The sequence below is a fragment of the Maylandia zebra genome, linkage group LG1, assembly GCF_041146795.1.
Source record: "Maylandia zebra isolate NMK-2024a linkage group LG1, Mzebra_GT3a, whole genome shotgun sequence".
NCBI lineage: Eukaryota > Metazoa > Chordata > Actinopteri > Cichliformes > Cichlidae > Maylandia > Maylandia zebra.
In genome coordinates this window covers 22,849,756-22,993,934 of record NC_135167.1, presented here as the reverse complement: position 1 = coordinate 22,993,934, position 144,179 = coordinate 22,849,756, and the positions used below count along the sequence as shown (strand labels likewise).

The following is a 144,179-nucleotide window of genomic DNA, read 5'->3' as shown; positions in this document are numbered from 1 at the left end:
AGTTGTTGAATTCTTGTGGATGGATTTATGCCCGCCCCCCCAACCCGCGTTACGAATACGCGACCGTGACGTTACCGTACAAACAAATCACCGGTATTAACACTTCGGGAACCTCCGGTGTGGACAGCACTACCTAACAGAGTCAGTGTGTTTGTGTCAGCGCTGGCAAACACTGATGCTCCAGTATTACTTTATTAAAAAGAGAAAACAAAAAAAAAACTGGTCAGTACTACACCTTGTAGTCATGAATGGGAACTATGGGTTTGTTGAGGGACACTGTTTGTTTTCGGCAGGTGGAAGGCGAGAGCACTGCGGGATGAATTAACAGGAAATTGAATGACAGAATGATTTGACATCCTGCCGTGCAAAGCACTGCTATCGAGGCTCTGGAGAACAACTCAAAGCACACGCAAAACCAAACTGAAACACTGTACATATATATTGTAAAATTACCTGAGCATGTGTGCGTCCCTTACCTCTGAGAAGCTCTAAGATTCACAGCAAATCAATGAATCCAAAGGACATAGATCTTAAAACACCCATAATTTAAAAAAAAAAATCTAGATCTTGCTTACCACAGGGGCTAATTTAAAAATAGCCCGGCCGAGGCTTTGACTGCACTCTGCATGTCCAAGCCTGACACAGGAAAACACGGCGAGAGCGAGCCCCTGCTCCAGCCTCCACTCACAGAATGGACACAAGGACCTTTACAGTATAAGGAGGAGCAAAACCCCACCTTAAAAGCATTCGTTTCATTCTTAATTGGTATCTGGGGCTGTGGCTGCAATTAACCGACACCACGGTGACTGCCATAGAGATATCTCGTCTAAAAATAGACGTGCTGGGAGTCTCACAGTCTCTATTCAGAATATCACATCCTTCTTCTTAATGAGCCACTCATTCCCTGAGCTCAGTGACGTGCTCCTCCGGAGTGTGTGAGTGTGCGTGTTAGAGGGAGGGCATGGGGAGGGGCTGGCTTGTATGTGTTTTGCAGTGAGGTGGTGCTGGTGGTGGGGTGGGTATTTTTCCTCTTACCAACTACAATGGGGACAAAGCCAAGAATAAAGAGCTAATTGTCAACTCGGATATTGTTAACAAAATTCCATTTATGGCTCATTAACCCTTCAGTTTTGTGAAGGTTGTGGTTAATGATATCTGAAATGATATCTGAAATGATATCTGCGAGGCTTCCCAGCACTGAGAATCGTGTAGGTTTTTACGGGATCGAGGCCAGTCACGAGCTTTATGTGTAGGATGCATTTAGGCTGATATTATTATCAGCATCGCGCTCAAATGGTTCCACTTCCACAAGAGGGAAATGAAGGCAGAGGGCTGATTACTGTTAGGCGTCAAACTTCATGCTGGAAATGGTGCAGACGAAGAGTGCTGCATCTTCCGTAACAGACCACAGGGGTAATATTGCAGTAGCAGGGGGTGGAGAGAGTGCCAGCGTCATTTCGCAGCATAACAACCACAGATGACGTCTCTTCCAGGTCTCCATAGGGGAGAGAATGGAGAGAAGGGGTGGGGTGGAGGAGAGGGGGGGAGAGGTTGCTGGGGGTAATGCCACTCAACAGTGTGCAATTGCAGAGCCATTCCCCCGTGTATCGTCACACCGGGAACAACAGATGATTTTATTTCTATCTCGCTGATTTCCTGTTTCCATCAGTACAATCAATATGGCTTATGCTCTCAATCAACATCCTGTTAAAATGCGATAAAGCCAATGAATCATTTAATTGCTGTGGGACCGACGGAGGATCTCTGGCTTATATCTGTGAGAGGCTAAATGTGACAACATCCAGTGTCTGAAGATTTTATGTGGATTTCACAGTTAATAAAAAAGCAGCCCGAGCATTAACAGGATGAGCAATGAATAATAAAGCAAGGGATGGATTACATATGGAAGAATAAGACCCCCCCCCCCCCCCCCCCCCCCCCCCCCCCCCCACACACACACACACACACACACACTCCTTTGGAGCTTCTAGTTCTCAGCTTTGTGGCAACTTGTGCTTGAGAAAGGTGCAGTTTCCTCTGAGCTGACTGTTTAAAGAATGCACAGCCATCTAAACATGACATGCTGAGAACTGAGCTAATAACATGAACGAGGGAAAATAAAGCCCACAATAACTGCTGCTCAAACATGCCTTTATTCATGACAGCACGCCTAGAGCGTGAAACACCCCGAACAATAGCAGCAGGTGAGTGTATGGACTCTGTCTTCTGTTTAGCTCCAGATGACCACCTGTTCATCTGCTTTGAGAGCACGGCTGTATGGCAGGGATATGTAACTTACCCTTGCAGTTATTCTTTGTGCCAGGTGGGGATTAAAGTGATAAATGCCTCCTCTGACAGACGCTGAAAAGTTTCCCTAAAGCATGAAAGGACTAGCGTGGCTAGTGTTATTACACACTACAGTAACGTTCCCAGCCTCCACGCACATGTCTGCACACTTTATGGGTTCATCTTTACTAACGGCAGGCGTGATATCTTATAAACCACTGCATGGGGAAAAAAAAACACATCAAGAGAGGAGATCTGAAGTGTGGTTACCACATTTGAATGGAAATGTGCGACCCCATGGCAACATTTGTTCTCTGCCTCTGTCTCTGCTCCCTCGTAGGTACCCATCTTTGTTAAATTCCTCAAGAATACGGTTTACCTGGCAACATGTTTTATCACGCTCAATAAGTATAACACACAAAGCCAAATGTTCCGTTTGAGAGCAGGAAAAGTACAGCAAATATTATCAAAATGGCTACCATAGGACCCCTTGTGCACTACAATGCAGCACTTAAAGAAAAAAAACAAACAGGCATTTAGACTTAATTGTGTTGTCTGCAGTAATGGCTGACACATGTGGAAGCTTGCTAACTGAGATCTGTTTTCAATCTGATGCAGCATCAGAGCACGTTTTACTAATACATGAGCATCACTGAGGATTATACCTGGCCGCCAGGCCAACCCCAGCCACTGCCACAGAAAGCCCAGCATTCAAATACCTGCTGAGTGATTTATGCTACCCAAAAGAGCTGTTAACTCCCTCCCACACTGCGTGCAGCAGTGGGCACTTTAGAGGATACAACAGCAACATACAGCATGGTGAAATCCTTACTGATGTGCTTAGGTTCTTGTAAGCTTAGCGAAGAAATCCTCATTTTAACCCATGAATGACCAACAGACCTGCGGCTGCACACTGACAGCGCTGCTGTGCCCAGCTTTGTACACTAGATGGCATATGAGACCGTCAAATAGTCTGAGCTCGTTTTCTTCCACCCTTTCTCCACCTTTCTCTCCTGTTTTTCCTTCCTCCCCATGATAGATAGATAGATAGATAGATAGATAGATAGATAGATAGATAGATAGATAGATAGATAGATAGATAGATAGATAGATAGGACAGACATTGTCTTTTCCAGGGCATAGTCATACAAGACATCTATAAAGTTAAGTTGGATGTTGTTTAGTTACAAGAATGGTTCATCAAAAAAAAATTCGTCATTAAACCATCTATTAATCTGAGATTACTTCTTGAACCACATATTTTCACATCGCAAATGAGCCAGTTTCCTCCCACTTTGTTTGAATCCATAATTATTGTGAGGTTTTGGGTTTTTTCAACACGAGCACACACCGCCAAAAAACAAAACAAAAAACCCAACAGTGTGTGTTGGCCGACCGAGCTAGGCGTTTAGGTCTCGGGTTTCCTATAAAGTCTTAATGAGTTCATCAAAGTTTTTTCCCTCCAACAAAACAACAATACAACAAAAACTGTCTGGAGTGTTTCTGTCTCTTTTCTCACAGAGGAGGAGGTGGAGAAGGAGGAGGGTCCAAGCTTGGACGAACAAATGCAGACAAACAGCCGGAGGAGAGAGTTTATTGAGCAATTTATGTGCGTAAAGTTTCCTTAAAAACAGCCACACAGATGCACACTGGACGGCTTCCACTTTGCTAGCTATGGAGAAATGCCTACCTATATGTACCACTGGCTGCTCCAATAATGTAACCACAGACCTTTTCCCCCCCTTCTTCTTCTTCTTCTTCTTCTTCTTCTTCTTCTTCTTCTCGAGATTACATCTGCTGAGCTCGTGCTCCCCACTGGAAACCCAATCAACATAATAACTCCGTTTTTTATTAATGAACACGAGGATAAGGTTACACATATCCCCTCTCGGGCTGCTGCGCTGTCTGTTCGCAGGATAACCGGGCTTGATCGAGCTACTTTTAGACCCCCCCCCCCCTCCCCCGCCCAACCCAGTCCACCCCCCCCCCCCCCCCCCCCCCCTAAACACCACACACACACACACACACACACACACACACACACACACACACACACACCAGCTGTCTTTTCCACTAGCAGCATCAAACACGGCGAAAGTGCTTAAAACAAGTTATCAGAAAGAAGCAGACACATACCTTTTAGTGCCCAGTCGTAAAACAGACCATTCAACAGGACGGTAGTGTCATCTGGGATGTTTTGGACAACTCCCCGAGTAATTTACTTAAGCGGTATTTCTGACCCCCCTTCCCCCCCCAAAAAAACACTCCTCTCTCCCGACAAGCTTCAGGATATCTCTTCAGCTTTGGAGCAAATAGATTAAATTATTGATAGTGGAAATTGCATGGCTGAGGTAATGCACTCCCATGGCTGCACGGCTCCTTTGGAGATCGCCTGAAACTGAAGTTGTCGCATGCCGAGACGCCGCCGCCGCAGCACCACCACGGAGATGAGAGACCTCTGGAGCTGAAATGAGGAGCCTCTTTGCAACTACAGTAACTTTACTACAGAATGACGCTGCAACATGTGACCTGCCGCTGGCTGACTGCCTGGTCGCATCCAAACTCCTGTTTAAAAAGCCCCGAGGCGGAACTATTAATGCGCGTTCAGTGTGCATTATGTATTATTATTGTTTATCTGCATAAGCCGTAGCCTGCAAAGGAAGCCTCCTTCTTCCGTATTTTTTTTGTACTCAGCCTAAAAGAGGTGGCATTTTTTTTAGAAGGTTTTGCGTAACAGCGCGTCTCCACCAAGTCGTGATACACTGCGTGCCATTTACAGATGGCCTATTTGTGTAAAATTAGACATCGGAAAAATTAAAAATAAGCATTTTCTGTTACGGGTCTCGAAATAGTGTCGAGACTGGGTAAGTTATATCAAAGAAAGCTTAAGTATTTGTGTGAAGGAGCCATTTGCGTGCCCCTTTCACATCATTTAATCCATCTTGTGTTAGTATCCCTGATATAACATATGAAGAACCCTCTCATTTTCTTATATAAACTAGATTTTGATTGTAATTCTGATGCTATATACACAGAATAAACCCAAATCCAGTATAGGATTATCATCTTATAATTTAGCTGCTGTAAAATGGCAGTGTTGGATGCTAACAGGCACAGGAGGGAGGTAAAGATGAGAACTTATTGAAAGCAGTTCTCCTCCTTGCTTTTAAAGTGAGCCATCTCTACAACAGATGGATGGCTCCCCTGCAAGGTGCTCTGCAGTGTAGTAACCAGCTTTCATGGGTTATTATTCCCAAAATGTTAACCTAAGCAAACCACATCATATTTACAGGGAAATCTTGGACTGCGAGGCTGATTTTGATATTGTTTCTCCCCTTGGTTCACTTTCTTTAATGAGGCAGAATTCAAGTGAAGATGTCAGCCGAGGCACAACCTTTCAATGGGTGATGAACGTTTGGAAATTCCACCTCTGATGAATACGAGAGCGAGCATAATGGAGAAACAGAAGCTCATTATCCTTGTGACTTGGCCTCGGTCCAGTGCAAAGATTTATTGTGATGTGTTGGCTATATTGCCATAATGATTCTTCCCTGCACAAGCTTATGAACTGGAGAGCTCATGTTTGGCATGTAGCTGTATGGGAGTGGATGCTCACACCTGCTTAATGAGTCACTCCCACCTCCAACACCCAGGGAAATGCCAAGATAGATATAGCCCTCCCCGAAGGCTCACAGGAGGTGAGGGCAAACTCTAGATGACAAAGAGTTGCATCAGCAATCACTGAGCGACATGACTCCAAAGAGGATAAAAAAAATGCACACTGCACAAGGGGGCTGTTCCAAACAAGTAATTCATAAATACATCACCTGGCATCTCATTAGAGGAGCAAAAAACAACAACATGGTCTCTCTCATTTCTGCAAATACAGCACAACTGAAGGTGGTTTATCAAGAGAAGTTGTATGGCTTGCACGTGTTTGAGGCTGGATTTCTGAATGAAATCCACACAATGCCTAATATCTGCAAGGAAATAAGGGGTAGTGGGGAGTATTAGAAGCCCTTTGACTCCTCCAGTTGAGGACCAGACTGAAGCATGACATTGTTGACCTAATACAAGTCACCCATGAGGTCGATTTGAAAACCACTAAACCATCATTGGATCTTGTTGAGGTTTGAGATCTCTGAAGATGAAATCTTCTTTTGATGTCGTATGGCAACTTTTCATATGCTTTAGTGATCAGAATGACAGGCGAACACATGTAATTTGAAGTAGCAGTTGGGTAGTTCTCTCCTTATATCTTCCCAGCTCACGACCCTTTTTGCTGTTTGGGCTGCAGGAAGAAGAAGAAGAAGAAGAAGAAGAAGAAACAACCACAAGACCTGACAACACGACCCACTTGTATAACCTTTCAAAGCTTCTCTCGCCAAATGCAACACGAATGCTGACAGGTCCACACTGCCGAAAGCTTCACTTAACAAGTAGAATTATGCCTCCTTGCATGAGAGAAGGGGACCATGTAACACAGGCGAAATGACTTTTGCGAAATGTCATTTTCACCGGGGATAAAGCAAGGCGATGAGGGTATTTTGATCAAAGGGAAATTGCATTGCTCCTCAAGGAGGCAACTGAGAAAACATTTCTTTGGATGGAGGTTGTGTGACGTCAAAGGAGACGAGGAGTGAGCTGAGTGAAAACTCTAAATTGATAAAGTCAGTGCAGGGCCTTTTTTGAAAAAGAAATAATCAGATGCTGGTGTGAGGAGTTAATGTCATCCCTCCTGTGATGACAATAACCTTTAATGTGATCATGAAGCAGACAGCAGACTGGGTTTCTAAGGATCATATATGGCCTATAGACTCCTCCTTCCCACACCCTCATTCAGCTGATACATTATTTCTATAGTGGCAGACTGCAAGTCACTCCATAGCCTGTGAAGCCTCTGTCTGTTTTCTTGCCTTCTGCCCCCCCAACACCACACTCCCCCATCACTAATGTTTGCTTCACTGCTTATAATAAAATATTTTCTATTTTAAAAAAGAAAGCAGAATTTAAAAAAAATGCTAAGCAAGAGAGGATGCACAAAATTAAAACCCTGCCTTGATTTGCTATAGAGCGATTTCCTGCCACCATATGGAAGCAAAAACGCAATTTTCAGAATAAAGGCCTGAAATTAGATACTTTAAATCAACCTTACGGGCCAAAGCCGGCTCACTTTCCGTCTAACTGGCACTCAGGAAACAGCATTAAAAAAAGCTGTTTTGATGGCTTCTGGAAGCTGTCTGAAATCACTGATGTGCTGCATGTTCACATACTGCTGGGAGACACACGTGAATGGTTTGCCGGAATCGTCGAGCATTTCCTGTCACGCCGCGTCATGCATCCTTGTTGTCCCGCAGTGGTCCGTCATATAAGATGTCTTTACAGTAAGAATATTCCAACTATGTATTAATAACTCATCGTGGGCTTCATCGCTGCGAAACCACAGTCACGCTGCTGAATGACGAATAACTGGTAATTAAATGTTCGGAATAAAGGTTCAAGGCTTCGCCTCCTGCCAGAACTTGTTTAAACAAGCCTCTTAATTGGATGAAGGTGCCAGTGATGAAGATGACGATGATGTGGTGACTAAAGCAGGAGCAGCAGCGGGGACAGCGACGGTGGCGGCGGGCGATGTAGCCTACATTTTCATAATGATTAAGATGATTAATTTTCAATCTAAATATATCGTGACGTCCGCCTCTCTGCGGAACCCAGATTTTCGAGATCTATACACCCCCTGCCCCCAATAAAAGAAAAATAATAATCAATAGCCTATTTATAATTTATATCAGACATCAAGCGATTGCATTTCATGAATGAAAGCGGGGGGTGGAAAAAAATCCGAAATCCGAGTTTTACTGGGGGACAAACGTCGCCCATGTCTATATAGGGAAAATGGCATTTAAATCCGGATTTTTCCACAAAGTGCAGAATTAATGGCGTCGGGGTAAAACAAGAAAGAAAAAGAAAAAAAAAGGATATAAAAACCGACACACAAAGACCAACAATTACATGATGGAGAAAAAAATAGTAGCTGCACGAGACAATCTAACACGTTAATAATGCTATCTTTATTTCCACCCAGGGCGTTTCTTTTTCTTTTTTCCCCGTTTAATTTAAAAAAGGCCCATCCGAAAGAATTTCATCGGATTTTTTTTTGCAAAGAAACCTACCATCAGGTTTGTTTTTGACGCCCACCCCAACTCTGCAGAGCTGAGAGTGCAGAGAGAGAGGGGAGATTCTCGGTAAAGATAACACACGCGGAGACGCACGCACACAGGCGCGAGCGCACGCAGGCGCACGCCCGCACACAAACACGCGCAGCCCCATTTATGGACTGATCCGCTGACGTACATTGCAGAAAAGTGCTATAAAAAAACCTTCATACATACAAAGTGTGTCGTGCCACCCCACAGACCCCTCCTAACCCGCCTCCGCTCATCCCTCCTCCTCCACCCAACACGCCCACGCCCACACCATCTAATCCCACGTCTCGATGGAAAAAAAAAAACAAAACATAAATAAATTAGAAAATAAAAATAAAGCCACGGCCAGAAAATAGAAATAGAAAAAAATGCTTACGTTTATAAACAGTGCAGTCGGAGGGGAAAAAAGATGGTGCAGTAGAAAAGAAAAGAAAAGAAAAAAGGTGAGACAATGATAGCATCTGTGAATTAAAAAAAACATAAGGCCAAAAATTTCTTTAAACTGTCACAATTCCCCCGATCTGTCATCCAATGAACCCTTCCTTTCGTTTCGTTCGGCAAATTAATGATTGGTCGTAATTTGTGCAATCAGCGGGTTTTGTGGCACTGATGCCTGGAATGTGGCTATTAAAGTCGCGTCGCTGCCTTTATTAAAGGAGCATTTTTATGAATGTCGGGTTAGCCTAATAAGTAATGTGATCTATTTGGGTTTCAGCGTCTCATAAAATGAGGAGTAATAGGTCATAATATGCGGAAACCGATCTGGGCGCATTACATTGCTGGGTTAAAATTACGGAAAACGCCAGCAGAAGAAGAAGAAGAAAAAAAAGGAGGGGGGTGTCCCATAATTCAAATGTAATTAGGGATTTACTGGATACTTTCATATTGGAAGTATTTATTTGAAATCGCAGCCCCCTGCACGAGAAGTCTTGATTAAAACAGGACTGCCAGTGGGCGTTGGGGCTTTTCTCTTCCCATGCTGTTGTTTTGCCATGCAATTGCTTCGACTTGGATCAGAAATCTTAAATCTTTGACCAAAGGGGGTGTGAGTGAGAGAGCCGGGGGGGGGGGGGGTAGACAATATCCACTGCTTCTGCATTGGTGCGAGACGAATTTTTTAAGGCTACAAGTCCTTCAGGAGGGCACAGAAATAAAATCTCGGGGCAGTTTTGGGTGATGATCATGTAAATCAAATAGGCGAGATGAGTGATGCTGATTGCTTTAATTTTAAATTACACAAAAAGAAGAAGAAGAAGAAGAAAAGAAAGCAAGCGAGAAAGAAAGAAAGAACGAAAGAAAGAAGCGATGCTTCCCGAGCAATTTCCTGTCAAGCCATCTTATCTCTCACCATAACGTTCAGCCATAACATCTGTCAGAGGATGGACTTTGACCACGCCCATCTTTATTGTAATTTCACACAAGAATAAAGCGAACAATTTGTACACAGTAAATGAGCCTCGCTTTGGCAGCAAATCACACGAGTCTAAAAGGGGCGAGGAATTATTTATTCTACCCCCACCGCCCTTCGCTTTTTTTCTTACATTTAAGGCTTTATTTATCTTTTATTATCACTAATATTTTTATTCATTCGTAGCCTGCAGTCTGACAGGTCGACACAGAGCCGTGTACGGACAAAGAGGAGGAGGAGGGGAGGAGGAGGGGGGTAGGGTAGCAGGTGAAGTGAAAAGCACCTTATGAATGAAACCGTGGAGCGGTCGTAGTAAAAACACAAGTGATTTGATGGCGATGACGGGAGGGGGGGCTATGGAGGGAAAAGGGGGGGTGCTGGCGCGGGAGGGGGGGGGGGGGGGGGGGGGAGTAGGGCTATTTTTGGTCGATAACAAAATCCGGAGGGTTTGACATCAAGACAAAACATGAATGCAGCAGACCAAACAAGAAAAATAAGCACAGATAGACAGATAGGTAGATATTTTATGATGTGCACGAGCATCAGTATTCCAGTTCGTGCTGAAAGTATCACTGCAGCGTCTTAAGTCCCATATTGGGAGCATGATTAGGCACAACGCAACGATTACGCAAATTGTGTTGCAGCAGTGTTCGGAAACTCCAAAAAACGCTTCGCAAAGCTCCCCGCATGAACGTGCACGCACCTATATTTTATTTAAAAAAAGAAAAAAAGCTTAAAAATAACAATAAGTTCAGGATTGTTTTTTAAGAAAGAAAGAAAGAAAGAAGGATATGCTCCGCCGGGTCTTGGTCACCTGGATCGTGCTTCATTTCGGACTTATTTCGGTTATTCATGTCCACAATGAACACACTGCAAAAGACGAAGGGCTGCATGCTGTAGTTTTAAGTTCATTTCGGAAAAAAGCCAGCCGAAGCCTCGTGAAAAAAGCCGACAGGAAGAAAGGATTCACACAAAAAACAATGGATTGTGCTCTTACCTTTATAAGGGCTGACAACCACTATGTGCGTGGTTAGATCTCCGCGACCAAGACTTGCATGTCCCAAAGTTTAACGCAGTGTGGGGGGGCTTATAGGTACCGAGAATGTGATGTGCAAAAGACCAGACGCCCTAACATTTCAACTTTCACAGTGCTCTACAAAAAAAGGGGAAAAAAAGAAAAAAAAACACATCTGAAGCACGAGCTCTTTTAATGGCAAGCGCTTTTCTTTTACCCCCTTTTTTAAAATGTTTTCTCTCTCTCTCTTGCTCTCTCCCTCTCTTTCTTTTTAGAATCCGGTTTATTTTCCGTTTACAGACCACAGGCTCCTTCAGAATAAGCTTACCAAAAGTTGAAAAAACAATCCCAGGTTTGGCAAAGGGGGGCTGGGAAAAGAGAGAAAGAGAGTTGGCGTCCACTCGGCGTTTTAGTCCATGCACGACTCCGGTGCCTCTGTCCAACGTGCTGAAAGCATAACACAGCCAGGGTAACTATGAGGGGCCAAGAAAATAGCTATATACTTTTTTTTTTGAGTGCCCACTTTAAACAGCTCTTTTTCACCCCCCTACTCAGCTTGCTTCCTCGCGTCTTGTCACGTGTATTTTCCCACCCCTTGCCAAACCAGTCCTCTTAATATTTGATCACATTTTGGTCGGACATTTCCTCCCAGATAAACAGCACCTATACACCACAAACGCCGGCTCAGTTCGCTTGCCACAGAAAGGCTACACTCTTACGCCAAATTGTAACCGGCAGCGCTGATACTGTGCCCCATTGTTCTTAATGTCATGCTTATGACAAGTGTGACAGCCAAGTGGCACATGTTGCTTATGTTATTTAAACAAGCATGGCCACCGCTCGCAAAAGGCAACATAAATGCATGCATAAAATATAAACCCTTCTCTGCCAGCACTCAGCCCTCCAAGGCAGCCTGTACAGCCCACATCACATCCACACACAGCGCGCAGACACAATGTAATATTTCCTTACCCCTCTCACTGTACCGGCATATCCTGAGCAGAGAAATGCCACACAATCCTTTCTCACACAGGCTTTGTCAACATCAGCCTCATCAGACATGGGTCTCGATACTGAGTTTCTCAAGTAGAGTCCAACCCTTCCAGCAATGCGTTGCCAGACTAAACAGCAAGCACGACTATTTGCTGGTAATCATCCCTTATATGCTGTGTGTTTCCATTGCTACTTACCATTTTCCCCTACGCTGTCCTGGAGATAGAAGTGTCTTAATATCCACTCACTCCAACAGATGCTGGTAGGTAATGTGTCTTGTTTGAAGTCATCATATGAGAACTTCTGCTGTGCTCAGTAGATCGCCCACCACTTCGCTGACTTATGAATCTAATAACCCTTTGCAATATCGGCGTGCTTAAACTCTGTTAGGCAACACCTTGGTGGCTCTACAGTAAAGACAAATATCAACAAGGCTGGCTTGTCAGAAAAGCTTGTACAGATATACGTAACACCCTCGCCAGGACAACGCCATTAGGGGGTCTTACGTGATTGAAATAAGCGACGGCAATACAAGTTTATGGGGGGCACTCGCTCCTGACTGATCGCCTCGTTCACCGCCTCAAATCTTTAAATCCGCATCGAGGAACAACGAAAGAGACATAAAAACTTCTGAGACATTTCTCGATTCACGTGTTTGTGTAATAGACTGTTAACTCCCTCTTTGGCGAAGGGCCATGGGCCTATTACGCATACGCACAACTGGTCATTTAGATTGTTCTTACGGGCGATGCGCAGCGGGCTTTTTGTCTTTCTCCCCCCCCCCCTCACAAAACAAATAGACATTTACAGCGCCCCGGTGTCTGCTTGTCAAGTTCTAGAGGAACTTGTTGCTGCTCAAAACGAAACCCCCCTCCGCCCTTTTCTTCCTCCCTTTCCTTCTTTCTTCCCCCTTTTCTGCTGGACCACACTCCGTCTCTCTCATATATATATTTACATATATATACACATATATACTTACACTGTCAAACTCTGCTGAAGTGCTGCGTTTCCCCCCTTCAGGACAGAAATAAATGTGAAAAAAGTTAATCCACGTCCTCCGGAAGCGTTATTACACCGAGAGAAGCGACCACAGTGCGTGAAGTCACGGATGATACTTTTCGATCAGGAATATCTGGAAGTTCAAAGGCGAAATCTGTTTTCAGTAAAATTCCATCAGTTACACTGCCAACACTCAGCCATCTGATTGTTATGCAGTGACGAAGCGCCGTACTTGCAAGTGAAGCCCCAAATGTACTAAGTAACATGAGTAATAGGTGATGCCTGACTCTTTGCCAACATCCCAAACTTTTTGAGTGCGTGTGTAAGAAAAGTGTCATTCTGTGCTATGATCTTTTTTTTCGTCTTTTTTTTTTTTTGGTCATAGCTTATGGAAATAACGCTGCATGGGTGGCGCGCTATTGGAACCTGTAGGCGTGCTTCTTCAAAAGAAAAAAAAGAAAAAAAGAGACAATAGCACCAATCTAACAAATCTTTGGACTTTTCTCTGGAAACAAACAACAAAAGCATTAAATCCCCCCCCCCCCAAAAAAAAAACAAAAAACAAAAACAAAAGCTGCTCATCAAAGTGTTTCAGGTACCTGGATGCCATCCCACCCACACCTGCTGCTCTGATACTGCTGTTCGCCTTCACGTAGGGGAGTACATGTGCCAAAATACGCACTGATTTTAATATTGAACCTGAAGTCACATTTCTCTGTTGTCAGTGGCACTTGTCAATATTGTACCAAAACTTCTGACACATTCAAAAAGTCTTTTCTTGGCGAGCGCAGCTGATTCTAATCTGGTCTGACTACGCATGTAGCTACTGTGTCAGCCTGCTTGTAGAGGCAGTGGCCAAAAACAAACAAACAAAACAAAACAAAAAAGAGAAGTTTTTTTGTGGTTTGTGTCAATACATTTCTGCCTCAAAGACACAAGATGGCATAATTAGATAAAAATAAAAAACATATATGTGTGTTTAATCATAATTATTACTGGGCAAGAAAGATGTGGTTCTCCGTGTACCAAACAGGCAAGCAGTGCTGGACTTAAGAGCCACACATAGCTTATTATCCTTGAACTCGGTCCTCGCAGGCTTTTCACACAGGGGGCTACTCATTACAGGCGACTAATAAAAGGCAGTGACATGAAGAGAGAGGTAACACATATCAGCCCGGGTGAAGACAGCACGAACAATTCCCCCTCTTTTCTTTTTCACCTTACATGATTAAATGATTAGGATGTATGTGTCCCCATCACCTCGCAGGCTCCTACCATCATCCTACTCTCAGGCCTTTTTGCTTCCTGACGTGGTAACTTGACTTGCTCCTACTTGTGATGTTGTTAACACTTCCTCTGCTCCCACAGCTTTTCGCAGACTCTGTTACTGACTCATGCTCGTCCCTTTTCCACTATCCGTGTCCTCCCCCGCACTCTTCAGCACAATATCTTATCCGAGTCCGAGGTCATAGATCAATCACTTCATCCCCTGGGCTGCATATGACTGCATGGCATTTTGCTCTATGGTCTGCCAAGATACTTCACCTCTTTTGAGCTTACTCTTGGAACTTATAAGAGTTTGAGTGAAATATATTTTGGCACAGGGAGTGTTATTAAAATGTGTGGCCAACGGGCTGCACCTCGGGATAAACACGGGGGAAGAATGTGCACTGTTCCGGCCTTTTCGAGGTCTGTTAGGAGGTACAGGTGTTGGTGTTAATCGGATACAGGCAATGCAGCAAAGAAGATGTAGGATGTCACAATTATAGCAGAAGCAGTCGTGGTATCTCTTTTGTGATTGGCTCATTACCACTTGTTGTTGTCGTTGTTGCTCTGTATTTTTGTAAACCTGTCTTTTAACCTCCTGAGCTGCACGCAGCTTTTAAGATGTAACTGTGTGTAAGATTTTGTCCAACCTTTTTCCCAAGGAGCTTCCAACAATCTGCCCGTGAATGCCTGAAAATGACTCTCAGCTCCACCTCCTCAAATGACAACTGTAGAAAAATTAATCACCAAAAAAAAAGAAAGGGGGGGGGGGGGGAGTATTGTTAAAGCCATTTTAACACTGCAGTCATCATACACCCCTGTTGACATCTGCTAATCACATTTGGGGCCCATTGTGGTCTCTGGAATCATTACTAAAATGCAGAGTGCCAGCCTAAAAATTTTGAGTCTATAAGCACTTTCCTCCTCCCCCTCGCCGTAATGACAACTATTAAGCGAGGATGGATCCAGTCAGGGCTGTGTGTATCATTACTCTGTCTTAATCTTTGTCCCATAAATATTGATAACAAGAGCCCCACGTCATGCGTTACTAGTACCTGCTGTTAAAAATAGACGGCTCGCTGATGGCAGGTTATCTCTTACTGTCAGATCCCAGTGTATCTCTACCTCTTGTATCTACAGGAAGTTGAGCTCTGGGACAAACAAAGAGCAGACAGAAAACAACAAATAGTCTGATTACACATGAGTACATCAAACCGCCGGATCTCCTGTCTCCTCTGTTTACCGAAAACAAAATACAACTTGTGGAAAATAAAGTGCCAAGTATTAAAAATGAAAACTACGGATTTGTTTTACAGGAACGCACAATCTCATAACGAAGCAGTCAAAATAGCTTAATACAGTCACCCTGTTGACAATGTGCTTCATGCTGTACATCTGTCATTCTGTAGTGCAGCTTCATAATATTTCTGTAGCGCGTGGAATTAATTATCAGGCTCGGTCGATGACTCAGAGCTCAGGTCTTCAGAAAGTAATGCAGCCCGTAAATAATCGCCCCTACTGCCACCATACTTCACACTGATAGCGAGCATTGCGTTTGTGCTAATTTCGCTGGTCTATGTATAGTGTGATGGACAGTGTTAGAATGAATGATATCTGGGTTGCCCCAGTGGCTAAGCAGGGGCCGAAATTGAACCGAATGAGCTGCTGTGACATTGAGGGGGTTTCTATCTAGCTTTGCTGCCTACACTGTCATCCATCTTCTTGTGACCAGTTAAACACCAGGTGACTGTGTAAACTCTGCCTTTAGGGCTTCGGGGAGGCGGAGGCGGAGGGGGAATCTGGAGCACCGAGTGTGACATAGAAGTACACTGATGTCTTAACTCTGACTAACTTCCGTCTGCTCAACAGCCTGGAGTGGAGGGTGCTGCCTGTCTGCTGTTATCTTTATTCCTGCCCTGGGTGAGACGTGTAATCCGGGCCTGCCACTGGACTAAGAGGCTGCTGAACTACAGCGAGCACAATGAAAATGACTAAAATAATCTAGAAGGTGTAAGCTCAGTCTCCTTTCTTGGTCAACAAGAAAAGTGAACACAGAAATATGGATCTGAAGTCGTCTCAGATCAAATATTGCCCCAGGACTGTGACTTATTCATGGATCAAACGAGGGCTCGTTGCACTGAGATGAGATTGTGTGTGTGTGCGTCTGTGTTTGTGTAAGCCCTGAATGTGTATGGAGTGGTGCGAATTTGAATAGATATATTTGCATCTTGTTGCTTAGCCAAAGGCATTATTGGCTCCCAGTGGTCGTGACCTGAAATTTTGCATGCAAGGCAACCCTGCAAATGGTAGCCCCTTTATGATCAGCCAGATATTGCACAGTGGAAGTATGAGCCACTGACCTTCAATGCAGCGCATACATGTAACACTTGTCGACACAGATGTTCACATTTCATGACTGCCTTGGCTTCTTCGGTTCCTCTTCTGAACTCTATGAGAAAAAGGAGACACAGTAAAATAAGTGCAGCTGCATTAAAAGTATTGTGAATGTTCAGGCGGATTTGGCAGGTTCGGTCATTAATATTTAACCCTGATGGCCGATATGTAGTCAGACATGCTGGAATGTAACAAAAAAGGAAGGAAACGATGGTAGTGACAAAAAAAAAAGAATAAAATAAAAATATCAAGTGTGTGGTTATTTTTATAGGTTACAGATGTACAGAAGTCATTCCACAGTAATATTGCACACATACTCAGGAAGTAGGAGGTAGATTGTCTTCTCAGATATTCACTTTGTGTGATTCAACCGGACACCGGTGAGGTGGACTGAAGCAGCACAGGCTGTTGACCTTGTAATGGATTTCTGAGTCCGACTTTGAGTTCACAGGCATCCTCTTCTATTTGCAAGAAAAGAAAACCTTTTTTTTTTCATTGTTTAGGTTTCCAGTATAGCCACCAGTTCCTTACAGTACAGTTGAGCGTAAGCCAACATAAGCAGTACCACCAGTCTAAACTCACATCGGCATTATTCGTTCTGTAAAACAATCTGTTTTTATGTAAAAGCCCTTTTCTGACCCCCGTACTAAAATGTCTATGCGATGAATATAATCTTTATCTGCTTAAGCACTTGTGGGCGCCCCCAGGAATGGAAGGGTCAAGAGTTTTTAGCTCTTTTACTGGTCGTCTGCTATAAAAGACAGCAGCAGCCTGCAGAGGAGGTGGATGCTCGTGACTTGGACGGCTGGCAGTTCAAATCCCTGGACTGACTGACAAAAGCTGTGTAGGAAAGCAACGCTGCACTCTGCTTCAAAAGTGACTCGTCAAAGGGCGGCTGCGTGGAGTTACTTAAGTCCCAGCTGTTTGGTAACAACAGTGTAAAAGCTGCGGCTGCAGATGTGAGCGCGTGAGCTTTCTCTTCACCTTGTCTGGACTCATTTTCAGATTTGAATCAAGCTCAAATTAAGGCCAATGGCTCGCTGATTAAGCATCAAGCAACATGTGCAGCAGCTACTTAAACAGGTTGTTATTCTAAAGGTAGAGCCTCAGAACATTTGAGATTTATAGCTCACCCTTGAGCACAACACCTTTTGCTCCACAAAGCCCATACACTACCTGATCTGGAGCTTTCCGTGATATCTCTTCATCAGTGGATCTGTCTACTTGTCATGCAATTAAAGATCTTGCCTGTTGTTTGCTTTCTTAGTACTTGGATGACTTGCCAGAATAGGCTTATACTGAGTAAATGGCTGTCTATGTTTATGAAGAATACTGAATATCTAGAGATTTTATTTGTTTTTAACGTGCGGTGTCTGCAATAAGCACAACATCATATTATATTTGTAAAGTTTAAAATGGTGACAAAGCGGACAAAATAGCACCAACCTGCTCCAGTTTGTTTTACTAAGCTAAACTGACGCCCTGACCTGACAGCACAGCAACTAAGCATATATGCCCAAAGTCCCACTCCCCACCATCCATCCCCCAAAGCCAGACAAGATACCCCATTACAGTTGACAGACAGACAGTAGGCACAAAGTTTAAAATAATGGTCTTAAAGGGAATAAAAGCCTTGCAGTGACTGGTGAGGGAATTGTTAAGGATAATACAAAGGAGTGGGATTTCTTGTGCATTTGTCTGAGAGGGATATCCCAGCCAAAGTTTCTCTATACATCAAAGGGCCGACACAAATAAAAGCACACTTGTCAGGGGCGAACAAACTGCCTCCTTTGTGTCTTCTACCAACCAAATTCAGGCGCACAAAGCCTTTGGATGTACAACACCGCAAAGAAGACATACTATTCAGATGACATGCTTTGCTCTCTGGTGGTTTGCTGTGTGCTTTTGTGTGCCCTTGACCAGGACAGATATATAATATCACTGGATCAAAATCCTTTCAGTCCCTTTTACTCTCGTTACACTCCCTCCCCCATACACTCCACTATTCTTTCTTTCCTTAAACAAAGTAAACTTGATGCAGCCAGATAACACTTGCAGCCCTCAGGCCTCATGTCCAAAAATGAGTCTCAGGTTCATTCTGGCTTTTTTTTTTTTCTTTTTTTTTTTTTACAAACTATGGTCAGACTGCATGGCCACGTCAAATCTTTGTTTGATTTCTTCTAACATCTGCCAGATATTAAAGTCCTGCAGAATAAATTCTTATCGCCCACAAAATATTTCCATGCTATTAACAAATAAGAAGAATGAAGTGAGATGAGTGCGTGTGTATCATTTATAACTTGCTTTCTTGCTTTCATCAGTCTTTCATGAACTAAATGTTATTTTTTCCTTACAGTGCTTCAATTAAAACCCACGTCTTACACCACCCTGTATCATCCAGGTAATCCAGATAATTAACTGGACAGAAGAAGCTGCACTGTTAACCTAAAGCTATGTTTATAAAACCTTTGTATGTAACCTTTGTATTTCAAAATACTGATCAAATGAGTGTTGCCTCTTCCTGCCTTGAAGATAGTTTAAAAAGAACACAAACAAACAAACAAACAAACAAACAAACAAACAAACAAACAAACAAACAAACAAACAAACAAACAAACAAACAAACAAACAAACAAACAAACAAACAAACAAAAAGAGTAAAGGGAAAAATCACTTTTTGGTAGAAATGTTACTGATATATCTTGATTGAACCTAAAAAACGTTGCTTTATTTTAAGATCTAACAACAAAGATTTACAGTACTGTGCAAAAGTTTTGAGTCACCCCTTATTTCTTTATACTAATTCATTTTTCCAATGTTTTTGCACTAGTTCTTCAGGCTTTCTCAAGGTCTTCTTTGGACTGGTTGTTTTTTCACTCATTTTCAGTCCAGTTCTTGTACCTGGCCATTTTCAGAAGAATTTATTTTGTGTGTTTTTTGTTTGTTGCTTTGTTAACACTGACCTATAAATCATTCAACCATAAAAAGACACCTAACTCAAGGGATGAACCAGCATTGTGTATACACATAAGAGACATAGCAAAGAACCAATTTTAAATGATATCTTTAGGCACTTTGTTACATTCAGTCTATCACAAAACACATATTTTATTCCATTTTCTTCAGCTGAATCCATAAAAAATGCAAAAGATAGCACAGTTTGACAGTCACAATATAGTATTTTTGCCCAACAAGATGATTCCCAAAGAGCCATTTGTCATTAGAAAACTGGACAAATGGAGGTTTAAAGAAGAGGTGGCAAGCCTAAAAACTACTATCTACAGCTGATGAACAGTATCTGAAAAAAATCTATCTATGGCATGAGAGATTCATCAGGCCCTTCAGTTGATCCTGATGCTGTTTACTGAAGCCTCATCAGAAATGGTCTCAGTGGAAGGGTGGCTGTCAAGAAGCCATTCTTGAGGAAGGGAAACCGGGAGAAAAGGCCACACAAGATCTGGAATTTTTCAGCATGACAGTGATCCCAAACAGACTGCCAATGCAGTAGAAGCTAGATAGATAGATTTGAAGAGCACACAATGGAGCACTACCAGTCGTGGATTGGCCTCCTCAGTGCAGAGATTACAACATTATTGAAACTGTGTGGGATCATCTTGATATACAGAACAAAATGCAGCCAACATCCAAAGAAAAGATTTGAATGTTTGAGAGAGAGAATTCAGGTTGGGTTGAAGAATAAAGGTGGTCATACCAAATATTGACTTTAAAGCTTGTTAGAATTACACGTATTATACAGTATTGTCATGTGCATTTGTACATTTTCACTCCAACTATTTCCAATTTTCCTAGGAAAACATAAAGAAATGAGGAGTGACTTGAGATCTTTGCACAAAACTGTATTTACTAAAAAAAAATAGATTTTTAAATCTTTAATTGAATCTAATAGTACATTTGCTTTAATTATCGAGAGTTCCTAGCAAAGCCTTTGCAGTTTTCTTTTTATTGTACATGCATGAAACGAACTAATTCCTGATTCCTTTCAGTACAAAGACAGGAAAATCATTTTAGAGGAACACTGATTAATGATTTTACAAAGATAAGATGTGTGTGTGTGTGTGTGTGTGTGTGTGTGTGTGTGTGTGTGTGTGTGTGTGTGTGTGTGTGTGTGTGTGTGTGTGTGTATGGGTGGAAAAAGTGGACTGAAATTTAAAGATTTTATGTACTATTTCTAGTTGACCTTTACTCATGTAAATATATTTGAGAAAAACACAAAAGTACAGCTGAGTTCACTCGGAAAAATAATGGCAAGGACCAGTGTTTAACTCTGCCTTAAGAGGTTTCACTTCAGTGTGTTGAATTAAAAAAAAATCTGAGTGAATGCAATGACTCATCATCAGGGTCATTTGCCTTTCACTGCAAATGAGTGTGGGTGTCTGCCTAACTTGCAGTTATAAGCTGGATATTGTTTTCTAATCAGCAAAGAGAGAGAAAGAAAGGGTAAGAAAGAGAGACCTAGTGTTTTTGTGCACAGTATGCATGAAAGAGTGCAGAAGCACGAGTGTGTGTGTGGCTTTGTGCAATATGTGTGTCAGAGAGACAAAGACTGAGGGCCACATTTAGAGTCTTTGAGATACATTGTGCGCCCGGAGACACGCGTGTTATTTATCAAACAGGCACTTTGGCCTGGAAGTGCAGCTTCCTGTCAACTGACAGAGAAGCCCTGTGTGTGTCAGTAGTGAAGTACGCCTCTCAGACCTCACATGCACACGTGCAGAAAGTGGGAGGAGATATGGCGGGGTGGTTTTAAGTAAGAATTTTTCATCTCTACAAAGCAGATGCAATTTTTTTTTTTTTTAAATTAAAGGCGAAGGTAGACAGGAGAAAATTTAATTAACCTCTGTCTGCAGAAATCCAGCCCACATACAGCTAGAATTATATCCATGGTAACACTTCATTTGAAAGGGTGTGGATAAGGCTGGCATTACACTTTCATGGAAACCTGATCATGAATTTAACTTTATGATTGCTGCTAGTGCCATTTAATTCAGAAATGCAGCCTTAATTGGCTAAATGCTAAGTCCAACGACAACATTTTTCTAAAACTTTGGGTCAGTTGGAGAACAGTTTTTGACAGTGAAGAAGCCTATAAAACATGAGTGACACTTCACCCATTGTGCTATTAAATCTAGGGTCTGATATACTAAATAGTGCTGATCAATTCAGTACAATTAACTATTACTCTGGGAAGCTTCAGGTCTTGGCATTCATGTGGCCATGTCCACATGTAACAATTACAAAAACAATCCAGACAGAGCTTGAGAAACACCACAACCACCCCAAAGCAACACAGCCTTCAAATATCTGGAAAATAGCTAACTAAAGCAAGCGGACAACAACATTTCCATATACATAAATACCACATCACACCACCATTAAGGTGAACAGGGTAAAGCTGATCCACTTGGAGCAACCATAGCAGTAATAAGGTATGCAAAGGCGGTAAGTTATGGTACACAATAACTCCTGTCATAAATTTCTGAAATTTTTGCTGAAGTCCCATTTTATGCACAACCGGTGCATTTATATATTATTTTCATTTAGAAGAGGAGGGTAGTTTCTGATGAGCAGTTCATTTTTTTCATCCACTGCCATAACGGCCGTTAGAAAAGTTTAATGCAGGAGGTGAGGACTAAGGTTTATGTGATCTGCAGGCAACTGTAAAGAAAAATCTGATTGTTAAATTTTTACTTTTCTTCACAATAAACTCATGCTTCCAAATAAATAAAAGTATAAACAGCATGGTCTTATAAGCTTTCACTGATTTCCAGAATGCTGGTCTGTCATTGTTGTCATTTATGCTTGCTTGGTTAAGTTTATGCAATAAAACATTTTGGTTAGGTTTACGAAGAGGTCATGATATTGGTTAAATTGAACATTTTTTTTATTGTTAACCACAACAGTCTTCCATTTACCCAAATGGGGTTAAAATGTGATGGTTCTTGCCAAAGCATGATCAAGGTTTAGTAGTGAGAACAGGTTAGTAAAAGCCACTCGGTAAGTGCACATTTGCTTGGATTAATATAGTTTGCTTAACAGGTTCAATAGGTTTTGGGTTACATGTGTATTGTGTGGCAATATTCTGGATCAGTTCCCAGACTTTGTGTTAAAGTAATGCTATGTAAACAAACAAAGGGAGAAACAATTTGAAAATTTTGGAGCCTCTGACAACACAAAATCTCCACAATGCAACACCAACACCACATCACACTGTAGTATTAAAAATATTAGCTAGCATTGGTATAAATGACTACATATCATTCTACTCTCTGAACCTTAAGATATGAGAGTGAGTGCAGCCTGGACAGGTGTACACAGACAAACAGGTCTCTGAATTAATTTAACATTTAACTCTGTAACATAACAGTCTATGGGGACTGACAAAGATTGATCAAGAAGTTACCTTCAGACCTCAAAAATGAAACCAAAAGTCCCCAAAACCGCTGTTCCTCTACCTCCCACTAGGCTGGTTCTAAGAGGACTAACGTGTCCTCTTAGAACCAACCTAACGGGATTAAAAAGCACATTTTACAGAAATTTTACATTTTGCACAAAAAAACAAAACAAACAATCAATAAAAATGGCAGCCCCTATCTCATAAAAACTCAGAGTGGATTAAATTATTTTATACCTCATGTATGTGAATGTGCTTTTGGTTCACTTTAAAGATTTGCCTAACTTATATTATCGCTTTCTATGTGGTACAGACATCCAAGAAATCTGTGCTTCATTTGTGGTGAGTCAAAGTTCCTCTATTTTACAAACCTGTTACCCGAGCACCAATTAGCAGGTGGATCACATCTATGCAGTGTATGCAAGCAGCTGCCAACCAAGCCAGCTAGTTAGCTGATCACTTAGCAATCCACCTTCTCATCCAAACATGGTAACTTATGGCTTTAGAAAATACACAAAACATGAAAAAGCTTGCACTGAAGCTTCAAAACCAATATTGATCTTGTTTCTCGCATGAAGACCTAAGGAAGATAGGAATCATCAGCAGGAGGTACTGTTTTAAAACATATATTTATAGATTTGTTATTAGCTGTTTACATAACAACTTTAAATTTCAATAAGGAAGCGCCTATGATTTTGTTGCAGCCCTCCAGCCAAAGATAAACCTGACAAAACCTTCATCAGTTTACTCCAAATAACAATCAGATTGTCGTTTGGGATTGGACTGGTGAGATATTATGTTCCCAACAATAATGTGTCCCGTATTTCTAGGAACTGCAGATGAAATATAATTAAAACATTGCAACAATCATGTGCACCCTAATACTGAAGGAGAAACAAGTGTGAGAGTAATAAGGATGTTAAAGGCTTTAAGTTGTACTAACATAACAAGTGCAAAGAAACCAACAGTAGAGTGATACGAATGTGAATCGAGCAGTTTGTACACACCCACACAGTCCTGAGAGGAGTTCTAATCAGGCAAAGAAAGTGAAAACACCTGTGTGGGTGTAACATGGATGTGGCTCTAACTTTATTTGAAACAAAACCAATTAAACCCAAATAAAAAGTTGCTCCGTTGTTCGATAAAAAGGATGTCAGGAAGTGTAAATGGCCCGTGGTGTTGTGTTGAGACTATAGGCTACTGGCTTTCCCCCTGCAAGAACTACCTGCAGGGGGAAGGCCAGTGTAATCTTAACACAAGCTTGTTTTAACCAGCCTGTGTGAGCACATACATTTTTTACTAAATGGGCAGTGTGGCTGTTGAGTGTTTACTGGTGATACTCAGACGGGGGATTCTCGGTTAAGATTAAAGTTGTCTGGTCTATACAGGCTTTCCCAGCTCCAGGTTGGGAGTGCATTAAAAATGGCTAGCAGGACTTTTTCTTCAAATATTTACTTTACATTGTAATTTACAGGATAATTTATGAGAATATAAAAGTGTCAGGCCCACATTGTGTGTACTAGATGCAGTAAATATTAGCTCAGTCACACTAGAGTGAAAATAAGATGGCAGCCTGCTTAGAAAAATTGGTGGCTGTCCTGTGATTGCTTTCAATTTTTTCACATTTGGTGAGCACTTTTGATCCCATTTTGATTGCGTGGGTCATTCCTAGTCACACAATCATGACAGATGGGTGAATTTTTGGAAATAATTGCAGTCAGATTTAAAAAATACAAACAGATTGTCAACACGTTACAGTCAGTCTCCGCGAATGAGCACAAATTGTCTGCAATGCGTCTCTTTGCAGCAGGGAAGTCAATTCGGTTGCAAACCGGTTTTGTCCTGGTTATATTCCTATATAAACCAGGTTTCTGAGCTCCTATGACAATTTGCGGTTAAATTGCTGTCCTGCAGCAACTACATCAGTATTTCTGGAGGAATATAAAGTCCTGGCTAGACTCTATATACGTATGTAGATGACAACAGATGGCAACACCTTTTCACTGATTTCTTACAGCTAATATTATCACAAACAGACAATTTGATCCCAGTCAACTGGAAACTGATAGCAGACTAACTCCATCTTATTGTTCTGTTTTATTGCCATCAGACATGGCAAACCTGGTCTTGGCTTTAGAATCAACATTTCAAACATGCTCATAAACATGATAGGTCCAAAACATTAAAAGTGAATGCTGTCTAGCTGTTGGGTGGCACATTCTTACTCTTTGACGGCGCAGCCTAATATTAATTGTACCTAATCTGGATGAAGCCTAAAGCAGTCAACGATGTTTTAATGCCCTTTGCCCAGGTTATAACCCCTTTACGTACTTGTTACGACTGTGATCGCAATCATATGTAAATTTGAGTGCGCAGGTGCTCCTCCGTGGTTGGTGCATCCAGGGTGGATGGCTCGCACCGATTGGCTGAGGACCGGGAGGCAGCGAATAAGAAGAGACCGCCAGGGACTGCCATGTCATTCATCCTCGACCCAACCCAAACGGCAGACCGTTCACCGTGTCACTATGGTACTATGTTGGTTAATGTAAGACCATGTAGGGGTGGACCGCCTTTTTGTTTGATCAGTTTTCTCCTGTTTTTGTTAGGCAGGGAGGAAAGTGATTGTCGTTTGGTTTAGTTCTTTTGAGTAGGTAAGTTGTGTTTTTTCCTGAGATAGGCTACATTTTGTTTGTTGTTTTGGCCTTGGGTTCACCCTGAAGTTATGGTATGCTCCCTTCCTTTTTTTAACTGCACTCGTTGTAAATAAATCACTGTCACGAAATATTAAGTGTGTGACGTGCTGCTTGGGGTTGGACGGGGATGGATCACCCTTTATGTTGTGGTCTGGCCGCGCCATAACAGTACTCATTTGGTGACAAACATCTTAAAGTGGATATAGTGTCAATTTAGTTGAACAAGAATGTTAGAAAACACAGTTCTTCTCATTTTACCCCCAAGAAGAGGCCACGTGCCATCCATTTTCTTGACTGGGAGCTATCCCAGCTAACACTGGGGGAAAAGCAGCATACTCTTTGGATAGCGTGCCAGCTTATCACAGGAAAAAATACACACACACAAGCAAAACTACAGCCAGTTTAGCATCACCAATTAATCTAACCTGAATGGTTGACCTGTAGCAGGGAGGTGGAAAAACCCACAGAAGCACACAGAAAGACTCCAGGTGAACCCAGAACTTTCCCCCTAACCACTTCAATCCAATTTCACCATAGGTGAAGTATAAAGTACAATTAAATCACAGCAAAGTGGCTCCCGTTGCTTGGTCATCAGTGATAAACTTTATGGTACGAACCGTATCCGCTAATATGCCAGAAAAACAGGATGCTGCAAAGTAAACGATAAACAAGGGAGAATTTTACATGTTTTAGGGGAACAGTGCGTGTGTGAAAGGCTGCCGGGAATCGAAGATGATTTGAATGGACGCATGTTTCACAACCATCCACAAGAGGCGGAGTCACCCATCCACCCAGCGTGCAGTCTTCCTGGAAGTTGCGGTAAACGGTAACGAGCATACACTCATGCAGTGTATAAAACCACTAGGTTTGGGATTTAAACCCTGTCTCCATGGCAATTGCTGCAATGATGACAAATTTTCTGTTTCAATAAACAAAATGGCAAAAAAAGAAAAAAAAATCCACAACTCTGTGCGTGTGTGTGTCAGGATTTCACTGATGCACACGTCACATGTGTTACACTGAAGGGGCACATCAACACCACAGGACATTTTACACGGTGTGCCTCACAGACAGAATGAAGCAGAATTGGTTTGTCAGAGTTTGTATTTGCAGTCTGCAGGATCAGACTTTAAGTCAGCAAAGTACTTCAGAAGACGCTGCAAATCGTGAAATGTTTATTTGCAAGGCTACCTGCACCTTGCAGCTCATTCTCCCGAGGATGAGTCATCCACAGGCTACATACAGTACATTTGAGGTGAGCTTTGGATAAGCTCCTGGAGGAGAATGTAGAGGGGCAAAGAACACTGCTGAGCCATCACAGATGTACTGATTTTCTGTCACATTGTTTCACAACAGGAGACATTACCTGGTAAAGGAAACTGTAAATCTCACCCATCCTTCCCCTCCCCTTCCCTCACGATTACCACCGCACAAGGTCCTGTCAACAGTCAGATGTGTATTGATAAAGAGAGCCAGATATTTGCTGTCACATCTTTTTTCTCTCTCTTTTCCTCGCAAAATATGCTGGCTGAATCAACTGCAGTCAGAAATGAAACGGTTCTGCAACTGCTGGGTGATCAGCGAGGATGACAAACACATAACCATATATAAATAAAATCAGATAAATCTCTGCTGCACTTATCACCATCACCATCATCCTCTCTGTGCTCCAACATGATCAATCGACAGGCTTTACAAAGTCAACAAAATCAGCATCTCTCAAACCCCAGCACTTTGTAATGTGTCCAGCGCAATGTTCCGTTTATGAACTTGCTTAGTCCCTTAAATGTTTTAAAATAGTGCAATAGTGCCTACAATTAAACCAAGAGGACCCATTCAAATGAAAGAGAGAAGAGCACTAAATGCTCACACTGGAGTAGCCAGAGTGCAGTCTTGGATAAACAACCTAAACAAATGATCAAACTCACAATTTTCAGAGCACCTGATGAATACATTTATAAACTCTTACCTTGTCTAGAGTACTACACCAAACCACCTTTTAAACCGAAGCACGTCTCCAAATGTGCTACACTTCAACAAACAATACAGGCGAGTTTATTGTGTTGTTAAATCTCTGTTCCTTTGCTTCCCACAGTGGGATTTACTGGACACAAATGTGCACGGTGTAAACAACCATGTTCACATCCCTGTTTTACATGCCAAACCTGGGTGCATCCCAGGAATTTCCATAAACCCCATTTAAATATTTGCATTAGGCATCACGGGACGGGCCAACGAGCAAACGCAAACCTTTGGTGCTTTTCTTATGCTATGTTTTTGTCTCAAAAAAAGAAATGAAAAAAATTGAATGAATGAAAGTTTCTTTTATGCTATATATGACTAAGAGGTCACAGATTTTTCTAGTGCCCCCCCCCCAGGTGTCACAGCCATGTGATTCAAGGCCAACAGAGGAAAAACAAAAGCCAAAAAAAAGATTAGTGGTAAAAAAAAAACAAAAAACCAAAAACAAAACAAAAAAGGACAGACACTGGTGGTCAGCGCTCCACTCTGACATATTGCTTTAAGATATCAGGTCATCTAATTAGACAGGGGGCGAAAAGTTCACAGCTGTGACGTGCGGCCTTGTGGGAGTCAGGAACATTGCAGGAGAGATCATACGGTTTGCTTTTATACTGAGCGGTCTGCATCTCTCTCTGCTGCTCATATAATGGCAGCCAAACAAAACAGAAGGTTTCCAATCAAAAATGTATTAAGGATCATATTAAATGCAATTGTGATTTGTGTGTGTGAGATGGTGTGTGTGTGTGTGTGTGTGTGTGTGGGGGGGGGGGGGGGGGGGGGGGGGGGGAGTTAGCAGGTTAAATGTGGCAAATGCTTCACAGGCAAATGTTTCATGGACAGCCAGCATCCTTGCTTTGAGCAGCCCTGTCTGTTGTCTGCTTTTAATCACTCACCTCTGACTCTGCATGAGGTTCACTGAAGGTTATTATGCCTGTAATGAGGAGCAATGAATAAAGGAGTAAAATCTAAATTCCTCTGTATGTGCTCCAGTCAGTCTGGTGATGAGACTAAGACAGGTACTGGTGATAACATGATGGCAATCAATCAAAAAAAGAAAGAAAGAAAGAAAGAAAAGAAAGAAAAGAAAGAAAGAAAGAAAGAAAGAAAGAAAGAAAGAAAGAAAAGAAAAGAAACGAAAGCACTCCTTCTTGAGGGCAAAATGCTATTAAAGTCCCTGCCATCTTCGTTTAACAGTAACAAAAATAGAGTTAACAACTTTGTGACGCATTTGCACAGGGGTGTCTTTTACTAACAAATGACAACACATAGCATGTAATGTCTCTCAGGGAGGCGAGATAAAACAATGGGTCCGACATGATCTGAGATTCTACCTGCAGTTGCTAAGCAACACCCACCTCCAACCTCTCAATCTGTCCCATTGGTCAGCAGGAAAAACGCACAAGGCGTCCCATTGGCTAAGAGAAAGTTAATAAACTTTAGCCAGAACCTGCCTCCCTGTGTGCGCGCACACACTCTCTCTCTCTCTCTCTCTCTCACACACACACACACACACACACACACACACACACACACACACACACACACACACAATGAAGAGATTCTTGTGAATGAGAGCATGAGAGGGTGTCAGTGCTTGCGCAGTACAGTGCTGATATATGCATTGAGCTCCTGAGCTAAAAATAAAGATCACACCGAATGCTGTGCCACTGGAAGTTGCAAGACTGAATTCAAAGTGACAAGTCTAGTTCGCTCCAGACAGAGCAATGAGGTCCCACCCTCATAATAGATCCAGCAGTTTTTTTTGTCTTTGGTTTTTAGTATAGATTTCAAACAGAAGCCTGTTCCCAGTGATTCACCACATTTCATCAGTCTAAAAATGTAACACAGGGAAGCCCAAAATATCTTCAAGGCACAACTTTAAAGTGGCGTTTAGCAGTACTTTCCAAAAAGAAAAAAAAAGAAAAAAAAGTAGCTTCTTATAAGACCATGCTCAAGTATATTATAATGTATGTCTCTTAATAAAAAAAAAATAGATATATATAGATATATATATCTATATATATATCTATGCTGTATTTAGCTTAAAAAAACTGGTGTGGCAAACGTTGGATACTTATTTCGTTTTTACTTTAATCCTGAGTCTCTCTGTTACATATCTATTTCAGCCATTTGTTTTTTTTTAAAATGAATTTAAGCTCATTTATCTGTTATTCTTAGCTAAACAATTTATTCATTAGTTGTAGCTGTTTAAAAGAGCTCGACACAAATAAAGAAAACACAAGCAATTTAGGAAACGATTTCACAGGTTTCACAAAACATGTGCATCATTTTAAAAAGTGAGAAAATAACCAAGTACAGAACCAAGTTGAAAATTGCCTACAGTGCATTGGCGCTGCACAGCGCTAACGCATTGACGCCGTGTAGCCCCACACACGAGGCAATCCGCGTGAACTCGCTAACGGAAATCTGCCATGTTAATGCGGTTATGGCGTTAACGTCATTTTAACGAGATTAATGCTGATAGCACTAACATAGTGAGTCAAGAAGAAACCTATTGCATTTTCAATTACAGTGTAACTAAGGGAGAATTCAGGGTCACCTTATCTATTAGCATTATCAAAAAAGTAGTTTTAAGTCTTATCCTAAAAGTAGAGAGGGTGTCTGTGCTGAATTCAAACTGGGAGCTGGTTTCACAAGAGAGGCCTACAATGAATTAGTGCATGACAGTAAACTGATAAGTAGTTTTCTTTTCAATGCAGTCCACCACGATTCCTTTATTGACCACTATCACTCTAACATACCTTCTGTATAAGAAAAAGACTTTTTTTTTTTTTTATGTATGAGGCAACACCAAAGTGATTTGTATCTCCACCTGGGGATCTTTTGCTCAGTATAAAGGAAATCAGCAGCTATATTGACATAAGCAGAAAACTTGATGGCCCAAATATGAAAGAAAAAAGTAGTCATATATCAACATTTACAGACAGCTTTGCTTTACATGCCTATTTGCAGCTGTTAGATTTATTTATTTATAAATGCTCCAGAGAGACCTCTTTGGTAAGGAAACTTAATTCTCTGATCCTGTGATTTAACCCTAACAGGACAAAGGTCCCTTGTTCAAATCATGCTAGGGCCGTTCTGTGCTCTCTGTGCATATGGTTGAATGCCTTATCTTGCTGCGAGTGGTGCTTAAACCCCATATGAGAGCCACTTTGACATATTTGCCTTACTTGTATGAAGCCTGAATTAAGTTGCCTACATTGGTGTTGGAGTGCAGCCTAACTTTGTGCATTGTTCCTCCTTACAGCCAATACTTCCAAACAGTAACAATGTGACAATTGTGTTACGCTTTGAAGGACAATTGTAAATGGTCTGGCAGTCTCCACCTTTTCCATGTGTTCTTTTTAAACATATTTTTGGCAATTGAACAAAAAGCAAAACAAAAAAAACCCAAACAGAGCAAAAAACACCCAAACACAACACCAAAGTACTTTCATCTGTAAAGATAGCATCGCTGGAATCACGATCTCTTTCCTAAAAGCATATGAATGTTATAGGAAGACAATAAGAGTTATGTGTGACTCACTCCTAGCTCAGTTCAATTTTGCCTGCCATTGTATTTTTCACCTTCTCTGAGGCCGTCTGATGTCACTTACTTAGTGTTGGAACATCTTGTAACTGAAACGTCATTGAGAACCACATTCACGCGCAGCATCAATGGCACAAAAAGCAGATATTACTTTCTTTTTTACTTTTTTTTGATGAAAAGGATCTTTTTATTGAAAAACCACAGATTCTCTTACAAGCACTTTTATTATGAAATATCTATAAACCCATGTTATTACCTGTACAGGATAAAAATAAGAAACACAAACAGCTCAGAGTCGAGCAGTTTCGATGTTATTAGCTGCCCTGGTTAATGTGGTCACCTAAAAGCTGATCACCATTTGAAAATAGATCAAAGTACATAATGTACAAAAATATCTGCAGGACACACAGTGATTTATCCATTTTTTTTCTTTTTGCTGTTAGTGTGAACATAACTTTAATAATACAGGTTAAAATACAAAGAAAGGCTCCAAACTAATACAAATCAAGAATAATCTGAATGTTCTACAACTGCCCATACAATGCTTATGTACAAGTGAAAGTTCACTTCAGTGCAAGGCTGAAAGGAAATAAAACGCGACTCAGTAGAACTTTTATCCAATTACATTTAGCATTTCTGCATGATTGAGCACTTTCTTCTAAGCTTTGGAGAAAAAAAAGATCTTCTAAAAACACCAATGAGGATGGAAAAGGTTCAGGGTCGAAAGTGTTTTTAAAGGCGATATGACTTGAGCTCAGTGCTGCCTCACATGCGTTTAGCCACTCGTTTCAGCTGCTGAGATGTTTTATAGAAAATGGACTTGGGTTTCTGCGGTTCAATGAGGTTAAGATATCCTTCAGAAGCGCTCCTCACAACTCTCCGAGGCTTGTTCTCTGAACCTGAGGAAGAAACACCAAACAGAGGATATGGTCAAGAATAAATAAAACTGTACTCCTCTATTCCCGATGGATCTCAGTAGCATTCGGTTACTGATCGCTAAATTCATATGTAATGTGATGAAATCAAAGCATCCTTCTGGTTCACATGTAGAGCAGAATTAATTCTGGAGTTATGAGAGAGATGCACAAGTCAATAAATGCGTTTGGTCTTTCAAAGCAATATCTGGTGTCAATATACACTGTGACCGTTTGCTGGGTCAGGCATTCAATGTTCTGGCTTTACAGTGTGTGTTTGTGGATGTCCTGTTTTGACACTTACCAACAAAACGATGCACTCTGAGTGGCCTCTGGGCCACCAAGGAGTCTTTCTTTACGCGCTTTGCTGCATGTGTTAACTCTTCTCTGAAGCTGCTACAGCACAAAAAAAACAAAAATACAAAAGAAAAACAGAAAACGTAATCAGGGCCAGAAACTCAGCACTGTCCTGTCAGAAATGTCTGTTGTCACTTTTGTGGCCATTTTAAACAGCTTTAAGAGCTTAATTGGCCAAAAACACAGAGAGTTATATTACCAGTTAAACTTTCGCTTCCCTTGTGCAGCAGACGTCATACTCATGTAGGTCGGGTTGGTGCGTCTCGCTTCTTGGAGCGGTGCGATCTGTTGTCTGTAGAGCAAAGGTTCATGTTACATGACAAGTCTGCTGTTTGGCACATTTCCCTTCAAATCCACCTCACCTATCTTAATTTTTGTTGTGTATTTCTCAGCTTGATATCTGGTGTGCATGCAATCAGAATTTGGATATACCAACTTTGCTGTCAAAAAGTTGGCTTATGCAAAATGAGCATCCTACCTCATTTTCAACAGTAAATCAATGATTTTTGGTTGGGTGTGGCTCTTTTTTTTTTTTTTTTTAAACAGGACTCTGTAATCTTGTGGCAAACTGATCTTTCTTTTTCTTTACGACATCACTTCAGTTCATTGAGGTTTGCAGATTTTCATTTATGCACAGCTCTCTTAAGGTCTTTCTGCATCATTTCAGGTTGAGGTCTGGACTTTGACTGGGCCGTTGCGACACCGTGATTTTTCCTTTTCAGTCATTCTGCTGGAGATTTGCTGTTGTGCTTGGGATCATTGTCCTGTTGCTTAACCCAGTTTAGGCCAAGCTTTAGCTGACAGATAGATGTCCTTACATTTGACTCAAGAATACTTCGAAGTTCATGGTTGACTCAGTGACTGCAAGGTGAACAGGTCGTGTGGCTTTAAAACAAACCCAAATCATCGCCCCTCCGTGCTTGCCAGCTGGTACGAGGTGTCTGTGCCAATATGCTGTGTTTGTTTTTCACCAAATATAGCTTTCTGCATAATGGTCAAAGTTCGCCACTTTGGTCTCAGCTGTTCTAAGGACATTGTTCCACAAGCCTTGTGGTTTGTTCTGGTCAAACAAGTAATATTTGTTCAGTCTTTTTCTAATTGTACTGTTATGATCTTTAACATCTAACATGCTAACTGAGGCCTGTGGAGTCTGACATGTAGCAATTTTACTAAAGACTGCACAGTCTGACGTTGGGGTGAATTTACGACGAGGTCTGCAGCGGGGAAGATTGTGATGTTGTGTTAATGCATACCAGAATGCGCTGCTTTTATTAAGGTGTTCATATATGGCAAATTAATTGTGGATGTTGCATTAACCATACGTAAAGCTCTGATCTTTTTTCCTCCATCTAGCAGCAGCTGGAGGGCAAGTGCTCTCTTAAAGGCTGGATTAGCAATGATGGTAAATGGCCTGCATTTGTATAGCGCTTTTCTAGTCCATAGGACCCCAAAGCGCTTTACACTACATTCAGTCATCCACCCATTCACACACACATTCACACACTGGCGATAGCAAGCTACATTGTAGCCACAGCTGCCCTGGGGCGCACTGACAGAGGCGAGGCTGCCGGACACAGGCGCCACCAGGCCCTCTGACCACCACCAGTAGGCAAACACGGGGTTAGTATCTTGCCCAAGGATATTTGGCATGCAGCCAGGATGCAGCCTGGGATCGAACCACCGACCTTCTGATTAGTGGCTGACCTGCTCTGCCACCTGAGCTACAGCCACCCACAATATGATATTTATTATTTGAGGAAAAAACAGCTTGTCATGATGCAGTGTATTTGTGCTGTAGTGAAGATGTTTTGAAACCAGGCAGATTGTTTGTGGAGCCATTTCATTGTTTGAGGTGATGCGTTTTGCTTTTGAGGTTGGTCAGGAACAAATTTATCCAACAAGTAAGAACGATTCTCATTTTGTTTGGCACTTCCAGCCGAAGACACAAGGTCACTGCTCAGCTCAGTTGACTTAAGCCTCTTTGCCCAATGTTCCACTCTGAAGACTTGGTGCTGGTGAGAATAACTCTACTCTCTATCTTGTTTTGATTAAAGTCTGAAGGATTTACCAGTTGTGGGTGGTTTAGTTACCGTGTGCTTTGAAACATTTAGGGGATGATTTTAAAGATCTTGTGGAAAGAATTAAAAGGCTGCATTAGTACTTGTAAACCAGCTTTTAAAAATGTAATTTGTTTAACTAATTCTGTTAAGAGTCTGACTCATACAGTTTAACCCACTGTGCTTCTGCTTCTGTTTTTGTAACATTACCAGCTCGTGTTGAGAAAACCTGTTTGGTGGATGAATAAAGGGGTTATAGATCAAGTATTTTTTCAGCTCTCACTCAAGACTAGCAAGAGAAATCGTGTGCAAACTGTGCAAAAACCTAATGTGGAAATGTGCCTGAATGTTGCACCAGGGAGTTGCCGTAGCACGAATGCTGAAGTTGTTTTGCTGTCTTATACAATAAAAAATTAAGCTCTACTGTAAGATACACTCACTGAAAGCATAGATAACAGCTGAAACAAACATTTGCCGTTAAAATTAATTTTTTTTGTTTTTTTATTTTACCGTTTGGTGGTCATCTGATTCCCCTCCATGGCTTTGTTAGGTTGACCCGAGACGTCTGTGGACGTTGATGCTTGACACGGACTACTGCTGCTTATTATGATGGTTGCGTTACTTGCAGCTTGGTCTTCATTGTCTATAACTTCAAAGGTCATGTTTGGATCCATGGCACTGGAGGAGCCTGGCAGCTGGGCCTGGGTGTTTTTTTGACACGGTTCTGGCGTGCACTGGAGAGGAAACATGTCCTCCTCAAATTCTTGGCTAGCAGCAACTGTGCGGGGGCTTTGCGGTGGAAGTAACGCAGATAAATTTCTCCTGATGGGCATTCTGGGAAGTGATTCCTGTGCCACATCTGTTTGATTTCCTTTGCCTGGAAAACCAAACAGCAGCAGTAAAATCAGTCCAAATCAGAAGACACAATAATAAACAACATTATTCCCACCAACAGGAAAGATAATGGCTGCTCTTATTTTTATCAGGGGCCTAACATTTTCTTAAAACAAATCTAATTATTTATATATTTGTTTTTTCTGTTTTACTGATATCTTTTTTGATATCTTTAAAAGCGCCCAGACTCAGTAAAGAAAACAAAAAGGCGTGTTGCATCAATCTATCAACTCAGCAAATATCTGATCAGATTCTGATGAAAACTGCGGGTTGGTTGCTTATGCATGGCACTGTCAGTGCTAATCAAAACACACCCACACAGCCCTTTGAAAGCAGATTGATTTTTTTTTTTCTTAAACTGTTGGAACTCTTAATGAATATAATTAAAATAAACTTTAACTTTGTTGCTTATTTGGTCAAATTTTGTACAAAGCATTTCTCAAAATTGTTGAGACCAACACATTTCAATGACTGTTAGGACCAACCCATTTCATATACGGATTCTTATCAAAAAAACTAATATTTGAACAGTCACAGATGGTCAAACCTGGACTGAGAAAGTGGAATGCCCTGTATACTGCTTCCTGTTTCCTGAATTCATTTCCTATGCACACACTGTGTATCCAGAGTTTATTGCTCCAGATGCCGTATGTGTTTTCAGCCGGTCACATGATGGAAGAGGATGTATGTCAGCAATGTCCCCATTTTATTCCGTGACTACAATGTTTGCTAACAGTATTAAAACCACCTCTGCAATAGGTTATTTATATTTTAGAACTGAACATTTTGCAGCGTCATTCGACCATTTTCCACACGTGGAAGCGCACGGAAAGGTTATTCCCCCCGTATGGACTTGATCGACACTTAGCAACTGAGTGTACCTTTGACGATTACTGTGTTTGTTGACTATTTTGTCAATAGACCTTTGTATCACTTCTTAGACAATAATTCAAGCCTGTGGCCTGCCCCACATTTGGTCCTTGAGAAATGATTGGCAACAACTAATAAGCTGACATTATTTCGACCTTTCTTATCAACGTGTTCCTCACAACTGCGGGCCTTGGAAGTGAAAGCAAATTAAACCACTTTAACGGTAAACACATTTCTTCCCAAATGATGCAGTCCCCAATACTCTATCAGTTATACGCGCTTAAGAATAAGCCCTGAGCTAAAGAGTGCAATTTAAATAATGTCACAGAGAAATTAGACCGTTCCCTTAAGTTACACTAAAAATGTGATCACTGGTGTTGGAGCCATTATGCACAGTTCCCAACCTGTAAACATTAACTCTACAAAGTCAAAACTGAGGCGTGCATTGTTATTAAAAACGTGGAGCTTAAACACATAACAGTAGCTACAACTGCTGGTGTTGTTCTGCTTTGTTTTTAACAAATTGATTTAAAGTTACATTCTGAGAAAACGTGTAGTATTTTGTGAGAGAACCTGACCAATGCTCTAAGAGGAGTACCGATTCTTGTCAGAAAGTATGACAATGACCTCAACTGAAACACAATTTGGGTGAACAGTTGAAGCGGCCTGTATGATGCTTAGTTAATACGAAGGGTTAAATGTGTCAGATTCTGGTCAATTGGGTTTAGAGACCAGATGTCAACCAGAAATTAGCCCTCCCAGGATGGCTGATGGTGTTCGCTGGAAGAGTGACTCCGAAAACCTTAGTCAATACGGGCCTAGAGACTGTTTGGGGAGAAAAAAGTGCATTCCCTGACCAGTTAGTGAGTTGTTGCAGGGGGTTACTTGCTGTTATAATAACTATTATTGTGTAGTATTTCATTCACTGTGAAAATCAACCTTGAAATGAATGCTGATGTGAATTCGACTAAATATTAACATATGTCCACCTTTTTATCCAAATATGGTCACCCCCCGTTGTATATTATTTTATATCAAGTATGTTTATACAGATGATATTTTCTGAAGCACGTTTTTGTCACATTGATGTATATCCATGTCGCAGTGGTGCATTTAAACACAGCAGCAAGAACAAAAACTTTTACAGGCTCCATCGCAGAATGAGGTTAAATCAAGGTGTCTGCATCCCATTAGCAGTAGTTACACTCATGGCATTTCCTGTAGCAGTGTGGTAGGGGTGAGGGAGGAGGCTAAAAGGGAAAGAAGCCAGCACATAAAGGAAACGAGAACACTAAATGCAAAGGTGAATGACTGATTTATACATTCCCCTAAATATCAAATGCAATATTTAGCAAATGTGAGTCAGACTTCAGACACCACACAGAGTGAGGAAACGGTGATAAATAGACCTTTCCTGTGGCTGAAGTTGTCCCCAGCAATAAATGGCAGCAGAGTTCCTTCAATCACATATTTTTGGCTTGTAGGGGATTAATACATGCATGAGTTGCTATTTCTGGTGGAGGCTGCACTGAATTAGGGTCGCCTGGTTGCTGCTGCCTGTTTTTTATAGTGCGCCTTTTCTGGTTGGTGGAGCAGGGGAGTTTACGTCTGTTGACGTTTTTTCCTGCCCTGCTGTGGATCTGCATTTTCATGAATGAAGCTCAAGAGGGATTGGGAGGGTTAGATGCTAGACAGACACAGAAAAACATTTGAGGGTAGGAGGGAAAGAAAGGTAGAATGGAGGGAGGGGGCACACTGAAAGATGTTTGAAGAAAAAAGGATCTAACGGGTGGGGTAAAAAAAAAAAAAAAAAAAAAAAAAAGAGTAGATGGGAGAATTTAGAAACAAGATCGAACAGAAAGATATAAAAAGAACAGCCTGTGGGAGGCAGTGGGAGATAGCTGAATGAAAAATCACAGAACTATTAATAAATGCATCTGTGGTCTTATAATTATTAACAGTAAAAGGCTGAAAGTCTCTTTTACTGTGATCACGTTTGTGTAAATTGCTGCTATAAAGCACTCCACAAAGAGTTAACGCTCCTTTGAAACCACAACCCTCTCTAAAACCGATGAAATTTGATTGGCTTTGCGAGCTGCAGGGTGGAGCTATTTTTCTTAACATGCTGCAGTGACTTCCATTAAGAGCCGAGGAAGCAGTGAGGGACTGACAAACAGCACCATGAGAAGATCAGAGCACTTTGTCTGAATGCTAAAAATAAGCCACCTTAACTTAAAAACCTGTGCCATTTCATCTCTGTATCATTATGTCTGTAAACTGGAAAAATGCTTTTTGCGCAGCACTCGTGTGTATATAACACGAGTGCTGCGTGCATATATGACATGCATGTACGACTATTGCCTCTGGACTGAATCCAAGATGGGCAGAGTTGTTTTTGAAGGATGCAAGTGTGCGTCAGTAAGTGCAAGTGAACTGAGATGAAATTGCAAACTGTACATGATACAAATGAAAGAAAAATAGTGATGCAGTTACTAAGCACCCAGATTACACCACTCATATGATGTGTCATGTGAGTGGTGCCAATCAAGCTGTTGGTTAGTCTCAAAAAGGCTTGCATGCACACCTCTACTTGTCAGTCAGAACATTAAATCCACTGGCAGGTGACGTGGAGCCCAATGATCATCTCTTCGCAAAGCAATGTCCTGCTGAGAAACCTGGGTTTTGGGGTTGATGCTGCTTTTAGTGGATGGATGTAAGCCATAACATTACTTGGATACTACTAAAATTCTTCAGAAAGACACAAACACAGCAGTGACGTCCACTTTACTAACTTGCAGTACTCGAGGTTAAGTCTAAAAACTTCCTGTATCTGTTACTATGATTGTGTTCTTGTTCACATTTTCTGCCTCAGAGGTTACTACTTAGTGGACCAAACCAAACACTGCCGCAGGCCCAGCTCAATCCCCTCCCTTTGCAGCGACGCTCCCAGATGACCGCTGCGTACTGGAAAATAATACAGCCTGCCACATCAGGAAAAGCCGAAGACATGCAACACAGTGTCCAAGTATTCTCTGGGACTCCCGAAACCCTGATCCCATCGGCCGTTTGTGTAATGCACCAGAACAAGCCACGCCCCAAAGGATCTGGCGAGTATGCACTGACGGATTAGTGACTTTAGTGGTTCGAGATACTTTAATGTACCTAAAATTCCTGTTTTTTGTTCATTGCTATGTGCATCGTTATATACTCAATTAAGAAAGATAACTGTATCCATTGGAGTTTTTCCATTAGATGTACCCACAGTTTTCTGGTTGTGTCTAACAAAGCATTAAAAGGCAAAGGTTGTCCATTTAAGTCAAACAAATGCAGCATGTGTGCAGACAGGAAAAGGTGCTGCTATGTGGAACTAATAAGAGCAAATGGAAAAAAGAACAATAAAACCTTGTTTGACCAGCAAAGTATAAAGACTAGTCATGGTCAGACAGACCAAGCAGAGAGTGGAGCCTTTTATATCAGAAAAACAAGTCGGTGCACTATCAGAGCTCGCTTATTACAATATATTGCAGGGAAATTTAATAGAGGTGGTGACAAACTCCCTGATGCCTCCATATTTCATTTCCATTCAAGAAACTCTGGTCATCTGGCAGAAGTATTTTCTTCAGACGTAACATTTCCCACAATAAGTTTCAATGAAATGTAGACCACCTGCAGTAAATATCATTACAGGCAATTTGAACAGCCATATTTCACAAAGATTTTTGTGTGACTTTCCCCTAAAGGCTCTGCATGTACAGAGTTCCCTCTAGAAAACAGCTTGCGAGCATTCAGCTCATTTCATTATTCAACTTTTGGCCGGGACAGAGGGTCAGCGGCGCAACTATAAATCACATTATATTACGTGTCTGATTTTTATTGTGTATTTTATGGCTCTGAACAAGTTCTTCACAGCTAAACACAGCAAGGTAGAAATGAAGGCGAACACATCAATTTCCAGTTTACATGGTAATTAATAAAAAAACAACAACAAAAAAAACAAAAAAAAACAAACACTTTACCAACTGGTTTCTGCTTCCGTTATACATAAAACTGTCTGTTAATTTGTGTTTGAGTAATTGATGGTAAAAAGGTGATGAGGGGGAGCACAAATAGGTGAATGACTAAAAGTGAGTAGGATTAACAAGTACGCAGGGACTTTAGAGTAATTACTAACCAGAGAGCAGAGCTGACTTACCTTTTGGTGATGGAGAAGGATTGCACAATCTTTTCGCGTGCCTCTCTGCACCTGTGAATAAAACTTTCAAGTGTCATTAAAACACTACAGGATCAATTTTCTTAGATTTTCTTTCATACAATGTAACATTTTCACAAGTTTTTTGGTAAAATCACATGGATATATATTTTAAAATTGAGTGAGATGATTCACTGAATGCATTCGTGACAAAGAAGAATACGAAGGTGAAACATTTGTGAGCGCTTCTTATCCAATTTTCTCTGTGAAGGCAGCGCAGATGTTCAGTCAGTAACAAATCGTGATTCTATCATGGAAGAAAAAAAAAAAAAGGCAATCTGGCTAACGTAAAATGTGCAGGACAAACAACATTTTAAAAAACAACTTTGTCAAAGCCAATGCATGATGCACGAATGTGGCAGAGATGTGAAGTCAGGAAAACAATAGCGGCATAAACCTCCAACTTTTATTCATAATGAATTCCCCAAAGAACAACTTCAAGTGTTTTGGCGTGTGTACAAAAACACCTAATAATCATTTACAACCGAAACTATAACCCAAGAGAGGCTGCAACGCCGCTATTCACGAGTGATCGGATTCCTCCTTTTACTGTCGACGTATTTCATTAAAAGTCACCAAAAACGAAAAGTAATACGATACTGAACATGCAAGCAGCGGCGCAGACAGCCAAGTCAAAATTTACTGCATGACAAACAACAGACAACCATCAAAGTAAGTGAATATTGTTGGCCGGCTTCAGTTCATGCTCCACTGTCTGTCATGGCTTATATGTCACGAGGGCCCAGTGCTGCTAGGTCATGCAGAGATGACAGTTAAAAATGAACTGTGCCGTCTCGTGGGTCCCGCCACACACAATAGACCTGGACTAATGCCATAAACACTCCCCCTTACCAAACTACCTTATAGCACAACTGAATTTTTATATTTGATGCTGTAATAAAAACTTGCTTCTAGGTGTCACACATGTAGACTTGGTGTCAGAAGAACTTGTGATCCGAACACTGGATACGCTCAATTGTAAGACAAACTGGGGAGGTACGGGATAAGCATTAACATATGTGAACCTTACATCCCCTTTTCAAAATGTGTTACACTAAATAATGACAATGTTACGTTAAAAATCACAATATACTGAATTCTTTAAAGGTTAGTATTCATATAATGATACGCACTGAACTGGAAACCTTTCACACAGATGTTACATGTCCGCACTTACCTTAGTATCTTAAGTCAATAAACTGATACTGGCTATTTGATTGATTAGTGTAAATCCAGCTTGAGACACCCCAACACTCTTCTGGCATAAAAAAAAAAACTCCTGTATGGATTTACTGAAGGGGTGCTGTGGTAATTACAAACAAGATGTGGATGAAAAAACCTAGAAGCTTCCTTTTCATAACACAAAACTTTTCCTCCCATAAATGACTGACACAGGCTCATTTAGCATCAAAACCCTTCTCTTTATTTCTCTCTTGCTCTCTTTGATTGCTTCTGGTAGAAGTGAGATTGTCAAATACACCTGAAGAACTGGGTAAATGTATCTCCCCTTATTTCTCCAACTGGATTTTGTGCTGTTCATAATTTCTGTATTCCCCGGTGAACTAAAAACAAACATATTTAACGTTCATTAGCATTACTTGCCCTCCTCTTCACGTATGCAACCTAGTAGCCAAAGAGTGAATAGGGTGGTAAAAGTGTGATGACTTACTGCAGGGGCTATTCTGGTGGTATTGCAGATGTGTGAAAGAGAGGACAGGTGCCAGCTCGCTGCGGAGTCCAATTTTTCCTGCCTCATTTGTCTCCTGTGACTCCACACAAATCCCTCCACCTTTCTGCTGCGGCCCCGCCCCTTCCTGGTCAGCCCAGACCACGCCCCTCTCCCTCAGCACAAGGTGTTCGAGTTCTTGGTTGTCCGTCTCGTCAGCTTCTGTGGTCAGCCCGGCTCCACGCAGCGCAGAATAATGCCGACTATAAGCTGGCAGCAAGATATTCACCATTCTGAAAAGAAGCGGGAAAACGATCTTTCAAACTTCTCCGGGTGTGCCGCAGTAAGAGTTCACTTAATTCAGAGTGAATTCACTCTGGCCCAACCTACTTTTGCATGCGCTTGTTTTCCTGATCCTGCAGGTTGGTGAGCTTGACCATCTGCTTGATGTGTTGTTTGAGATCATTTACCTGCAGCTCAAATCTGTGGCAGTGTAGCTTCTTCTCTAACACCTAAACCAAGGGGAGAATTGAGGTCAGACAGCAGAAGTGACAAGTCAAAAGCCATTCTAACATAAGTACTCTGGAGGGCAGAATTAGAAGAAGAAAAAAAGATGGCAGAGGGGTTAGGATACTAGGGAAAAGACACAAAGTTCATCCATGTTTCACCAGAAAAGCTGTCAACTCAGGGTAAGGAAAGGGAGGGGAAAAAGATGGGGAATAAAAAAAGAAAAAGAAAAAAAAGGGAACTCTGACGTAAAGAAACTACGAAACAACAGCAGAGAGAACATTTGACCGGGTGGATGCGTCATAGTTCTGGGTCAGTTCCTGGAAGAAAGGATAAAGCAGAAAAAAATAACATGGACATGGTTTTAGGTAACTGGCTGCTGTGTGAGGGATGAGTAAAGGGTATTGATTTATTCTCTTCAGTGATCCACGAGTGAGCTAGAGAAATAAAATGAGCACGGTTCTAATTACTGGGAGAACAGATGGGAAGAAAACAAAGACAGTCACGACACCAGTAGAGACACAGCCCACCTTCCAAAATAAACAAACAAAAAACACCAAGCAGTGAGTTTTGACGGATGTAACCCACATTGTAAAGTTTTTCTCTTCATATAATCGTGCTCACTTGTCTTCCAAGTTATGTAATTAGGTAGTGTTACTTACTATTTGGCTCTACTGATCAAAGACTGACAAGTATTAACAATCTTGATTGCGTAAAATGATCAGAAATACTTAATAAATAAACAAATTAAAGGAAGATAGAAGTTGATTCATGTTTGCCAGTGAATTGCTCTTTTCGTACCGCCAGTTAAAAAACAACCCCGCCCCCCCCCCAAAAAAAACAAACAAACAAACAACGGGCCAACGAGTTCAACTCACCTCTGTGGTTTGATCGTTCGACTTCAACAACCTAATCTCGTTCTCGACGCGGTGAAGCCAGCCGTCGTTTTCCAGGAAACGCGTTTCTGCCTCCTTCAAACGCTTGCAAATGTGTTGCTGCTGAGTCCGTAAGCTGGCAATCTTCCGCTCGTGCTTACAAGTGGCCTGTTGAAAAACACATCAAACGGTAACATGGATTGTGTTGTGCTCGTATTAGAATTACACACCATTAACTGTGTTCGTGGTCTGAATAATTATAGCTGCGAACAAGCTGTTTTTTTGGGGTTTTCTGGTTTTGAGCCAATGTCGGAAACAAGTTGGGTCAACAATTTGAATAAAATAAAAGACTAAAAACATACGCACATAGTCAAGTACACAGGTGTGGTACTAAACACTTCTTAAGAATTCTCTTTTCTATTTAAAATGCTATCACAGCTGAGAATAACACTGGTACACACACACATGACAGAAAAGAGCCAGGCACTGATGAGCAGTGACCCTTTCCCGTAGTGGCGTAAATGAGAGACTGAGACAACTACAGGGAGCGGAGAAGTAAAACGATGAGTCAGCAGCTGTTTTTCTGCAGGGATGATGAAAACTGTGGATAGCAGAGTAAGCATCAGCTACCTTCTCAGTCTTTTCCTTGGCACAGAGGTATTGGACCTGCAGGTTGTCCTCCTCACTGTAGCGCTGGCGCAGCTCATTCTCCTTCAGCTGTCTCTCCAAATCCAGCTGTTCTTGCCTGATTTGGGCTCGGCTCGAGAAGATTCGCCGCAGCGTTTCTGACACCCTGGAGACAGAGACTTTTTCATTAGAAGCTTCAGCTTAAAATGCCAAACTTTTTTTTTTAAAAAAGCAATATGAATTGACCCACTTGGTGTGTAATTACATAAAGTCAGAGCAGGTGTATACTTTGTAATGTATATTTTTAATGGGCAAATGTGGATTTGCCCTTAAAAAAAAAAATAAAAAAATCAATAACAGGAGTGATAACAGCTTGCAATGCAAGTGTGAAGCTAAAAGGTTTCAGTTTTGCTGGTAATGTCAAAGAGACGCTCGTGATTTTTGAGGCCGTGGCGCTGCAGCTTTGGGAAAATATTACACTGCAAGTTGCTTTGGTTCCCTCCGATTCACATAGATGAATGGGGGCAAAATATTAGAAACAATATTAGAAACACTTCTTAGTATAATCCAGTGCAATAAAACAACACCACCAGAGGGTTTGGAGCCAAATGTGATTAATAGCTGCTGTGTGTGCAACATGTAAAGGGGCAAATCTATCAATCTATCAATACATTGCAGTGCCAAAAGATCTTAAAAGTTTCTAATAGCTCCTTAAAAGGCCACGAGATATGTAATATTTTCACAACACATCTAATCTGCGTCATTATTGTCCGATACATTAGCAAATGCAATAATACAGCTAATAAATGAAAGTATATGATCTGATGACAGCCATCTCTTATAATGTTAACACGAATCATTAACTTTCACAACATGCCACTTCTGTTTGCACTGCGACCGTAAGATCTTCTTAGCTTCTTCCTGGACTAGAGCTGAGGTGATGTCCAGGTTGGATTCAAAGGGCTGTCTAGTTCAGGAGGAGAGATAGCAGAGGTATGCAGGTAAATAAGGCTGGAGAGCTGTCGCTGAAATGTGACTGCACTCTTCAATGCAACTCCAGTGACGTAGGAGACGTCGTGGCCTTGCTAGACTGCTGAATTTTTAATAGTGTGAGAAGCGTGCAGCCTCTATTCAGAGCCTCTCACTGTGCGAGTTGTGAATTCTGATGCCAGTGAATGAAATGTGTGGGAGGGAGACTCATTCAGCTTTTCCTTGCCCCCCTCCCTACCCCTAACTCAAGTACCCCAACAGATGCCGCTTAATGCCTGAAAGATTACTAGATGTAATGATGGTGATGATGTGAATTTTTTTTTTCCAAATTAAAATAAATAAATGTGCATATATAATTTCATTTAAAAAAAAAAAAAAAGGCTTTGGAGGCACGGTTGTCATTCGAGACTCAAGATTAAAGAAGAAATCTATCTAATGTGGATTATAGCAATTTTAATCAGCGCTAGCATAACTTGGTCCCAGGAGACACCAACTAACTGCATATTTGTGTAATTTTATCCATGTTTCAGAATACAAAACTGTCCAGTGCCAAAAATTTCAAATCCCGACAGATAAAATGTCTGCATAGAAATAATCATAATTCACATAATAACAAATATTTAGTTAGTTACTTTAAATGTAGAGCCAAGTGGGCCCTTTACTTATTCTGCTTTCTTTTGAAAGTTCAGTTAATTGCTGTCACACTGTCGATCACTATTATTATTATTATTATTATTATTATTATTATTAAAATGCATATCCTTTGCACTGAGTTCAGGGATGAGTAAAGGTAAATAATCACGAGGAAATGTTGCAGATGTTAAATTTGCTTGTATCTGCTAGTACAATATTGCAGATTTAATCCAAAGGGGGGGAAAAGCCCATAAAAATAAATAAAGAACTCTCTCTAAATGCTGTGAGAAAGTGTATTTGTGTCTTTTTCTGATGCATTTCCTACACTATACATTACACATTTAATCCCAACAATTAAACCAGTGGTATATCAGTAAAGAGGAGGGAAAAAGGCTATTTGGGTGGAATGTTTTTTTAATGGGACTTGTTATACCCACTAGTGCAGCATGAGGTCATCACTGAAGACGCGCTGTTTTCCAGGAAGTAACAGTTTTCCAGGAGGCCTAAGCGCAGATTTCAAGGGACAGCATTTCATGGGAGTAACAAAAACAAGCTGCTTAAAAGTAAAAATGATCAGGGAAACAAGGTGGGCTGGACTCATTTCATTAGGAATTTAGCAGGACTGCTATCATTGGCTCACACACTTTGTTTTCAGTACATTGTGGACAGGTCAGCTTTCAAAAACTCTGTTAAAGGCCTAAGTGTGATTATATACGCATGGAGGCACATACAAATAAATAAACAGCAGCTGGTGTTTGCCACTGCACACCAACATTATGTCGGCATACAAAGCATGTAGGATTGCCTTGGGCCAAACAAAGTCACTTTGCTCCTATTTTAGCAACAGTTTTCATGTGCGATACATGAAAAGTGCCACTCCTGGTTTAAGAGTGCATTTAAGCTTTGGGATAATGTTTAGGAAAAACTTGAGGACAAGCTCTTCATAGACTTTCTGCCGTCACAAATCCATCCTGTATCATTTCACAAATTGTCACTGGTGACCGTTGAAAGACAATTAAAATGTGGATTTTACTAGCTTCATTCACAGTAGTTCGGGTGTGTTCCTCTACACTCTGCTAGGAAAAGATAGACAGCACAGATTTATTTAGGAACTACTTGCTTCTCTCCAAAAGAAGGAAATCAAATATCTTTACTTCTTGTTTATCACTGAGGTGAATTTTGCTTGGGAGACTGGCAGGTAGACTGGTATGTTAGATAAAGTAACACGAGTCTTGCAATTGACTGTCAGGAGCTCCACGTGCTGACACTATGAATGATATTACAGATGCAAAGTGCCAGAAGGAGTTTTCGTCACATGGTTCTTCCTTTAAGAACGAGATGAGGGGTGGAGACATTCAGAATGCATCTGCAGTTAAATACCAGCCACTTTTCCTTAAAAAAGGGGCCTGTGGAGGTTGTTAGGGTCTCCGATTAAATCCAAAGGCAAACCCAAACAAAGCTTTAGGAATTCTAGATAATCTTGTTTGGACTGGGAATGCCTTGAGAAACCCTCCGGAAGTACTGGAGAAAGGTGACAGTGATGTCTTGCAACTAAACACCACTTTTCTTAATCGGCTACAAAACCCCAGATTAATTATCAGAAAATACACAGAGCAAAACAGGCCGCAAGACAACAGCTACATAAAAACTGCTCGACTGTTCATGCAGAACTGTGATTCCGAGGTCTGGTGTTCAAAGGTACCTTTTGTAAAGTGGCTGTCTTTAAAGTGGAGCTAATGGTGGATGGCCAAAGTCAGTGCATGTGCAAGCAATCCCTGCGTTAATAAAAAGCTCAGGCTTCAGACTAATACTTGTTTCACATTTTTTCTACTCCTGGATATTTCTGACATCAAAAAGAGCTTCCTTCATACGGTCATCCCACCTACCTGACTATGAGCACCTGAATCCCTATCTATTGTTAAAATCTTCTGTTTGACAGGAGTAGCCAATCAGAAGACAGTGAGCTTAAAGGGAGGCCTGTAGGTGATGCAAAACTACTCTAGTAGAGTCCAAGGGAAAAAAAACCCACATGGAGGTGGAAATGACCATCCTCGTTACATGTCATTTAATAGCCTATTTAGTAGGGATGTAGTCACCTTAACTCATACCTCATCTTTGAACAATGCTGCGTGCTATTTAAAGTTGTTTTTTGGTGGTTTGCTTTGTTTTTAAAGCTCTAGATTAGCTAAACCCACCTGAATACACTACATCTGCCCACCCTAATAGCCTAATAAACAAAATATGTTATTATTATTTATTAAATTATAAAATAACAACGAGCATGCACCATCATTTCTAGAAGACTTCTTAAACTAGAACTGCACCCTATAGGAGAATAACAGTGATGAGTCTCATGTCCTGAGCAATAAATTTCACAAGTCTATAATAATGGTTTCATTTTGAACACAGAGGAGATTTCATAGCTACTCAAAGAGGCCAAAGGCATCAGGGTTATGGCTGAACATGCCTGCTATTATATTTGGCCATTAGATCAAAGATACTGAAATATGCCCACACTCAAAGCCAGACTCGTTAAACACAAAAACTGGAACATCCTCATGCTGTTTTTAAATAACACGCCATGTTGGTTCTTGAATTGTGGGGTGCTGTCTGCAAAGTTTTCAGAATGCCTCCTTGGAGACTTCTTTGACAGGCTGTCAATAAGTTTGGAGCCAACGCTGATTAAAAGTTGAGTGAATGTAAACATTAAATAACGCAGATCTAGCAACTCATATAAAGGCTTTGTACGATGCATACCAATTCAAGACAGCATATTTATGCCACTGACCTCATTTTATTCCATCAAGTGATGGTTTTAGTATAAATCTTGAATCAAGCAGCTCAATATATTCTCAAGCTGCTGAGCAGATTTAATAAAAGGCTCATTGCTATAAGCTAATTTCATAATATTTAATCTACCACAAATGCCAATGAACAAAGACAAAGGGCCACATTAAAAATGCTGTAAATTGGGATATCATTCTTGATTATACAACCTGACCCACTACACCCAATTACACCTTACGTTCCCTGTTCCACTTCTTTATAGAATCTAATGGATCTACAGCTGCCAGAACCATTTACAAAACCACATAATGCGTCATTATTGTCCGATACATTAGCAAATGCAGGCCACAAGCTCTCTGCCTGAATCATTGTCTTCATTCCAGTTACACGCTTTACAATAAAAGTGGTTATGACACATAAAGTAACAAGTTACACTCTGAGTCACGCTCATGGACTTGCTTACCTTTTGAACTCTTCTTGCTTCTGGGAAGAGATTGTGCTAAAAGCCCCAGCCCCCGTGCTCTTCGTCTCATATTCTTTTAGTTTCTGCTTCAACTGCATGATCTTTAGGGATTAAATAGAACATTGATATCAGTCAGGACTTATCATGACCATGTCCGATTGTCCAAATACAAAGTAATTAGTTGTCCTGTTTGTTATTTTGTCTTACCTCTTGCCGCTGCTTCTCACAGACCACAGCATACTGGCCAATGTGACTGTCCAAGCTGACAACATTACTCTTCAGCTGTCAAGGTAAAGGTAGAGAGAAAAACGGATGGCTAATATAATGTCATTTTGTATATTCATGGTCCAAGAATCACAGCTAGGATTACAACTGGTGACCATAACACAATATGACTTGAACACTAACCGAGGACTTGATCTCCTTAGCCCTGTTGGCATACTTTAGGGTATTATGGGTGTCATCATATGATTTGGAAGAGGGGCTAACATTGGCAATCATAACCGTCCTGCAGTTGCCTCCCAAGGAGTCTTTAAGTATCCGCGTCAGCTTGCTGTCTCTGTACGGTATATGAGCCTTTTTACTCTGAAACACATGAGAAAAATCAGGGTTGGCACAAAAAGGGTTAGGTTTCTTTATAATGTAGATAGACAAGTATCCAGAAAACACAGGAAACTCTCCAAGCTTGTGCTTACTTAAAAAAATGATAATAAAAAAAGAAAAGGAACAAACTCAGAATTGAGATTTTTACTAATTAGACAAAACAACACAAAAAATAAACCTGATTGAACCTTATTTATACTTTATGCAGAGTAATAACCCTTCATGGGAATTGCCCTAGGATGCATCTCCATCTGGACACCCGCCACAAGAAAATCTTATTGACATTTCACTGTCTGGTGGGGACCAATAAACCTAAAAGGGAACAAAATTCAGCACGGAGTGTTCATTTTAGATTTGAAATCTTTCTCAGCTGGTCTGTGAACATAGCTCAAGTCTTAATAATGGCAGCAGATAAACTACAGCTGCTTAGGTGAGTCAGAGTCTCGTGAGCATTGGGACTGCAGAAAGTCACATTAAAGACGAGTTAGCAAGAGGAGTGTAAAATGGTCTCTTTTAGGGACCACAGCTGTGCCTCCACTTCTCTTTGGGAAGAAAAAAAAAGATAACATCTGGATTCAGCCATTGTTCATGTCAGGTCTTGGGAGTTTCAGGATAACCGTGCCTTTTTGGGGGGAAACAAAATCACCGTTTTAATAAGATCAGGAGTTCAAAGTTGTTCCAAAGTCAGTATCTAGAAGGTAATATGTCAGCCAAACTCCAACCGTTTGTTTTAATTTCATTATTTCATTATTATTAAGTCTGTGCAAAATGATCACCACAACTTATAGGTGAATATAAGAATCTGAACTCATCTAAACATTGCAAGTAGCTACGAAATAACACCAAATTCACATTCGCAGGATTGGAAACAAGCCAACACCTTTTACATATCAAAACAACAGGAAAGTTAGCCGAGGCTCTTCTTGTTAAAAATACAATATCCTTCAGAAAAAGTCATGGTCCAGTCACTCTATTGATCCATCTCTTTTCTTTAACACATACAAACACAGTTGAAGAAAAAGTTTGCTTACATGGGATACGTGGAGACGATCCATATCCCATATGTGGAGGTCTGTTAAAAAGGTTGTATCAAAGCAAAGTGTAATGTGTGCATAATAATGACATGAGCTGGGAGAGAAAGCTGGGGGCAGCTGTTACTTTTTGCACTTCTGATAGAGAGCTACCCATCCACTACACTTGGGTGTGCTACAAAATGGTAAAATGGTATTATAGTCATTGTTCAACAAAAGTACAGCCACATAATTAAATAAAAATCATGTGGTTCTTGCTAGGTCTTAAAACTAGCTAATAACAACCTCAGATGAACAAGAACACATGACATATTATTCACTTCACCATTATTTACTTAAAACTAAACGAAAATGCAGCAGCAGTGCGCGAAAAACAGTCCACCCTTACAGTTTCCGTATGAATTAAAACAGTAAGTAGCAGCTGGGTGCTGCCAGTCAATGCATTTGATTAAATGATCATCAGCAAATGTGAGCACCTCTCTAAAAGCAAACGTTTTACGTCTTCTTAGCAGGTGAGGTGTTTCTTAACACAATGCCAAGGAGGAAAAAATCAATAATGACATTAAAGAAGCAACTGTTGCTGCCAATCAAACTGGGAATTTCCGAACATTCCACTGAAAACACTCAAGATATTTCCCAATCACACATTTGACATGTTAACTCTGGTCAGAGACCTGACATGCATGTTAAATGTTAAAATTCATGACAGTACAATTTGAAAAAGACAATAAAATAATGCTTATTTGGAAAAGTTCCCAAGAGAAAGAATCTTCTCTCTAAAAAGAATGTGGCAGCACAATTAGGCTTGCAAAGTCCCATCTGATCACAGCGCAAGACATCTGCAACAATGTGCTTTGAATAGACTATACTAAAGTGGAAATGTTTGGCCATAATACACAGAGTCATGGCATATCAGCACAAATATTTCATACCAACTGTCCAGCATTGTTTTGTAGCCACAAGACCTGGGCGCTCTGTAGTCATTGAGTCGAACATGAACACTTCTATAAACTAAAGTATTCCTGAATCGAATGTGAGGCCACCTGTCCAATAGCTACAGCTTGGCCCAAACTGACCTTATGAGAGTTGCGCACAAATTAATGTCTGCAAACCTCAATAAACTGAAGCGACATCGTAAAAGCCAAGTGGACCGAAATTCCTCCAAAATAACGTGAGACCGATAAATTTATATAGAAAACAAGTACTTCAAGCAATTGCTGCTACAGGTGTCTCTGAGTCGCAGAAGCTAAACTACACTATACTGCCAAAAGTATTCCCTCGTCTGCCTTTACATGCATATGAACTTGAGTAACATCCTATTCTTAATCCATAAGGTTTAATATGATATGTCGGCTTAATCTTTGCAGCTACAGCTTCAACTCTTCTGGGAAGGTTTTCCACAAGGTTTAGAAATGTTTTTATTGGGAATTTACGGGACTGTTCTTCAAGAAGTACGTCTGTGAGGGGAGATAGTGATGTTGCATGCCTCCGCTCTTATTAATCTCAAAGGTGTTCTAGCAGGTTGAGGTCAGGACTCTGTGCAGTCAAGTTCTTCGACACCAAAGTCAGTCATCCATGTCTTTATTGACCTTGCTTTGTACACTGGTGCACAGTCATGTTGAAACAGACAGGGACCATCCCCGAAAAGTTCCCATAAAGTTGCGAACAAGAAATTATCCAAAATGTCTTGATGTGCTGAAGCATTACGAGTTCCTTTCATTACAACGAAATGACGTAGCCCAGTTCCTGTCCCACAGCATAATCCCTTGTCAACTTTACCAATTTTACATTTGGTAATTTACTTATCTATCAGTCTAGAGATCAAATTTGTACCACTATAGAGTCCAGTGGCGGCGTGCTTTACATCAGCGGCCCCCAACCCCCGGACCGGAATTGTTTGGTACCGGGCCGTGAGAGTTGAGGCTCGGGTGTGAAATTAATGGTTTTCAGGGTTTTTAGCGTTATTTTTTTTTAAATCGTTAACTTGATTTCCCTGGGTCTTTTCGCGTGTGTTATGAATAAATCTTCTTTGTTATGGTACCAGTACTGGTTTTATTTTGTTGTATTTAACTGCGACACCTTAATGGCCAGTTGTGTATCTGACGGATGAAAGCCGAACCAGTTCCACACCACTGAAGTTGCAGCATTCTTACAAACCAATTCTGGTTCATCTGCTTCATTCATCAATCCGCTTTCACCCTTCTCATTCTCTGTCGCCGCCATGCTTTTTCCACCATGTGCATATCAAAACAAAGGCACTGCGCATCCGCGTTTTACCCATATTCTATTGCAATTAGGGCTGGGCCATATTATACCGTTCACGGTAATACCGGTATAATGTTAGGCAACGATAGGAAAATGAAATATCGCGATAGAATATGAGTAAAACGCGCATGCGCAGTGCCTTTGTTTTCATACGCACATGGCCGATTGTTGAGTGAAACAGATGAACCAGAATTGGTTTGTAAAAATGGTTTAACTTCAGTGATGTGGAACTGGTTTGGTGTTTGTCTGTCAGATACACAACAAAGCACATTTTTTTTGCAGAACATGCAAGCGGCCGTCGTTATTGTCGTATTTGTCGGACTAAGATGCTCTTAAATCTGGGAGTAATCTGGGTCCTAAACTCAGTACACTTCAGGTCAAACAAACACTGCAGCATCACTGAGAGTTAACTGTCTAAATTCTTTCATCTTTAATAAAACGATCAGCATTGCTGCTTTACCAGGTGTAACAATTCAGTTTAACTTCCAGGCATCCATGAAAACAAAATTTATTACATTTAACGGAGTTAGAAGTTAGCAGGAAGCTAGCGGAAGTTAGCTCGCTAGTTTCGCTAGTTACCTAAGCATGATATAGCATGTTCTGACTGAGAGATTTCTGAAAAAATTCAAACGTACAGCTCTGCTATCACTTCCAACATAAATGAAGGCAGGAAACTAAACAGCAGTGACGTTTGTAGGGTTACTGAAGTTGGGCTAGCTGGTATATAATGATGTGCTACGTGATCGCTAGCGACACAGCTATGTTAGCATAACATAAACAGTGAAGCTGGAGGATGAACACTAAGGTTCCTCATGGTTAGAGACAAATGCAATCGCATGGCAGGATGCTGTAAACGGACCAAACGTCAGTCAGGAGAACAACTGAGATAATCCATCCACAATACAAGGCTAGTCATTAATATACTGCAACAACATGGGAATAATCAGAATCAGAATACTTTATTGATCCCTGGGGGAAATTATTTTTTGTTACAGTGCTCCATTTTAAACCAACATTAAGACAAGACAGAATAGAGCAGCTGCCAGAGAATTCAACATCAATGAATCAATGGTACAGAAGTGGAGGAAGCAAGAAGAATGAGTTTAATAAAGTTTGATTTATCTAACTGCTTTGTTTAGCTCAATGTGCCTTATGGTCCAAAAAATACGTACTGCACACTACAGTTTAATGTTGCAAAGCACCTCTTTTTAACTTCAGTGGATATTATATATGGTTATGCTCAGGATATGTCAGCCCATTTCTACTGGAAATGCCTTTTGGTTAAACTTTCAGCAAGGAATTTGCATTTGCACTGTTACATTTTTATAAAGCTTTAATGTACATAAAAACCAGCTTCTTGTTTAAGTGAAAATTAATGGAAGGTTGTCTTTTTGCGCTAGTAATGTTGTGGAGTATTTTGTCTCGCATCAATTATATCGTCAGTTATATCGTTATCGCAAATTTTCAAATGTATATCGTGATAAATATTTTTGGCCATATCGCCCTGCTCTAATTGCAATATTTCATTTTCTTATCATTGCCTAACATTATACGGGTATTACCGTGAACGGTAAGATATGGCCCAACCCTACTAGATCATATTTGATTATATCCTTATATCTAAAAGCTAAAAATTGACAAAGGATGCACCTTCTCTGTAATAAAAATGAAAAAAAAAAAAAAAGAAAGAAAAAAAAAAAAAAAAAAAAAGCTAGGGTTGATAGTAAAGTACCCCGCTACAACATACCCTAACTGGCTCATGTCAACACTTTAATAAAGCCTAGCTTTGCCCTTCTACGAGAAATGAACTTTCAAATATATCCATATTCTACAACAGTTTCAGAAAGTCCCCTTTTCATGACCACGAAACAGTGGCCTTGTGTAGATAGAAGGCCAAGCTGGAGAGTAGGGTGCATCGTAAAATGTATCTGAATTACTTCGGACATTGCCTAGGGCAAACAACTTACAACAAAAACCTCTGTGCAACATAGCATGAAGATGACACACTGAGCAGCCCAAATGCAAGTACACACATTCTTCTCACTCAAACAAATGGCATGTCATCCCAGACACAAGTGAGGACATTCTTTCCTGTAAACAATGGCCACAACATGAATTCTTGATCTGCCACCAGCAGGCAGTGAAACACCAATAACCATGGCGACAGGATGTGAAACGAATGCTGGGCATTGTAGGCATGACTGCAACACTCAAAAATGGTGGGATGGTATGACTCTAACTGGACAGCGCCCATGAAAGGACACTGCTTTAACTCAAGTATGAAGTAACCTGTTGAAGTTGGATCACATTTCAATATGGCTGTGGTAGATCTGCACAGCACTTCCTAAATGCATGTGGCCTGCTTACGCCTCGTCCCTTGAGACTGTGTGTAAAACGAGAACACTGCTTGACAGGTTAATGTATGCAACTGGAATGAAATAATACCCAAATACTCAGTTGACTCTGTACTTCACAGGCACTCTGTTTCATATAGAGACTATTGGTTAACTTTATGTACCTACAACCACAAAAATCTTAACATTATTTTTTTCACTTATAAATACAGAACAGCAAAGGAATAATAAGGTTAAAAGTTTGACCTTCTGAAATATATTTTATGTTCACTGTATCCATTTCTATTTATGGAGACATCTACATATAAACCTTATAAATAAACATTATAAATAAATATACCTGTTAACACTGTTGTAGAGTCTGTTGTTGATGATTACGTAAGTGAAGTCAATAGAGCCAACTCAGAATGTAAAACTGTTGAAGTAAACTATACATGACATAAACTGCATTTTCTTTTAGTCTTGCTAGTTATTATAGTATTGTTTAAAATACTGAATTGTATTGTATTATTTATTTGTATTTACGGTTTCCAAATGAAGACATTTTTATAAATACTCCTTAATGTAACTTTTTTATACCAGTTTTTTTATACCTGGCACAATACTCGCTAAAGGTGGTAAGTCATAAAAAAAAGTATGTGTTTTCTCAGTATATTCCTCTGAAATGCTAAACCAAAGAGATGTAGATCCAGTGTTAAATGTAATGCTTGCACAAAATTTCTATTTAAAAAAAAAAAAAAAAGTTGCCAGATATCAGTTTCACAAATTAATTGTACATTTTTAAACAAAACTAATGAAATACTCTTAGTGGTTCTAGTTTAGAGAAGTCTATTAGCACACCTTCATTTTGTACACTATATACTTAGTTGTACACACTTCAATGGGTTAGTGTTATCTGTAAGTTAAAACAGCATTTAACATTAGTTACGTTCGTCTGTGACTGTTGCACCAACTACGTCGTTTTGTGAACGTTTCAACTTTTTGTGCCTCTGAACACATAATGCTTAACTTTGTTATAGTGAAGAGGGAAACTTAGCACCCATAAACTATAAATAACAAAAAAGCCTGTAAAAACGAACAAATAAAAAACATTAGCTTGCATGCTATCCTAAGCATAATTGTTAATGCTGGTATAGCTCACTTAAGTTGAAAATTGTTCAGTAGTTCCTCTCTTTCCCAAGCTCAAAGGTCTCAATCCTGTGTCCTGCGCCACATGCACCATTTGTTAGGCGGTATTAATTTCTTTGTTTAGTGTCAGAATAAGCTACTATTAAACTGATTTGTAACAAATAAAGTTAGGATTCAATGTGGCCCATACAGCTTTATACTTACACCATGGGCTGTGGCATATTATATTGTCCACAGTAATACCAGTATAAACTTTATGCGATATAAAAATGCCATATCTCAATATCATTGCTATGGCAACACCATGCCTTTACAACAGCCTCCAAAGCAGCACAATACTTGCTAAAGGTAGAAACAGCAAACTTGTTTCACCACTTGAGACAAAAATGCTGTCCAGTACAACCAGGTTCTGAAAGAGGAGATACTCAGAGGTAGGGATGTGCTACCCAGATGTAAACAAATGACTGCACCCGAGGGCTCGTTAGCTGTAGTGCATATAACGGGAAGAGCAAACGGTGGATGGAAATTACTAATGCAGTTATATGGTGGGAAAAGCAGGGCGTTAAGCAGCTGGTTAAAAAGCTCAACCCTGGAGACAACATCCCAGGTAGAAAATTATTTTCTGTTTTATTATGCAACAATATTCTTCAGCTCCAGAGTTACATGGTTATTAAGTTACTCTAATTATTGTTAAACTCAAGTGTTAAGTTGTCCTTTTATACTTGCTTCAAATTCGCAGGGAAAACACTACTTAGAATACTTTTGTGCTTATATTTGACTTATGTTGTGTTACTGGATGTAATAGTATTGCTGGTACCTTGTTTCAATAAATTTACACTTTAAAATAATGCCACACTATTAAGCATTATTAAGGTATTAGCAAGTGGTTAATTCATCATTTAAATAGCATTACTCCTCCTCAGTATGCCATTTGTGAATACAGATATATTATTATGACTATGCTTATGATTATTACTAGCAGTGATATAGTAGCAGTGATAGCTGTACATGGTGCAACAGTATCAGATGGATAAACATATCTGTATTTATAAATGGAATACTAAGGAGGAGTAATGATATATAAATGATGAATTAAGCACTTGTTAATACCGTACTAATACCTTTCTAATGCTTAATAGTGTGACATCATAATAAGAATATAACAAGTGCTACCGAGACTTCTTATTTTGAAGCGTGAATTTATTGAAACAAAGGTACCAGCAGCAGCATTATAGCCTGTGATTAATGACAGCTCATCGGAAAATAGTGATGTGTCGGTCGCGAACGAAATGGCTCTTGGAGCCGGATCTTTGACGTGAACGATGCGAGCCGGCTCCTTATCGCGAGCCATGGGTTTTTCTTTTCTTTTCTTTCTCTCACCCTCTCTCTCACAATTTTTTTCCGCTTCACTCCGCACGCGAGCCTTGTGCTTTGCGCTGGGAAGAGGGGGGAGGGGCGGTAGTTACACTTGCAGTAGCACAGGAACCAGTGTTGGGTGTAACGCGTTGTAATTAAATTAATTTTCCACTGAAAAAGTAGAGTAACTGATTACTGTTCATTTTTAGGTATTTTAATTACAGTTACTTACAATGTACTTGCGTTACATTGTAAAATAATTAAACTCGCTGAAAATCATTATTTAATTTCAATAATTTATCTTCTAAACGTAGAAGTAAACTGCCGCTTTAACATCGCTGTATTACAGCTGTACGTCATTTCGCGCCAGTCGTATTCTAAAGCAGAAGATGTCGGACTCGGCTGAAGCGAGTGGCTGTTTTACAGTGGGGCAAAAAAGTATTTAGTCAGCCACCGATTGTGCAAGTTCCCCCACCTAAAATGATGACAGAGGTCAGTAATTTGCACCAGAGGTACACTTCAACTGTGAGAGACAGAATGTTAAAAAAAAAAATCCATGAATCCACATGGTAGGATTTGTAAAGAATTTATTCGTAAATCAGGGTGGAAAATAAGTATTTGGTCAATAACAAAAATACAACTCAATACTTTGTAACATAACCTTTGTTGGCAATAACAGAGGTCAAACGTTTACTATAGGTCTTTACCAGGTTTGCACACACAGTAGCTGGTATTTTGGCCCATTCCTCCATGCAGATCTTCTCAAGAGCAGTGATGTTTTGGGGCTGTCGCCGAGCAACACGGACTTTCAACCCCCGCCACAGATTTTCTATGGGGTTGAGGTCTGGAGACTGGCTAGGCCACTCCAGGACTTTCAAATGCTTCTTACGGAGCCACTCCTTTGTTGCCCAGGCGGTGTGTTTTGGATCATTGTCATGTTGGAAGACCCAGCCTCGTTTCATCTTCAAAGTTCTCACTGATGGAAGGAGGTTCTGGCTCAAAATCTCACGATACATGGCCCCATTCATTCTGTCCTTAACACGGATCAGTCGTCCTGTCCCCTTGGCAGAAAAACAGCCCCATAGCATGATGTTTCCACCCCCATGCTTCACAGTAGGTATGGTGTTCTTGGGATGCAACTCAGTATTCTTCGTCCTCCAAACACGACGAGTTGAGTTTATACCAAAAAGTTCTACTTCAGTTTCATCTGACCACATGACATTCTCCCAATCCTCTGCTGTATCATCCATGTGCTCTCTGGCAAACTTCAGACGGGCCTGGACATGCACTGGCTTCAGCAGCGGAACACGTCTGGCACTGCGGGATTTGATTCCCTGCCGTTGTAGTGTGTTACTGATGGTGACCTTTGTTACTTTGGTCCCAGCTCTCTGCAGGTCATTCACCAGGTCCCCCCGTGTGGTTCTGGGATCTTTGCTCACCGTTCTCATGATCATTTTGACCCCACGGGATGAGATCTTGCGTGGAGCCCCAGATCGAGGGAGATTATCAGTGGTCTTGTATGTCTTCCATTTTCTGATGATTGCTCCCACAGTTGATTTTTTCACACCAAGCTGCTTGCCTATTGTAGATTCACTCTTCCCAGTCTGGTGCAGGTCTACAATACTTTTCCTGGTGTCCTTCGAAAGCTCTTTGGTCTTGGCCATGGCGGAGTTTGGAGTCTGACTGTTTGAGGCTGTGGACAGGTGTCTTTTATACAGATGATGAGTTCAAACAGGTGCCATTCACACAGGTAACGAGTGGGGGACAGAAAAGCTTCTTACAGAAGACGTTACAGGTCTGTGAGAGCCAGAGATTTTCCTTGTTTGAGGTGACCAAATACTTATTTTCCACCCTGATTTACGAATAAATTCTTTACAAATCCTACCATGTGGATTCATGGATTTTTTTTTTCACATTCTGTCTCTCACAGTTGAAGTGTACCTCTGGTGCAAATTACTGACCTCTGTCATCATTTTAAGTGGGGGAACTTGCACAATCGGTGGCTGACTAAATACTTTTTTGCCCCACTGTATGAAATGGAAATATTCACGTCACTTCACTTTTCTAAAACAAGCAGACAAGAACATTACAGTAATATGTAAACTATGTCCTGGGGAGAAAAAACTATCGGCCGCTGTCAATAGCACGAGTAATCTACTGAAGCACCTGACACGGCAGCACAGACAAACCCTTCTGAGTGATTCTTGTTCATCATCCATGGATAACACCGCGGCAACTCCTGCTAAGCAGGCAAAATTTTTTACTTCAGCAGCACAGAAAGTGTCTGAAGGTGAGCTTAAAAAAAAAGATTGCAGAAGAGATGCTACCGCTGTGTACTGTAGAGTCTCCGTCTTTTAGGTGCATATTAAACAAAATACCTGTGTGTGGCAAAAAAGTAGCACTGCCCGATCGAAAAACGTTTTCTACTTACTTAGATAAGTGTTATGCTGACATGGAAATGGAGCTTAAAGGGACATTCGAGAGTTTGGAATATATTTCCAAACTGCTGACATTTGGACCAACCATAACAAAAGTTTTCTCGGAATGAGGGCACATTGGATTGATCCTTCTACTTTTGTATGAGGACATGCAGCGCTAGCATGTAAAAGAGTTTGAGGGAGACACACATATGATGTCATCTGCAATGAAATTGAGCAAGTACATTCGGCTTATGGACTGAACTCTAATTTTATCAAAGCTTTTAGAATGTTCCAAAAATCAGACTCTGATGAGGAATCCGAAGAAGATGAAGAGCAGACCCTCTCCACAGAATCTGAAGGACAGTTTTCTCTCCCTCCACACTTAAGGTGTGCATCATACACACTGAACTTAATTTTTCATGATGTTGAGAAATGGCTTCAAGCAAATGAGGCAAAATTCATCTACAGAAGTGCAACTTCAAAGTGTTCTGCAATGTGGACAAAAGCAAACCGTTCTTCTGTTGCTTCAGAGTTAGTAGATAATTTTTTCAAGAAAAAACTCATAGTAACTGTTTCTATATATATATATATATATATATATATATATATATATATATATTAGGGGTGCAACGATACACAAAATTCACGGTTCGGTTCGATATTTTGGTGTCACGGTTCGATATTTTTTCGATACAAAAAAAAATTTCATGCCTTTTTAATTTGTCATTTATTAAAATTATTAATATATATTTTAACACAAAAGTACAGTTTTTAAATTTAACCCTAACCCTTGTGCGTGTTGTTTTTTAGCTCGTCATATTGCAGCCACAGAAATTCTTTTGTCCATGAAACCATAAAGCTGCACTTTCTTTTTGCCTTATAGTCTGATTTGTCATAACTTCTCCGTTTTGTGGTAAGCTTTTCTTTGGCTGTCACTTCTTCACCCTGACCTGTCTTATTTGGCTCAGCAGAACTAAAATATATATCTGTCTGTGAAGGTTCTCAATCATCCAGGTCATCGTAGTGAAATATATATCCTGCCGCACTCACATAAGCTCAGCGATTCTCTGCGCGATCAACCTCTCACATGTTTAAGCTGCGGGAGATTTCACTTGTCATGTTTGCATAGTAAGCTAACGATTAATAAGACGATGTCAGAGGAATTGGTGCACAAATTATCATCACTCACAGATCAGTGCTGTCGCTCTCTATACACAGTTCGCAGGATTGCAAAGTGAAAGCAAAAAAACAAGCGCAAATTCAAACACGATTTCAATATGTCACATATTGACAGTGGCTCACCCAATGACATAATTACCCAGCTACATTTCTGAAAGAATGCAAAAGCATTGACATATATTTTTCCTTCCTACAATAGCCCGACAGGCAGGGGAGAGATAGCCCCGGGACGTCGGGCTAGCGATATTGCGAGCCCTGTATCTGATTGAGGAATCACTCATCTTTGGAAAAGAGAGTTTATTACAGAGAAATGTCTCTTTCCAAAATAAAAGCTATACTATCCGCTTCTTCTGGGCTATATTCTCAGCAGCATATTAAACATATCAGGTCTCCATAAGGAGAATCCTGTGCTAACAGCTGTCTAAATGACTCGGCTAAAGTTTGTAGCATGCATGCTTGTTGTTTTTGTCTTTGCACTAGGATGATGTCGGTGTAAATGTGCAGTCATATTCGTTGTGTTCCCACTAGTGCTTTCAGGTTAATCTCGTTGAAATAACCTTAACGCCACAACACGGCAAATCTCCGTTAACGAGCTACCCTATACAGAGGGGCTAGACGGCCAACACGTTAATGAGCTAACTGCGCTAACACACTAGCTCCCACCCATGTAATTGAGCATTGCATGGCACATCCAACATACTGTTTTACTTTAGTCCATGACTCGCTTACCTTCAGGGTCATACGTCACATGAAAACCAAAATAATTCCAAATGCCAGATCTGAATGAGGGTGGGGAGGTCCACTTCTGTCTCGCTAGCTTGCCCTGCGCTCTTCCTTCTGACCATCCTGTCTGTGTTGAGTGCTCAGTGAATCTGCGTTCGACTACTCCGCCTAGGCTGCACTCTCGAGCCTAGGCGGAGTAGTCAAATGCAGATTCACTGAGCGCTCAACACAGACAGCATCGTCAGAAGGAAAGTTGATAAAATAAATTACAAATTTTGTATTGTTCTTTTTTTTTCTCCCCTTTGGTTTTCTTTCTTTCTCTCCCCCTCTTTCTTTCATTCTTTCCCCCTGTCCTATCCCACAGTCATGTCTGTCCCGTTTGCAACTGAAAATAAAATAAATTCATAATTATAATAAAGGTCAATCAAATGGACCAATATGATGATCCACTTAAAATAAATCCTCTTGGCATCTTTCTTGGCCTCAAGACAACAATTCTGATGGCTATAGATCCAAACGGGACACAAAAATTGAAAAAAAATTGAAAAAAAAAAAAATTGAAAAAAATTGTATTGTTCGATACATATGCGTACCGAACCGAAAGCACTGTATCGAACGGTTCAATATCGATACGAATATCGTTGCACCCCTAATATATATAGTGGTTAGACTACACACCTTTGGAACAGAGGATCGCAAGTTCGATTCCTGCCTGGGGGCGTCTGTATCCAGTAAGGGTCCAAAGGCTAGACCCCCTATGCTAAGCAAGCCTACCGCAGACATGAGCGAGACAGATAAATATGAAGGCATGCCGGCTCGGACGTCGCCCGGATCAACAAGGTCCGCGTCAGGTGTTGAGGAACCAGGGCACCCTGACGAAAAGTGGGCTACTGGAACAAGAAGGCATCGGTGGGCAAGAGACGAAAACAGGGCGTTGTTGGAATGCTACTACGCAAGTAACCCCGGCGGAAGGGGCTACATGAATAGGGACCTATGGATTCTTCGATACCCAACATCCACAATGACGGCGAAACAACTCAGTGTTCCAACATTCGAAAGAAGGGACTGCTCTCACAGCTAGAGATTGACGAGGTACAACACAAATGCTACGGCAAGGAGGAGTCAGGACGCCAGGTCAGGGGGGCGATATCATCACCCCCCGAGATTGGGTACATAGCCCCAAGTGCGATAGGAGAAGGATCGTTGAGTGCGAGAGGAACTGACCTGAAAAATAGGATCATGGCCAAGCTTGAAACCTGGATCCCCCGTAGCCGGTTACCAAGATTACGTGAAGTACCCTCAGAAGGTCTGCTAGATGATGTTAATGCAGCACTACGGGCAATACCTACAACCACGATTACCGACACTAACAAGCTGATCTACAATACGGCAGCAGTGATCAGTGAGATGCTTGGCTACAAGTTGAACAGCGACAAGGGGCAGAACCCTCCATGGAGAAGGAGGCTAGAGGGCAAGATCAAAGTAGCACGGATGGAGGTTAGCCAACTAACGGAGTTGCAGCAAGGTGCGACAAATAAGGTGCCTAAGAAATACAGCAAGCTGTCCATACCTGAGGCCTTGGAAACTGCCAAGCAAAGACTCACAGCCTTGGCCAGCCGCTTGAGGAGGCACACCAGAGAGATAGAAGGCAGGAGAATAAACCAGCTGTTCTCCACAGAACCAGCAAAGGTGTACTCTCAGTGGCAAGGGAACAATAAGAGAACAGCACCACCAAGGCTGGAGACGGAGCAATACTGGAAGAGCATATGGGAGAAGGATGCAACCCATAACGGCAATGCTCAGTGGCTAGAGGATCTGAGGGCAGACCACAGCGACCTCCCTGAACAGGGTCCAGTAACCATCACAGTGGCAGATATCCAAGAAAGGGTCTCCAGTATGAAGAGTTGGACAGCACCAGGGCCCGACATGGTTCACGCCTACTGGCTGAAGAAGCTAACTGCACTCCACGAGCGTCTGGCAGCACAAATGAACCAGCTGCTAGTTAACGAGAGACACCCGGAATGGCTAACTGAAGGCCGGACGGTCCTGATCCCCAAGGACCCCAAGAAGGGACCGGTCCCCTCCAACTACCGACCAATAACCTGCCTCAGTGCTACATGGAAGCTCCTGTCAGGCATCATATCGGCTAAGATGAACAGGCACATGGGTCAATACATGAGCGGGACACAGAAAGGAATTGGCATGAATACCAGAGGCGCAAAACACCAGCTACTGGTAGACAGAACAATCAGCCGAGACTGCAAGACCAGACTGACCAACCTGTGCACTGCCTGGATTGATTACAAGAAGGCCTATGACTCAATGCCCCACAGCTGGATACTGGAATGCCTAGAATTGTACAAGATCAATGGGACCCTAAGAGCCTTCATCAGGAACTCAATGGGGATGTGGCGTACAACACTAGAGGCCAACTCCAAGCCCATAGCACAAGTCACCATCAAGTGCGGGATCTACCAAGGAGATGCTCTGTCCCCACTGCTGTTCTGCATAGGCCTGAACCCCCTCAGTGAGATCATTAGCAAGACTGGCTACGGATACCGACTACGGAACGGAGCAGTTGTCAGCCACCTCCTGTACATGGATGACATCAAGCTGTATGCCAAGAGTGAACGAGACATCGATTCACTGATCCACACTACCAGGCTATACAGCAATGACATTGGAATGTCGTTCGGACTGGAGAAGTGTAGTCGGATGGTAACAAAGAGAGGGAAGGTAGTCAGAACTGAGGGGATTGAACTACCAGAAGGCAACATTGCAGACATAGAGGACAGTTACAAGTACTTGGGGATCCTGCAGGCGAATGGGAACCATGAAGAGGCCGCTAGAAAAGCTGCAACCACCAAGTACCTGCAGAGGGTCAGGCAAGTCCTGAGGAGTCAGCTGAATGGTAAGAACAAGATCCGGGCCATCAACACGTACGCCCTGCCCATGATCAGGTACCCTGCTGGGGTAATAGGCTGGCCAAAGGAGGAGATAGAAGCCACTGACATAAAGACAAGAAAGCTCCTTACCATGCATGGAGGGTTTCACCCCAAATCCAGCACCCTGAGGCTGTACGCTAAGCGGAAGGAAGGGGGCCGGGGACTGGTGAGTGTCAGCACCACAGTCCAGGATGAGACAACGAACATCCAAGAATACATTGGGAAGATGGCCCCAACTGACCGAGTGCTCAGTGAATACCTCAGGCAGCAGAAACCCAAGAAAGAGGAGGGAGACGAGGAACCATCATGGAAGGACAGGCCCCTGCACGGTATGTACCACCGGCAGATAGAGGAGGTGGCTGATATCCAGAAATCCTACCAGTGGCTGGACAAAGCTGGACTGAAAGACAGCACAGAGGCACTAATCATGGCAGCACAAGAACAAGCTCTGAGCACAAGATCCATAGAGGCTGGGGTCTATCACACCAGGCAAGACCCCAGGTGCAGGCTGTGTAAAGATGCCCCAGAGACAATCCAGCACATAACAGCAGGGTGCAAGATGCTAGCAGGCAAGGCATACATGGAACGCCATAACCAAGTGGCCGGCATAGTGTACAGGAACATCTGTGCCGAGTATAACCTGGAAGTCCCGAGGTCAATATGGGAGATGCCCCCAAGGGTGGTGGAGAATGACCGAGCTAAGATCCTGTGGGACTTCCAGATACAGACGGACAAAATGGTGGTGGCTAACCAACCGGACATAGTGGTGGTAGACAAACAGAAGAAGACGGCTGTAGTGATCGATGTAGCGGTTCCGAATGACAGCAATATCAGGAAGAAGGAACACGAGAATCTGGAGAAATACCAAGGGCTCAGAGAAGAGCTCGAGAGGATGTGGAGGGTGAAGGTAACGGTGGTCCCCGTGGTAATCGGAGCACTAGGTGCGGTGACTCCCAAGCTAGGCGAGTGGCTCCAGCAGATCCCAGGAACAACATCGGAGATCTCTGTCCAGAAGAGCGCAGTCCTGGGAACAGCTAAGATACTGCGCAGGACCCTCAAGCTCCCAGGCCTCTGGTAGAGGACCCGAGCTTGAAGGATAAAGGGGCGTGCTGGGTGTTTTTTTTTTTTTTTTTTATATATATATGTGGCCTTACCCTAAAATAAATTTTTGTTTTATTTATCATGCTCTTATGTGAAGTGTCTGACATATTTTTGTCTCATAGGTGATCAAGGTGCGCTTTTCCTCAATGATGGACAATAAAGAAGCTCTCCTGGCTGCAGTCACTTTACCTAAATTTAAGTTACGCTGGATCAGAGAAGAAGAGAAAAAAGACATGGTTAGGGCAATGCTTACTACAGAGTGCCGTGGGTTGTCTCTTGAAGGACAACAACCTGCTCAAGATCACAAGAACCCTGCTGACTCCACTGATGACTTTTTTTCATTTGAGGAGGGCGACTGTATCTACTCTGCTGAAACAGAGGTGATGGAATATTTGAAATCTGCTGGGTCTGAGCTGGGTGTTCTTAGCCAGTTTCCCAGGATTAAGGACATTTCACTGAGGTACAACACAGCCACAACATCAAGCGCACCAGTCGAAAGGCTTTTTAGCCTCAGCAATCTTGTGCTTACACCCAGAAGGAACAGACTGTCAAGTGAACGCTTTGAGAGACTTACATTAATGAGATAAAACAAGTTTTTCAAAAACGAGACAACTAAGTAGTACAAAAAGGTTTTTGGAAAACGTGAGTGCATACAGCATGCAGGAAATATGGTGCTCATTGGTTTGAGGAAGTTTCAGAGGAATTCTGTTTGTTAACCAAAGGTCAGAGTTAACTTCACTTTGTTGAAACACATGACATGATTACATACATTATGTATGAATATGTTACTCATTGCTTTGAAAATTAAAACATTTTAATGTTTACAGCGTGATACATGTCATGTTTAACATTTGTTAGGTTAAGCTTTTTTGTTATTCAGATATGTTGCTAAAGAAAGTTACATTTCTTACCAAAAAATGTAATTATTAAAGAATGTTTTTTTTTTATAGAATGTAATAAAGATGATTCAGAAAGCTAAAAGGCTAAACTATTTCATGTTGACTCGTATGTTTTTTTAAAAAAAAAAATTTATTATTTAAAGAGTTTAATTTCTATTGTTTGTCCACTCAAGGTTTATAGGGATTTTAAGAAGTATTTAGTTAAATTACTTATTGAGTAATTAAGTTATTTTTCAGACACAGTAATTAGATAATCAATATTGTATTTAACATACTTAAGTAATTAATTACTTTTGTATTTAACATACTTAAGTAATTAATTACTTTTTTAAAGTAACTTATCCAACACTGACAGGAACAGAGCGGGAGGGAAAGAGAGAGAAAGAGAGCCAGGGTCAACAACGTCACATTATGCTGGGCTTACACTGTGCGATTTTTGGCCCATTTTGAGCCGATTTTTGAGTCGTGCGACCGTTTTGGCGATCGGCCCGATTTTAGCCTTCATTGTGCGTCGTGTAGTATACGTGGGGTAACGAGAAGCGATTAACACCTCACGACCAGCTCCCGATCATCAATCGCTTGGTTGTGAGGATTTCAAACCTGTTTGAAATCCTTGCAACCGTCGTGAGCGTGTCACCGCAGTTTCTCACACAAATGTCAGTGAAAAAGACGGCGCAGCACAGCAGTGCAGCGTGTGATCTGGACACAAGCGATGGAGGCACAACTTGTAGAACTTTGGAAAGCTCATCCGAGCCTTTTCGATGTGGCCTCACAAAATTATCACGACCACAACAACCGTGAAAATAGTTGGATCTACATTGCTGCTCAATCACAGCTGCCTGATCAATGTTTTTCATTAGCAATTTAGCAAAGTTGATGGTGGTGGTGTGCGTGTCTGTGTGAGTGAGTGAAAGACAGAGAGGGAGAGCGAGCGACAGCATTTCTGTTAGAACCTTCATTTTATGTTTGCACAGTGTGAGCACTCAGGTCGCATCAGAGCATCGGGTCGTATAGTGTGAGACCCTGCATCGTGACCTATGAACTTCTAACCCCTGCGAGTCAATCGTACAGTTTGAGCAGGAGCTGAATCACGCGACTGGGAGGAAAAAAAAAAAAAAAAAAAAAAAAAAAAAAAAAAAAAAAATCGCACAGTGTCTGCCCAGCATTAGAAAGGTATAGTGATGATCCACAACTATTTTCAGTTGCGGATGATATTTAATTGTGTTGTGGTTTGCAGTGTTTTGTGTTATTTCACTTTAAATTTGTTTAAAAGGAAAAAGCTGAAAATTTAAATAGTAATAGAAATGTGAATAGTTGTTTTTTGTAATATTACATTTTATGTGGAGTGAATAAATAAAAGTATAATTACTTTTGGCCCCTAGAGACAAAACACATAAAAACTCCAAAACACGTAAAAACTCAGAAGAACGTGAAAACAATATACATATGCTTTCAATTGTGTAATATAAGTGATCTAGGTAGCTCTGTTTTGGAAGTTCAGTTAACGCAATAAATGTGTTTTGGAGTTTGTACGTGCTTTGTCTCTTGGGACCACCGCATATATTTATATATAAACATATCTAAATAAATCCACTCTTTTTTTTCATTAGTAATTCCTTTTGTGCATAATTTTATATTGTTGTTAATAATAAATTAATTAAAGCAACAAAACAACCTGAAGAGCCGGTTCGGAGCCGAAAGAGCCGGTTCTCTAAAAAAAAAAAAAATCCCATCACTAGAGGCGAGGCCGAGTAACGTTGCGTAGAGACAAAAGTGGACGAAAGAGAGGCAAACTTGCGGCTCCACAAGTATAATTATAACGTAACATATACTATATCGATATAAACAATATTGTCACATCTTATATCTCGTATGAAAATATATCGATATTTTTAAAAAACTCGATATATCGCCCAGCCCTATTAGTAATGTTAATAAACATATATATAGAGCCTATATATATAACCTAAAAGGCTAGTAAGGTAAGATAAGAAATGTATACTTTATCTTAAAATTTGGAAATTATTTTCTTTAAAAAAAATAAAAATTAAACAATCCTAAATCTAATATCTAATATAATTGGCATTAAAAGGCTGTTTTATGGCCTGTATAGATTTTTGGGTTTGAGAATTGAGGTCAAAAATGTCTCCTTTTATAACAAACATATTCAACCCTTGTACTCTGCAATATGGCAGCCGCTTAAGCCGAGACGTGTACAATGAGTTGAGCATACTTATAGTTAAGGGTTCTGTTTACTGCAATATTACAGTTTTAAAACATCAGGTGCTGCCTTATAGTAACCATCCAAACCTTTTATTTGCCAGTTAGGAAACAATATTATCAACTCATTGTTTTTTTTAATGTTACTAAGTTTTTTTAAGCTTTTTAAAAGGTTTTAAATGGCTCTCAGAAACAGCTGTGATTGTAAAGTAGTCCCTTGTACATTCACTTTCACTCACCTTTGGGTCAGCAAGAGCATTGATGACATTTCCCAGGGCGAGGAGTGAACGGTTGATGTTAGCGCCTTCTCGTAAGCGTGCCCCTTTAGCGTTGGTGGCACTGGCTCTCTCTGAGCCTGCCAAGTCAATCAGGCTCATTTTGGCAACACATACATTATGATTGAGGCTGGCAGTTTTGTCCTGCTGTCTCAAATATATCTGGAGGAAAACAATAGAACAAAGTTCATTCAAGGTTATCAAAAACTAAAGTCTGATACACTGTTACATGATTGGAGCGATAAGGAGTCTTTAAAAAAAACGTAACTTTTCTATTTATATTTAACATTAGTATTTATATCTTAATTTATTGATGATTTCTGGTCATTTAGCTTACCTGAAATACAGCATGGGAACGAGAAGAGGTGGCGTTCATATCAGTCGGGTGCTGTGTCCTGTTTCGATTGCCAGAATCCAAAGCCTCGAGAATCTGCTCTGCAGATTTGGGCTGTCAGTAAAAACAAAAACAAAGACGTGAACATACACAGGACGCCACACAGGGAAAAATAACTTGCAGTGCACTGCCATCAAAATACATTTCGCACAGCAGCAATCATGATACGATAATTAAGTGAAACGCAGTCTAATACTGCAAGATAATCTGTGATACATCATATCTGCCCCTGACAAAATAAAACATACACCTAAACATGCTTTTATTCAGACATTTACATTTTTTCCCACGTGTTTCTGTGCAATATCATTATTTCTCAGTCTTAATAATGAGGCAATTCATTTAATTAGCTTCGTGATTTGCTTTCCCCTGCCTTTATCCCCTGTGAGTTCCTTCTTCTGCAACATGAGTTAAATTCCTCATTCATTTGATAAGCACCATCTCAAGTAGTCATGAAGTAGTGATTCTGGTTAGTCACATTGGCAGAGGAATCTATTTAAAGAACCAGCCTGCTCAAATAAAAATGTATAAAATATATTATGGTATATAATATTATGTGTAACACAATGTAATAATTATACATTACAAGAACAAGTGCTATGATATATTTCCCTATATGGAACCGCCACTGAGCAATTCTGGAGAACAATTTTAATGAAAGCAGTAGTTTTACTGATTTGCAAGTTTCTGGTTAAATGGAAAGATAGTTGAACAAACAGAAGTTAATCTTTACAACTGCTGACATCACAAAGTGCAAATTTAAATTTGTTTTCTCCCATATTTATTTCATTTAAAAAAAAAGAAAAAAAAAAAGACAATCATTACTATAAAAATTTGCATTTCCTGCGAAAATGCAGCGTGGATGCTTTAAAGCTGAAGCTGTATGCAAAAACTAGCTGAAAAAGCTGAAAAGTTGCAGAAATTGTAAAAACTTTGCAGAAGCAAAGGAACTTTGCTAAAATGTAATAACTTAGCAGAACTGCAATATCTTAGAGGAAACATAATACTTGGCAGAAATGCAATAGCATAGCAGAACTTAGCAGAAATATTGTAACTTACCAGAAACATGATAACTTCTCAAAAATACAAGAATTTAGGAGAAATAGTATAAGATAACAGAAAGAATATATTTAGCCAAAAATACTTGAACATTACAGAAACACTATGATTTAGAAAAATAGTACAACATAGCAGAAATACTGTGATTTACCAGAGACACTGTGATGAAGTATGAATATTGTAATTTTAAATTAATACTATGTTTTAGCACAAATACTATAATTTGACAGAAATACTATCATTTGGCAGAAATACTATGTTTCAGCACAAATACTCTGGTTTAGCAAAAATATTATAACATAGCAGAAATACAATTATATAGCAGAAATGCTATATTTAGAAAGAAAAATATAATATAGTAGAAATAGTATGATTTATCAGAAATACTGTAATCAGCACATATACTGTAACATGACAGAAATTCCTCCACTTAGTAGTAATACTATAACATAACACAAATGTTATGATTTGGCACAAAAACCATGATTTGGCAAAAATACTATGATTTAGCAGAAATACTATGATTGAGCAGAAGTACTAAGATGTAGTACAAGTACTTTGATTTAACAGAAATACAATTATGGAGGAGTAATACTTTAAAGTGGGAGAAATATTGATACACACACACACACACACACACACAGGGAGAGAGAAGTGTGTAAGTTTCCAGCTCAGTCAAGCAGACTGGGACCTGCTGAATTTGAATCCACCAATCAGAGAGGCTGTGTACTTTTTCCCGCCAAAACAGGTGCACGCAGCACAGAGAGACACAGGATTTTTGCAGTCTATTTCTCATAGTGAGGACTCCCCTCAAACAAATGGCCATAATTTCCTAACCGTAGGGGCTAGAACGGTCATTCTTACACGGTTTTGTTCAGAAGAGATGGGGTAATCTTCAAGTGTTGACAATTTATCATTAAAATATGAATTATTAAAGATATTTGACTTGTAATGCACCATAACTGAGTAGAGGCGAAGCAAAAACTGCCTTGACTTGCCCTCAAACAACGCTTTCTAACTCTAAATCTATTTGGAGTATCAATATCATTCTTTCACCGTAAGAGACAGCAGGCTTTGGTGAACAGTCATGGAAATTTTCAGGTCTCTGTGGAAATCCAACAAAAAGTTATGACGAGAGAAAAAAGTGGTTCATTTCCAGAGTTTGAAATCTGAAGAAATCTGAGCGAAGGACGAATTTCCTACCCTCAAACAAGTCTAACTCATTTCAGAACGGTAATAGGTGAGAAAGAAATTCTTGAATTGTGAGCGTCAGGAGTGTCTGAAGATATACTGGGACAAGCCTCATGTCTTAACTTTGTTTCGTTAAAGAGATATGACGATTCGAATATGCCGCTCATTACAGAAATCAAGCGGTGATTTTGAACAAACTCTCCATTGACTTTCTATGGAGAGTTTTCCAACTTTGTGTTGGTCTGAGGAGATTTGCAAAAGTTCTATAAGTCCCACAACAATGATAGTGACATTTCCTGAAAGCCAGCACAAATACCTACATTTTGATGTATAATTTTTGGAAGTTGAGTGAAAATTGAGCAAGTAGCAAGAAGTTGTTCAGACATGAAGAGAAGACTGCAAAACCTTCAGTGGCACACTGGAAGCCAAGAGCATAGCAACCATAACAACGCATGTATTTTGTGAAAAATCACAATTTTGCAACTCAAAACTTTAAGAGGGATAAAAGTAAAGCGGTAAAAGATTTGAAAAAGCTGATTTATACCTGAATAGCCCAATAATTTGAGAACATTTTAAAGTTTGAATGGTTGTTCTACGTGAAAATATGAGGAAGTAGTTAAGTTTCAAAAACAAGAAAATTTAGCAGAATTGCAGAAGTTTCCCATTCATTTCAAATTAAAGGAAAAAAGCTTAATATTTTAAAAAGTATAATAGTGAAAAATACCAAAAGATATAGTCATCATTAGCAGAAATAACAGAATAGTTTAAAATTTGAACGGTGAAAATAGCACAAAAATTGTGGAAGTAGATCCACGGCGAAAAGTGTACGGAAACACCAAGAAGGAACTCAATAGTGTGGATGCTTAAAGCATCCACACAATTATTTTTTCCAACCTGCTCCTGTGTCCTGGCCCAAGATGAGCTACACAGGTTTCATGCTTATTATACAATGAGCTAGCACCACCTGCTTTTACCCAAATATTGCTCACTTTCATGCAGTTTTTTAATGTTTTTAAAAGGACGGGCATTTTTCAACAGAAGTGCATGCATGGAAGTGTTTTTGTGTGTGTTTATTTTAATAATAGATGGTAGTACTGACCTTATGCAGTGTGAGGCCTTGTACAACCACTCCTTTAGAACTGTCCTCCCTGACTGCAAGAGGTCCTGCATTAGCCAACAAATCTCTGATCTGTTCATTGTAAACCTGTGAACACGTGCAAATACAACAAAACACTATGAAACCACACAAAGACAAAAATGTATGGTCAGGTAAAAGCTTGCAGACACAATGATACTGCAAGGTGTAGAAATCATGAATGCGTACCTGCTGCGATACCTTTACATACAAGCAGTGTAGGTTGAGAACACATTTTACAACTTAAAGTCTTCTGTACAAGTCTGACTATCCAGACTTGACACAGTGATGTTGCACAAACAAACAACGTAAGAAACAACATTCCATAAACAACAAGGAGAACAAAGCAAAGTAAAAATAAAGGTAAAAATAAAGAATCCAATACTCACTTCAAGATATGAAAATGCAACTGCAAACTCCTTCTCCTCCTTGGCGTCATCCATGCGTTTGAAGAGCTCTTTCATTGTGCGGTACATGACCCCAGGGTCATTTTGTGAACCTAACATGGTATGTGTCTTGCCTGCTCCGGTAGCACCATAGGCAAACACTGCAAGTGAAAAAGTAATTAAGAGTTACAGAAAACTCTACAAAAACAGTTTCAACATAAAGCTTGCTTAGAAAAGAGCATAACCAAACATGTAATGTGAAAAACTTGGAATGTGAGCAATGGAAGTATCAAGTATATCCAAAAGGAGGACTGAACTTACACTATTTAAAAGTCTCAAGCCAGCCTCCAATGTTTAAAATTTTTCTTCCAAGGAAGAAATTTTGTAATTGTTTTTTTTATATGTTCTTGAGCAAACACAGTTTTTCTCTGGACATTCACTGCTTTTTCGTTTATTTTTGGTCCAGTTCTTCCAGCTGACAATTTTCCAAGGAATGTTTTTTTTGTTGTTGTTGTTGTTAACCCACTTAACACCGATTATATGACTCATTCATAAAAAGAGCACCTAACCCAAGGGATGAAACAGTGTTTTCTCAACACATAAGAGAGAACTTTGCACAGTTATAGATGGCATCTTTAGGCACTTTGTCATTTTGACAACACTGAGCATGTACAACCATCTGTAAAACACATTGGAGGCTGTCTCATGGTTTGGGGCTGCATTTCAGCCAGTGGTGCCGGGGATCTTGTTAAAAGTGATGGAATTATGAACGCAGAAAAGTACCATCAAATTTCAACCTACTATGCAAAACCACCTGGAAAGCATTCCATTGGCAACAGCTTCATTTTTCAGCATGACAATAATCTCAAGCCTACAGTCTATTCAGTAAAAGTATACCTGGATCTAAGAACACACAATGGAACACGATCAGTCATGGATTGGCCTCCCCAGAGTCTGGACCTCAACATTATTAAAGCAGTGTAGGATCCCCTTGACGGGGATTGATCTACCAACATCTAAAGAATGTGTTTTGAGAAGCCTGGAGAACTATTCCTGAAGACCACTTTTACTTGGTATACTGTTTTTTTTTTATAAATATTTACAGATGCTTCGATAAATCACTGCAAATATTTCCCATTATATTAGCAAAGCATAAGGGAATGAGAGGTGGTTTAAGACTTATGCACAGTACAGAACTATACAAAGTAATACTTTCTCAAGCTTTAAATTCACATTAGAGAAATAAATACAATTCTTTCTTTTTTTTTTGGCTTAGTCAATTGCACCAAAATATATGGTAAAGAATAACACTCTGCACTCCATTTATCCAGCCCTGGAATAAAATCGTATCTTTGAAGGTCTATCCCCTTCACAGCAGTGAGGGTAATTTGTCGCTGCAGACAGATAAATAACTAGCACACTACAGAACGAGTTAATCAGCTCCACATCTTTTTATAATTGGCAGACATCATGACTAATTCAGACAGACTGTAGCTGCAGCTTGTACTCATTAATTTGTCACCTGTACAGTTGAATCCATTCATCACCCCATCCAGCACTCCTTTAGTGGTGTTCTCAAAAATGTCGACTTGTGTAGCATTCTCGTCGAAGACTAGGTCAAAAACAAACTTCAGGTCTTTGTTAGCCTTCTTATTGATGTTTCTGTTTCGTACTCTTTGTGACCCAAAGCACGACAAGTCCTCTTCTTTGGGGTCAAATATGAGCATGTGGTTATCGACGACCTGGACCACATTTCGACAGTTTTCGCGCTTTTCACTGTCATTGGCCGGCCTCACTCGAACAACAACCTTTACATGGCTGCACACATCACTCGCCATCTTGGTTTCCCTGCAAGGAATGAAGCATTACAAAACAAGCCAACAAACAAATAAAATGTTAACTGGATTTCACAATCTTGAAAATATGCTGATAAAATTCAAACATGGTCTGAGGACTTTGAAGGCAGAGTTGAACTTGTTTTATGGTAAGCGAACAGCCTAAAAGTGTTTTCATACAGAATGCCACAGGAATGAGTCCTAAAAACTGGAAACACTTTAGCTTTTTTGAACTTCCAGTTCCATCGTCTCAAAGTGCAGACTAAGGTCAGGTCTCACTGTAATTTATAATATTTCTTGTCTGTTAACTACCAGACAAGCAATATGCACTCTGTGTAGAGCAAGGTTTCAACATTTGAAATCAGAGCAAGTCAAAGCTGTGCAAAGCTTGTGGTCAGAGGTCTACATACACTCATCATGACTGTTCTTTTTCTAGAGTGAAATGATTGTACAGGACACATCTTTACCTACTTAAAAAAAACAAGAATTGGGTGCACATGTTTGAATTTATTTGGGATTTATTTGAATCCAAACAGGGTCAAACATATACATACAGGTTCAAATATATAAATACACCCCCACACTAATATTTGGTAAAATGTCCCTTAGTAAGTTGCACCTTAGATGATTTTGTAGCCATCAACAAGCCTCTGGCATAATTTTGGCTCAATATTTGATCAATCTTCTAGGCAGAAATGGCTTTGGGTAGGCAATTCCACAAGCTTACTGTTTAGTGCTTTATCCATTCCAAAAGCAGTTTTTATGTGTGCTTGGGCTCAGTGTCCTGCTGGAACACCCAACTGTGACCATATTTCAACCATCTAACTGTTTATTTGAGATAAAGTTAAAGAATTTGGAGGTTGTCCTTGTTCTTCATTATTCTCTCCACTTTGTGTAATGTACCAGTATCACTATGAGTGAAAAAAGCCCCAGAGCATGTTGCTACCATTACCATGCTTGACGGTTGGTACAGTGTTTTTAGGATTTATTACCATGACATGAAATTACCATGGCATTCATGCACATGATGAGTCTATCTAAACCTCTGACCACAACTGTACATAAGGATACTGAAACTTTCACAAAACTAATAACAATAATCTTTAAATAAAAAAAAATAATACAACAAAAACCTACACTTGTGTTTTAAACGTTTTGGGTTAGGGACTGATACTCATGGACATTTTTCAGTGACATTAAAATAAAATAAAGATATATATCTATATATACACACACATACATATATATCGTGGTAATCGGAGCACTAGGTGCGGTGACTGCCAAGCTAGGCGAGTGGCTCCAGCAGATCCCGGGAATAACATCGGAGGTCTCTGTCCTGGGAACAGCTAAGATACTGCGCAGGACCCCGAGCTTGAAGGATAAACCGCCCGCAGGGGCGTGCTGGGTGTTATATATATATATATATATATATATATATATATATATATATATATATATATATATATGGACCGGGGATTCACTTTAATAACAGCATAATATAATCAAATGCTGTCTAACATGTATTAACACGCAATTTTCAGGTACAGCTAGCTCAGTACTATTAAATGGAATAAACAGTCGAAGTCGAGCACACGTTACAATGTGATGACAATCCTGCCAACGTAAATACAGCAGGACTGGCCAGCCCCTGCCATCTAGCTAGCTGTAGTACAGTCACTAACAGTAAGATGGCATTGATTACTTCGTCTCCGATGCAATCTTCGGTCTTACCTTTTGTTAGTAACGACTATCGTCCATATCCCTACTAAGGCGACACTTTCAGATCAAACGCTCGGTTTAAAAGTAGCTCGAATTAAGTGAATAAACTCGCTAACCTTGTCGCTAGCACAACCGCCGCCAATATTTTCAAAAAAGCTGTCGTCTTCCTCTGTGGCATCTGATAGGTCGAGAGGGGCGCGTCACTAGGCGGGCCGTGGTGACGCACAGTGCACGCTGCGGAAGGTGGAGCTACTCCGTGGTGTGCTACGGTAAGCTACTGCCGCTTTCTGTGCATAAGCACGGTTGTCTGGCTCAACATTTGTGAAACTTGATTAAATGGACCTGACTACACCGTCGGGTCCTTTTCAGTATATTTTATTGACAGTCTCTGTAGGTATGAAGCGCGGTCATCCAACATGGTGGCATAGCAACGGTATCCTCTGCATCGCTTTATTTAGATGTAACATGTCCAGCCTCTGCTGATATCATAGCCTGTATACACGTATTACAGAGCATTAGGGTGGGCTAAACATTCAAAATTTAATAGATAATAGCTTTACAGTCATGGCCACGTCAAACACGTGCATGCCTTTTTGTATCTGCTCCATGTTCAGGCGTTTTTAGCTAGGTAGATAGCTAACCTTTACACCAAAATACTGTTTTTGTGTGGGGAGTTGCTACTAAATATCACCATAAATGATGGCACATGTTTGTTTAAGGGAACTGCTAACCTCTAACAACCTACAGATAAGTTAGTACGACCTTCCTACTCCTAGCTTGAAGGATAGCAGCTAACGTTTAGTAAACAGCAAGAAGAGGTAGGTGTGTGTGTGTGTGTGTGTGAGTGTGTGTGTGTGTGTGTGTGGGGGGGGGGGGGGTCATGAGAAAAAAGGACCTACTTATTAAACTACACAATAATATCCGCATCAGTCTTTCCCTACAATACAACTCTTATTGTAGTTGTAGGCTATAAAATACAAAATAATCACAGGCATCTGAGGACAGACAGACAATAGTGAGGTGTGTGATAGGAATGACAGATGGGTTCAAGGTAGGGGTGGGATTACATCAGGGATCAACTCTAAGCCCCTTTTTGTTTGCAGTGGTGATGGACAGATTGACAGATGAGGTCAGGCAGTAGTCTCCATGGCCTATGATGTTTGCAGATGACGCTGTGATCTATGGTAAGAGTAGGGAACAGGTGGAAGAGAGCCTGGAGAGGTGGAGGTATGGTCTAGAGAAAAGAGGAATGAAAGTCAGGTGAAGCAAGACAGATTACGTGTGTGAATGAGAGGGAAACAGGTGTAACAGTGAAGCAGCAAAGGACAGAGTTAGTGAAGATAGATGAGTTTCAATACCTGGGTCAGCAAATCAAGGCAATAGAAAGTGCACAAGAGAGGTGAAGAATAGAGTCCCGGCAGGCAAGTGTCAGCAGAGCAAATGGCCTACCACCTACATAAAAAGGGAAAAAACTGTAAATAGAAACTATTGAGATAACTTCATGTCTTATGGCTGAAGCTGAAATGGGGACGTCATTTGCCTGGAGGAGTTTACTCGTGCTAACATGGTGTCATGTAGTTTAGATACCTGCTAATGAAGCTCATTGCAATAATAATAATAATAATAATAATAATAATAATAACAATAATAGGTGTTTTCCTAGGTCCACAAGATAAAAAAGCACCGTCAATTGACAATAAAAAGAAATATTGCTGTGAGATGGAATACAGGTTTTTCACACACATGAATTCACATGTGTCTGAACCACTGCTGTAAAGTATGTATAGACGTGTATAGAATGCTTCACAATATTACTGCAATCATGAACTGAGAATCATGGCCACATCTTTAAATATATTCAAAATGAAGCGTGTTATTGGAAAGGTTTAGTCAGTCAACAGTTTTTGCATCTGCCTTGAATTTAGAACCGTAATGTTTTCCTCTTCCAAGTAACGTAAGATAGCTTTTAATTCATAGTTTTGTATTGTTCCTGTTCCCACCTGTTTGGTCTCAGTGCAGCTGTTAAACTGGATAAACCCCGGAGTATACTATAAGCTTCTCCAGAGCACAGCTTCATGATGATGGAGTGTCAACTTTAAAATAGTACTACACACCAAGTTCCTCTTGATTAGCTTAACCTTCCATCTTTCTTCTCATCATGTAACTTTGCTAATTTACTTCTCCACAGATCATTATAACGATCATGATTTTCCACATGACTGTCCGCTCTTACCCAATGATGCGAAAAACACATCTGGCTGCGCGGAGAGCATGGAGAAGGCTAAGGCCGAGATTGAACTCCTGTTTCGTTGGTGCATCTTCTGGTCCAGGTCATGAGGACAGATCCGAAGACCCGTCTGCTGTTTCAGCTGAAAAGCCTCCTCACATGCCTGTCATGTTGAAAGAGGTACTTCAATACTTAGACATTCAACCAGCTCAGGTACAATTTTTGGTGTCCTTAATAAAGTTCATGTCTGTTTGTTTAACCATTCTTTTAGAAATATGTCAAATATTCATTCGGACAAAATGAGGGCTTTAGGCGGGCATTCAGGTAGCAGTGGGTTGACTTTTTACTTGTGTTTATTAACATTATTTCCAATTGAACCTTTTTACCTGGTGTATTTCCATATTAAAAAGGCCCTGGAATGTGCTCAGACTGTAGGCAAATCTGACGCAGGACTAAATTGAATCTCCAGACTGACTGCCGACAATATTTGCAAGTGATTAGATCATATTTGTGTTTTCAGGGATTGTTATCCGGTCTGCCTCGGTTGCTGTGGTAATAGCATAGGCATGCAAACTCATACTGAGAGGTGTTTCTCATGTCCCCAAATTTTGATTTTCTTATGTGTGTCAGAGCTTTTGAAAGCAAGTTATTGGCAGGCTGTTGCGTGCATTGTGTCGGCTACTGAGGTTTACAAAAAGGTCTCTTCTCATTGTGATTTGAGGATTGAAATGACCTGTTTCCTGATTAACCATCCTCTTCACAAAGGTGTTTGTTGCTAAGGTAAAATTCTGTTCACACACTACATAACAACTTGTTGTTATAAAGGCATTCATGAGTTGGACAGGGTGGCAGTATCTTGGCTTTCACTTAATGTATGTACTACCAGGACAGATGGGCATGAGTCAAAAGCCTTCTGGCGTGGCAGGCAGGAAAGGAGGGAAAAGTAATGGCCCCCTCCACCCCTCAGATAATGCATGGTCAAGGCAGGTGGGGGCCATGGGTCAACAACTTAGTCAGGAATTGCGCCACTGTAAGTCTGTTGGCAGGACACAGGGTGCTGCATCGCTCCTGCCTGAACTTTAGCACCTCTAAACTCCTCCGCTACCCGCCCATGTGCCAACTGTCCCAAGACAGCTTGCCAATCAGATGCTATTAAAAACAGTTTGATAGATTTTATTTTTTTTTGTACAGTATGTGCTGTAGACCTCACTTGGTGTGACGTTCTGTGGAAATGATGTGTGATTACCTTCAGAAGTCTTTCTTTAGTGTTCCTTCACTGCAGATGTTTGTTCTTTCATGTGAGAACATAGTGTTACAAATGAACTTGGTCTTTATCTACAGCAATGTTACAACCTTATCGTGGTGCTGACTCATAGTCATTCGTATTCATATATCTACAGGGCTAAATATAACTGCATAACTACAAAAATATAACTTGTCAGGGAATCAAATGTGAATTCTGACATGGCTCTGACAGAGCTGCCATTTAAGTGCTTAAATTTGTAGTGGGCGTGTGGTGTTGTCAGTAACAGATCAGTTGCTTTGAGGAGGAAAACCTGCCCTTAATTGCAGACAAATGTCCAAACGATTAAAGATTAAATGGGCTTTATAAAAATAATCACTAATATGTAATTGCTCTTGTTGGCTGAAGAAGAGTTTGTATGAATGGAGGACTTACACGATGATGGGTGTCAGAGCAAATACTGCAGTTAAACTGAAGTGTGTAAATGGAGGCTTTCAGTGCCCTGCTGCCTCCCACACAGGACGTCTGGCTGTAAATCTGTATGCAGGTATCTAATTTGCAGTGGTAGCCTGCGCTCTATTTTCTCAGTTTTACAAATGGCCATCATGCTTGTTGGGTCTTGATTGATAGTTTGTCATATTTCTTGTCTGAAATTGTATCCTTGCTTAATGAAGAACACTCTATCTCACCATGAATTGCCTTCAAAGCCCCATATGATGGCTTTTCTTCCTTGGTTTAATGCAGGTCTGTGTGAAACAGCTTGCTGGGACAGGACTAAACCTAAGGTGATATTTTCTTTTCTCTGCCTTTTTAACTATTTTGTTATAGGGATATTTAAATTGGTGTGTCAGGCCTCCACTTTGATATAGACTGAAATATCTCAGTAGATAGATTATTTGTGTACACTAAGGATAAATTAAAATGGCCTTTAACAAATGTTAATTCTGTTATTTGATTTTTTTTTTTTTTCACCAGAGAAATCTGAAATATGGTATGTGATGTATCTGAGGGATGTGATGGCCAGGGAAAACAAGATTGTTAAGCTGTGGCTATGTAGCCAACGGTTAACGTAAGTTAACATTTTAACTGTTAGGTTAAAGATTTCAGTTGTATTTTTTTTATGTATTTATTTAAAGTTAGGTAGGGCACTCTAGATGGCCTGACAGCAAGCTATAGCGATAGCCTTAGCCTTAGCTATTAGCTCGTATTAGCTTTGGTCAGTTATTTGGTCAATGTTTTAAAGGCCCTACCTAGTTGAATAGATAGAGACCATGACTTTAACTACATATATGGAGCTACCAGTCAGATTTAATAACAGCTGGTTAAAAGGTTTAATGACTTTATCCAAAGTTGACTTTAAAAAGTTTTTATATTCGCACAAGTTCCTTGACTTTATTTATCACTTCCAGTGGCGCCAATCAACATCATTGGCTCAACCCAGCAAAACATTTGAACAATGCTATGCCATGTTAATTTGCATTATGAATGCAGCAAGCTAAGAAAAACCTTTGCACTGAACCATGCACCGTGTGTGCATGGTTCAGTGCAACAAAAAAATGGGACTGTATGTTTCCCGATTTGGCTGTTAACTGGCTCTTTGGGGTGCAGGGCTGGGATATATGTGTTCAATATTCTTTGAGTGTTTTTGTTTCTCCCATATAATGTTTCTGACGTAATTAGACACGATGGTCAGCTGATATGAAGTGCTTTATTTATCCCATATTTGAGTTGATTTGAATTGGAGCCTGCTCATTCCCTTGTTGTATACAGAATTTGTATTTGTGTTTTCTAGTTTAGCCTGTTGTCATGGACGCCCAGGTACTTGTACTCCTCCACCACATCAACATCCTGTCAAATTCACCCACTAGTGCTCTGTACTCCTCCTGCCCTTCACTAATACATCCAACCACTGCAGAATCATCAGAGTGTTTCTGTAGGTGACATGACCTGGAGTTGTACTGAAAGTCTGAGGTGTAGGAGACAACACAGTCCCTTATGGAGCTCCTGCACAGCACCAAATCAGACAGAGCACTGTCCAGTGTCACATACCTACCTGTCTGTCAGGCAGTAATCCATGAGATGGTGGACAAGTTCACTTGCTTGCTGACTTTTTCCATTTCCTCCCTGAGAAGCAGCAGCTGGATCATGTTAAATGGATGTGAAAATTCAAAGACAATGATTCTCACAGTGCAGCTGTTAATATCTACGGAAGTGCAGTCTCTCTAGAATGTAGATGATTACATCATCCACTCCCAGATTATGTTGATTTGTTAACTGCAGAGGGTCTCCCTGTGGTCTCAGGTGGGCTAAGACTAGTCTCTCCAGCACCTTGATCATCATTGGTGCTCATTAAGTTCTGATGGTTTGGACTACAGGAACCAGACAGGAAATATTTTACAACACTTGTACTTTCCTCTACTTCAGACTCAGGTTGTAAATGTGACTCAGGATCACAGACAACTGCACAGGTCAACTGAACCTAGGTGCTGTTACTATCGGGTTTCGCTCCTTTTCCATTATGTACTTTCTGCAGCTGATGCCTAACCTGCCCAGAAGAAGGGCAAAATCACTGACAGTGGTGGGGGGGATGTGGAGGCCAGTGATTTTCTTCCTTCCACTCGAAACATCCCTCGTGCTTTTCTGCTCAAGTTTAGCCTTCAGCTTCCTCTTGTTCCTCCTACTGCACCCTCCGGAGTACTTACTAAGATCTGAAAGTTATAAGAATGCAGTATTGCAACTTTCGGCATGGAGGATTATATTTGCCATGTGCATCTTTACCTTCAAAACACTTTTCTGTTAGCTTACTGCATATGTTTCTTTTCTGTTGCTTTGTTTTCTGCTGATAAGCTATTGCGCGGGACGTATACCAATCTGATGTTGCCGATGCAGTGGGCGGGGCATAGTCTGTTATCTTCTGACTACAGAGACAGAGAGAGGTAGCGGTGTCACAGGCTAAATTATTTACTTCATTTTTGTACAGTTTTCTTAGTGTTTCCTACTTTAGAGTCACAGATTTGTTTATTTTTTTTAAATGTGTAACTGACTCGACAATTCGGCACTAAGAACACCCCTAACTGCGATTGCGGTATTGTTCCTGAGACGGCGCTGAGTGAGTTTATCATGGGAATTTGCAATCATAGAGATTCTGGCAGCTAAGAGTTGGGAATGACTGCTCAGATTTTTCATGAGACGCCGATGAGAGCTGGAGTGACTCAACTCCACTGTGTGCAGACAGAGATGGAGTTGTATTTTATTTAATTAAAACAAATGTACTCATTTTTAAACTTTTCTTTGTTACAGTGCTTTCACGTGGTTAAAAAAAAGTTTAAAAGGATGGAGTTGTACACTTGCGCAGGCTATCTGTTTGCGTAGGGGCCCTCCTCTAGAATAGATTAATGAGCCATCAGCTGAGAGTCCAGGAGAAAAACCCTGAGCTGCTGTAGGAGGAGAAACGAGCTGCCTACTCTTAGATGTCAGCCTCAACACACTCCCCCTTGTGGAATTAACGAGGCCATGTTAACCTTGCCTCAATATCAGTCCTTCAGCAATCAATTAAATATTGAGCACCATTTCACAACAAAATAACTCTAAATCGCATAACATTATTCTTTTGTCATCTATAGCAAGGGTCAAATATCAAACTGTATCAAACGTGTTGGGATTTAGGTGGTGGTGGGTTTAGGTTAACACAATTATCATCCTATTGACAGTTTCTGTTCAGCTGTAACATGGCTGTAGTACTAATACTCCTACAACTTTACAAATCCAAGGCAGCAGCAATAAGTAAAAATAATCAATATAAAAACTTTGATCAAGTGTCCCAAAGAAGTGCATTAAGCCATTCTGGGTAACTGTAAAGAAGAGCAGAGAGCAGGTGGCCACCGATGTGGTGCTTGCGATCCATAAATAGCGCAGATTAGGCTAGACTCATGACGACAATAGAAATGTAGCACAAAAATACAACAAAACAGGCAAACCACAGGTGTTGTGGCTGTTAAGTTGCTGAATCGTTGCAGACTTTGTTGAGTGCTGCGTTTTTCACTTTGTTATTTGGGTTATTGAGCTTGCTAGAATTCGGACACATGAAGAGGCAATCCTTTCTGGGAAAGGTGACCACAAAACACTGCCAGCTGTTTCTTATGAATGGTAAAATGGTAAATGGCCTTTATTTGTATAGTGCTTTTACTAGTCCCTAAGGACCCCAAAGCGCTTTACACATCCAGTCATCCACCCATTCACACACACATTCACACACTGGTGATGGCAGCTACATTGTATCCACAGCCACCCTGACAGAGGCGAGGCTGCCGGACACTGGTGCCACCGGGCCCTCTGACCACCACCAGTAGGCAACAGGTGAAGTGTCTTGCCCAAGGACACAACGACTGAGACTGTCCAAGCCGGGGCTCGAACCGGCAACCTTCCGATTACAAGGCGAACTCCCAACTCTTGGGCCACGATCGCCCCTGAAGAACAACAGAACACAGAAAAAAATATAGCGTGCCCCTGTGTGATTAAAAACAAGCTGTTAAATGACATTTAACAGCATTAATTTAACTTAATTTAATTTATAATTTTTAAACCAGATGGCATTTAGAATTTGCACTGAGCAGCCTTAAGAATAATAACTACCTGCTTAATACTGTGTATGTCCCAAGTCTTGCTGCCAAAAACACCTCCAATCTGTTGGGGCATGGACACAGCACCTCTGGGGTATCTTGCGGTGTCTGGCAGTGGGACATTGGCAGTGAATGCTCTAAAACACATTAAGTGAATGTGTTTTAGAGCATCCCTTGGATGCTAAGTCAGATCGCAATCTGAATTTGGATCCTGGGCTCTTTGTCGAGTTCTTTAAATCAAGTCCTGTGCAGTTTTTGCGGTATGCTTGGGGGAGGGGGCGTTCCCATCAGGGAGTGGCATGATTGTATGTGCCCAAACAAACATCTGCAAAAATGCAAGGACTCTTATAATTATAAACACTATTAATACACCTCACCTGTTAGTAGTTTTTTAATTATCTGTGGCTGATCTGTATATACTTTATTGTAGTTTAAGGTAATGATAGATCACAATCCTTTTTTTTTTACTAGGTACTGAGTGTACCAGCTTAGAAAGAAGGGCATAGTTGAGGCTAATATGATCTTGTCTCGCTAAATTAGTTTAAAGTCTTGCAGATGAATTCTGGACCTCCTTAGGGAAAAAGAGAAATCCCCATGTGGACAAATCCACAGTACAGAGAGTACAGTTTACTTTAAAACTAATATGAAATCTCTCTTTCGATTTCTTTGCTGTTGTCAACACAAGCATACAAGCAAGGGGTAATATGATCTTGTTAAAACCATTGAAGTTGCTGTTGCAGTCAACATAAATATGAAGTACACCAAGTCAGACAAGTTAGACGGTGAAAATGTTGTTGTTTTTTTTAAATTTTGTTTTGTTTTTGTAACTAGCCTTAGAACACAGTTGGGACATGCAAAACATATTATTAAAGGTTCATTAATTTTATAAAAGACTTTGACTAGTAGCTAGCTCAAGACATTGCTTGACTTTAGTCAGAAGTTCATTTTATCAGTATCCCTGCAGTTTTGTCTTTTTTTTTTTTTTTTTTTTTTTTTTTAAGCTTATCACTTTCTATAGTTGGGTGTGTATTAATCTGCGAGCACTTGTGCCCATTTAGTCATTCATTTAAAAACAACATCAACAAAGTCAGCTTACCATTTTATCTGTACTTAATTTGCTGCCACAGTGTCTTCTGGGTCATGCTGGTGTTCTTTTTTCTTTTTTTTCTCCTTTACACTCCTTTTTTGGAAGCACTGAGTAGTGAAAGACGAGGCTGGTAAATAATTGATCCTCGTAATTAAACACTCCAGCCAGGGATGCTGGGGCTGATTGACGGCCAGATATTAGGCCCTTGTCTCGTAAGGTTGCAAGTTTAGTCTGAGGTTATCAGTGGCCAGAAGAGTCTTTCTCCCTCCCTGCCTCATTACTTTCATGAGTAGAACATTTCATAGTGGAGTGGTGGGTGGGGGTGTGGTGTGAAGACAGTCTGGGACTTCATTAGCCAAATGGGGTGCCTCAGTCTACAGAGCGCCAAATCGTTCAGCCTTGCTGAGCAGACAACCCCTTTGTGGGTGCCGCACCGCACTGTCCTGTAGACATGTTTTCGTCCTTTCATCTTACACATTCTTCAGCCGCCAGTTCACTTTAACAACAATAAACAAACAAATAAAGAAGACTCTTTAGTGTGCCTCGCTGTTACAGCTTAACTAATGAAACCTTCCCCCTCCCAACTTCCAAAATCTAAGTGCTCTTTTTTTTTCCAGTTTTGCTGCATCGCTTACAAAACTATCTTACAGTTTTTGGCACACTATGCTCCTGAATCTGAACACTCCCTTCGAAGTGAAAATTTTCCTAGTTGTTGGACCTTATTATTATTTGACTGGCTTTACCACGGTAAGACAATTTAAACTGCGCGTGTGCATGTATGTGTGGATACAAGTGGGTGAAGGGAAAGGGGAGAGGCAGAAGGTGTGTGAGAGAAATCTTCCAACAACTCACGCACACGTAACATCGCAGAACAGCAGCATAAATCGGAGGGGAGTGCTCTGCTACAACATCAATTCCTGAGTTGTATTTGCATATAGTTTTAATAACAATTATTGACACTGTATAACTCACACGAATCAAATGTTGTTAAACTTGGCAAAAATACACTGGAAACTCTCCTTCATGTCGAATTGAAGCTATTATAGCAGGTTTTATTGCAATATTTACATTTGTTCCTGGTGTGTGAGTGTGGGTATGCAAATCAGATACATGCCCTGTGGACAGCTGGATTGAGATGACTCATTCCTGCAACACATCTTCATATGGTGTTTGTGTGAGGTCCAAGTACATTATCTGAATGGTCTTTCTTTTAAATATGTTCAGCATGAATCTATAATCTATTATTATAGCTTGCCTTTGGTTAGCTCATTTATCTTTTCTTTGTTGACTGTGATTTTTTTTTTTTTTGAATCTGTCTTAAATGAAGTTGTTCCCGTCGTTTTTATTTTGTAAGGGCTTCAAAATGTGCAGACATAATTCCTGTAATTTGGACAAACTATTTTGAACCCTAAATGGGGTAATTCTACTCTTCACCTGAAAGCTGATAGTTAAGACAGTAGTTGTAGAATCCCCTCTGTTAGTATTATTAGCCTAGGTCATGTGGCCTATTCAAACTGAGGATGATTTAAATCAGCTTTCTTTGTGTACTCCTTTACTGATCTTCCTCTGCATGTGTTCCTGCATTTAAATGAGCTTTATTAAACTACTGTTGTGCCTTTTCTGATAAAAGTCAGTTGCAGTGACCTTATCTGTGTAACTAACATTATCTATATTCCCACAGCATCCAGATGAAGTGCTGTTGTTCTCAGCTGGAGTGCTCCTACTCCTCGCAAACCCTGTTCCCTGACTAATTTGGCAGGGAAGACCATGTCCGCTCGACACTACATGACACTACAGACCTAAACCAGTAGCAGAGGTTTCCCACTTATGCTCACACAACTTCCCCGCCACATCTACCTCCACAGTTTTAAAAATACCTACTTAATGAACACAACAGCGAGCACATTTCAAATATTTGTAGGAAGGCATTTCTGAGGACTACTGCATCAGTTCGAACATCAAGTCCCACAAGTCTCGCCCTGTCCTCTTGACATTGGGCAACTTCTAAATTTAATGCTTTAGAGGCCAGTTATGCTTTCCCCTCACCTTTTGCTGATGTGTACCCGAAGGAAATGTATTTACACTGGCACCACACCCAGTTGTAGTGAATCGCAGCATCCCTATATTAGAGATGGACCGATCCGATATTACGTATCGGTATCGGTCCGATACTGACGTAAATTACTGGATCGGATATCGGAGAGAAATAAAAAATGTAATCCGATCCATTAAATATCAAAAAAGCACCTCACAAAACTTGCGACATGGCGTAACTCTGCTCATAACCGTAGCACGTCGCAGCAGTATGCGTCACGTGATAGAGCGGCTGTGTGTATTTGTAGCCTTGCTAGCAAACCGGCATTTCATCTCCGATGAAGTTATCCCAGAGAGAAGTAAAGCAAGTGTGTAAGTTCATCTCTGAATGTTTGTAAAGCATTCCCGCGTTAAGCTTAACAACCGATATATGGAGTGACTGCCTCTTCTCTCTCCCTCCCTCTCCTGCTGCTACTTCAATCGTGAAACTGCTTAATGATCAGCTGATCGACTTTTCTGTCGCGAGTCCATCTCTCTTGTTTGTTTATTGCCCTATTTGCGCCGGAAAGAGGAAACCAGCGGCTGAACAACAGCAGCAAGTTTAACCTTGATAATCTGTTGTTAGAATTTATTTAATATTACTTTCTACACCAGGATCCTTTTCTACGTAGCTGATGCTGGTAACTGTGCAGGGGTGGATCTAGCAAAGTTTAGCCAGGGGGGCCGATAGGGCATGAACAGGGAAAAGGGGGCACAAAGACATACTTTTCTTTCTTATTCTCATTTAAAATGTCTAGCTTTTAATAAATAATTATCCGAATCTTACACCCAAAGGTGGAGGTGGAGGGTGGTTCCCTATTTTTTTTAATTTATTTTTTTTGCTGGGAGTTTTAGAACCCTATTAGTTAGGGTGCTTACTCTTTAAAATACCAGAATAGGGAGGATGGAGTAGGTTTAAGTTTATTAGATTGATCAGTTTTGCTGAACTATGAAATATTTTGGGTGCAGTGTATTTTTTGCATACAGGTATAACAGAATAGCTTTAGTGTTTTTTGATTTTTTTTTTAACTTGAGTGTGAACTTAGTTAGTTTTATTGATTAAAAAACACACTATATCGGATTAATATCGGTATCGGCAGATATCCAAATTTATGATATTGGTATCGGACATAAAAAAGTGGTATCGTGCCATCTCTACCCTATATCAGCAGCAGCATACACGTACCCTCTGGGCAGCTTATGGTTTGTGATGCTGACCACTACCCCCCAAAAGACTTACATGCCTCAGATTTAAAGCATCCATCCATTTTCTTAACTGCTTGTCCAGTTCAGGGTTGCGGGGGTGCTGGATCGTATCCCAGCTGTCACAGAACCAAAGGTGGGATACACCCTGGACTAACTTTGGGAGCAGAAACTCCATACACGCCCCAGTCAGCCAGTGGATTTGAACTCAGGACTTTCTTACTGTGCTAACCACTGCGCCACTGTTCTACCTTCTCTTTCTTTTCTTTTTACCTTGTTATTTCTTCACTAACCCAATGAGGTGGGGACAGGAACCCCAGTCTGCTTCTAGCTTTTGGTGTCACCCACTGGGCACATCACGCTCTGCGGAAAGGTGGGGAGTTTGACTGCAGCAGTACACCTGTAAAACTGTAATGCATGCATTATAAGGCAAGCTCAGGGAGGACAGTAACCTCCCATGGGGCAGAAGGGCAAAAGCTCACCCAGAACTTTGGCCATTTATATCCATATGCTTAGACAGTTTGACCGTATAGACAGCAAAATAATTAAAATTTGTCAGGCGTGAAGTGTTATTACCATGATAGAGTGGTTTCAGATGTCTGATTTGGATGAATCTGTAAAACAGTCACTAAAAATCGCCACAGAATAACCAGAAATGGAGATGAGATCAATACAGCAACATGTTATTGAGCATATTCATCCAGTTCACAAGACTAAGGTCGGAATGAGCCGGCATGTTGTTGAGCGTGTTGTTGCTACTTATTCGTTTAGGCTTAATGCACCATCCCAAACAGAATAATGGTGAATTGATAATGAATTAATACAGATTGTCCAGTCACATGTGTTGTCACTTTTTCAGGGTAATGCATTGAAATGTGTTGTCACTTTTTCAGGGTAATGCATTGAAATGTGTTGTCACTTTTTAATAAGCACGGAAGGTACCAAACATTGGTGGACAGATTATAGTAGCAGTCGTGGAACAGCCCAGGGCAACTTTATCAAAAATCTGTGTGTTGCACTATGAAGCTTCCTTCTAAAGCTTTCCATCAAGCTACCTCCACTGCCCTCCTCCACCCTATTACCTAGTTCCTTTTATTTCATACATTGTCAACCCAGTCTTGAAACTACAGTAAGCATCTTCATAAACGCCTCTAGATGTCTTTTCCCTATTACCAAGCCTGCCACCATGTAGCCTTCATTTAGCTCAATTCTTCCTTGCACTCCCTAATGGACTTGGCCCTGTTCTTCTTTTGTCTTCCTTTAGTGCTAGGAAATTCACCTTCAGGAGAGATAGCCATCTTTCCTGATGCTTCTTTACATTTTGTGAATATAGTTAAGATGATTTCACCCCCTCTTTTCAGTTCCACTCGTGTTTACTCTTGGGCTTTATGCAGTTTGCATTGTTTCCTTAGCACACTGCATTGACGGTGGTGTCACACTTAAGAAAAATCTTTCAGAGCAGGCACCAATGAAGCACATAATCATTTTGAATAGATCCAGGGCATCAGATTTGACCTTATTTCGCATTTCCTTTCAAAACACAGATTTACAGTTTCTGTTTTTTATAGGGTTTTTTGTATTTACCATCCAGCAGAAGTTAGCAGTCTGTTCTTTGTATTTTAAATCAGACTGATATATAGTCTACAAATATTAAGGGCCAATACTGGCCTATCACATATACTGTAAATATATCAGCTTTAGCAGATAGCTTCGTTGCTATTATTAAAATTTAATCAGAAAAAGATGTTTGGAATGGTAAATGGTAAATGGCCTGCATTTGTATAGCGCTTTTCTAGTCCATAGGACCCCAAAGCGCTTTACACTACATTCAGTCATTCATCCATTCACACACACATTCACACACTGGCGATGGCAAGCTACATTGTAGCCACAGCTGCCCTGGGGCGCACTGACAGAGGCGAGGCTGCCGGATACAGGCGCCACCGGGCCCTCTGACCGGAATGTTTGTGCATGTGTGTTTGTATATCTTAGAAGACATTTTACTGCTTAACAATCAGTGTTTATGGGCAACATTCCCCAGAATCTAGGAGAATGACCTCTAAAGAAGCTTGTCAGAGTAGGATTGAAAACTGTTTCCATTTTCAGTTGAGTTGATTCTGACAAGAAAAAGAAGACATCTTTTTTTTCAGCTCAGACTGCCAGTGTTTAGTCTCAGTGACACATGTACAGATAGACTGACACACAAGGCGAGCACACTCAAAGGGAGGCGTGTTTCTGTCGATACTTTAGACCAGGGTTTGCCCCTCCTCTTCAGCCCACACTCAGTGATGATTTATATTACTTGTCATGGTTATCTTTCCACAACCTATTTATAGATGTTGTAGGTACCTAAATTTAGCCATAACATTGGCACTGTCTATTGCCATGGCTTTTTAGTTAATAATAGCCGATAATTTTTTGCTTACTCCAGTATCAATAACAGATTTGCTGCTGATACTAAAGGTACACAATACTCTGCTTTGTGATTTCTTGTCTAAAGTGCAGCACAATGGCAGTATCTTACATATAGACTTGGTATAGCTGGTATATCTCATTCACAGATTCTTAGTACTGGAGAAGTCCAAACTGGTCTGATTTTTATGAAATTGGTTTACATATTTTTAGTATATGCAGGTAAGGATCTATAAGCTCATGCAATGATAGGATGTCTGTTCTCAATTCACAAGAACTGCTATTGCAAGAGGATTGGTCTGATTGCAATGTTCACAAAATGGATGTAGCCCTCACCCATCTCTATATGAATACCATGATTAGGTTTATTTATTCCATTTTGTGCACAAAACCATTACAGTTACTATTTGGCGATCCTGATTTTGAAAACGGAGATTTTCCGTTTTCGTTTTAAAAAATAATCCCGTCCACACGTAAACGCAGAAATGAAGGAAAACGATGCTAGTAACATGCCAAAGCAGCAGGTGGCGATATATTCCTAGCCGTGTAGAAATGTTGGCCAATCAGAAGTCTAGAAGTCTCGGTGGGAAATAGTAAACAAGGATGGGGCATAGAAGCAGAACTGAGTCGTATGTGTGGAGGGACAGTAACTGTGTGTGTATATGTAAGCATTTAAACACTGCAGAGAGTACAATTAACAGTAACAGTATTGTAGAAATTCATTTCACCGAAACAATAATGTGGCGCAGTGTGACGTCAAAAAATGCGCACACCTTTGACGCTGCGTTTTCTCCGTTTTTCTCGTCCACACGTAAATGCAAAAACGCCGTTTTCAAAAATATCCACCCTGGACGGAGTTTTTAAAAATCTCAGTTTTCAGTGACCGAAAACGCCGTTTACGTGTGGACGAAAGGTGCAAACGCATAGAAAAATCTGCGTTTTCAAAAATACCCGGGTACATGTGGACGTAGCCTAAATGTCTCCTGCATCACTGAGAGTGAATTCTCAATGCATTTGTGTTTTTGAATCACATTTTGTTTAAGCTGTGTATTGGATCAAGGCTCAATTTTCAATCTGTTGTGATGACACCTATGTGTAAATACTAGGGGTGCAACAATACACAAAATTCACGGTTCGGTTCGGTTCGATACTTTGGTGTCACGGTTCGATATTTTTTCGATACAAAAAAATGTTCATGCCTTTTTAATTTGTCATTTATTAAAATTATAAATATATATTTTTACTCAAAAGTACAGTTTTTAAATTTAATGTTGCTGAAACAACAAAGTAATAAAAAAAATATATATATATATATGATTGAGGAATCACTCATCTTTGGAAAAGAGAGTTTATTACAGAGAAATGTCTCTTTCCAAAATAAAAGCTACACTATACGCTTCTTCTGGGGTATATTCTCAGCAGCATATTGAACATATCAGGTCCCCATAAGGAGAATCATGTGCTAACGGCTGTCTAAATGACTCGGGTAAAGTTTGTAGCATGCGTGCTTGTTGTTTTTGTCTGCTTCCACTTGTCTTTGCACTAGGATGATGTCGGTGTAAATGTGCAGTCATATTCGTTTTGTTCCCACTAGTGCTGTCAGCGTTAATCTCGTTGAAATGACGTTAACGCCACAACACGGCAAATCGCCGTTAACAAGCTATCGCGGATCGCCCCGTGCATGGGGCTGGACGGCTAACACGTTAACGAGCTAACTGCACTAACACACTAGTTCCCACCAATGTAATTGAGCATTGCGTGGCACATCCAACATACTGTTTTACTTTAGTCCATGACGCGCTTACCTTCAGGGTCATACGTCACATGAAAACCAAAATAATTCCAAACGCCACATCTGAATGAGGTTCAATTTGCCATGTTGCAAGGAGAGCTTAACTTCTGTCTCGCTAGCTTGCCCTGCGCTCAGTGAATCTGCGTTCGACTACTCCGCCTAGGCTGCACTGTCGAGCGGAGATCCACTGAGCGCTCAACACAGACAGCATCGTCAGAAGGAAAGTTGATAAAATAAATTACAAATTTTGTATTGTTCGATACATATGCGTACCGAACCGAAAGCACTGTATCGAACGGTTCAATATCGATATGAGTATCGTTGCATCCCTAGTGAATACACATGCTAAATTCTGATTTTTATGAGCACAGGGAAATGTTCGTCATCAGCAGATAGATATGGGTATAACTTATCTCCAGGATTTCTGAAGGTCTTTCAGAGTTTTTCGTTGGCTACCTTTTCACTCTTTCTGTTTTATCATTTTCAGAGGAGTGTTTTTTTTGTTGTTGTTGTTGTTGTTGTTGTTGTTTTTTGTTAAGCCACTTAACACTAACCTGTGAATCATTCAAGCATAGAAAACGTGCCTAACTCAAGTGATGAATCAATGTTGTGTCTACGCATAACAGACAACTTAGCAAAACAGTTTTAATTTGTGTCTTTAGGCACTTTCTTGCTGGTGACCTGTCTCAAAAAACAAAACAAAGAACAACAAAACCAAATGAAAAAACCCAATTTGTTCCCATTTCCTTATTTGAATCAAGGAAAAATGCCAAATACATCAGTTTGAAAGGCTTAAAATGTAGTATTTTTACACCTACATGATGATTCCCAAAGAGCTATTAGCTGAAAACCTGCCATATCTCAGCGTGTTGTGCAGTGTGTCCTTTAAAAAATGAAAAAAGTGGACAAGTAGAGGACAAACAAAGAAGTGGTAGACCTAAAAAACTACCTACAGCAGATGAAGAGTATCTGAAACTCATGATCTTAAGAAGCAGGAAAAAATCTGGAAAAGACCTAGCTGGACCTTCAAGTGATCCATCTGTAAAAGTAAAAGAGTAGCTGTAAGTCATTCCTAAAGCCTCCCCAGAGCCTGGACCTCATTACTGAAGCTTTTTGGGATCAAATTGAGAGAGAATTGAACAAAAGGCAGCCGACATCCAAAGATCTCAAACTTTCAAACAAACATTATATTTTCCTAGCGAAATATAAAGAAGTGAGAGGTGGCTCAAGAGTTTTGCACACTCATAAAATAAATGAATAGCAACAAAATTTGTTGATAAAACTGTGTAATTATATAGAGATATAGCCCTCTTGGATATTTAGATAACAGCTGAGTTGTGACAATGTGTTTTACACATTACAACCCTCTTGCCCCTCTTTTTTTCAACCCAAAACTGACCTGCCAGACTGTGAGAAGCTTTAATTTAATTATTATGAACACTCTCTCCCATAGCTACATGGCACCGAAGTAAGGCCATAGTCTGTGTAGACTGTAAGCCTGTTTTGTATGGAGCCTCTCTGCTAAGTGTGTAGAAGAATAAGTAGTTGGCTAGAGAATTAACAGTTTCTGTTAACTTAACTAATAGAAACACATCTCCTTATGTATGATTTTGCACTGTTTTACTGAAGTAATTTTTTAAACACTAGCTTGAGCTTGTTATGTTCAGTTTTGACCCACAATGTTGTTCTCACTAATTTGCATAAGACCTGCCATAAATTTAATGTAAAAATGAATCTTACCAGCTGAGAAAATGTTGCTCAGTAAATCTCCAACCTGCAGGGAAAAAAAAACAAAAAACAGACAGTTTGGCTGGGGGTGAGGTGGGGGGTGGAGAGTGATGACTCATGCACGCAGTAGAGGTCCCTCCCTTTCCACTTTTTTCAGTGTCCAATCATTTTTTTCACAGCTGTCACTCACTGCCTCCAAATCAAATCCTCACAATGCCTTATGTACTTTATTTGCAAGGTCTAGAACATTTGAGGTAAGAAACAATGCAGCTCACATCATTTTATTACACAGATTGTAGCATGATAATATGATTGTTCTGAAATACACGTAATAGTCCTGTGAATCCTGGACATGTTGTTTATGTTGTGCCAACAAAATTTGACTCAAAAATCCATAAATAAATTTCCTTGTGCTTCAGGATGAAAGTTTAAATTGCTACTTCATAAACATAGACATGTTTATATAAAACTATGTTTTGATTTGAAAAACACTGGGAAAAAAGCTATATTAATTTGCCATTTTTAAAATTTAATTGCTTTCAGATTACTTCTTCAAAACATAAGCAGCATATAACCCAACAGAGAGACTAATCGCTGCACCGGGTTGCCCACGTACAGTAAATATTGAGTTATTGTCTCATAGTTTGAGAGAAGATACAAGTGTCTGCTATCCCCATTTCTCCAGAGAGCTACCCAGCACAACTGTAGTGTAAGAGCCAGTCTCGGGACTCCTTGAAGTGAGCGGATGCTTGACATGGGCTTTATGAGCTTTATGTAGAGGAGGACAGGGACTGGGGGTTTTCCTCTTTGCAGTCAAGTTTTTATTGAACATTTTAACAAATGTACATACAGAACAAAGGCAGACTCTGCATGAATTATGTGAAAGTAATAGTGAGGGGGAAAGAAGACCAAATAAAGTGGGAAGATTAAGAGATTGTGACAGGTTTTGGGAATGTTATGGTGTTTGACGAGGTGGGTAGAGTACTACAAGAACCTCCATAAATCGGCAGCTGTACACGAAGCTTTAAAACTACTCTAGTTAAAACCATTAATCCCAAAAGATGAGATCCAAAAAAGAAGCAACGTGATGTCAAAGTGACTGTGACCCTAAATAGTCGCGCTTAATCCCAGCTCTGCGCTCATGGCCTGCTGCAGTGCAGTTTTGGGTGATAACACCATCGGGTAATTAGGATTCTGCACACTGTTTCCAAATACATCCTCAGCCTCTCGGAGCCCTGCCTTCTATAAATGTACTAAATTATGCTTTCTTGACAGCAATTTTTGCCACCTGTTTAGTTTACCTGAACTAGGGGACGTTCCTGGTGGTCCCAGGATCAGCACCTTGGACAGCGATCATGACAAAGTTATGAAGACAATGTAAAATAAAATTTAAAAAAAATTATATCCACATGGTTAGGAAGCACAAAGATCAATTAATACTCCTGAACCTTTACCACAACTGATCAGAATATTATTTTATTATCATCATGGAACTCAAGACACATAAAATCATATGAACCCTGGTCCCATTATTGGAATCGTAACGGGAAAAAAATTAAAAGTCATATGAATTAAAAAATAAATGTTATTAAGTTAATGTTATTCAGTAATATGACAATAAATTTCTCAAATACTTAAGTGACACAGACCTGTCGTTGACCATCTGACAACCACCAGTTGCCAGGGAAAAGTGTGCATTCTCTGACCGGTTGTGAGTGGTTGTTGATGGTAGCTTGATGTCACAGTGAACATCTAGAGACCAGTCAGTGACCCCTCCTGGTAACTACCAGGCACTAGAGGAAGGTTTGTATTCCATGAACTGCTGGCGAGTGGTTGCTAGAGGTGGTCACTAGAATGAACTTGGTGACAAAGAGATAAATGCACCAAAAACCTTGTAATGGCTTTGTTCGCTATCAGGTTTCCACAGTCATTAGAGTCATTATAGAAGACATGAACTTGTCTGCAAACACTTGCCAACTGCTTGCCAAGTGGTACTGAAACTTGAGTGTGATACAAACCAGAAGGTGTGCCTTACCACTGCTACCAACACTTTTCAGAAAGTGCAAATTTTACTTTGAAGGTGAATGCTTTCCATTTCTGCCTTTCCAAAGGCAGAAATATTTGTGTTGTTAGTTTCTGTTGCACTTTTTCAAGTTTCACTACAGCTTGGAGAGTAAATGCCAAGTATTTGCCGAAAGTCAGCGTCTTCCTTGCCAATAACTGGTGACCACAGAAACATCGCAAGGTTTTCAGTGAAGGTATCCTCTTTGTGACCTGTTTCCCCTGGTGACATCAAGTAACTTATGTCAACCACTCACCAACTGGCTGGGAAGCACACATTTGCTGGGGGTCTAGGGCTTTGTGACTGAGACATACGTTATGTAGTGGTTTCTTCCAAAAAAAAAAAACATGGTTTTGCTTGTGTCTTATAAAATCTAACAAATTATTCTTTTGTTTTGTTTTTGATTTTTTTTTTTTGTTATACATTTGCAGGATGTTTGCAGGATGTTTCCAGGAGTTGCCCCTTTCTGTTTTTTTCCAAGAAGGTTCTGACAGTTTGTCAATTCTAATTTGATTTGTGACAATTTTATCTCCTTTTCAATTTTGTCCTGCAAACTTATTTTTTGACTGGCAAATTAGCCACATAATCATTTGGTGTGTTTAGCTTTGACTTTAATGATGATTGATCTGTTACAGTAAATGTAGAGATGGTTTATTTGGTGAAGGAAAGCTGCAGGGACACCCATAATTTTTGAGTACACTGCTGCCATGAACTAATTAAATTGTTAATTAAATGAAATATTCACTTTATTTAATTTTTATTACATATAGACTTTCAATTTTTTGAAGTCTTATATTGGATGGGAATTTTCTGTTCCTGGCAGTTGTGCTGTAGTTGATGGAAAATTTGAGATTATTGTGTGATTTTTCTCTTTACATGTCTAAAGAACTGCTGCTTCTGTTGGTTTGTAAACTTTGAAATTTGAGAGTATTATTGGTCTAGAGATTTTTTGCGAGGGCACTTTTCTAGAAGTACAGATCAGTGTTATTCTTCTTGACTTTATCAGCCCACCAGCTTCACTCTCCTCCTCGGAATGATTATCCCATTTTAAGTAAGCATACATTACTATTAGGAGGCAACTGGTCTATTGTTTACATCAGCTTCGTCTTTGTATTTGACTGCATTTTATTGTATATTACAGTGTGCAGTGTATTGCTCTATGTGTCCAACTCAAAGATGTGAGTGTAAAAACTGCAAGAATAATGTTAAACTTAATAAATATATTGTATTCTGTGTTTATCAAAATATTTTATATTGATAAATATAGTGCATTTGGAAAGTATTCACAGTGCTTCAGTTGTTCCACATTTTGTCATGTTGCAAAGTTAATTAAATTCACGGCCTTTGCCATAAGAATTGTGCTCAGGTGCATGACAGGATTGTATCGAGGTACGGATATGGAGAAGAGTAGAGACATACTTTTGTAGATGGGAGTTTGGAAAGTTTGGATCCACCGGTTATCGTCCTAGATGTGGTTGCCTGGCCAATCTGAGCCATTGTGATAGAAGGGTCTTAGTCAGGGAGTCTGACAGAGCTCCGGTGTTGGTCATTGCAGAGAGGAGAACCTTCCAAAAGAACAACAATACTGTACTACTCCAGCAATCAGGCCTGTATGGTAGAGTGGCCAGATAGATGCCAGTGCTCAGTAAAAGGCAAGGCAAGCTATTCGAAGTACTTTAGAAGCGAAAGGAGACAAACGCATTAAAACAGCACATGACGGCTTGGTTACCAAAACTCTCTGGTCTGATGAAACACAGAACTCTTTGGCCTGAATGTCAAGTGTCATGTCTTGAGGAAACCAGGCACCACTCATCACCTGTCCAATATCATTCCTACAGTGTAGCATGGTGGTGACAGCATCGTGCTGTGGGTTTTTTGGCAACAGAAACTGGGAGTCAGGATTGAAGAAAAGATGCAGCAACATAAAGAGACATCCTCCACGATAACCTCCTCCAGAGTTCTCTGGACCTCTGACTGAGGCAAAGGTTCATCTTCCAACAGCACACAGGCAAGATAACAAAGGGACCACTCTATGAATATCCTTGAGTGGCTCAGCCGGATCCCAGACTTGAACCCGATTGAACATCTCTAGAGATCTGAAAATGGCTTGACACTCCCCATCCAATGTGATGGAGCTTTAGAGGTTCTGCAAAAAAGAATGGGAGAAACTGCCCAAAAATAGGTGTGCCAAGCTTGTAGCATCATACTTAAAAAATACTTGAGGCTGTAATTGCAGCCAAACACAGTACTGAGCAAAGACTGTATGTATGTACAAACACTTATGTACAGGTTATATTTTTAATTTTTAAATTTTTAATAAATTTGCAAGAATCTCAAGCAAACCTTATTAACTTTGCCACTGTGTGGTATTGGGTGTATAATCTTGAGGTGAAAAATGAATTGAATCCATTTTAGAATAAGAATGTAACATGACAAAGTGTGGAATAAGTGAAGCGCTGTGAATACTTTCCAGAGTCAATGTATCATGGATTTCATTTTTCTCTACAGATTCCGTAAATAAGCTGCTGTGTGTTCATGGCTTTATGAACATTAATGGCAGTTTTCCAGCCTTACAGCAAGGTGACATAAGGAAGAACATAAAGCCACTTAACCATCCAGGGACAGATTGTGCCTAAAATTTGCTATATATGGTGAGGGGAGACACTATGACAAACAGACTAGCCAGCTTCCTGAAATTGTTTAGATAGTTTTCCAGTATGTCCTCTGCCTTGTGCAGCACTAACAACTACACACATTTGTAGACCAATAGCCATGCCCTGTAGCAGCTATTCCAAAAAAGGGATGTCTATAAAAAAAAAAAAAAAAAAAAAAATGGCTTAAAAAACAACCCAAGAATGTTGTTTTATTAATGTCTTAGTTGGCAACTTTCCCAAGAAAGAAAGAATTTGACAAAAGTCCAACATTTATCATGTGAAGCTATTTTTTCAGACTTTATTTATGTTAAAACTCTGATAGTGGGTTTTGACTCAGTTATCTTCACTTTGAGTATACATGGCTGACACTGAATGCTACAGCACATGCACTGTGTCTGTGCAGTGCAGGGTAATGCTAATCTCTGATACTGTGTGACTCTTCATCTCTTCTTTTTCCCAGTAACATTTGTCCCAGGGGAATATCTTTGAGTTGATGTTGCAACTTCTGCACAAATCTTTTCAGCGGTATTTTGTTATTGATTGGATCCAGATTGGTGCTGAGGAAACAAAAGTAGAATGGTGACAGTTATGAAAATGTAATAAACATTCTTGTTATTAGTGCTTTTTTTTTCCCATTTATGGGTTTGTTTTATAATTTGAGTCAATAATAATAATATTGATTGAGTATATTCAGATAATATGCTCACCAACCACTTCAATAAGTACACTGTACTAGTACTGGGTTGCGCCCTCTTTTTCTTGTAGAACTGCCTTAATTCTTTGTGCATAGATTGAACAGGGAAACTTTGCTCAGAGACTTTACTTCACATTGACATGACAGCATCACACAGTTGCTACAGATTTGATGCAAATCTCCTGCTCAACCACATCCCACAGGTGCTCTGTTGGACTTAGATCTAATGTCTGTGGAGGCCATTTGAGTACAGGAAACCAGTTTGAGATGATTTGAGCTTTGCGCTATCCTGCTAGAAGCAGCAATCAGACACTATGGTCCTAATGGAATGGACATAGTCAGCAGCAATACTCAGTTGGACTGTGATGTATTTTTTATGTTCAGTCGGTATTAACAGGACCAAAGTGTGCCATGAAAATATGTCCCACACCATTACACCACCAGCCTGAATCACTGATACAAAGGTGGATATATTAATGACCTTCCTTGTCATGTTGTTTACACTAAATTCTACCATCTTAATCTGGCTGCAGAAATTGACTCATCAGACCAGGTAATGTTTTTTCCAATCTTCTATTGTCCAGTTTTGATGAGCCAGGACAAATCAGTAGCATCGATTTTCTGTTGTTAGCTTGTAGGACCTGATGTGGTCTTCTGCTGTTGTAGCCATGGGTTTGATGTTTGTGTACTCAGAGATGTTCTTCTGCATACCTAGTTTGTAATAAGTAGTTCTTTACCGTTGCCTTTCTATCAGCTCAAAGCAGGCTGACCATTCTCCTAGATAGAGGTGTATCTAATCAAATAGCAAATCAGTGTATTTAAAAACACACCATGTAGTCATTTTGGAATTTAGAATAGTCATAATGGTCACAATAAGATATGTCTCTTAAATGTCTCTTAAATGTAAATGAGAAGTACTTTAGTACTTCTACATGCGCTTCACCTTGTTAGTCATTTTCTATTATTTGTATACTATCTAGACATTTACAAATGATGACATTTAGATAAGTAGAATTCATTGTTTCAGGACTATCAGCAAGATTTAATGGAGATAATCTGTTTATTCATTTTGACGTTTAACTTTGGGCAGAAGTGGACCACAGGAAGACCGAGGGTTTGGCCAATAGATTAGACCAGACCAGGTTTGAACAGCTGTGCATAAAGGTCATCCATTAAGGATCCAATTTCTCTCACATTTTTAGATGCTAGATGTAAGCAAGGGAATGGAGCAAACAGAACTGTAATAGTTTATATTTTAGCTTTTAATCCTTTAAAAGTAAGAGCAAAACCGAAACCTCATGCCACTGGAATAGCGTCATGAGTTAATTTCCTTGCCTGAGTTTTGACAAAGTTTGTCCCCTGCTGTGCCACTTTTTTTTTCTCCTTTCTTTACAAAATTCCCATCATTAATTTGTGTTTCTGAAAAGGATACTTAACCTTGCATAGGCACTTCTGAAAAAGTCTGGCCTTCTTGATGTCTTCTAAGTGCCTCTAACATGATTTGCTCATTCTCAGGCTATAAATGACCTACAAACTTGAGACGGGTGTTATTGTTGGCAGATGAACTACTGCTGTTTTTGCGTGCATAGACGTGTCTTGTCTTAACTAGCTCAAATACCTCCTCGAGCACATTTATTTAAACTTGTGCCAAAAGAGGGCAAGCGGTGCTGAATAGATGAGGAATGAAAGTATTTGTTGTAACTTTGCAGCATTCCTTTAACAAAAGAGAGATTAGTTCAACATACGCAGAGGCAGGAGACTTCTGGCAAAGAGTGTTGTCAACAGTTTTGTGCTTCCCTATCACTTGTTCATTCTCACTCGCTCACTCATTCACCCACACTTTAAAAAAATATATATATATATTTTTTTTTACTCACTCTCAGTCCACTTGTCATATGTTAAGTCCACTTTAAGTTTAGGTAGGTGAGTCATGTATGTGTGTCAGACATGAGTGATCACCATCAAGATAATGTCATGTCTGCTTTCACTGGCCATCTGTGTTGGACACATTTGCCTCCTACCTGGTGAAGTTAAAGTCAAAACGTGTGTGGAAGCAGTAATGAAACAGACAGTTTGAGGCTGTGCTGCGGAGGTTCGGGCGTGAGATACAGTTGGAACATAGCAGTGAGATTTTATGTCCAGTCAAGTTCACATTGGCCAGATGTGTAGCTATCGGACTATTCTCTACAGCCACCAAATCCCGCATTATTACCACTGATTATATCAGGGTTTCCACACGAATCATTCTGTGCTCTCATCCTGCAAACCTGCTAAAACTGGGCACACTTGTGTCTCGCCATGAACTTTGTGTGACAGAGAAAGAAATGCAAACCGGTTACCTCCACTCTTGCCATGGCAACGGACGCGACAAGAAAAGCGATCCTGTACCTGTGTATCTGTCTCCCAAATGGTCTGTGTGTTAGTGTAACAAGATCTGAAAAAACTCCCCTCAATGACATTTTAGATCCCCCACTGTAACTGACCTGGGCTGGGGAGTCACAAGTAGGATTTAGGTGAGTACTCAGGCTTCTCTCAGGTTCCTGTTTGTCTTTTCCTAATGAATTCAGCCATAAGAAAGCTCCAGATGAGGCCCATTTTTTCCACATGGCCAGGATATCATATACTGGTGCACGAGCTGTTTTTTGTTTGCTTGATGCAAAAGCTTTATTTTTTAGATATGTATGTAAAATATCTCTCTTTGATTTGACATATGAACTGATGAAGCATTTGTCATTTTACTTTGAGAAAAAAAGTGCTCATTAAAAATGCTGTGGGATGACTGCTGAGGTGTCCTGCATTATAGCACCTTGCTGCTTCACTGTTGGACTGCACCACTCGGCCACTCCTAACTCTCCTGTTCCCTCTGCTGGGAAAGGCAGATATTGCACACTCCAGACGAAGTACAAAACGCAGACTTGGAGTAAGTAATTTTGTTTTAAAGATCATTCTTTGCATTGCATTACCGAGAATCACCTGCGTCTTGCTCTGGTTTGATTCCAGTCTGCCGCATTCTCTGCAAAAGGCATGGCCTAGGTGAAAGCCTTGCTGAAAACCCCTCAGTATAAAATATTGTGAATGAGTCATTCCCAAGTTTGGTGTTAATCATCATTTCAAACGCCAAACCTATTATCACCAAATCTTTTCAAGAAGTTCTTGTGTCCATCTGGTGGCAGAAGTAGCAGGTTTGCTTTTCTTTTTCTTTTTTAAAGGGAGGGAGGAGGTTTTTTTTCCCTTCTTTCTTTTTTGCAGCAGCATTCAGGTCGTTTGAAAAAGCTTGTTATCCTCCAGCATAGGAACCAGATTTTTAGTTTACCTTGTAAATGACCTTGTAAACATAAGGCTTCCTTTTTTTCCCCTTTGGACATGCACTCAATTTTTAGGTTACTTTATTTGGTTTGTGCATGCGTGTGTTTGTGCGTGTGTGTGAAGGAGGCGAAACTTTCGCTGAACCTTGTACAGATGGAGTGTCTGTGCTTGGTGCAGTAGTTATTCAAACAAGAATTAATACTCAGCATTTGCATTTCCAGCTAACTGCCTCTAAGAATATTGAGCATCAGCTGTCTGTCTGTCATTTGAACTGGTGAAATAGATCAGCGTTACCTTTGTTCTTTCGGCCACAGCTCCCTCAAGATGTGACAAAAGATTGTTGTGACAAGTGCCTCACCCTCCAGCAGAGGACCAGTTTGTCTCCCGTTTGCTTGTGTCGACTGTTTGATAAAAGCCAGCCTACTTTTGCTGTTTGTGTTTCTGTTTTCGTTTTCCTTTTTTGTATTGAATAGCACAACAGGCAAGTTCATTATGCGTGTGACTCATCCCACTAGCCCACACCCCCTCCCCATCTGCTGCTGTGCGCTGGAAAGGAGAGGGAACCGCCATTGATCACTTCTTCCCTCACACATGCACGCACACACCCCACCTTCAACGTCACTATCGATCGACATGTTTAATGTTTTTGTGGGAAATAGCTGGCATTTCCTTTTTGTGTCCTTTTACATCTGTTCCCGACCATTTGCTGACATTATAATAAATCACGGAGCAGACATGTAGAAGATGAAAAGTAAAAGATAATCTAGCGAATTATTCAGACAGTGTCAGACCATTCAGACTGATTGAACATGCTGTGATTTCTTTTTTTCCTTTTTTTGTAGCAGGCTCAGTCAAGAATATATAAGGAAAAATGTCTGGATAGGAAAACTTTTCTTTTTTTTTTGCATGTCTTATTCAGTTGTTACAGCTGGTAACAGCAAAGACCCCGCAGAATGGTCGATAAGCGTTACATATATCCTGCGTAAAACATTTCCTGACTGCCCCGCTCTCAATACTTGATTAATAAAATAAAAAAAACACTGACATCCACATATGAGATTATTTTGAAGTCGATGATTAATATTTTTAACAAACGTTCAAACACATTTTCCCTTCGTTTGTCTTCTCTTACAGTGCTTTAAAAAAAAGTAAAATAGAATAAGAGTTGGTTTATGGAGCAAACAGAAACTTGTGTGCTAAAAAACTGAGAAACATCACAATGAAATCAAGGCAATAGTTTTTTTCACTTTCTCATCTTTCTGACTTGGTCTTTCTTTACATCAAGAACTGAAAGACACTGTTCGTCGATGAAACAGTTTGCAGGTAGTGTATGCTGACTTCACAGCAGTTCTGCCCTGCCAAAAGGTCCAATCTGGTCCCCAGGCTGGCTCTGAAAAGTGTGAAAATTGCAGAAAGGAGGGTATACGTTGTTAAGAATGGATGACATTATGAGATTGGTTGTCTGAACTGTTAATTTAATCCGAGTCAGAGGTCTGAATCATCCTCACTTTTACAGTCTTCCTACTGACAAAGAAGTTTTTCATACCACACCAAAGAAAGGTGGTTAAACCACTGTGTCCTGCTGATGCATTATAGCACATATTGTTGAAACTGCACCTAATTTTGTTAAAACAGCGCATACTGTAAAGGAGTGGTGGAGATCGAATCGGCCTGCGTGCAGCCCGTGAACTGAGTTTGACTCTTCTGGTTTACAGGGATTCCTGCAGCCTTATTACTATAGTGCTTCCCTGCTGCACTTGAAACAAAGAGCACACTAACAGCGATTGAGCTGACTGTTAAGGCCATGACTTCACAACTAAATTGATGATGAGACACGATCCATTAGGGCCTGTCTGATGGTGTCTTGTACATGCATGCTGAGCACTAGTGTGCGTGTGCGTGTGTATGACACAATTATTGTCTATCAGCAGAACACTGCAATATCAAGGGAAAAGAAAGCAAAGAGGTTTATAAGTAAAAAAAAAAGACTGAGGTAAAGATCTCTTTAGGACAGACAAAACAGTGAGTAACCCTTTTAACTGGAAACTGGGGGCTGAATGTGTCTATAGCTTCTGAAATGATGATGCATGTCAAGTTTGCTTCACCACTGATAAACAGTACATATATGGTTTTTATTTAATCAGGTAATCTCTTGAATTGGATTGATAAGAAGGTTGGTAGAGATGAGAAAGATTCCTATGGGAGCGACTTGGGAGTGTTCTCTTCATCAAGGCGGTTATATGATGAAAGAGTCTGTTGTGTGAGGATTAAGGTCATGTGCATTAACATAATAACAGCACTTCCATTAATTTTGGTTCAGTTACCTTGAATTACGGGATTTGATGAAGTGTTTATATTTGTTTTCAGGCATTTCTGTCACTGCAGGTATCAAAAAGCTTCTCAAAAAAGTTCTTACAGTATAATTTAGGCTCTAAGGCTAACATGAATACATTTGCATTAGCACATCGTCACATCCAGTTTATTAGAGCTTTGTTGCTGAAAACAACTGCCTCCTGCTGTTTAAAATGACTCTGATTTCCTGCAGGGGGAGTGAACTAAAGTTCAGGGAAGTTTTGAGCCGTCAAAGCAAAACAGTGGACTAAAGATGCTGTGGACTAAAAGCCCTCTGTAAAACCGATTGAAACTACAAAGTCAGGTGATAATTCTGTGTGAATTTGGGACTAAAAGCAAAAGAATAGCTATTGGTTTCAGTGAAACAGACACCTTATATGACTTAAGTAACATTTATATTTATTTATTAACATATATATTATATTTATATATTTATATAAAATGTATGCATTATGCAGTCCAGATCTTCATCTGGAATTTCTGGATTAGCATCCATCCATCCATCCATTTCTGGGTCAGCTGCCATGGTGTGAGAGGCGGGGTACACCCTGGACTGGTCACCAGTCTGGCACAGGACAGACAACCATCCACGCTCACATTCACATCAAGAGCCCAAAGTGAACAAACGCAGATGGAGTGAGAGCATGCAGACTTCACTAGAGGTGTGAATCACCATACATCCCACGATACGATATTATCACAATACTTAACGCACGATACGATATTATTGCAATATTTTAAAATATTTTGCGATATTCAGATTCTGTACATAAAGGTAAACTTTATCAATATTCATTTTATCTAATATCAAAGTCTCACACTCAGTCTTTCTCTCATTTCAGTCAGTTTTATTGTTGACAAACTGAACGTTTGTATTACAGTTTAGTCCCAACTTAACTGAATGCAACCATCTGGTACAATTATAGCTATTCTGAACTATGCAATTTATGAAAACTATGCAGCCCATTCAGCAACTGAAGAACTTGAAAGTAAATTAAAACAAAATATAATTTTACATTAAATAAAAAAGTTTTAAACTTAATTAAAATAAAACATGTCTTAAATTAAAATAAGTAAACTGTCATGTTTATTGCTGCCAAAAAAAAGTTAAACACATTTGGACAGTGAAGGAATGTCAGGATTCTTGTTCAGAAAAAGGATCAACATGCTCTGAGCACAAAAACCTCTTTTGTAACAAAATATCGATTTCTGCTGTCCCTGTATTGATACATTATTAGCAAACAAAATATCACGATACTACATAGTATCGATTTTTTCCCCCACCCCTAGACTTCACACAGAAAGGTCCCAGCCTTGATTCAAACCCAGGAGTTTCTTAATGTGAGGTGACAGTGCTAACCGCCACGTTCATAATGATTAAACTTCTAATAAAAGCTCCACTAAGTTTACCAGAAATTGTCAATCAATCCCAGTTTACACAGCGTTATTGCCACAGGCTAAAGACTGTGCTAAAGAAAAATTTTGCCTGCTGAATGGCTAGGTTGCGCTCCCAGGCTTGTTGGTGCACTGAGTGTGGGTTCCCTGTCACAGCCAAGAAAGTTGCAGAATAAGGTTTGGGGGGAAATATTGTATTGTTTATTTGTAATGTATACATGACGAACTGTTCAATAAGCTACATTTTTCAGACATAGTTTGGAGAGATATTTGCCGACATTAAGGTTGAGATATGGTAAAATATTGGGCAGTCTGTCTCGGTTTTTGGCCAGCTTTTGCCCTTTAGTTTAAGACATTTTGAAATTACATTTATTTCATTATGATCAGGAGGTACTTTGGTACTTATAGGCCTTTATAATTGTGGCTTTAAAATAAGGGTTGGGCGACTGGACGAATATATCGACTATCTACGATAGGCTGAGCCTTTCACCGATTGTTTTTAGAAGAGCGATTTATTTATTTGCCCATGAGTATGTTTGCTAATAATGTTGGTTGAAACTAAGAGAAGCAGTCAATGGAAAAAAATAATAGGGCTCTTTAATGGCACCCTCTTCCATCTGCAAACAAATGCACCCTCCTCAGAGTGCGCCCAAATGCAGCGATTCATTTACTCAAATTCATAACAGAAAGAAAGAAAGGCAGTAGCCTATGTTAAAAAACAACAACATTTTATTTAAATAAAAAAACAACAACACAATGGTGGGGAGGGAAACAAACAGCAACTGCCTTCTTAAATAAATAAATGAAGAATCCGAAAAGTAGCTATATTAATACTGAAACAAACAAGAAAAGAAGGTAAAATATTCCCTCCAAACAAAATGTATAAATTCTAAATGCGCAAATCCACGCATGATTACATTGCTCCACCCATTAAAAAGTCTGCGCCTGCACATGCCTTTATCGTCATTTATTGGACTGACGATTGTCGGTTGGAAAACTTTTACATATCGCCAAACCTTACTTTGAAACAAGTCCAGGTACAGGATACCTTGGATAAATGTTAGTTTTATATGTATATACTGAGCATGTTTACCTTGAACTTACGGCTTATGTAAATTTTAGCTTTAATGTTGTTAATCCATGAAATAAAAATACTTTTTATTAATTACAACACCCCTCAGTGTGTTGTAATGATCGTGAAATCACTTCCTTTTTAACGTCTTTATTGCTAAATTTGATTGCCCCGAACTGAATGTGAAAAATTCAAATGAATTCTTTTGAAGGCTTGGTCTGAGCTATAATGCATTCATACAGTGCTGTTAAAAGGTATTTTCCCCCTTCCTGTTTTCTTGTTTTTTGTTAAGTCTTTTAAAATGATAATTTCATTTATTAAGGTGAAACAATTATCCAAACTAGTCCTATGTGAAACGTAATTGACCCCTGTAGTTATGAATTAACTGTGACTAATCACATTTTTGTAAAATGGAGTTCAATCTCTCTTGCCACATCCATGCCTGCTTACTGCCAGATCTGTTGGATCAAGAAATCACTTAAATAGAACCTGTCTGACAAAGTGAAGGGTAAAAGATGTTAAAAAAGGACCAAAGTCACTGACATCTATCAGTCTGGAAAGAGTTACAAAGTCATTCCTAAGGGTTCGGAACTCCAGCTCTTATACACAAATGGAGAAAACTTGACTGGTGAACTTTCCCAGGAGCCAACCAAATTACTCCAAGAGTGCATCAATGACTCAGGAGGTCATAAAAGAGCCCAGAACAACAAAAACTGGAGGCCTCAGTTAAGGTAGTGTTCATAATACTGCAATAAGAAAGAGACTGGGTAAAAATGGCATTCATGAGACCATTTCAAGTAGAAATCCACTTCTGACCAAATGTTAATCGCCAAAACTTTTGGGAAAATACTCTTGGGAACAATGAGGCAAAACTTGAACAGTCAAACATGGTAGTGTGGTCTGGGACTGCTTTACTGCTTCAGGACCTGGACGATTTATTGTAATTAATGGAACCATGAATTTTGCTTTCTACCAGAAAATCCTGAATGTCCAGCTATCAGTTTGTTTCCTGAACTCAAGCACACTTGGGTTATGCAACTGAACAATGAAGGGAAACATACCACCAAGTCATCTCTCAATGGAAAAAATAACACAAAATAAAGTCTTTTGGAGTGGCCTAGTCAAAGTCCAGACTTATATCAAGTTGTGATGTTTTGACATGATTTAAACAGCCCATTCCTAATCGAAAACCCTCCCCCTACCCAGAATTCAAACAATTCTGCAAGGATAATGGGGCCAAACTCAATGACTCATTGCACATTATGAACAACTCCTTGATTGCAGTTCTTGCCTCTGAGGTTAGCACAACCCATTATTAGGTTTTGGGGACAATTACTTTTTTCACACAGAGCCAGGTGGGTTGGGTTAACCTTTTTCCCCATTAATTAATAAAATCATCATGTAAAAAACTGCATTTTGTATTTACCATGGTAATCTTTGTGTAGTATTAAAATGTGTTTGATGATATAAAACCTGGACCTCATTTTTAAAAATCAGGTAAGTGCTTCAAAAGTTATGTGGATAAACACACTCTTCCACCTATTGTTGTTGGTACCGTAGTTCTTGAGGTATAGACTTTAAACTTGATCAAGAGGCTGGGGAGTTCCCCCAATCAGAACTTTTTACCATACAGATCTAGATGGTGTCACAGACTAAAATGGAAGGTGACAATGTGTGAAAATGTGGGTGCCTATGCATGACACATGTCAGTGCACCACCGTGAGTTAAACACTTAAATGATGAACTAACATTGTGATGATAAAAGATGATTCACGTATATGGAGTCATGTTGTGAGAACTGTTCTTGTGCTTTCTCACATGTAGGTGGTGCTGGACATGACATTTGGAGGTGGTGGTCATACCAAAGCAATTCTGAGCACAGTTCCCGAAGTCACGGTCCTGGCCTTAGATCGAGATCCCACAGCAATTTCTCTGGCCCAGCAGTTAGCCAAGGAACACTTGTAAGTGATTTATTGAGAAAGATCAACTAGACCAAAGTTGAAGCTTCAAGCTACACACTGTTGAGACAAATGTTTATACCTTATCATGGCTAATGTTTGGCCATCAGTTTTTGTTGTTATAGCTGACAGCTTGACAGTTTTAAGCAGTGTGTGTGGTTTGTGGTCATTTCTTAAAGGATACTGTGGGTTTGATATACGGTGTTGCAGCTCTCCCTGTACTTTCTCACTTCTTCCCTGAGCCCGATCAAATACTGCTTGCCAAGATACAGCCCCTGAGTTCCACTGTCCAATCAGAGCCATTCGTCCTTCTTAACTTAAAGCTTTTCTCCCCCCACGCAAAGCTGGTGGGCCCAGCATGTAATTTGTCAGAGTAAGGGCCCACGCCTGCTGTGTGAGGGAGATGCTACCTCCCACAGAGGATCTATAAGTTACTGGTGGGGGGTGTGGGGGTTAAAAATGGAGAGAGAGAGAGAGAGAGAGGCAAAAAAAAAAACAAGAGAGAGAGAGAGAAAATGAAAATATAAGAGAGAGCAGGGAGACACAAGGACACAATGCCAGGGTGAGAGGGAGTGTGTGTGTGTGCATGAGCAAAGCGCGGGTGGATGAAAATAAGATGTTCCTAAGACCATGGCGTGGGAAGGAATCCTTTTACGTAGATTCTGGGGAAACCTCTCTCAAGGGAATCTGCCAGAGAAATGTGCCTGTGAGCGGGGAATGACAATTAAGAGAGAGAGAGAGTGAATGAGAACACTGTATTCTGTCAGCAGCAATATACCCCTGCTGTAAACTCTTCCACGCCTACTCGTGATGCAAGTTGAGAGAGGCTAGAGAAATCTAGCAATTAACCAATATTATTGGATGCCTGAGTAAAAGACCCTGGCAGCCCACGCAGTGCATCCACACAACAGGGTTAGAGGATTTTCTCTCTCCTCTGCACTCCTGTTTCTTGAGGAAAGTCTAACCTCAGTGCAAACTGTTGAGTTTCGGTGTCAGTCTGAACCCAGTTTTACAGCACAAAGAGAACAATTTCAAGTCCAAACATTTCAAAATCGTCAGCTTATGAAGGTAAATCTCTTTTCCCTGAATAATATTCACCCGTGTACTTAATGGGATTTGTCTCCTGCATGTTGAGCCTTGCTATTCTCTGCATCATTCTTCTTGTTGCTATGACTTCCCTCCGCTCGAAGCTCTGCAGTAGTTGTGCCCACAGTACATGTTATAAATCTGAAAAGGCACAGCACGTCATTGAAAAGTCAAACATTGGATTTACATGTACATATATGGTGAAACTGACTGATATGAAGTGAGATCTGAACTGTTTGCATACTCTGTGCTCTTTGTTGATTTACACCGAATGCCATGTTTCCTGTCACATCATGGGTAGTAGGCTCTGAATGCTTTGACACATGAAGCCCATTTTCTTAGAGTTTGCCTGCACATATTGGCTCTCTGTCTTTATTTGGCTTATTTAAAATGTTTTCATAAGAACAGTTTCCCTCCTCTAAGGCTGTAGCGCTTTTCTGCTTTTGTTATTCAGTCGATCCTTCTTTTATTTTTTCCTTTCCACTCTTATTCCACTCTTTCTTACTCTTGTTGTTTGTTTGAAGACCACTGCATGAAATGAAATTATATTTAAAGGTTTTACATTGGAGATTTGTCAGATCTGCAATTAAAGGTGAGCCTATAATAACATGTTGATGAATTATTTGGCACTTTCCTTTAGGGTTTTTACAATACTAGAATTTCAAACGGTAGAGATACCCTGGAAAATACTTAAAATTTTCAATGCAATGGGGGAAAAATTAAAATCAATCATTTAAGAGGCGTCCATTTTTAACAATAGTTACAACAGTACTGGTTGGTGCAGATGTTTTCAGCTACAGCTAAGGCTGGGTGATATGACTTTAAGTTAAAAAAAATGACAATTCATGAAACATTTTCCCTCAATTAGGATTAATGAATATGAACAAACAAACCCACACACAGACAGGATATTTTTGTTTGTTAGTGTTGTAACAGATTGGCAGTATTACTTTTGGTCGTTAAAACTACAAAAAGTGTCCAAAAAACAGACACAGCATTTTGTATTTGGCAGAGGCCGCTTCAGTTGTGCTGTCAGCTCGGTGTTTGAGTTTGAATATTAACTGTCATTTTGGGAATAAAGTAGAAATTTCGAGATTAACACCCAGCTGAAGCTTTGCAGCTGCCAGCCACAGGTACACAACAATAGAACCCAGTTCATTCCTCAATGCAGGTGAGGCGTAATTGCTGATGCCGCTCTGTTTTGTCAGCTTCCCCGCAGCGGCGCCACAGACCACTCCCCACAACAGCATCACGTAGGTGTAATTTTTAACCAATATAAAACATGCTGACTTTTGTTTGGTTTATTTTATTACTGAAAAAATAGCAACACCTTGGGGACCTACATTGATTTCATCTAGGCATTTTGCCATTTTTGTTGCTTTTTTTCATGGGTGAAGTCAACCAGAGCTTACTGGGAGAATAGTCCTGCATTACAACAGTGCAAGGACCAGTGCTATGCATTTAATGCATACAACTCACCAAAACACTTCACAATTCATAAAATGCACAAACTTGAATTTACGTCCTTCTAAGCTACCCAAGCTGTCGGTTTGGTCAAGTGTTTGTAAAATGTAAATGATGTAAATGTTCTCAGGCTACTTATAATAAGAAATGTTAGTTAGATTATAATATACAAGGAGTGACTGCCACAAAGACCTACTTTTACCTCCATCAGCAAACCATGCCAAAGAAGATGTTTGGTATCACTGCTAATAATAATAATGATAATAATAATAATGGCTGTTAATTGGCTCCAAAAAAATCTTTTTTAATTTCTCTCTTCATTCTTGCATGTCATCTCTTGTTTTGCTCTTCCCAGCTAAGTGTAATAGTGTTTGCATTGCTCAGTATAGCCCACACGTCGGCAGTTCTCTTTGTAACCGAGCGATAACCTCAATCAATCAATCAGTCGTACATCATAGACAACATGGAGGGAAGTGCTGATTTCCATGTTTAGAAACTCATGTCGTGTTCGCATTTCCTAACTATGGAGAAATGAGCTTGTCAGCCAGGAAGTAAAGATGATGAAATTAAAGTGGGGAAACAGGGGGGCAGGACAAACTTCACGATTCAATATTTTCCCGTGGCTTTAACAGTACATAAATAAGTCAGAGAGAAGTCTTTTATATCCATCTCTGGGTCATCTGGGGTAATTTAGTTAAAAATAAAAGAGTCATTTCTAAAGGCTAGCCTCTCTGTGTTTGTATCCCTCTTCGGTTTTTTCCTCCACTGGACTGTAGATATTTCCATCACCGGTCCCCTGCTGAAAGCAATCAATCACCATCTTGTCTTAGGCTTCAGTGACGCAGGTAAAGGAACTGAGCAGGTCAACACAAGGGAATATTTCAGGCTTGATTTGTGAAGAAGCAGCATGATGCTGAATGAGCATGCGCTCAGACTGAGGCTACTGTGAAGGCTGCTGATGTCCTCACCAATGGTAGCCTTAAATATTTAGTGAAGGAATGATTTCTGAAAAAAAAGATTCAGTACTGACCTCAGAAAAGGCAGAAAGAAAAATATCATTGCCACCTATTTTGACAGTTTGATGGATACAGTATAAAGCGTTTTGAGAAAGTATTTTATGAAAGAACTTAAATATAATATTAGAAAAGTATACCTATTTTTTTTCAATTAATTAAAGGAAATGACTCACTCATAAGGTGCTCTTAATATCACCCCTAACATTTTAGAGCTTATAAAAGTAGTAAGTGGATAACTAAAAGTAATTCAAATTCAGCTTCACCATAGCGTGACTTTTTTTGTTTTCTTCACTGAAATGTGCATATTTGTCAAACACAACATGAAAAGATCTTAAAGGGGATTTAATCTAGACCCATTTGTGTTCAGGCAGAACACAAGGAAGACGTGGAGATGGTGTGAATGGATACAAGGTGAAATGAAAAGGCGCGATCAGATGCAAATTCACTCAGGGCAGTGCGACCTGGCAGGATAAAATATAGAAGATGAGGTTTCAGCTTCAACAAAAACCCCATATGGTTCATATTGCGGTCATTAGAATGAGAGAGATAAGAAAAAAGCTGAGATACTGGAGGGGAATAGTGCACAAGCCGAACTTCGTTCATCTCTAATGCCCCCCCCCCCCCCCCCCCCCCCCCCCAAAAAAAAAAACAAAACAAAACAAAAAAAACAACCCCCCCCCCCCCCCCCCCCCCCCCCCCCCCCACACACACACACACACACACACACACACACACACACACAAAGTGACAATTCATATTTTGTTTGTACTCTTTGTACTCTAATTAAAGTTGACTTGTTATATTATTACTGTATGACTGGAGGTGAAATGCAATCACCAGCCACTATTTTTTGGACAACATTTAGGTTTTGGTTACCAGTTTGAGTTGATTTGAGCTTTGGGAAGTGACGCATTGTCCTGGTTAATGCAGGATGATTCTAAAGAGATGGACATGGTCAGCAACAATACTCAGGTAGGCGTTGAAACAATGCTTAGTTGGTTCAAAATGTGCCAAGAAAATATCCTCCACACCATTACATAACCAGCACCAGCCTCGGCCATTGTCACAAGCGAGGATGGAGCCATGCTTTTATGTTGTTTATGCAATAATTTTCCAATCTTCTCTTGTCAAATTTTGCTGAGTCTTAGTGACTCTTAGCTAAGAACAGAAAGCTTAGACTGACTGGAGTGAACCTTAGTACGGTCTTCTGCTGCTGTAGCCCATCCGCCTCAAAGTTCACAGTCTTGCACATTCAGAGATGCTTTTCTGGATACCTTGTAACAAGTGGTTATTTGAGTTACTGCTGCCTTCCTTTTTTCAGACTATTTTGTGTGAACTCTAGAGATGTTTGTGTGGTAGAATGTGCAAAAAACATTCCAGTAGATCAGCAGTTTCTAAAATACTCAGACCAGCCATCTGGCATGAACTATCTGTTTATCTGTTATCTGTTGTCAAGCTCTGTTTTGCAACCATGCCATTTTCAGAGTCACTTCAGTCACCTTTCTTCTTCATTCTGATTCTCAGCAACTTTAGCAAATCAACTTGACAATTGGCTACATGCCTAAATGCTTCACATTGCTGACATGTGATTGACTGACTAGCAGTGTTGGGACTAACGCGTTATTAAGTAACGCGTTACAGTAACTACGTTATTATTGTGGTAACGAGCACGGTAACTAGTTATTATGCCAAAATCAGGAACGCATTAGTGGGATTTAGATAGGGGTTGTTACTCGTTTCTTCGTGTGGTGGCTATCGCGGAGCTTCCACAGATTCAGTAACATTAGCAAGTGGTGGAGGCCAGCAGGTGGATGAGGGAAAGGGGAGGCAGGAGGAGGAGAGACCCGAGGCGGCCGCTGGTCTGAGTGTCAGGTGAACTGAACTTCAGGTAAGAAGTTATGACCTGCAGTCTATCTGGGTCAGATATATGCCAAGTTTCGGTGGAGTTTATTTTCGTTATGCTGACTTTTTCCGTACTGCGTACTAGCTAGCATGACAGAGTTTCCATACAGCTGGATGGGTGCTATAATGTTGATGTTGAACTTTATTTTGTTCATAAGGTTAGTTAGTAGAGTTGCCAACCGTCCCGTAAAAAACAGAATCTCGTATTCAGAGAAAATATTACGCGTTTCGTATTGAGGTGAAAAGGAACGCAGTTTGTCCCGTACTTCAGCTAGAATGGAAAAAGACACAAAGTTGGAGCTGCACAGCTGCTTCTTCTTCTCTCGTTCTTTCCCCCTCCCTCTCCTGTTGAAACTGATCAATGATCAGCTTTTCTCTCTTGTTTGTTTATCGCCCACTTTGCGCCAGAAAGAGGAAGCTAGCGGATGTTGCGCTAAACAACAGCAGTGCATTTAAGCTTTATCAGCTGTTGTTAGAATTTATTTAATATAAATTTTTAGTATCAGCTGATGTTTGCTGGAGCCACAGCCGTAAAAGTTTCTGGTCATGATGTCGGTTTGGTTATCTGGTAAGAGGGAAACATAAAGATGAAACCAGGAGATGTCCTTACTGAATCATGAGAGCTGAACAGGTGATGGAGAATCAGGTTTATCTTTTAGGTCACATGAATGAGTTGAAGGGAAGTTATGAACTGTTTCTGAGAGACAAATAACACCAGGATCCTTTTTCTACGTAGCTGACAGCTGGTAACTGTGCAGGGGCGGATCTAGCAAAGTTTTGCCAGGGGGGCCAGGTAGGGCATCAGAGGGGGGCACAAGGAAATACTTTTCTTTCTTATTCTCATTTAAAATATCTAGCTTTTAAAAAATAATTATCTGAATCTTACAACAAACGATTGATAGATTGATACATATATACCATCAAAACAGTGTACATCACTGTCACAACAGCGTTTGTTTTCATTCAAAGGCTTTATGACTTTTCCTATAATGGCGGGCCGGTCTCTAGTCAAAATGCCTGGGCCGATTTTTTTGTCCCAGTCCAGCCCTGTATGCAGCTCATCTGCAGTCTGGTGTTACCTACATCTTCCTATTCGGAAGGCAGAATTTCCGAGTTCTGAGTACAATCGAAAGCACCACGACTGCAGTTTTTGTGTTGGATGTAAAAAGCGCACCTGACGCTGTGACGTAGGCTAGAATCATGGCGGCGGTCAACAACGGTCCAGGCGTGGGATTTCTCTCGTGGAAATGTGCACATTATTATTTTTTTTCTACTGGTAGGTGGCACAGTGCACTTGTGGCAAGTAAGCAAGCTAGAAGACTGGCACTCTTGCTGGGTATCCAGCTACGGAAGCAACACATTAACAAGAGAATTCTGAGAAAAACCAAAGTTACTTTCCCTAGTAACTAGTTACTTTGAAAAGAAAGAATTGTATAAATTTACATTGTTTTAAAAAGTGGTACATGCTTAAAACGATAACTCAATATGAAGAATGTGAATGAAATTGGAGTTTATTGAAAAAGGATCCATTATAATTTTTTGTTTTATTTATTTTAATTTTATTTTTCTCCTTGTTACTATGTGGAGTGGTATATTCTGATTGTAAATTTGTTGTTTGGTTTGGGTTAGGACCAGAGATAAATGTTAATGTTAGTTTGTTCCCTGATTTTTGGTGCCCACTTGTAATATAAATTGGATTGTAGATAGGGGGCAGGGTTTAATAAGAATATTTTCTTCTTCCTGCTCCTTTTCACACATGGTTGTAGTGCTTTTTGATAGAAAGTGTGGTTGGTTTGTTTGAATTGTTGTACCAAGTGTGAAATAAATAAATAAATGAAAAATAAATGAAAGTAACGAGTAACTTGAAGCAACTGAGTTACTTTTGATAGAAGTAACTAGTAATGTAACTAAGTTACTAATTTAAAGTAACTTACCCAACACTGCTGACTAGATATTTACATAAACGATGAGTTGGAACAGGTGGGGCTTATAAGGTGGCCGGTGAGTGGATGTATCTTCACAAGGCGTTTAGCAGTGAACAAAGCAACCCCATCCACTTACTTTTCAAACCTTTCGCTTATAATCAGCAGCCACTCATAAGAATGTAAAAGGGATGGTTCCCTTATTAAAAGGAGAGGCGCTTAAACTGCTTGTTTCAAGCAAAGAATTACCAGAAGATATGAACTACAACCATGTATAAGATAAATAAAGAATTTTAGAACTGTCAATAATGCAAAACTACTATAGAACTGAAAATGATGCATAATGGGTTCAGCTTGATCCACTGAGATGCCAGAATAACAAAAAACAAAGGCATGTCAATATTGTACGATGCTACAGCTATAAATAGTTCAGATCTCTTAAGCAATTATGAGCCCACTTGAACCTCAGCACATACACCACTGAAACTTGTCCTCTTTAATAATATAAGACCTTACATAAGGCATTTATATCTCCAACTCTGTCTAAGCCACATAAAGAAGTTAATAATTTAGAAATCTTATGTAACTGTTTTGCATATTTTTAAATCCTTCATTGGCTTATAAAAACACGTTAAAGAACAACAGCACAGTGATGGTCAATTTTGGTGCAGAAACTAAAAATTGGCATTGAAAACAAACCTTGAACTTAAAAGGAAACACTGGCATTGAAATACTTCTTTTGAAAAAAGAAAAAGATCCACTCCTAGTGGGCCTAGAGTATACTGATTATAAAACACAGAGTTTTAAAAAAATGACACCTTAAAATCCAGCCATCCATCCATGTCATGCTGCTTATCCTGGACCTGGTTGCAGGGGCAGTGGTCTAAAAAAGTTAGGGGCTGGACTAAAAAGAGAACAACGTTTGTAGAATTTGCATTCGGGGGAGAGAATGTCACTCTTTTTGACCTATTGTCAATTTGCAACCTTTTGTGCTTTCTGCCCTAATTTAAGGAGCAAGACTAAATAGGTCAAGTTTTCTTTGTAGTTTTTTTTTTTTTTATCTCACACAGAAAATTGAAATGGGTTTTCCAGTTAGAGTTTGCTGTCTTGACACACATACAATGGAATAGGATATAGCCAGTGTTGGGAAGGTTACTTTTAAAATGTATTCCACTACAGATTACAGATTACATGCCCCAAAATGTATTTTGTAATGTATTCCGTTACGTTACTCAATGAGAGTAACGTATTCTGAATACTTTGGATTACTTAACATATTATCATGCATTTTACAACAACGTGAATGTACTATTGCTGTGTGATTTATTACTATTACTGAAGGTCCGCGGCTCCGAACTGTAGTAAAGGGAACTCTGACTAATACGGGTTCCGTGTCGGGCTCGTAGCCGAAAAATAGCTTTACTTTGTTGTCTGGGTCAAGTTTGCTAACGAGAGACAGAGAGAGGTGTTGAAAGGCTGCTCCAACGGAACTTATTGTTTCGGAGGAAAACAGGAACACAGCGTACAGTCGAGTCTTAATAGCTTACTTACAACTGGGCTCGTCAGGCACTCTTCTTGGCTGCAGTGGTTATTATTATATTTACATGCTTCCAGCTCCCGTTTTTGCTCGATGACAGCTCGTGCTTTCCCTTTTTCTCCCTTTTCGCGCTCACAGACACATAACGAGTATGGCAGTCCATTCTCCCTGCAGCACGGACTACACTGCCCATGATGCTACATTCTGCATTCTGCCTATTAGCTTAGCACAACAACAACAAAAAGGCGCTCTCTCACCCAGGAAACACGCAGAGAGAGAGCGTCACCCTGTAACCATGGCAACCGCAACGCTGCCGCCTGGAACAACAGAACATAGCTGTCAAACAAAACCCAAACAGTCCTGACCCGCGACAATCTGAAACAGGGAAGTACCGCAGTGTATTCCATTTATTTCAACAAAGTAACTGTATTCTAAATACCACCTTTTTAAATGGTAACTGTAACGGAATACAGTTACTCATATTTTGTATTTTAAATACGTAATGGCGGTACATGTATTCCGTTACTCCCCAACACTGGATATAGCCATAGCTCATTTTTGTTAACTAACCAAATTATGTTTGATAACCAAGTCGTTTAACCTAATAAAAGACAGAAAACAATTAAAAACTGAGTTTACTCTTGTGGGAAGAGTTAATTACTGGCCAAATAAATACTTCATGTTTATTTTATTTTCTATGAAACCATTAATCACATTTTTCATTAATCAAATCATGCAGAACGTTGTTGCACATCACTGTGCAGGTTAGCATTGCTGTCATCCTTTTACTTTACGCTTTGCTTCTTCACAACTTTGCTTTACAGATAGAGAGAGGCAGGGAATACATACTTAGGTTAAACCTTAGGTTTAAATGCATCTTAGGTAATAGTTGCAACATTTCTAATCTAGTTCATGCCTTTTCCCCCCCAGGGATTAGAGGAAGCACTGCTGCTGCACAAGATGATGCAAGTTATTTCACAGTATAACTGAATTTAATGCAGTTACATAAGCTGCAAAGTGAAATTAATAAAGTGAAAATTTTCCAAACAGGCATGCAGTCATTAAGCAGTCCAGTATTTATTTCTTCTTCTTCTTCTTCTTCTTCTTCTTCTTCTTCTTCTTTTTTTTTTTTTTTTTTTTTTTTTTTTTTTTTTTTTTTTTTCAAAAAATGCAAGGCAAAAATAAGACAATCTTTCAGAGAATTCTACCTGAAATCATGGTAGCTGTTACAAAGGTAAATGGGTCACTTAAGATGAAGTGCCACTCACCTGGAAAGGATGCAGAAGCTGCAGGAGGTAGAGACATATAACTGCACTTACATCAGACAGTTTTCAGCAGCTCTCAATACTTTGTGCAAAACATTATAACATAATAAAACCCAGAGAAAGCTAAAGAGCCAATCAATAGCCAGCCCGGGAAACATATGAGTCAACTTTGTTGTTGCACTGATGGAATTACACAGTTAAAGTTCACTATAATTTCAACTGTGTGATAAGATAAGATAAGATAACCTTTATTAGTCCCACACGTGGGAAATTTGTTTTGTCACAGCAGGAAGTGGACAGTGCAAAAGTCATGAAGCAAAAATTAGAATACAATAAGAATAAATACAGTACACAACTGTACAGAATAGAATAAAATAAAATACTATATACAGTAGAATAGAATAGAATAAAATATACAATAAGATAAAAATAGAATACAAATGCTATATACAACTGAGTAAAAATACAACGATGCCAGAAAAGATTATTGCACTTAGTGTTATTGCACATGTGTGGATGTGTGTGTTTGATCAGTTAAAGTCTTTATTGTGGAGTCTGACAGCAGTGGGGAGGAAAGACCTGCGAAATCTCTCCGTCCCACACCGTGGGTGCCGCAGTCTCCCACTGAAGGAGCTGCTCAGTGCTGTCACAGTCTGCTGCATGGGGTGGGAGATGTTGTCCAACAGTGATGACAGCTTAGCCGCCATTCTCCTGTCACTTACCACCTCCACTGGGTCCAGAGGGCATCCTAGAACAGAGCTGGCCCTTCGGATTAGCCTGTTCAGTCTCTTCCTGTCCCCGGCAGAGATGCTGCCGCCCCAGCAGACCACACCATAAAAGATAGCAGAAGCCACCACAGAGTCATAGAAGGTCTTCAGGAGTGGGCCCTCCACTCCAAACGACCTGAGTCTCCGCAGCAGGTACAGCCTGCTTTGCCCTTTCCTGTAGAGGGCGTCTGAGTTATGAGTCCAGTCCAGTCTGTTGTTCAGATGAACACCAAGGTACCTGTAGCTGTCCACAGCCTCAATGTCCATACCTTGGATGTTCAGTGGTTGCAGTGGAGAATGCTTGTGCCTGCGGAAGTCTACCACCACAGATGACAGGCACATCTACTGTTATAGTAAAGATGTAGGCAAGTATACTGTTTTTATTGGCTTACTGTAACCATAATGTGAATTAGCATGACATTTGTTCAAATGCTCTGGTGGGATAGGCCAGAAATCTTGATTGTGTAGTCACCCAAGAGTGAGTTGTAAATTCTGTATTGCCATGGCTTGAGTAGCATGTGATGCGGTGGTAAAACCTAGAGGGAAAAAATGTTTTTAGGGTTATGCTATGTTATGTTAACTTTTGGGTTTTAAGTCAAAAAACCTAACTTTTTCTTTTTCTGTCAGCATTAATCTCGTTAATACGATGTTAACGCCATAACCGCATTAACGCGGCAAATGCCCGTTAGCGAGTTAACGTGGATTGGCCCGTGCAAATCCTGCACGGCACTAACGCATTAACGAGCTAACTGTGCTAACGCGTTGACGCTGTTAAGCTCTCAAATGGCCTCATATTTTGAGTCTAGAATGTAGTTTGGTGTATAGAAGGTTTCATGGTCTACTCAGTGACTGCATGGTGGTTGGTGCTGATATGCCATGATTGGTTTTCAGCAAATGTGCCACTGTACATTATGTCTACATATGTCTCATCTGTGAGGATATTGTTCCAGATGCCTTGTGGTTTGTTCAGGTCAAAGTTTTGTAAAAACTAGCAGCCCTAGCAAACTAGCCATACTTATTCAGTGTTGTTCAAATTCTACTGACATGAACTTTAACATGCTAACTAAGGCTTGTAGAGTCTTAGATGTAGCTGTTGGATTTTTGCACTTTCTCTGAACACTGCACTGACTGGCCTTGGTGTGAATTTGCTGGGATGTCCACTCTGGGCAAGATTTTGGCATTGTGTTGACTAGGGCTGGGTCATATCATACCGTTCACGGTAATACCGGTATAATGTTGGGCAACGATAAGAAAATGAAATATCGCGATAGAATATGGGTAAAACGCGCATCCGCAGTGCCTTTGTTTTCATACGCACATGGCAGAAAAAGCATGGCGGTGGCGACGGAGAATGAGAAGGGCGAAAGCGGATTGTTGAATGAAACGGATGAACCAGAATTGGTTTGTAAAAATGTTGCAATTTCAGTGGTGTGGCACTGGTTTAGCTTTCATCCGTCAGATACACAACAAAGCACTATTTTTGGTAGCGCATGCTAGCGGGCCGTCGTTATTACCGTGTTTTTTTGGAAAAATTCGCACACTTAAAATCAATCCTTTGATTTTTCTGAAAATCGACAGTGCCCCTTATAATCCCGTGTGCCTTATGTATGAATTCTGGTTGTGTTTACTGACCTTGAAACAATTTTATTTGGTACACGGCGCTCAAAAATCTGTCAAATATTTTAGTACGACTTTGCTAACCTACGACGCCGCACCGCTCGATGGATTGTCAGAGCATTACAGCTATCATAGGCAGGAGCCTCGCGGAGTGATACGTACTGTGCTTCAACATAATATTACCGTATTGTGTGTGTATAACCTCTTTTTAAGTTTTGTGGATATTAAACATGGTTATGCTGAGGATATGTCGGCCAATTTCCACTGGAAATGCCTTTTGGTTAAACTGTCAGCAAGGCATTTGCATTTGCACTGTTACATTTTTATATAACTTTAATGCACATAAAAAACAGCTGCTTGTTTAAGTGAAAATACATTGATATTTTTTTTTTTGCACTAATAAAGTTGTGGAGTTGTAAAGTATTTTGTCTAGTGTCAATTATATCGTCAGTTATATCGTTATCGCAAATTTTCAAATGCATATCGTGATAAATATTTTTGGTCATATCGCCCTGCTCTAGTGTTGACACACACCTGAATGCCCCAGACCTGCAAACTACCAAAACTTCTGTTGTTATAGAGCTGTGCACACTTGCTGATGATCAATTAAACAATTGCATGTCATTAGCAAATTACATAATCATGTCACATAGTCACATAAAATGTGCCTAAATTATTTTTTTATGTTGACCTCGAGGTCAAATATAGTTGTCATGGGTAAATGTTGCGATCTTATATTAATATTTTTAAGCCACTACTTTCTTTGTCACTGCTCATACATAATATGTAACAATAATAATAATAAAGATGGATGGATGGATAAGTAACTTTGTAATGTAGTTACTCAAAGATATGGAGAAACATATGGAGAAAATAGCCACCTAATATGCTGCCTTTGCAGATAAATTTAGCAAATAGCTTTGAAACAGTGCCACATTGTTCTCCACTGAACTTAACTGTAAGAGTTTTGAAACTCTTGCCAAATCATTTACACTGCAACTTTAAATAATGAAAAAAAAAAGTAGAAATTGGAGATGGTGGGTAGAGTGCTACTGAGGAGGCAGAACAAAAAAGGGATTGTGCAGGTGATGGGGGAAAACAACAAAGCCTTTACTATAGATTTTCCAACAAATTAATCACTGTGCGGGATAGTGAATAACAACAGCAAAGCAAAGAAAGGCCCTGACTGTGTGGGTGAGATGCTCCCTTGCCATTTTGTCTTCAGTGGGTTTTGAAATAGAGGACCTGTCAATTTGTGTTCCTTCTTTTAATGCCCCTAGTTAATCTTGAGGAAGGTGGAGTCTGTAATGTACCTAAAAAGAGCAAGTTTCTAATTGAGTAAACTATCTTACTAGAATTTATTGCCCCCTCAGGGCCAATTTAGCTTACAGGCAGCAATCAGTAGTAGTGAAAATACTCCAATCAATCAATCAATCAATACTATACATGCAAACATAAACAGTTACTACACAGATTACGGCAGTATCCGATTTATTATTGACACTCCTCACAATCTCACACCCAGAGCTGGCGACAAAAACAAATTACATTTTGTTTATATAGACTTTCTGTTATTGTCATTAATACCACGACTGCATCAATGTAGATTTTGAATAATGTTATTGATACATACTTTTACAACACTCTCGGATTATCCTGTATAGAAAATAGTCCAACGATTTGATTGTTTAACAATTTGATAATAATCATCGTCATTAAAAATAAACTGGTTTTTATAAACGGTAATGAATGGGTGTTGTAAGAGTACTGTCTCGGAAACATCAAGCAAATTAACTAAAATGAATAAAAATTATAGCACGGTGGGCAGCACGGTGGCACGGTGGTTAGCACTGTTGCCTCACAGCAAGAAGGTCCTGAGTTCAATTCCACCATCAGGCCGGGGTCTTTCTGTGTGGAGTTTGCATGTTCTCCCCGTGTTTGCGTGGGTTCTCTCCGGGTACTCCGGCTTCCTCCCACCGTCCAAAGACATGCAGCTTGTGGGGATAGGTTAATTGGATAATCCAAATTGCCACTAGGTGTGAATGTGCGAGTGAATGTGAGTGTGAATGGTTGTCTGTCCCTATGTGTTAGCCCTGCGACAGACTGGCGACCTGTCCAGGGTGTACCCCGCCTTTCGCCCTATGACAGCTGGGATAGGCTCCAGCGCCCCCCGCGACCCTGAAAAGGATAAGCGGAAGCGAATGGATGGATGGATGGAATAAAAATTATAGGGAACCAAAGAGCAGCAGCATCAGTTGGGAAGCTAATGACAAAAAAATACTCTTGCAAGGCTTTGATCAGCATGCATTTTTATTATGTGGATTAAAATGTATACCTAAGTGCACCAATGCGTGTTGAAAATGTGTCCTTTACAAATGGAGGGACGGGAAAAATTAATAGCGTGTTGTTTTTGATTAGCTGTGAGCACTTATTGTGATGTATAGCTTACACATGGCAGGCATAGACTGAAATTAACCATCCTTCTCCAGATGGAGGTTCGTGTGTTGAGAGCAGTGACTCAGTCTTTGTGCACAGGTTGCTGATTTTTTTCAAAGATGGGTGAGACATCAGATTTAACAAGGCATTTGAAAGTGCTTTGCATGCATTTAAGAGCAGAGGCTTGCTTCACTAGCTAACATTAAGGCTTGTCAAAAAAAAAAAAGAATCTGGGCAGCGTAGCTTATTGACGCTATCCCAACCATCGAAACACTGAAATATTATTGCAGTGTGATTGCTAAGGGCCAATAATTCCAACATTCTCTCTTCTGAGTTGTCAAAATGTTTGTTTTTTTTCCAGTAGATGCTCATACTCAATACCTTTTAAGGAATAGAGAAAGGCAAACAGACCAAGTTCAGTAACTACAAAGTTTTCCAGATAATTTCATTTGTTTTACAAGTGATGCCCTCCAGTATGTAGTCTGAACCAAACATTAATAAATGGACATTGGTAGCTTATGTAACTGCGGCAAGTGTAATAAATAAATAAAACTGAGGAAATGTAAACCATTAAAGGAATTAAATCAAGAAGGAGAGATGCAGTTGCAACAATTGCAGTATGTTGATTCTAAACTATTGGTTGAGATTTAGAGAAGTGGAGCAGCCGTTCCATTTTTGTGGTATGAAACATATGAATTCAGATTTTGAGCTGCTTAGCTTTTTGCTGTTACTCTGCAACCTACAAAATTGTTTTTTTGTCATTTGGAAAGGACAATCTGACATTTTGGTTGCTTTTTTGATGAGTAATGACTTCACTAGAAATGTATTTTCATATATCTGGGAGCTGACGAAGGCTGCATACGACCTTTTGCCCCTAATGTATAGACGCTAACTCCTGTTGCTCTTTTCTGCCATCATCTTTGTTCACACAATGTTAAAAGGTCACATGAAAAATGCATGAAGATGGCTTAAGCATCTTACCACTCGTGCATGAGGAAGTCGGTACACAGAGTCTCCTCTGTCAGACAAGGGGAAGGATCTCAGTAGGCTAGCTAAGACGGTCGGCCTCCAAGGGGGTAAAAATAACTGATTCATTTTTTAAAAGGTTCACGAAAAAACTACTCAAGCTTTTATGTGTTGCCAGTCACTCGCTGGTATGTCATACTCCTCTTGAACTCGGCAGCTTAAAACAACCACTCTCCAGATGTTGTGTGTGCGGGTTGTTTTAAGATTTTATGTATTCATGTTTATGCCCCAAAGATTTGCAAGATTCGTTTGTTAATCATTCTTACCAGATGAAGTTGTGCCATTAAGGTCTGATAAAGTGAGAAAAAGAGAGCAGTGTTTGTTTGTGCCAGTTACTTTGGTCGTAGCCCAGACTAAGGGTAAGTACAACCTCTAGCCTCTGACCGGTGTGACAAAACCTCCCAAAAACGAACAAAATCAGAAAAGAAAGGAAAAATAACATTTACAACCCTAGTGCTAAACCTAATTTAATCCTAAGTTTTGGAAGCCAGTAATGAACTTTTGGGGAAAAGATTTCAATGGTTTTTGATGGGAGTCAGAATGAAGAATTTAGTTGTTCGCTGCTTGCTGAGATTTAGGAAAACAGTTGAATTAAAACAAAAATTTTAAATGCTGATAGTTTAAATTTAGGGTTTGGGTTACAGTTGCTGTATACTTGTAGTATACTTGTACTATATTTTTGCGATTAGTCGACTAATCAGATCATGCATCCATTGGACGTAAAACGTACAGCTTATTGCACCAGCATGTGTCTGCTCTTATATAACTATCATTAGCTTACAGTTTTAAGTGTTTAAGGTATGTGCTAACTAAAAATAAAGACAAGATGATAGTTTATTAAATTTTAATGAAATTTGCAGATTGTTTCGGTGAAGTTTAATAAACTCCTTGCTATCTAAAATATAACAGGACACCGGAGTATATTCTCGAGCATCTCACACTTCTGATAATCAGTTGTCTTCTTGATGTTTATTCAGCTGTGTAAAAACTATAACTTTAATCTCAGCCAAACCGATTTACTCAGGAACAAATAAAATACTAAAAAAGCCAAACAATAACATTTTGAAGTTATCTAAGTGACATATATATTTAACCTGAATAGCGAAAGACTGCAGTTGGTTTGAAAATGATCTGCCGGGAGTCCGGTGTTCTCACGGGCTCTAGTGAGCCTTGCCCCCGGCTAGCTATCGAGCTAGTGGGTAACAGACGTCTCCGAAAATTTTTGAAAATATGTGGTGTCTTGATAAACTGAGCAGATATTTGAGGTTTACACAGCTACATTCTCGCCTGAACACATGTTAAATGTTTATTTTGTGACCCAGAAAGAATAATAAGAGTAATATTAAAACTAACTAGCTGCCGCCATTGTTGTAAACTGAGCTGGGCTGCGCTATGAATTCTGGGACACAGCTTCTTCTTCTTCGGGGTTTAACGGCAGCTGGCATCCTTGTACATGCAGTGCTGCCATCTTCTGTTTCAGTCCGTTATTGCACTCTTAAATCCTACTATTTATTCCTGCGTCTTTTGTGAGCTTACAAAGCTTCAAACGACGCGTCGACTATTAAATCAGTCGTCGACGATTTTGATAGTCGATGTAATCGTGACTAGTCGACTAATCGTGGCAGCCCTAGTTAATAGACACATTTTAGAATATAAAATGATGTAATACAACTTCTTTTTGTAAAATATGGAACACATTTCACAATAGTATTAGAAATACTCATTTGTCTCCACATTATAAGCATTTGTGAAGGTAGGTCTTCTTCAATTTACTATGGATTTTTTTCTTTGGTTACAAATATAATCTCTTTGTATTACATTATAAAATATTTTTTTCTAGATTTCGACTACATATGTTTTATATGTAACCGAAACATATTCTCCAGTCTTTTAATAGCCATCATGTCTTCAGTTGTCTTTGTCTCTAAATACACTATTTCGTTCCCTAATTCTTTCTCAGTGGTCGTGTGAAACCAATGCTTGGCCGGTTCAGTGAGCTTGAAGACCTGCTGTCAAACATGAACGTTAAGCCAGGCAGCATTGATGCTGTCCTGTTGGATGCTGGCTGTTCCTCCATGCAGATGGATGAGGCAGAAAGAGGCTTCTCCCTGAGCAAAGATGGACCATTGGATATGAGAATGGATGGAGACAGGTAAAAGATTTGATACATACATTGGTTGGCTTATTGTGATATGCTGGATAATCAGAAGCGCTTGTGCGGTATTAATCAGTGTAATAATGTGAAAGTGCAGATAGTACAAAAAGGCGTACCTAAAATGGGTTACCAACAGCATGGGTCCAATTAATGTTATTTGTTTCTCCTATAAGTGATGACCTGAAGGCGTGAAAAAATGTTTGTTTGTTTTTTTTAAACAATGAAAACAAACCCATTTTCAGTCGACCTCTAGTGGTTATGTTAAAGAAAGTGTTCACCAAAAAAACTTTTGTCCTGTTCCTACATTGAACATTTGCAGAGTGTTTGTGAAGCAAAACTAACCCTCCAATCTGATCAATGAAACTGGCTGTGCCAGGCATGAAAGCACTTTGCATTACAAAAGTTCTATTCTTTTTATATTGTTTATCTTAGATGTGCTCGGGACTTGTACACAGTAACAGGGCAAAAAGTAAACTGATGGTATATGTAAGAAGGGAGCTAGCATTGCGATTTAATTTGGTAATTTTGTAGTTATACCCTTTAGATAATTTACTGTAATTAGTAGACGTTAACATACCCATGTTACACAATCTCAGCAAGGAACTCATTCACTGAGATTGTGATTGGGCTAACATAAAAAAACCCACAGTACATTCAATTCTTCCACAGATGTCAGCATCAGTGTACTAATACCTCAGTCACACTTAGCAACTGGGCTAGCTACATTTGAGTTCCCTGACTGATTGGTGAGTGGTTGATGGCAGTCACAAGGTAAATTTGTCCCAATGAGATGTATGGTGCAATTGCTGTGGTTATGCACTGATTACCATGGTTGGCTCTAGTATCCATGGGAAACTTTGTTTACAAACTACTGTAGCTATGTTCTGAGTTGTAGTGAAACTGAACAGAGGCACACAAAAACGTGTTAAAATGTGTTGGCTACAGTGGTGAAAAGCTCTGTTATTTTATGTTTCCATTTTTCCTCAGTGAATTGTTGTCTCCAGGACCTGTTACGTCCATACGACCTGTTTACGTCCATGTGCCTGGGACCTAAACCTTTCAGAAGACATTCTAAAACCCTTATTCTAGCCTGATTTAGCCATTCCTTTACCACGTTTGATGTCATTGTCCTGTTGGAACACCCAACTGCACCCAAGACCCAACCTGTGTGCTGATGATTTTAGGTTATGTTGAAGAATGTGAAGGTAATCCTCCTTCTTCATTATCCCATTTACTCTCTGTAAAGCACCAGTTCCATTGGCAGCAAAACAGCCCCACAGCATAATACTCCCACCACCATGCTTGATTGTAGGCATGGTGTTCTTGGAGTTAAAGGCCTCACCTTTTCTCCTCCAAACATATTGCTGGGCATTGTGGCCAAAAAGCTAGATTTTTGTTTTGTCTGACCACAGAACTTTCCTCCAGAAGGTCTTATCTTTGTTCATGTGATCAGCAGCAAATTTCAGTCGAGCCTTAAGGTGCCGCTTTTGGAGCAAGGGCTTCCTTCTTACACGGCAGTATCTCAGTCCATGGAGATGCAAAACACGTTTGACTGTGGACAATGACACCTGTGTTCCAGCAGCTTCTAATTCTTGGCAGATCTGCTTTTTGGTGATTCTTGGTTGACTCTTCACCCCCCTGACCAATTTTCTCTCAGCAGCAGGTGATAGCTTGCATTTTCTTCCTGATCTTGGCAGTGACGAAACAGTGCCATGCACTTTATACTTACAAACAATTGTTTGCACTGTTGCTCTTGGGACATGCAGCTGCTTTGAAATGGCCCCAAGTGACTTTCCTGACTTGTTCAAGTCAATAATTCGCTTTTTCAGATCCATGCTGAGCTCCTTTGACTTTCCCATTGTAGCGTTTGTGGGCGTTTGTATCCAATGAGCCCTATTTAACTGGTCTAAGAGAAGTCACCAGCTGTAGTCACTCATAATCACTCACAAGAAGTTAAGAGGCTATGCTATGAAGCTCAGTTCGCTGACAACTTTCTAAGTCACCAAAATTGCTAATTCATGTTGCTGTATGTATATTTTTGACCCAGAAAATGTGATCACTTTTTTCTGTTAACCCATAATAAAGTCATTGAACAACCAAAACTTCATGAATGTTTTTTCTGACAAAGAAGTATCTGTTCCAATCACTCTATCTGAGAAAAATCAGAGTTTTAGAAATAACAGGACACTCAGTAGAGCCATTATATTATATTCTTTACAAGTGTATGTAAATGTTTGACCACAACTGTATTTTCCAAACCAAAAGATCAATTTCTCCCTTTTGGTCTTATCCAATAAAGTATGTATTTCCCAAGTAGTAAAATGTACTACATTGTGATTTGAAACCTAATTGCAGACAAAGTATGTTTAACATTTATCGATCTAAAATGTGTCAGTTTTTATATATTATTTTATAGAAATATCCATATTCCTTCCCGAATATTTTCAGAAACATTTCTGCATCACTTTAAAATGTCAGCATAATCCACAAAGAAACTCCTTTACAAGCTGATGCAAAAGCTGCTTTTCTCTTTTCCTTCCCTCACAATCATTCTATTCATGACTGTCATAAAGGTTTTCAGCTGTAGCTCAGAGTTGTCAGGATTCACCACTGTCAGCAAGGACATGACGTCAAGCGACTTAATTGGGCTTCTTTTTGTGCGTAGGTACCCCGACATGCCCTGCGCCGCTGACGTTGTGAATACCTTAGATCAACAGGCTCTTGCATCCATCCTCACTGCATATGGGGAAGAAAGACACGCCAGGAAAATAGCTTCAGCCATTGTGGAGGCACGCCGTGTCAGCCCCATCACCCGGACACAGCAGTTGGCCAGTGTGGTTGCAGGTAAATAGACACCACCCTGATTAATTCCCTGCAGCATTCAGGAGGCTATAAGGGAAAATAAAAAAGGAGTGGAGTTATTAAGGCTGTCTCCCAGTGGGATGTGTGTGTCTCAGAAAATTATGTGAACTGTGATCTCAGTCATCATCCTCTCTTCTGCCTCTGTTTTGGGTGTTTTTATTCCACCATCCTTGGAGAGATAAAGATGAGGCAGAACCTGAGTTGTAGATGGCTGGAATAAAATGTATGCCTAACTCACATGCAGGAGCCCATCTCTCTCCTTCCACACTGCCTACCTTTTTTGTTTTCTTTCCCCCTCTTTTTTCCCAGTCTTTTCTTTGCTCACAAATACAGACATACACCTGACACAAATGCAAACACCCACATGCACTCACAAACGACACACGAGTTGCATACAACCGGGGTTAGATTATTTGTCTTCGATGATTGTTTTTTTTCCTTTTTTTTCCTCTTAAGCCTTATGACTCCACATTTGAGATGCTGAATGGGAGAGATGTCGTTGCAACAGTTATTGCACAGAGCAGTATGTGCGTCAGTGTCACCCTGGGAGAACAGGTGTGAGTAAGAGCAGCTGTTTGATGCTTTTTGAAGAGCAAAGCGAGCTACCACCAGTGTTTATTGGGAACAATCTAAGAGGTCTGGTTTTTTTAAGAAAGTTCCAGGGGGAGCTCTCTGACCAGTTGTGGCAGTGATACTCGGCATCATTTTCAGAATAAATGACGAGGGGCTTATGCTTTTCTTTTTTAGGGATAATGTGGGACATTACTCAGCAATACACAAATATATTTAAAGTTTTTTTGTTTTTTGTTTTTTTACATGGACACAACAAATAAGTTCTGCAGAATGTTTTTAACTTTCATTTGTTTTCAGTCATTAATTTACTGAAATTTTATAGCAATAGGTAAACAAAGAATCAAAAAGAATCAAAGAATCAAAAACAAAGGTGCCTCCTTTTTCAAACAGAACCATAAGATCTTTTCAGCTTTATAAATTTTGAATTAGAAATGTATTTATTTTAACTAATAAATTGATTTACAAACCTTATTTTTCCAACAAGCTTTTTGTTTTTTAGATTTTAGATTGAGAGTTGATTGGTTGTTGTATTTACGACAGAGGTTTAAAAATGCTTTCTAAAACTGTTATCGTGATTTGGTGCTGTATATCTAAAATTTAATTTGTGTTGAATGGAATTGAATTGATATGACACACATATGTAAGAGCACAGGGATTCACAGAAAATATTGCAAATGGACAAAGCTCCTGTAATGACAGGTATAAATATGGTTGTGTGATGACATCACGTCAGTGCACAAAGCGACCAATGTGGTGAGCATAAATTGGCCATTAAGCAGCACAAGCTGATAGAAGAAACATTAAGTGACATTTAAAGCCCGGGAATGAACGGGGCGTGGCTGCGTCGTATTGGAGCTGCGACATGGCTACAGGGCGTAATCGCTCCCGCTCTTTGTTTCCCACAGGAGCAGCTCATGATCTGAAACATATCACATCATCTGTCAAACGTGGTGGAGTCAATGTTATAGCACGGGCATGTGTGGCTGCCGATGAAACCGAGTGATAATGTGACTGCTGATAGAGGAGGCAGGATGAACTGTGTGTAGAGGGCTACACTCTCTGGTCAGATTCAGTCAAATGCTGCAAAACTGTATAAACAGCTTACTGTAAAAAACACTGTGTATAAAAGTGTGTATAAGAATGGCTATGATAATTTCTTAACCTAATGCAATACTTTTAATAAACCTCTTAAATCAAAATCGATAATTTGTAGTTAAATCACATTTTGATTGTTTGATTTAAAATCTGCCAAAACATTAACATTGCTTTGGTTCACTCTTAACTACCTGATTCTCCTTCATGTACACATCATAATCTCTTCTGTTCTCAATGGATCTGTCTTCAGGACCTTTTGAAAGATGAATTAGAGAGGGTGCACATGGCTTGGTGAGGCTAGCCCTGGGCTGGTCCTTGCTGTGCAGGCATTGTATTGATTGCAGTGTGAGTCACACCTTGGGCTGTTCAGTGCAGGAGGAGAGAAATGCCACATCACTCACTTCTCTATTTATTGCGGTTTCTTTTTTGGTCTATGTAAGTGTCTAATTGTTCTTGTCTCTTCTGTGTTTTGGTTGGTTAGAGGCACTAAAAGCTCTTCACTTGTTTTAATGCAAAAAGAAAGATTTTGAAACTTTAATATGCAGCAAATAATCAGTTTTTAGTTTTTGCTTTAATACCCACATGATTTGATTGATTTGACATGACTGATTTGCACATTAGCTCTGTGCATTCTGCACCCTGTATATGTTACTCGTGCACAGTTTGGTAAGTGCAGTTGCTCTGGAAACTTTAAATATTTGGTGAGTGTCTGCCGTTTACAATGCTCTGTATGGCACATGCATTTTGACCACAGGCTCAAATAAATTAAAGGGGTACAAGAAGTTTTGTAAGAAAAAGATTTCTTCCTCTGAATGTCAGGTGCAAATTATTCAGGAGTGCAGAAATGTTACGGCAGCTTGATTTATTTTATTCTAGGAAATGTTTTCATTCAACGGGTTTCTTTTATTTTCCTGAAGAGAGAGGATACCGGGAGTTATTTTAACATTTCCAGTGTTATTCTCATAAGGATAACACCTTAGGGCTGTTGAAGTCACAACGATCAGTGTGTAGATTGGTAATGTGTTAGCAGATAAGTAGTATGGCATGAACCCACTCTGTTTTTAAGATGCTATGCTTGATCTGCTTTACTTGTCAGTATTTCTCTTGTCTGTTCAACTTCCCAGTCACACAGGCCTAAAGACCACTGAGAACCACTGGTCACTAATAAGGGTGGGTTTAAAATATCAAATCAAACTGATTTTAGCTTGAATAGCGCAATATCGACTCATTAAATCCTGAATCTATTTTTAAATATAAATGTATTTAGGCAGAAATGCCAGAATCTCAGGTTAGAGTTCACAAAACTATTTCAGCAACCACCAAACAGCTAAAACAGCAAATGAGAGCAAGTAAACGGATTCCACACAAAGATGCAAACACAAAGCGAGTGTCGTTCACCCGTCGGTGCTGAAAGCCGACATCTCACAGATTCTAAACTTGCAGCTTTTGTCACTCTCCGAACATAATTCACTGAAACAGCAGCAAAAGAACATAAAGACTATGCTCCACGTTTGAAAAACATCGTCATGAATTCTTGCTTACTTTACTGTTTTGCTTCCACCACAATACAATCACACTTCCTGCACACGTTTTTCTCTCTCTCAGTGTACTAAGGAACAGTTTCCCATCTCAAATCTCTGTTTTCTGCGTTATTCGCTTGATTATTACGCACTAGTCTACCGTTGTGTACAGCGCTGTATGGATATGTACTGATAAATGGTCAGTTCTGGTGGATTATGTATTACGTTGCATAATCCACCAGAACTAATACAAAGCGCCTATAATTTTCAAACCAGGAGGCTGTGGGGTTGCACTGGCTGCCATGTGCATTTTTTTGCTCGTCTGTTTAACACCATTCACAAATTTTCAAAACCATGTCCTCCAGTCTGGTCAGTCCAGACGGTTGACCTGTACTGCCAAATTATCAGCTAATGTTAGCTAGCTTGGTCAGCAGCTGCATTCATATACTATATGGGTGCCACATAGAGACATGTTTTTTTGGTGCTTAGTGGTGTACTAATAAAATACAGTGGTCCCTCGCTATACAGTGGTCCCTCGTTCACGTTTCACCGCCTCGCTGTTTCACAGATTTTTTTGGTGCAATTTTGCATGCTTTTTATTTTTCTTACAGCGCATTCTGTCCTTTCTCCTGATTGGCTTAAGACCATTGTCAATCAGTCTCGTGCAGTGTCTCCTGTACGCTACAGAGTGCATTCAGCTTGTCAAATTTACATAAATCTTCGATCGCTAGCAGTGTAACTCTAAAGTGCTGTACTGTATGTAAGTTTTCTCCCCCACACACACCCCAATGTCTACGAAATGTTTTGCACCGTCAAAGGCAACCACAGGTGCCTTTGTTTTAAAATATAGATTTTTCTTTATATCTGTACCAATATGATTTTTCTTTATGCAGTAAAATTAGGCATTTTGACATGTAAGTCTCTAAGTAGCCTCAATTGGGGCCTAGAGGAACTGCATTGTTTTCCACTTCTGCATGGCTCTGAAGGTTGCCACTGGTCATTATAAAAAAAATTTTTTTTTTTAACATTTATTGTTATAACCTTTCAGGAATATTTCCTAAAAGAGTTGACTCAACTGCATAAAAATGTGTGAATTTTGTGACTGGATAGTAGGGGTGGGGGAAAAAATCGATTCTGTGTAGTATCGTGATATTTTGTTTGCTAATAATGTATCGATACAGGGACAGCAGAAATCGATATTTTGTTACAAAAAAGGTTTTTGTGCTCAGAGCATGTTGATCCTTTTTCTGAGCAAGAATCCTGACATTCCTTCACTGTCCAAATGTGTTTAACTTTTTTTTGGCAGTAATAAACATGACAGTTTACTTATTTTACTTTAAGACATGTTTTATGTTAATTAAGTTTAAAACTTTTTTATTTAATGTAAAATTATATTTTGTTTTAATTTACTTTCAAGTTCTTCAGTTGCTAAATGGGCTGCATAGTTTTCATAAATTGCATAGTTCAGAATAGCTATAATTGTACCAGATGGTTGCATTCAGTTAAGTTGGACTAGACTGTAATACAAGCTGTTCAGTTTGTCAACAATAAAACTGACTAAAATGAGAGAAAGACTGAGTGTGAGACTTTGATATTAGATAAAATGAATATTGATAAAGTTTACCTTTATGTACAGAATCTGAATATCGCAAAATATTTAAAAAAAAATTGCAATAATATCGTATCGTGCGTTAAGTATTGTGATAATATCGTATCGTGGGATGTATAGTGATTCTCACCTCTACTGGATAGAAGTGTAACTCTACCTTTAAGTTATCACCAAATTAGTAAGACTATTAGTTTAATTTGTTCTGTTTTTATTTGGAATTAAAATGCAATAATGCTATAATAAATCATTATTGGACCATTAAAATTGTAAGATTAACTCTGACCAATTCTTGTTTCCAGGATCGTTTCCTCCTGCAGTTCTCTATGCACGTAAAGACCGGCTCAACAGACCTGCACACGTGGCCACTAAGACTTTCCAGGCCTTGCGTATCTTTGTGAATGATGAGCTGAATGAACTTCACGCTGGCCTGCGTGCTGCCCAGACGTTGCTAAAACCCAGCGGACGTCTCTGTGTTATCACCTTTCATTCACTAGAAGATAGACTGGTCAAACGTTTCCTCCGGGGAGATGACTTGTCTAATCTGGATCACTTCAGCCAGAGGAAGCAAGGTACCAAGAAGGAAAACCTATCGCATGAAAAAAGTGACGGAAGTGTCTATTGGCTTCCTCTGCGAAGAAAAGTGATCACTCCAGAAAAAGACGACGTTAAGGAGAATCCTCGAGGACGCTCCTCCAAACTCAGGGCAGCACTCAGACGATAACTATTGAACATTAAATATAAGACAATAGAAGTTGTAGAAAAAAAGTTGGAGCTTTTTACATTGAACATTAAACTTCTACAAAGACTCAGGGTTAAATCTCAGTAGACTTGGTATCACTTTGTAACAAAGGAGCTCAGCAGAGATCAGCAGAGGTGTGGACTCGAGTCACATGACTTGGACTCGAGTCAGACTCGAGTCATTAATTTTATGACTTTAGACTTGACTTGAAAAAATGTTCTAAGACTTGTGACTTGACTTGGACTTTTACACCAATGACCTGGGACTTGAATTGGACTTGAACCGGTTTACTTGAAAAGACTTGATATTTCACCCCAAATATAAAATTTAACATGCATATTATATAGAGATTGAAAATGTGACGTCATTCAGGGGTAAAACCGCAAAGGATTCTGGGAACTCGTGGCAAGAGGTACTAGCGCACGCAGGCTTTCAATTGAAATCAGTCACACAGCGATAAAAAGAAACACAAAAATGTCAAGAAGCTGTTGTATTATTAACTGCAATAGCCGGTCGCATGACAGCCACGGGAAGCCGACGGGTAAAGAGATCGGTTGTTATCGGATTACGTTGTTGAAGAGAAATTGTTCGAGCCATGTTTCCGAAGTAACAAAGACGCGACTGGATTGCAGCCATTCAAAGATCAAATATAACGTCCCAGAACACTCCAGCTCACAGGTTAGTCTGCTCAAGCATTTACACGAAGGCCAGTGTTTTTTAGTAGTTAATACGTCATTTTCATAACATAATTGGTGATATAGGTTACAAGCAAGTCTGGCGCTGAACAGAAATTGTCGCGCTATGCTCCTTTATTTATTGTGCATAAATAGTGAATTGTCCTGACACAATATTGCGTTTCGCTTCTGTTATTATGGTACATTGACAAAAACATATACTTTTATTCACAGGATAAAACAGGTTTTTTGTATCACTAATTGCCCAGTACGATTACAGCATACAGTATTATTGTCACTGCTACATTTCTGTAACGCGTACCAGAAATTATTTCCACTACTAATTAATTATCGTTGAGCTCAAAGGTCCTATTAATAAACGGTTAACGAATGTGTATTTATGAAGACGATTTGTGAGACTGGTAAACTTATGATACGTACGATGGTCTTTCGTTCTACACGGTGCATTTCAAGGTCCTGCACCCATCCGTCGGTAAACTGTACCTGGGCTTGTTGCAGTGACCTGAAGTTACTAAACTTCATGAGTGTATGCACTCACTCCAAGAACCGTATGATTATAAATATGCATATAAATATGCTACGATGAGATAGCTGACTTCATCTAACTAGCAAATGTTGTCCAGGCTACGTTGGTGATGCAGTTTTTTTTTAATATGTATGATATTTTTGTCATGCGATTTTAAAGCCGGTCCTACAACCGCATCCAAGAATAACATGCAGCTTATCTCAGAACTGTCGGTGAAAATTATTCTTGGAGCTAGGTTTAATTGAGCTGCATTTTAAAGAGGTGCAATTTCACAATTTGTGTATATTTTCTAAGTTCACTATTTTGTCATGTGTTGAGAAAAACACAGATTAAAAAATTACATGGTCTAATATTTACATTTAGCATATAACTGCAACATTATTTTTTCGTTTTTTTTTTTTTTTTTTTTTTAAAGACTCGAAAGGACTTGAAATTCAAAATTTCAGACTTGTGACTTTACTCGGACTTTTACACCAGTGACTTAAGACTCGACTCTGACTTGCCTGACATTACTTGAGACTTGACTTGAGACTTGAGGATAAAGACTTGAGACTTACTTGAGACTTGCAAAACAATGACTTGGTCCCACCTCTGGAGATCAGTGTGTTACTGTAAGCTACTAAGTGGACTTTAGACATGAGGTGATTGTACTGTTTCCTATTTGCTTTGTAAGGAACATAAAAAATTAATTTACAGTTAAAATTCTGAATTAAATGGAACAAATGTTTACCAGTGTTGTTTTCATATTCCTAGTTGTTGTGAACAACCTGTTTTTTTTCTGACAAAAACAAGTAAAGAAAAACTAATGCACGAGGACAAAAACTGTGATGAAATGTATTGACACTAGGGATGGGTACCGGTATCATGGCACCGGTTCTGACATAAACGGTAGTAACCAGACCAAAAAGCAGCGCACATTTCGGTGCTTTATTTCGGTGCTTTTTTTTCCCTGAGATGTCATACACTTTGGATTCCAGCCAATCATTTTACCAATCATTTTACCTTAGCGTAGTAGGCGGGCCCAGGTACGTACGTTCTTTTAGAGCAGTGCTACAGATTAAAAATGCCCAAGGCGAAGCGGTCAAAAGTCTGGCTGTACTTCACAGCAAAAGATGCAAACTCAGCAGCCTGCAACAAGTGCTTTAAGGTGATACTGTGCAAAGGAGGTAACACCTCGAATCCGATGAAACACCTGGCGACGCATAGCGTTTTTTAAAAGCTGAGAAATGCACCGTATTTGATAGCTTGCTGCGAGACCTCACATCGAGCACATTTACTGCGGGTGGGTTGCCTGTTATCGGACCCGGAGTTAGCGACATCCCCCAAAAACCCAACGAGGAGAGTCCTGGCCCCTAGCCCTGCCAGTGTAGCAGAAATGATGACCGATGATGATGGCAGCAGCAGCCGTTCTTCTCTGGGTCAGTAGCTTAATGTTGTTCGTGTGTAATTTCCGCTGAGTAGGCTAACCATGTTATTAAATTAATGAACGTAAGGTGAATTAGCAAACACCGTTGTAGTTGCATGCGGCTGTCTTCCTGTTTGATGGCAGATACTCCCTTCACCCTGGCAAAAAGGCTAAAATGACCAAAAAAAAGTGGAAAACAGCTAAACATGAGAGGTTTTTGGACAAAGTGTGTGTTCTTCATTCTTTAGGCACCGGTTTGAGCACCGTTTAAGCACCGGCACCATTTCAAAAGTACCGGTTTGGCACCGGTATCGGATAAAACCTAAACGATACCCATCCCTAATTAACACTTTGGTAAATGAATAAAAATGGATGAAAATATTCTGGAGAGACGAGGTCCAATCAGAATTAATTAACTTGTTAGGAAGGTGGGAGGAGTTAGGGGAAGTGATCCAATCAAAAGTAATCTTGTAATCTTCGCATTTGATGTCACAGAAAATAAGACGCTTTTTAAACCGTGTGGAGGGAACTTGATGAGTGCTTAGCCTTTATATTTTAGTCAACTGTTGTTACCTCGGTCTGCCTTACCGGAGTCATGTACTACCCACAATGTTGGGGAGTAACGGAATACATGTTGGAGGCCAGTGTTTTAGGAGCGGCAGAAGATCTCATCAACAGGCAGTGTTGGGGAGTAACGTAATACATGTACCACCGTTACGTATTTAAAATACAAAATATGAGTAACTGTATTCCGTTACAGTTACCGTTTAAAAAGGTGGTATTCAGAATACAGTTACTTTGTTGAAATAAAGGGATTACACGGCGGTCTTTCCCTGTTTCATATGCTAGGCTGTCCCGTCCTTTTTTTGGTAATTCCACACTGGTGGAAACTCAAACAAAACACGCATTAAGAGGCTCTAATGTCTGTGTCTCAATCTTGCGGCCTATGTCACCTCTACTTGCGGCCCGCATAAGGACGTGACGAAATATTTTTTAAAATTATTGTTCAAAAAATTATTTAATATGAAGGCAATAGGCAGAGTGTTACAGGCATAGCCCTAAAGAATGTAGCCTCATGGGCAGTGTAGTCCAGTTGTAAGTAAGCTATAAAGAATTCTGTGCTTAAACAGTGTTGGTCAAGTTACTTGGAAATAGAAATTAGTTACTAATTACTGATTACTTCTCCAATATAGTAATCCCATTACTTACTGATTACTTATTTTCAAAAGTAATTAGTTACTTAGTGTTTTTTTTTTTTAAAACCATGATGCACAACCTGAATGCATTATAAAGAAATAGACCTTTCAGCCCAATTCTATTTTTTTTCTGCGTAATCCATCATATAAAATTGAGTCAAATGAAAAAGTCTCTTTTTAAAAATTGTTTTTATTAGTTTTAGTCTTTTAACTTTATGCAACATTCTCTAGAAGAAATTTGTTTTCTGCATATTCCAGCATATAAATTAAACTTCACATCTGAGCAAGCGCCTGGCACGCTGCCTTGGGAATGTGAAATTAAAAGAGAAACCTGACCGCTGTGGCACCGGGCAAAGTTCCTGCCAAACAGGTGAAAATAGACTTAAGAGCGACAGGACTTGGTGCTGCTGAATCTTTGATTTTATTTTATTTTTGCTGTGTTTTATTTGCATCTATTTGAAAGAGTGAGTGTAAACACAATTTTTTGTCCTGGAATATGCAGAAAATAGGTTTATCATGTCTACGTTTCCATGTTATCCGGTTTTATTTTAAAAGAGTCATGTGTTCTTTTGTCACTGTGTTTAGTTTCACTTGTGATGTTATTGTTTAATTTCAGTCAGCTGTTTCCCCATGTGTTCTCAATTCTCCTGATCACCTGCTGTGTATTTAAGTCCTCTGTTTTCTGTGTTTCATTGTCAGGTCGTCTGTTATACTTACCACAGCCACCACAGTCTTCATAGTCTTTGTCGTAGTTTCACACTGCGTTTCATAGTTGTTCATAGTTTCATGTGTCAAGGTTCTCAGTCATCCAGGTCATCGTAGTCTAAGGAGCTTGGAAGGAAAAGCGTCTGGACTTCTTTGAGTTGCTTGAAGACGTTTCACCTCTCATCCGAGAAGCTTCTTCAGTTCTAAGGGTCAAATGGTGGAGAGTCCCAGATTTAAACCCAGTGGGAGTTTCCCCCCAAACAGGGAAAAAGGACCCCCTGATCACATGAGCCAAGGTGTGAAAGCGGGTGTAGGTCCCAATCAGCCAGGGTTTCGGGTGAGCTCATTGTGAAACCTGGCCCCACCCTGTCATGTGATTTCCTGAGGTCAGATGGCCCAGGATGTTAGTGGGCGTTAAGGCGTCTGGGAAGGGATCTCAAAACTGGGTCTATAATCCATATAGATTATATCCATATAATCCACTGAATGTACTCAGCTACATGAAGAGCACAATTAAATAAAACCTGATTAAAGTCAAAGGTTGTTACTTGTATTTTGAACTAAAAACTTCTGGAATCTGGATCTGGAATTCTTTCATTGTTTTTTGTCAAAAGTGTGTTATTTATCATAAAGTAATTCAGAGTCATTCATACCAGAGTAACCAGAGAGCACAACATATATTTAACTTTCTACAGGACTTAAAGATATTATATTATGTAAAAATCCAGACCCTCTGAGGATTGTCTGAGTACTTCTAACATTACACAAAGCAAAGGTCTCCATCAGTGTTCATGAAATGCTGGGTTTATCCCTCTTGTGAGGGAGCTGCTGGTGAAGATCACAAGCCCTGCTTGATCCCTGCGATGAGTTTCAGTCTTCCTGGTGTTTCTGAAATGATGTCTCTCACTGTGGGTCAACAGAACATCTGGCACAGGACTGTTGTAATGAAATAAAGGGAAGAAGGTCTGAAAAAAATCTTGGAAATGCCCTATATGTGAGAAGCAGATTTTGTATTTAATTTTCTTTTGCCAATCAAGATAACTAAAAGTATAATTTTCACCATACAATTACTAACCTTGTCATCTCCTGCACTGTCTGTTTTGGGCTCTGGGCTTGTCCTTCCTAGCGCTCATGAGACTGCTTTGCTGCACTGTGGTATGAGGTGCTAACCTGTTGACAGTGTTGGGAAGGTTACTTTTAAAGATTACAGAAGTAACATATTCTGAATAGTTTACAACTACATGAATGTACTATTGCTGTGTGATCTATTACTATTACTGAAGGCTACTCGCCATACCAATACCAACTAGATGTTTAAATCTTAATATAAATGAGTAACAGTAGGGTGGACATTAGGCTGCACTTTTTGCAGCGATCTTGTATAGAAAACTATTCCACGCGTATATAAAACAGGTCCGCAGCTCCAAACCGTAGTAAAGGGACCTCTGGCTAATATGTCGGGTTCGTGTCGGGCTCGTAGCTGAAAACTAGCTTTACTTTGTTGTCTGGGTCAAGTTTGCTAGCGACATACAGAGAGAGGCGTTGAAAGGCTGCTCCAACGGAACTTATTGTTTCAGAGGAAAACACGAACACGGTGTACAGTCGAGTCTTAATAGCTTACTTACAACTGGGCTCGTCAGGCACTCTTCTTGGCTGCAGTGGTTATTATTATATTTACATGCTTCCAGCTCCCGTTTCTGCTCGGTGACAGCTTGTAGTTTTCCACTCTCCTTTTTCTCCCTCCCTCGCTCACAGACACATAACGGGTATGGCAGTCCATTCTTCCTGCAGCACGGACTACACTGCCCATAAGGCTACATGCATTAGGGCTAT

The 144,179-nt window shown here is 40.1% G+C and overlaps 3 protein-coding genes across 15 annotated transcripts in view; 1 reads left to right on the top strand and 2 right to left on the bottom strand.

Moving 5' to 3' along the window:
- Positions 1–13,068, bottom strand: part of bdnf (brain-derived neurotrophic factor) — a 14,700-nt gene extending 1,632 nt beyond the window's left edge. Inside the window, exons 1-2 of one of the 7 annotated variants that reach the window (XM_012916935.3) lie at positions 12,888–13,068; positions 10,898–11,362 (exon numbers count right to left, since the gene is read on the bottom strand). Coding sequence is in view for 1 of the 7 variants with exons in the window: in XM_004543257.3 (XP_004543314.1) it covers positions 12,106–12,108 (3 nt within the window). In the remaining 6 variants the exon portion in view is untranslated. Of the gene's footprint in view, positions 1–575; positions 1,053–4,422; positions 4,868–10,897; positions 11,436–11,887; positions 11,976–12,105; positions 12,491–12,887 lie in introns of those variants that run through there. The other 6 variants (XM_076883421.1, XM_004543257.3, XM_004543263.4 and 3 more) reach the window with 6 other exon arrangements.
- Positions 13,069–31,449: 18,381 nt separating this feature from the next.
- On the bottom strand, positions 31,450–77,571 carry kif18a (kinesin family member 18A). 3 transcript variants are annotated; one of them, XM_024799894.2, is made up of 18 exons: positions 77,468–77,571; positions 75,320–75,645; positions 73,801–73,958; positions 73,376–73,480; positions 69,970–70,080; positions 69,597–69,794; positions 49,542–49,718; positions 49,341–49,415; positions 49,134–49,234; positions 44,264–44,426; positions 43,637–43,801; positions 42,642–42,763; positions 42,255–42,544; positions 40,529–40,579; positions 35,083–35,449; positions 32,715–32,807; positions 32,463–32,551; positions 31,450–32,143 (listed from the first exon to the last, which is right to left on the bottom strand). In XM_024799894.2, exons 1-18 carry the CDS (start codon positions 77,527–77,529, stop codon positions 32,010–32,012), a joined length of 2,787 nt encoding a protein of 928 aa, XP_024655662.2. In that variant the 5' UTR covers positions 77,530–77,571; the 3' UTR covers positions 31,450–32,009. The 3 variants fall into 3 exon arrangements, with proteins under 3 accessions (XP_024655662.2, XP_024655661.2, XP_024655663.2); XM_024799893.2 differs by having other exon boundaries at positions 32,463–32,554; positions 77,468–77,570; XM_024799895.2 differs by having other exon boundaries at positions 32,463–32,554; positions 77,364–77,520.
- On the top strand, positions 77,498–137,890 carry mettl15 (methyltransferase 15, mitochondrial 12S rRNA N4-cytidine). Of its 5 annotated transcripts, none has more exons than XM_012916897.4 (7): positions 77,542–77,620; positions 78,455–78,535; positions 79,540–79,758; positions 111,095–111,231; positions 129,227–129,418; positions 132,087–132,265; positions 137,380–137,890. In XM_012916897.4, exons 2-7 carry the CDS (start codon positions 78,533–78,535, stop codon positions 137,799–137,801), a joined length of 1,152 nt encoding a protein of 383 aa, XP_012772351.3. In that variant the 5' UTR covers positions 77,542–77,620; positions 78,455–78,532; the 3' UTR covers positions 137,802–137,890. The 5 variants fall into 5 exon arrangements, with proteins under 5 accessions (XP_004543312.3, XP_012772351.3, XP_076739516.1 ...); XM_076883401.1 differs by having other exon boundaries at positions 79,540–79,791; XM_012916898.4 differs by lacking the exons at positions 77,542–77,620; positions 78,455–78,535 and adding exons at positions 81,566–81,606; positions 81,797–81,890 and having other exon boundaries at positions 79,668–79,791.
- Positions 137,891–144,179: the final 6,289 nt, after the last annotated feature.

Excerpts from the sequence above, each read along its gene's own strand:
- kif18a (XM_024799893.2), bottom strand. The coding sequence starts at position 77,529 with ATGCCACAGAGGAAGACGACAGCTTTTTTGAAAATATTGGCGGCGGTT. Across the intron at positions 73,481-73,800 it reads TTGCATTTTCATATCTTGAA|GTTTACAATGAACAGATCAG; the intron begins GTGAGTATTGGA and ends ACGTGTTCACAG. Across the intron at positions 40,580-42,254 it reads CCACCAGAATAGCCCCTGCA|GTGCAGAGAGGCACGCGAAA; the intron begins GTAAGTCATCAC and ends TTTTATTCACAG.
- mettl15 (XM_076883401.1), top strand. Across the intron at positions 129,419-132,086 it reads ATGAGAATGGATGGAGACAG|GTACCCCGACATGCCCTGCG; the intron begins GTAAAAGATTTG and ends TTTTGTGCGTAG. Across the intron at positions 132,266-137,379 it reads GTTGGCCAGTGTGGTTGCAG|GATCGTTTCCTCCTGCAGTT; the intron begins GTAAATAGACAC and ends TCTTGTTTCCAG.